Below are 144,179 nucleotides of genomic sequence, written 5' to 3' on the forward strand. Positions count from 1 at the left end.
ATGCCAAGTATTTTAAGGCTCCAGTGAAAGAATCAAAGGAGAAACACCTCTAAAAGAAAGTGATTTCATCAATAGCTACAGAATCTGATTGCTCCTGCTCTATGGCCCAGTAATTTTTTTTATTTTCCATCTCATCTCTAGCATGTATTGTGATGGTGCACTTCTGACATAACATATTTTATTCAAATTGAACCAGTGCCTCAACTTGCTGTTGTTACTCCCCAAAGAAAAAAACATAACATCACAAATTAAGGCAAGGGGGAGGGAGAAGAGAGAGAGAAAACAATCCCAGTTCAACATAATGGATGTTCAAGGCTTGCAGGTCTCTCTTACAATTTGGACAAGTATTTGCTCAAATAAAAACATAGGATCAGTCACATCTGTAATTTACCTGGGCATCCATTATTCCACAGTTAAACCATTTCTTGACTTTATTTCACAGTATTCAATTGGTGTCGCCTTACACTCAATGTATGCAAAAGAAAATCTGGAGTCAAGAGACCGATAAATTGAGTGCAATATAGCCACTGCAAAATTTAAGAACTATCAATACAACTTATGTCGCCTGATCATCTATCTACCAGTCAGATTTTAAGCAAAGCAAATATTAATTATTTGCTTCTGTCTTATTCATTTGTTTTTCAAGTCGATGTAGCAGAGTAGCTAGAGAATGCCAGGCTGCACCACTAGCAGAGTAATGTGAATTTCCCAGAAAAATGGGCATGATTGCACAACATTGAAATATGTATTACAAAATGCAACGATTTTAAAACAAGCTGTTGCAGTCATAGACAAATTGTACTAAATTAAGTTGTCACATCATTACATTTTTTTCTTTACCACACTGTTTAGCAACTTTCTACCAACATGTTTCAGTGAAGCAATAACATGCTTGTTTCTGATTTCACCCAAAAACAAGTACAGTAGCATCACACTGTGCAATAGAATCTTAACATAGAAGACATTTTCTGGCTATATTATGGACCCTATTAAGTCTTAAGTAACATACCATACCTATCAAAAAACACATCACATGAAAATATAACTGACTGAATCTGTGATCAGCCATCAAATGCTTTCTAAATGCAAACTGGCTTCATTTGCACCTGCACAGATTTTACCAATTCAACTATTTCAGTTGATTTAGAAATTCGGCATTTTAAAAAAAACTGTCAGATTTAGAAATCCTAAATTTGGAACTGAATACATATTAATGAATTTCATCTGACTGAATTCAAATGCTCACACTATAGATTTTACTAAAATATTATCATGGACAAGACAAATGCTAAGACAAAGTTATGAAATCATCATGAGCAAGATTTTCAATATACGTGGCTATCAAATCAGTTCATATTGTAATTACCTTAAGATTACAAGCAAAATTACAGTACAGAAACATGTGGTATCAGACTAAACATCATAAATTTCACAAAATACAAAGTCAGATTAAATACTACTCTGCCAGGTTTGTCTCCAAATGCACATTTCCGATGTTCTGACAAAGCAAAATTACCTCTATCAAAGTTAGTAACCAAAAGCACTCCTAAAATTATTACTTTCCACAGAAAATAATCAGAAATGGCTTTTGTGCTTGAGTGATCGTATTGTTATCCTGATCCAGTCTTTAATATAATGATCTACTTATAATCATAGTTATTATTTAAGTAATAGATATATCAATGTAAATTGTGCACAATCAATTATTGGATGCTAGCAAGATTCAGTAACGTGATATTAAAAGCCAATATCCTTCAGCCTTAAGTAGCCTCACCTATTACATCAACGATCCTTAACACATTACAGACTTGAATTCTGCAGAGAGCAAGAGTGAGGAAATGAGCAAGGGAATTACCTGCAAAGAGTGAGCAATTGGGAGGCGAGCACAGGAATGAAAGCAAGCAGGAAGAGCAAGTGAACAGCATGGAAGATGCAAGTGAAAAGAAAGAATGGAAGGTCAATAAATAAAACAACAGACTTTCATAATCTTTATTACATCATGCATCTTCCAATAAAATCATTACTTCATTTTTTTCCATTCTTCTGTTCCACTTTGTCCACTCATAGGTCTTCTACCCATCTACAGTACTCTTTTCACATGATTTCATCTCTCTGAAAAACTAAAATTAAAGTTTTCATTATTCATAATGAAAAATGTACATTCAGAAAATAAATCAGTAAAATTATTTCAGTAAAATGTTGAGTCTTAAATGAAACTTTTCTCCTGTTTTCACCAACTTCAAGATGATAATCAGGAGTGAGAGTCTGCACCCATTTTCCCTTCAATTGGATTTACTGGACGCTGTAGCCAATTAGCACATCCAACTGCTGCATGAAGATCAGCTGAAGTGCAAACTGGATTTAGCTGCAGCATTATGTCAAATAAGGACTTGATTTAACAGCAGGGCTCAGAATCAAATCGATGATCCCAAAACAAGATTCAGACTATACATTCATATTGATTCGATATAAAATCATCATCCAACCTCCTTTAAGTGTGCACTATAAATAGGGTATTAAACAATGGGGTTTTGATTCGCTTACAGTTAACTCCAAAGGCAAGTCTGTCAGCCAATTAAAAATTAGTATGACTGCATCATAAACACAATCATATCAAATTTTGACATAAATGTCACCCCTAAAGATCTTCAAAAATCAAAACGTATCACTCGCCCCACAACAAGCAATAAAATACACATTATTTGAAGGATAGATTAAATTAATCTTTTAGTGCTTTACCAACTGAATTCTAAATTTGTACCATCACAGAGGCTACTTGCTCCATTGAACAATTTCCTTCCAAATAATCATTCGACTTCCCTTACCTTGGAAACAGCTCCAAAGGCCGAACCAAATGAAGCTTTACTCTCTGTTCTCCCCCTAATCCATGCAGGCAGCTTGCTCAGAATAGAGGGCCTGGAATAGCGGTGATCCAAAAGCACAATACTCGCATAATCTTCACGATGGCGAATTACCCGTCCTAGAACAGAAAGAGAAACAATGGTAATTCTTCATTATACTTAGATCACACATTAACACAATGTTCAGTACAACAAACTCCCCTTTGAAAAATCATTCAGTCAAAATCTCTTTATTCTCAAGATGTATAACCATACTATAAATTTATATACAGAACTGAACAATTTTCATTTGCAGAGTGGCTTGCTTTTAGGTAAAAGAATATCTTGAACTGCCTGCCAATGCAATAATGGATAACAAGCAGCAAAATAGATATAAATTTCCCTAGTTTTTTAAACTCCTATCCACACTATTTTTAAAAAAATGCATATCCAATTAGTGACAGTCCAGATTCTTTTGAAACATCACATGGTTTTTAATTTGATTGCTTCACAACGTTTCTGTAATTTTAATGAATTTGTAGATAAACATGTTAGTTAATTTAAATACCGCAATGTTTCACAAGCAGTCATTAATTTTACCTGTTAGCCAGGGTACCAGGAGAAACTCCAAGCAAGTCACTAGATGAGGCTGAGACCTAAAGTATAAATATCCTGAAAATAATGGTACGTACCTATAGATTGGTTGACAGCTTTCATGCACAAATTTTCCACCAGAATCTTTCCTGGACTCCTTCCTTCTGTTTTCATCTGTACAGTTTAAAACATACAAAAAGAGGAATTCCCTAATAATAATACTCCTTACATTTGATACAGTTCCTTTTACATCAGGAGAATATCTCAAAGTGCTTTGCAGGATTTACTGTTAAGTGGAGTGACTGCTTTTTTTGTGTCTAGGGGAAGATATTAGATATTACAACCACAGTAATTCTATTAGATTTTGAACACAACAATTTGGCACAATAATACCTAACAAAGTTTAGCTTTATTATTTTTTAAAAACCGCAATGTTTCACAAACTTGTAAACAAGTACAAACTTTTGTAAACAATTATTTTTTAAAAAACCACAATGTTTCACAAACGTGGCTAATCCACCATCAAACTAAAATATTTACAAGACACTGTATCAAGTTTATAAACTACTGAAGACTTCAATACTATTCCCAACTCTGAGGAGCTTCTTGCACTTATATTACCAGATAGAAGAAAATGTTGTTGTGTGATAAACATTCTTTTTCTCACCTCTGATTTCCATCCTCCCTGCAAGATATCCTATCCTGCATTTCTTTATTTATTTGTTGTTAAAATACAATTGTTTGCTCTAATTTTCCACACAAATTAAAAATTTGCTGTCCTATACACTCTTCCACCTGTAAATATCCTCACGGTATCTTAATCAAAACTCATTGCACTGTTTGGTACTCCAACACATTGTTACACAACTCTTTGCCTTCCTCTTACGATTTATAACCCAATCACAGGTCAATTAAGTCTCAGACCACAGGGTTATGGGTTCATTCACAGCCCTCACCCTTTTGAAGTTGATAAACTGTGCAACATGGGTAAAATGGTCTAGGAAGGTGAGCGGCATCTGGCAAAGATTGTCATGCCTTCAAAAATCCAATGCAAAATAAATTGTGAGGTATAGATATGCTATAGCTTAATATGCACCATGTTCTTCGTATTTACCAATTTTAACTTAACTCAAACTACTTTTTCTGACTCATTTAATTTTCTGTGCTGGTGTTTGTAACTCCATCCATGATTTCATTTCCAAATTAAAACCAGGGTCACTCTTCTACATAAACCAATTACAACTGAACTACTGGATAAAATTCTTTTTACAATTCCTACCTTACAACAGGTAGTGACAAAGCAAAGATCTGTTGAGCTAGAAGTTGGCCATTTTAGCTTTCCGATGCTAACATAAAATGGCTGACCTCCAGGTCATCAGGCCTCTGATCGCAATACTTTCTGTTTTGCCCATGGACCACAAACACAAGTGAACCAGACATCAGGTTTTTTTCCCCAAACACGGGAACCCCCAACACACATGTCGGTCGACGGCCTGAGAATGTGCTGGCCAGTTGCGTAAACGCGAGGTGAAACTGATTGGATTTTAAAGATCCCAACCACTGACTCCACAGTATTGTACGAGGTGAAAATAAAATCTACCTGCCAAGGCGGAAGCACTGCATTAAGTCAGCTTACAATTGTATAAATATACACAAAATATACACAGATAATCGTGAACACAAAATTCCAACCAACCATGGTTTTATCCACGTAAGCCATCCTCTCTTTCAGTTCTGGTGAGTTGATATTAGGAAACGGCATTCCAACCATTACTACACATCTGAAACAAGAAAAAAAATCACAAATTAAGGTGAACTGTTTGACAATCTGAACACCTTTCTTTGCATTCCTAGGATTATAGCTTTTCTTTAAAAAAGTTGAAAAATAAAGCCCACCATCCCTCTAAAGAGAATGTATCATTGCACATCACCACACAACAACATTTAGAAGCCATTAAATTCCTTAATATCCACAGTTAAAGAAATCTTACAATAATATACCATTTAGGGGTTTACAACCCAAAACTAATTCAGTAATTGCTTTTGATGGTCTCCCACTTAAAAAAAGAACATTTTCAAAATCCACCTTTGCTTTCACAATAATAATCCTTCTCTTTGATGCTGAGAATATTTTGCACAACTGCTCCTCATCCTCTAAATCAAAACCAAGCTATTGTCTTTATCAGAACCCATTGGTCTTGCAAGCTGTTAGTCAAATATCTGGCCGTCCTCTTGTATCTCAAAGACACCCACTGGAAAATCACCGTCAGTACAAGAGAAAAAATTCAGGCACTTCCTTCTTGCTCACTTTAGACCCCACTACATGCCATTCCTAATGCTATGTTTTAATTCACTCTTTTCTCAAGTCGCCCTCCCTCTTCATATCAATTTTAATTGATAAAAATGTATTCGTATCAGATTGCAGAACTTTCAAAATCAATGAGTGTTGCCTTTTACTGATTTATAAGTTAATTTATTTAAATAATTTTTGCATTTCATGTTGCACCTTATCACAGCAAAATATCTCAAAGCACTTTAGAGTTTTCTGCAAAGTGGAGTGGTCATATATTCGTCAGTGAACACACCAGCCAATTTGTGCACAGCAATGTCTCACTAACAATTATGAAGTGAATGACTATTATTTTTACCAGAGGGTTTGTTAGCCAGGCCGACTAAAGGGAACAGAGAAAGTAAACCCAGAGCAATTCTTGCAGATAAACCAAGGCACCAAGACAAAAGAGCACAGGTTCAGTTGTGTGAAGAGAAATTATAGATCAGACACCAAAAATATTGTAACACAGAAAACAACCAACAGCTGCAGTGAATTTCCAGGCAACATGGTTGGAGATAAAGCGATGAACACGTTTAACAAGGCCCTCAATGTTGATGATGGTTGGGTGGGAAACCTGCTTGATAGAGATCAAATGGGCCAAAAGGTCTTCAACCAAACCTCTTGTGATATCTGAATTTAAAAAAAGGAGGTCTGAGGAACCCAGAAAGTTCATGTAGGACTACTTCAGTTCCAATTCCATTAGAGAGCAGGAACATAAACCCCAAACTGAAAAAGCAATTACAATACCAAGATTATTTCATACCAATAGATCACTCACCTGCCGAGGTCATCCGAGAAATTAATGCCCTCACTCATCTTTCCTCCGACCACAGAGAAGAGCAGAGCCCCTGTGATGTCTCCAGCTGACAGTTTAGATTGCTGAAAGTCACCAAAGAAAACTCATCAAGTATGTTTTGAACGTTTATCATTTCAAACTTTCCCTTCCTCTCCATCCGCTCAAAATGTTTTTGTAATCCATGGCAAATTCATTGAACAATATTCAGTACAAAATTATCAGGTAATTGAGCTTCAGGAGAAGTGCATTGACAAGGAAGTGTTGAACAGTCATATCACTTATCACATTCCCGCATCCTCAAAAGGATAAGTTTCTGATGCTCACTTGGTTCATTGGCTGAGGAAAACAACATTTTTTTAAATGTTTTAAATTGAATTACTCACACAAACTGCTACAATTTTCACAGAATCAATCTTGTACATGTTAAAAAACAAAAATCACAAATACTCCTCTAACTTGTCTTGGAGGTTAATACCAGGACCATCATCCCCAAAACTGTCATTTGATTATGAGCCCCTGTTACAGGCTAAAATAAACATTGCCTGTTGTGTTCCACGTTCCTATGAAAAGCTGAGCTCAAACCGAAACTTATTAAAATTCGGCAAGTTCTTACCCAACCATTACAAAACTTATACAAACAACTCAATCGAATACCAAAAATTCAAAATTTGCATTTTTTAATATTGTCTTCTTGTATTGAAATGTCTTAAAATTTGTTATAGTAACTCTCCCATTTATTGTATTAGTATACACACCTGGATACAGCGGGAATATTCAGAAAGCACTTGATCTACTTGGCTGGCTTTTTTAGGCTCCTGGAAAATCTAGAATGATACAAAGAAATCAAAACAGTTCAGGTGATGATTGCAAAATACCTCATGGCACATTCATTCTGTTGTATTCAATCATTCCACATACACACTTTATAATGCAGATCAGCAGATAACACAAATAAATAGAATGTCATTTCATCTATGAGTTCTTCATTCAATTCTCGCTTATACTGAATGAAAATGACAACTATATGCCACAATCCATTCCATATCAAAATCTGTTCCACTGCACAATATAAAATAACATTTCCATTTCAATTTTGCTGAACACAACTATGACCCACCAGTGCATGCCATTTTACATTTTTCAAACGCATTTATCTTTCTAGAAACCTCGATCAAAAGTACATCGCTGATTTGCGACCGAACTGATTAAATATGTAAATAATAAACTGGTCCAAAACTCTGTCCTCCCAGCGCCTCAGGACGTCCTCCCGATGTGAAAGGCACTATACAAATGTAATTCTGTTGTTGTTGTAACCTGAACGGCCTCAATATCTTCTCTCTTGTTTAAAGCAAAAAATGCTTACTTAAAATGTTTGTAAGATCGCTAAGAGTTCTTATAATTTTTTGTTTGCATTTGCAATGATGTTTCACAGAAATAAACTCATAAAAGAGAAGTACTTTCACACCATACATCATTTGCAATCAACCCAGACACAAATCCGTAGCATACATAAATTCTGATCAGACAACTGTCAACAAGATAAACAACAATGCTAATGGGTATCCCATTCTCTTCCTACTGGTAGCACAAAGAGCAGTGGAACAGGTGGTAGCATTGAAAATAAGACTTTGAAAAGTTTTGTTCAGTAGAATCGAACAACTAAGTTTTTAAAAGGGGATATTGGGAAATTGCTGCTTCAAATCTTGGAATGTTCCTCATGTAAAAAATGAAAGTGATTATCAAAATAAAATAATCCTTGCATTTTGCTATAGCGCTTTTCAAGTCTTCGAGACGTCTCAAAGCGCTTCAAAGAATATACTGTAAAGTAAATTGACTGTAATATTTATTGGCAAAACGCAGCAACTAATTGCGCACAGCAATGTCCCATAAACAGTCGTGGATTGAGTGACCAAATTATTATTTTTCTTTATTTTTATTTTCTTGAGAGATTCTTATCAGGCGTGTGGAGTAAAGAAATTTGGCCAAGCTTTCACCCTGCCGGAAATCGAACCTAGGTCTCTTGTTTGCAAGGCGAGTGTTTGAACCACTGAGCTACAGGACTCCATTGGAATGACTGGAAAACCAACCCAAATCACTGCACAATATGGATATGATTAGATACTTGCCTTCTTTTTTGTTTCTAGCTGTGCCAATACACCAGTCTTCTCCCAATGTGCATACACCTGCTTTTCATACTCATACGAGGGAAAGAAACACACAATCCCACCAGGAACCACATTGCAGAGATTGGACACGATCCGGGCAGTTTCATCCATCTGCCAATTAAGCAAATTGATTCTGTTCAATGAATGAACAAATATAATAATGGTGCATTTCCACTGATCAGTGGACAGGATTAATGCTGTGGACAACTTATTCACAGACTCAGACAAGGATTTTTTCCCCCCTCAAACAATAACTAACTAATGGACATAGGAAGGAACACAGTCTCAAATACAAGGATGGAAATTGACATTTAGATGACTTGAGGGAGAAATAGTATAGCAGGAAGATCATTTCATCATGATTAACACTCGTTTAAACACATAAGATTTCTACATGAAGCACTAAAATACTTTAAATTTTAATATCATGCATTTTATCCTTTGAGAGTAATTAGCATTTTAAACTATTATTTCTCAACCTTTCTTTTCCTGTAAGGCTTAATGTTTAATTTTATTTGTTGAAGTATTCAAAAATCTGAGCTAAAACCCGATTGGGGAAAAATGCTGTGGAATATATAAAGGTCAGTGGGAACAGGGATTCTTCCCATGCAGCTCCTTTAAATGCTGCAAGCCAAAGTCCTCATTGATAGAGTGGTTCTACCTGGACAAGCTCCCAAAAGTAAACTGTGTGGTTTTAGGATATGAAGTAAGATAAATAGGGAAAATGGAAAATATAACTTGATTTTTTTTTAAACAGAAACCAGATGTGGATAAACAGGTAGCTTCAAGCCTAAACTAATGCCCAATCTACAACTCACATAAATGTATTCTTAGGATTCACAGAACATGCAAGTCCCAGTTTTTATTCCAGCAGTTCACAAGGCTACTTAAAAGCCCTATGGAGAAACTTAATTTGCCTTCATTTTTCAATTGCAAAATAGATCCTGCTTCTACAGAAAATTTTCATTTGAAAAGTTATTTTCTCAAATAATTCTATGACCTGAGACACAACGGTGAAAATCTAACAGAACTAAAGTACCCACCAGCAGTGGCTTGTCCCTCTTCTGGTAGGTGAATTCAAGCTGGTGCCCGGATGGACCATTGCACAGGATTAAGGGCAAGATATTTTCTGGTGGAATCACATGACCTAAAACATTTTGTGAGCAGAGTGCCAAACATAAAATGAAGACTTCACACACAGCAACAAATATTTTCTGAAATCCACCAATATCTCTTAGAAAACAAAGACTCTTACTTTATTCTTTGCCATTAGTTACCATTCTTCGGAAGAAAGTAAACAGGTTTAAAACCTGCTCTTGAACCATTCCTGAACCCTGTACAAGTTTTTCATCTAAACCTTTCAGGAAACAACTCATCTCTAATCTGTGTCTCTCCAAAAAAAAAATGAACCCAACATTCCAGAGTACAGCTTCAAGTTCTGAGCAAAAATGTTCAAGTGTCATTTCAAATAAAGCTCCAAACCAAATTCTTAACCTTCATTTCAACACTCCCGCAGAACTTAGAAAAAGACACAAGTTGAAGGTTTTAGAAAGAAAAAAAAGCACTTCACTTCTATTCTAATCTTTTGTATACTTTTTTTAAGTGGCTTTGTGTCATTGAAATAACCTATTACCTCTTGCCTCATATCTATACCGTGACCAGTCACTGCACACATAGGTTTGCAAATGCAGTATATTGAGACAATGCGACTGCTTCACCACTTTAAGATGGATTGATACCCACAGCCCAGTAAAAATTATAATTATTTTAAACTGAGTAAGACAACCTAATGTGCTTCAGTCTGCTGTCATATTAACGTACCTACACAAATTATACTTCACATATAGTGAATAAAGCAGATCAGGTGGGGCTTACCACATGTAAATTCTGAGATTCTGTCTGCAGAGATACCCGATGCTAACAACAGCTGGTCCTTGAACTCTGCCACCTACCAATACAATCAATTATGGAATAAGTAACAGTTGAAATAGTAAAATATTTAGATTTGGTAACTCATATCATTATTTGTGCAAAAGTCTCACCGGTTGCATGGTGCCTCCCGCAACGACAATGGCTCGGCATTCTTTCACAATTTCAGCAAAATAGACTGCTGGATTCAGCAAGAGGAACTTTAGGCTGCTATGAGCCACTGTACCTACAGAAGATAAAGATGAGCAACGAATTACATCTGACTTCAGCTGATCTGCCCATTCTCCTGCCTCTAGCTACACACCACAAGCAAGAAATTATGTTTTTCTGAATTCAGGTCTAAATGAGATGTCAACTGAAATAGGATGCTTGCCTTTAATCTGCAATTCACTAAAGAGGAGAAATTAGATAATGAATTATGGGTGTTCAGAGAAACAAAGAATGTCACACCAAGTGTGAACAGATGCTGATAGTGGTGGTTTAAGAGCGTGAAAGAGTCAACTCACTTTGCAGACATGAACTGATTAATAGAAATGAAAAATCCATTTGTCTCACCAGAATTGTGTCAAAATGCATGAATTTGAAATATTTATATTCCAATTCTGCCAGGCAAAATACTAGTATTCAGATAGTATTCTTTGCTCCTATCCTTCTGAGACTAAAGACTAATTATAATGCAGGTTATATAAGACACAGATATTTAGAAAATATTAAATCAGAAACGGCCATCCCATCTGCTACTTCTACATATCATGTGCAATATAATCCATTATGGTCTCCGCTTGCATCTATTTATAAACTCGTCAGAATATTTGTCTTAAAAACATATCTACACTATCTCTAATTTTTGCAAAGCAGCAGTATGAAAAATATTGAAAATAAGATCTTTCCCTCAAAAATAAACACTGCTGAAACACTGGCACAAAGATTCTCACCTTGCCTTTGAATAAGCACACGTCCATCCTTGTTTGCATTTGTCAGAGCAAAAATAAACCCCTCAACCTTCATCATCGGTGAAGCCATGGCAGGCTGTTCATTCTCCATCGCCTCCCCCTGCGTTTGGGGTGTCACTGCAATTCATAAGTAAATAAATTGATAAAAGCACATTAACAGGAACCCTTACTTCTGAGTCGGAAGGCTGTGTGTTACACTACTACCCGCTGCCTCTGCTCAACTGGCTCTGGCCTCCTCCTTTTCCCACAGACCTTCCGCCCCACCATCGGTGACCGTGCTTTCAGCCACTGCGCCCCAAAGCTGTAGAATTCCCTTCCTCAATCCCTTCACCTTGCCCCCTCTCTCACACTTTGCAGGTCACGCTTAAAGACTTTCCTCTTCGACTATACCTACAGTTACCTTCCCCCTCCCCCTGGCTCGGCATCGGGCTCCGCCATTGTTAAGCACTCCAAGACGTCGTCCTGAGTGAAGGGCGCTATATAAATGCAAGTCATTGTTGTGTTTAACCTCCATGGCACTTTGAATTCAAATTGTCCAAGCTGACGTTCCAATGTAGTGCTGGAGGTATGCACTACATTGTTGGAAGTGTCATCCATCAGATGAGATGTTAAATAAAGATTCCGTCTGCTTATTCAGATCCCTTGCCAGTATTCGAAAGGATGATGCACTGGCTAACAATTCTGCAGATAAAATTGGTCATACATGGTTGTTGGTGGGCCATTTAGGTGCACAAATTGGCTGTTTTCGCTTATAAGATACAGTCACCACACTTTACAGTGAGTTCTTGTGGCATGCTCATGATGGAAAATGTTTTGTATACCAAATGCAAGGAATTGATTTGTATGAAAAAGGCCATTCGGCCTATCTGATCTCATCATTCCACAACACCCAATCTACTGTCTTCCCATCATAGCATCAAGTTGTTTTTTTAAATGAGTCGCAGTGTCCTGGCCTCAAACTAAATTATTAGTTCTTGGACTACAACCAAACTGCAGAATTGCTTATTTTACTTCAGTTGCAATCTGACCTTTAGAAACTATTTTTCCTGAATGAACCAAACAATATCATCCCCAACTATCTTCAATAGCAAAACTGGTGCAACTGGTAAGGATAATGATTTGCCGTTAAAAGTGTTTATTTAAGCTGTGAGTTTGGTTAAAACACAATGTAGTATGGTTCCCGTTCCCTGCACATGTAAACAAGCCAGCCAACTCACCCAGAGCACTGAACAGCATTCATTCTAAAATGACTGAATTCCATCTCATTAGGTCGTCACTGAAGTTACTTCCAGCTTTGCGCTGTGTAACTATGATTGTTGTAACTGAATTTATTCAGCACTTAAGGTAAGGAAAATTAGAAACATCAGGAATTAAACATGGCACATCCAAGATTAAGCAGGCACGGAGAGTAAGATACTAAGAAGATAGATGGATAAAATGTTTGAGAGTTGGTGAGAAAGAAAGAGGAAGTCAGAGAAAGAATAGAAAGATTATCAGTTCGAAAGACCGAATCAGAGAGGAGAGTTAGGTTAGTACAGTGTGGTGACAGTATAACACCTGATACAAGAAGGGTCTGGTTAGTACTGTAGCCAATTTGAAATTTGGATGATGACCAATTATACACACTGTTTCTAAATCAGTCCCAGTTAGTGCGGTTTACTGGCTCTACTGTTGATTCACGGAAATTACACAAGAAACCTATTCGGCCCATCAAGCAAGTTGTGCCAATTTACACAACAGTCCACGAGAAATTACTGTGCAAAGGACTAGATAACAACCATTTTGGAGGTGAACTTGCCTTGCCCACTAGCTTTCTGATTGAGCGATTGAAGAAAATTGTCCAGAGCAGCTGTCTTAGGTTTCTTTTCATTCTCTTTGTCGACTGGCTTGACAGCTGCGACCTGGTACTTCTCCACAAAGCCAAACAACTGTAGAAATAAATGAAACCAATCGAACACACAAGCATAGCATCCATCTGTGTCAAACATGAATGTAAATACGACTGCTTATTCTACAGACACGCTACAATTCTGTGAATTATTAAAATAAATTACAGTATAGCGTATTAAATACTTGTGGTTGGAGGAGAGGGGGAAGCGAGGCAACTTGTTTCAAGATTCAAATTCTCTTGTAACTATTTTACTGGTTGACCTCCAGTCCATTTTCTATTTACTTCAGACACGTAAGTGTACATAACTGTTTCCGATTTGGTTTACTGACCTAATTTTTTCTTCCTTAATAGCAACACCTGAAGCACTCGCAGAAGATTTAACTGCAACAACTTTTCAATTTCCAACATTCTCAAAAAAAAATTCTCTTGTTCATAAGTACTGAGTGAGGACCACAATATTTAGCTATACTGAAAAATGAGGTGATACAGCTAAGAAATTCTTCCACATATCTTTCAATAGTTTAAGGACCAGGGATGTGTCGGTTTACACAACAGATTGAAGATGTGTGCCAATTTGCCTGAGAGTTAGTCCAGCATTCTGAACAGTGATCATCAACAAATTCTTACCTTTTGACTGAGCATGCTTTTCTCATAGTAATGTTGCACCTGTTAATGGAGACATAACAAAGCTAAGCACGTTGGGACACTTGACAGTCACACATACGTTGCCCACTAGCAATGTGAATTAAACTGCATATATCTCAAAAAATTGTAGCAAGCTTTTAAAGAAATCCATATTCTGAGTACATGAGTTGTGAAAAATGCATGGAAGGTTCAGTTACACACTATACAATGCTTTGCTTGCCATTATTATAATGGTTTCAATCAAATCAGATGATGGACAGAAGAAGCCTGGTTGCCCATCAACATCATTGCTTTCCCAATTTCTCTGCCATGGCACGAAGATGTGTTCAGTTTACAGTACACATGTGTAAGCATGAACACAAAGGTGCATGATCCAAATATGAATTTTTTCAGCCAGGTTTTATATTGAGAACTTTAATCTGCGAGAAGAGCATGTTGAGACCATGATGCAGTCCATTACCCTCAAATGCACCTGTCAGACCTTCCTTCCCCACAGCCATGCCAACACATTATAAGGCAAGCAATCCAGAGAGGTAAGTTACGCTCCTAGAACACAGTTTGTCCTTAATTACAACAATTCAGTACCAGTTAAGGGATCCATGTTGTGTGTATAAAGGAAAATGTAGTGGCTCATTTACAATTTCACCGACCATTGATTAACCCTGCCAAAGCTGAGGCGCGGCTGCCAAAATATCCACGTGTCATAAGACAACTCTCTTCATCTCAGAATTGCAAATTTCTACTTAGCTTTGTATGAAAGGATTACAACATGTCCATAAAAAAAACTAGTAATGCGTGGAATCAATCCCCACAATTCCTTAGGTGATGAATTAGTTATTTCAATAGGGCTGGAGGTGCATGCATACCAGTTGCTGGAGCAATTCCTGCCTGCCACAGGGAGAACCAATTTATAATTTGTGCCACTCGCATGTTTTATGGTCTTTTCTCAAACAGGAGCACTGACAGTCACCAATGCTTTACAACCAGAAGTACAGAAGACCATTCAGCCTGTGAAGCCTACTCCCCATCCATTAGATCAAGACAATTCTTTTAATGTTATTGCCCTACCTATTCTCCATTCTAATTAATACCCTTACTTTTACATATCTCACTTTAAAATTCCCAATTAATTCAACTTCTATAGAATCCTGGAGCCGTGTGCTCTACATTTTCACCACTCTCTGTAAAAAAATGTTTTCTGACCTAACTTCAAGCCATTCTAGCTCTAATTGAAAAGTTATGTCCCTTTGGTTTGGATCCCTCTACCAGAGGAAAGTGAAGAGTCCAACTTTTCAAATCCCTTCATTTCGTTAAACATCTCAATCAGATGGGCAGATTATGTGATGAAAAAATGTAAAAAATGCATATTTATACACAATGACAACCGAATATTAAAAATGAGTCTATCTGTGCTGCATTCATAAACACTTACTTTGAAGAGATTGATGTTGTCAAATTGAGTTCGAAACAAGAAATCATTGATGGATTGAAGTTCAGTGCCTTTCAGAAAAAAGTGAAGTTTTTTTTTTATGTAAACAAACTATTAAACAATTTTTTAACCATGAATTAATTAACAATATATATTAATTAAGAGAATCATATTAACATAATGGCAAGCTGAATGCTGTAATTATAAAGAACCAGATATTCACAAAAATTTTAAGTCGCCAAACATTCAAGCTTTCCTTGTTACTTTTTTCAAGTTTCAGCAAAAGTACAAAAGGGTAGATGAGAACAAAAAAAGATTAAGGCAAAACAGGTGAGAGGTTTCAAAAGAGTTTTGAAAAAAAAACAAGGCAAAAGAATATTGGTGCTTAAGAATATACAAACCAAGCTGAGATTTCCATGCATCCCACCTACACATGGAAATCCCAGATAGATTGTTGGAATGGAATGCACTCTCTCTCCTGGGGTGAACGCATCCTGTTTACCTAATTCCAGAAAGTATTAGGCGAAGGTTAGCAAGAGTCAAGGCTTGTGGACCCTAGAGTGAGTGTTGGGGTAATGCTGGAGTCTAACCAGTTATAACCGCATAACTTGCCATTGATATTGCTGTCCAGCAAGCCTTCCTGCTGCTTGTCCAGCTAGGACCACCTTAAGGAGATTAAGCAGGTGCAGGAAGTCCCAATCACAAGCCAAACTAAGTTTGTAACTTTGATCAGCATTGTCACATTGCTCTGGATAAGTCGCAAACTGGATTGAAGGGTCTCAAACAAATAGTGAATCGGTGCATGTTCTTCCTTTGGAACTAAGAGCTTTTAAGCTGAACATAGAGAGAGGATGTGGAGGGAGTTGTAGTTCATTGTGCCCGAGCCCAAACCACCCACCAGCCTCTCAAACCCAGTACAATCCAAGTCACACGTGGCGTTCAGATCACCAAAAATCAATAGCTGGTTGTGCAGCAAAGCAGACAAAATGAGCAGCTCCATCTGAGTGTAGAATGATTCCTTCTATCCATCTGAGGTTTCTTTCATAGGAGCGTAGGCGACAATTAGTGTGGTTTTCGTTGCTGCCTCAGTCTGGTGTGCAGCAAGCAGACAGATACGGGTCACCATGACATCAGCATGCACTTTGAAGGACTGTCAAGCAATAAGGCCACCTCTTGAGTGCAGTCATCCTCCCCCGCGTAGATAGGGGTGTAACCCTCAACTCGACAATTGTCACTTTTAGGTAACTTGTCTCCATCAGACGGGCAATGGTCACCCAATACACTCGTTCCGACCAGGTCAGAATGAGTTGAGCAATTTTTAGGCCAGTTTTTCGAGGCCCCTCCCCAGATTGAGGCAAGCAGTGCTGTCCCTGAAAAGGGCTGCTTGGTCACCAAGGATGTTGCCAGGTTTTGATGATATCTCAGTTCATCAGCAAGATGACCAAATTCCCAAGTCGCCTGTGAGCAAGCTACTTGTGGCGATTTCCAGTACCAACTGTACTTGTTGTTTCACTATTCGCTCGTTGTCACAGGGCTTCTACTTGTGCGTCAATAATTGTTGAGCTGGAGGATGTCTCTTGATACTTTGTTCTTTTCGGACAGAAAGAACGTGAAGCAAGGTCGGAGGCGTTAGTTCTTCGCTTGGAGCAAGTGCTTTGCCATCCCCCTCCGCCAGTCGATGCTGTTGGCCGGTTCAGGTTCTTCCGCCACCGAAAGGCTAACAACGCCGCCAATGCCTGATGCTCAGATTTGAATTCCAGGTTAGACTCAAAGCTGCTTTCAAGCCTCCAAATGAGCTCCCATCTCCATCATTTTTATTTCTGTCATCGGCTTCACCACACCTGGAGATGGCCTTGTGGGTGTGACAGTTCAAGGCTGATTTGGGCCTTGAGCCTCAGGGCGCTTCGGGTATTGAGCGCGATTGGTTGACGTGGAGGTCGTGACAACCCAACGTGGTCAATTACAGTAGTAGCAGTAAACAGGTAATGGTGGGAGAGGTAGGAACATAGTTGGGAAAAAATCCCACATTTCATTACTTTGGAAAGAAAGGCAGGTTAGAGGTGTGAAATACGGAAGTGTAATGTGCACTGAGTACACATTGCTAAAAAAAAACTTTTAAAAAAAATATTCAAAATTCCTAGCACTGAATATTCAAAATTGTTTAAAAGTTCAGTTTCTTACCTCCCTGTGAAACCGTCTGAGTGTTAGGATTCTGTCCAACTTTTCCTGCAACACAGAAGAAATATTTCTATTCTGCACCATATTCAGTTCATCCTGAGTTTGAAAAAAGTGATGATTTAAAAAGTACCCAATTCCTATAAGAGCCAATAATTTCCCATTCAAACACTGCAGAAGAACATCAATGAACTCACCTCCTAAGATTCTAATTAAATGAACAAGGATGTAAAGGATCTGTTTGATGTACATCAGGTTTTTTGCTTTCAGCCTGGTCCTGTTTATTGGTAGAAAAATATGTATCAGCATTGTCTGACAATGAACCAAGAGTTTACATCCTTTCAACTGGCCATGACAGCATTTGATTTATTTTCTTCAACCAGCCTGACTGCATCCACCAACCAAAAGGACAAAATTGTGCACAAATGGTATTTGTTCAAAGTATGCAAAATAGACCAAGAACAGACACAATTTGGACACGACAAACAAGTATCAGCTATTCAATTTGCAAAGCTCATTCTGTGTTGAAAATAATTAATTCTGTTGAAAATAATTAATTCTTGGGGAGAAAATTTAAAAAACATAGCTTGGAAATAAGGTGTAGAATTTCATAAAAGCCACACAAAAACACACAAGTACAAATTATGTGCTGGAAATCGGGAACAGGGTGGCAGACAGGCCTCATTTATACAGAGGGTAGCACTGAGAAAGCTAAGGAATAACTATCCTTACATATGTTATAGCATCTTATCAAATTAACAGGTCTCAAAGCGGTTAACAGATTTTCTCATTATTTGTTGGAGAGCTGCAGCTAATTTCACACAACAGTGTCCCATAAAGAGCCACATCATTGCCTCACAAACAAGGTGGAATGATCAAATCACTGGAGAATTGTTGGCCAGGAACCCAGAAGAGGCTCCTTTCTCTTTTTAAATAGCGATTTTTTTATTTCTATCATCGGCTTCACCACACCTGGAGATGGCCTTGTGGGTGTGACAGTTCAGGGCTGATTTGGGCCTTGAGCCCAAATGTCCACCTGAACAAGCAAGGTGGGACCTTGGTTTAAGATCTCATCTGAAAGACAAGACATTAAACCAATAACAATAATTATTATTATTAGAAATGTTTATAATAATAATAATCCTTGCATTTGATATAGCGCTTTTCACGTCGGGAGGACGTCCCAAAGCGCTTCACAGATCACACTGTAAAGTGAATTGACTGTATATTTGTGGGCGAACGCGGCAGCCAATTGCGCACAGCAATGTCCCACAAACAGTCGTAGAATTGAAAATGACCAATTTATTATTGTTTTTGGTTTTGGAGGGATTATTATTAGGCGTGTGGAGTAAGGAAACTTGCCCGAGGTTTCGCCCTGCCTGGAATTGAACCCAGGTCTCTCACTTGCAAAGCGAGTGCTCTAACCACTGAGCTGACTCCTATTATAAAAATAGTCTGGGCTGACTGGCCAACTTCCTGTACAAGTATGAAGGAAGCCAAACTGTTAACAGCAGAAGCTAACTACACCTCTGGAATACTGCAGGACTATAGTCTACCTGCACTATAAACAGAACGCCACCATATACAATTCTGTTATAACTGGGCCAGAATATACCATTCATGTCAGATCCTTCCCAATAAGGTTGGGTCGTCCTCCCGAAGTGAAAGGCGCTCTATAAATGGAATCTTGTTGTTGTTGTTGTGGTCTGCTTTCAAACATAATACATCACCACTGAACTTTTGAGGATTTAAAGAATTGACAAATTCGAGGATTTCTAATTTGATGTTTGTAATAAGATCTATAAACGGTTTGACAGACAGAGCGGAACCCCACAATTACAAAAGAACAGGATTTGAATCAGACTTTACCTGTACCGTTCCATATACTGGGAAAGCTGGGAGTGAGCGCAGCACAACTGAAAAATAAAAAAAACTTCATTATTGCACTATTAATAATGCAGCCCTAACTGGACAAGCAACAGGAAGCTTGCAAGACAGGGTTTTCAATGGCAAGCTATGTGGTTTTAGCTGGTTTAACTCCAGCTACACCCCAATGTATACTCTGAAGTGCCCAATCCTTGGTCCTTCCCAACTTGCACCTTATATTCTCTGGAATTAGATAAACAGGGTATGTCCCTCTGGGGAGAGAGTGCACATTCCATTCCAAACACAGAAATTTCCATCTGAAAGAGCATGCATGGAACTCTCAGCCTGGTTTCGATATTCTTAAACATGGTGTCATATTTCCGCAAGTATCAGAAACCTGGCTGACCAAAGCAAAAACAAATAGTACCGAATTGATACTAAAAATACAGTATGAATCACATTTGCCATTTACAAGTGAATCATGCTGAAAACCATCAACCAAAATCATCTTGAAGAGGTTTTGCCAGGAAAGCAATTTGTAACACTGAAGTGCAAATGCAGACTGATACCGATCCAGGTTTCCAATCCAGGTCTTTGGCACGATTCATTCATGGATGTTTAATATTCATGTGTCAGTTCAATATTCAAGGTCACGCGAGCCGTCGCGTCCCAGCTCTACTCCTTTCTTTCTCACCATTCCCTCTTTGAACCCCTCCAATCCGGCTTCCGCGCTGCCGACAGCATGGAACAGCCCTGGTCAAAGTCACTAATGACATTCTGAACATCTGTGATCAGGGTTCCCTCTGCCTCCTTGTCCTCCTCAACCTCTCTGCTGCCTTCGACACTTGACTACTCCATCCTCATACACTGCCCCTCCTCTTTACTTAATCTTCGCAGACCTGCCCTTGCCTGGATTGAATCCTATCTCTCTCACTGCCTCCACTTTGTTGCCTCTAACGGTTTCTCCTCCAGACCCCGCACTGTCACGTCTGGCGTCCCCCAGGGCTCTGTCCTTGGCCCTCTCCTCTTTAATATCTACATGCTCCCACTTAGTGACATCATCCGCAGACATGGGGTCAACTTCCATATGTATGCGGATGACACCCAACTCTATCTTTCTGCCTCCACCCTCAACTCCAGGACCACAACTGTCCTGACAGCCAGGGGGAGGGGGAGGAAGGTGAAAAAAGGCGCGGTCGAAAAGGAAGACCTGTCAGAGATCAAGTCCTGGACGAGGGCAAATTTCCTACAGTTGAATGTGAACAAGACTGAGGCCCTCCTGATTGGCTCGCACTAGCGCCTCTGCACCTCAGGCTCTGGCAGCATCAACCTCCATGGTTGGACACTTCAACTCACCAAGCCAGTCAGGAACCTAGGTGTCTTGTTCAACCCTCAACTGTCTTTTCTTCCCCATATCCAAGCCATGACCCGCTCAGCCTTCCCTCAGCTCCGTAACATTGCCCGACTCCATCACTACCTCACCCCTCAGGCCGCTGAAACTCTTGTTCATGCCTTCATCACTTCCAGGCACGACTATGTAAACGCGCTGCTTGTCAGCCTTCCCAACTCCTTCTTCCATAGGCTGCAGATAATCCAGAACTCTGCAGCCCATGTCCTCTCCCGCACCAAACTCCGTGACCCCATCTCCCCATTCTTGCCCAACTCCATTGGCTCCCTATCCTTCAGAGGATCCAGTTCAAGATCCTGGTCCTCACCTACAAAGCCCTCCATGGCCTCGCCCCACCCTATCTCTGCGACCTCCTAACCCCCTACCAACCTGCCCACTCCCTCCGCTCAGCCAGCTCCGGCCTGCTCCACGTCCCCCAACTCACCCGCCCCACCATTGGTGGAAGAGCCTTCAGCCACTCTGCCCCCAATCTCTGGAATTCCATCCCCCAATCACTCTGTCTCGCCCTTCTCCTTAGCCTCCTTTAAGTCCTGCCTCAAAATCCTCCTCTTCGACCATGTCATTGGTCACCCCCCCTTCCCCTCCCTTCCCTGACCCCAGCTCAGGTCTGAAATGCTGTACACTGTCCAGTGCCTTGGGATATCTATCCAATGTGAAAGGCGCTAAACAAATCCTACCTCACGAACCGCCAGCAGGACATCTGCACAAATGGCTTTTCCTCCCGCTCTCACCCGGTTACCTGCGGGGTACCCCAAGTATCCATCCTTGGCCACCTCCTCTCTCTGATCTACATGCTCCCACTTGGGGATGTCATCCGCAGACATGGGGTACACTTCCACATGTATGCGAATGACACCCAACTCTATTTTTCCACCTAACATTGCGACCCCCAGTCCCCTGATGTTCTGTCAGCCTGCCTGTCAGACATCAGGAGCTGGATGAGTGCGAATTTCCCTCAGCTGAATGTTGACAAGACAGAAGCCATACTCTTTGGCTCTCGTCAATGTCTAAAATCACATGGTTCTCACCTCCTCCACCTACCCAACCTCCCCCTAAAACTCTCCGAACCTGTACACAACCGAGGCATCAGGTTCGACCTCCAATTATCCTACCTCCGCCACAACCGGTCCCTCACCAACGCTTTCTTCTACCTCCGACGCATCGCCCGTCTCCGCCAATACCTCACTCCAAAAGCCGCTGAAACCCTGGTCCATGCCTTTGTCACCTCTTGGCTGGACTATTTTAATGCCTTCCTCGCCGATCTCCCCTCCACTATTATTCACAAAATCCAGGTCATACAAAACTTTGTCGCCCGCATTGTTACCTGTATTAAACTCCGCTCCCCAATTACCCCAGTCCTTGCCAGACTGCACTGGCTGCCTGTCGCAGAGAGGATCGACTTCAAGATCCTCACCCTTGTCTTCAATTCTCTCCACTCCTCTGCACCCCCCCAACCTCTCTGACCTCCTCTCTCCTCAAAACAGTGCCCGTTGCCTTCACTCCACTGGGTCTGGCCTCCTCCTTATCCCCCGAATCGGCGGCAGTGCCTTTAACCACTACGCCCTGAGTCTCTGGAACTCCCTTCCTCACTCCCTTTGCCTCGCCCCCTCTCTTCCTATTTTCAGGTCTCGGCTGAAGACCTTTCTTTTCGACCGCGCCTTTGGTCACCTTCCTCCCCCTCCCCCTGGCTCGGCCCCGGGATCCATCACTGTGAAGCGCTCTGAGAAGCATCCAGTGTGGAGGGCGCTATATAAATCCAAGATGTTGATGTTATACAAATGTAATATTGTTGTTGTTGTTGTTGTCAGTTAGTGTCAGTTAGGCTTCACAACCCCTAACATTATATTTTCTTTAAAGCCTGAACATCTGCACACTCACCTGTGTTCCAGTTACCTCACAGCTATAAATGCAACTGATGGTATCAATTAAATTGTGAGCTTCATCAATCACTACGATTTGGTCTTTCAGTTTGATCCCAGAGGCACGCCTGGTGGAACTGTGGAGCAGCATCTGATAAGGCATCACCACCAGCTGTCAGAAAAAAAACAATTTTTTGAGAAATTCTAAGGTGAAAGAGACCTCATTTCCCCAGACTTAAAAACAAACCTTGTGCTTAACCAGTGTACTGTGAGACTAAAACCCTTACGCACATTCATTAACACACTGAAATGAACCATTCTGAATCAATTTGGACAGATATTTCTCAAAACAGTAACAATTGCATCAGATAGCATGCGCAGACACACACACACACACACACACAAAAACACACATACACACATCTGTGTTCGATGTTTTTTGTTTACTTGCTTATGTGCAAACCGATATGCACATTTTGCTCATCAAAGAGTAATGACGCAAAAGATTCAACTTGCTGTAACTAGCAATGACCTTCAAAACACAGCAAGATTTTCTGTGCAGTGTGCATGGGGCACATGAAGCAACATCATTATCAACCTGATCCACTTTCCATTGGCAGGCAGGCCTTCAGTCACACTGTTCCCACCCTCTGGAACTCCATCCAGCAGTCTCTCCTCCTCGTCCCCTCCCTTGCCTCCTTCAAGATCCGTCTGAAGACCCTCTTCAACCGTGTTTTCGGTCACCCTCCTTCCCCTCTTGCCCCCCACCATCCCTGATCCCGATCCCCAGCTAGCGTCCGAAACACTGATTGTCCAGCACCTTGGGACACCCTTCCAATGTGAAAGGGGTTATACAAATGTAATTTTGTTGTTATTGATGACCTTGAAGGTGGGTTTGCCATGCCTCTCGTTAGCGTGAATCCATAGAAAACCAGCGCTATAATATATGCAAGGCTATGCTATAACTGTGGGTTCTGTAATCCAGCGCCTTGGGACATCCTCCCTACGTGAAAGGCGCTTTACAAATGTAATATTGTTGCTGTTGGAATTGTCCTGTACTCAGTAAACTAAGCATTTCAGTGCTTCTTAATACTGGATTGCCTCAAGTATAAAACTTTCTGCTGCAGGGGATGGAGCATTAAACTAGTAAATTCCACAATCTTCTGGACTGGGGAAATAGACTGATTGGATTTTAAGGTGCAGAAAAGTGTTAAACGTTCCGTTTAAACAAAGAGAATAACTCTAAATAATAAATACAGCTGTGTTTCAGATTAAATTTATGCTGTTGACAACATCACACTGAAGAATACACTCTTACTTCACTCCTTCTCCAAGCATTGCACTGGAGAACCATCTCATACCTGTGCTGGGGGAATGGCGAAGCGGCTCCCATAATATGGACATGCCTTAATTTCCTTTCCCAGAGATACCAGCTGCTCAATATCCTTCACTTCAACAAGGACCTCATCCCGCAAAAATTGCATCTGCTCATAGGTGTAAAACGGACAGACGGCTCGACTCTCACGCTTCCGTTTTGGTGTCTCTTCATCTTCCTCACTCTGCTTCTTAACAGCTGCAAATAAATCAAACACAAGCCTGTCAATTAATACAAAGCGCCATGAATGACAGTAATGACATTCATTGATCTTAACATTCAGGAAATACCAGATTTGCTTTTAAGAGCATTGAGACAAAGCAGTGAGATCCTTTCAAGTTGCTCAACAACGCAAATGTTAATCGAGTGATGGCATTGGTTGAACAAGATGAAATGCTAAACATTTAACAGGATAGGCATTTAATTATTCAAGCTGTGAAATAAATGATCTTCTGACCAGCCAGAAGCAACTTCTTATAAAAATATGTATCTATCACCTTTTGTCTTTCTGCATTGGCTAGCTATTGAACTGCATTTCCTTCTCTGCCATGCTCCTCACTACAGATACGAACTAAAGATACAGCACAATCAACAGACTAGATTCCCTTATTTCACTGCTCTGTTGTTACCTAACTCACAGAAATTATGATTGATACAAAGAAGTCTCAGGAGTTTTGAGACCATTTAAAGTCCAATTGAAGAGTTTCTCCTTTCTCTTCACTTGGCTACAACACTCCCTCTGCTGGCTGTTAAAATTCACCTAATTGAGGTGAACGAATAATAATAATAATAATAATCCTTGGATTTGATATAGCGCTTTTTCACGTCTTCTAGACGTCTCAAAGCACTTCAGAGTATACTGGTGAAATCCGCAGCCAATTGCGCACAGCAGTGTCCCACAAACAGTCGTGGGTTGAGTGACTAAATTATTGTTAGTTTTTAAAGTCTATAGCTTTCACAGAGATTGTTTTTGTTCAGTTAATTATTGATAATTCCACAGTAGATACTTAAGGAAAGAATCTCACCATCAGAATTGTTTGTTTATTTTCCTAAAGCTTTATGATTATTTGGCGTAAAGCATTCAGTGCTGATAAAATGAGCTACAGAAAATACAAATTATGGGCTCATGGAAATTTCAGCACAGAAGGACACTATTTAGGTCACTATGCCTTTGCCATGCTTGCTCACTGTTAATTCTGTTCTTTTACTTTATATCTTTCATCTTGAGGTGCTTATCTAATTCCTATTTAAATAGTATAAATAGTATAAATTATCTCAGGGCCAAGAGCTACTTGTGGTAAAGTGTTCCACATCCTCAACCATCTGTACAAAAATATTCTACTTTCTCCCTTTTACACTTCTAGTAATAGCCTCTTGTTCCAATTCGCAAACCTGGGTACTGAAAAATAAATTCTTAAAAGAATGCACCCAAATAAGTATGTTAAAAGGCACAAACTCTCAATAACAAAACAAATTCACAAAACATTTTTAGAACAAAGCTCTGCTCACCACGCTTGTTCCTCTGCATTTCCAGACACCGATCATTAATTTGCTGAGCTGACTTCAGGTGTCGCACCTCATCATTCACACAAAGGTTCTTTGGGAAGGGTATGAAAAGGAGGAAAAGAAAATTAGTGTTTCAAATGTTTTGTTATGGGCCTAAATAACAACAAAGGGTCAGAATAATGATGAACCACAGTAATCAATTATTACACAACTCCAATTATTTAAAAGATTTTACTTACTTTTTAAATAATATCCTCTCCTTGTGTTTCAAATGAACTATACTCAAAAATTCACTACAAAAATGTATTTTACTGGACTATCATTTATTTCCACTGTCCTCGCCAATTTGGGGCAACGAGAAAGTTTTAAACAAAAGGCAAAATATTGCATATGCTGAGAAAGTTTTAAAGATTTGTTACAGATAAGCTACTAACTGTTTGCCACTTAACTTACTGAATTCAATAAGTTTCCAAATGCCTGCAGAGACAGCAACAGAAAGCAGCAGGTTCAAATTCAGAATCCACGATTCCATAATCACAGAAAAGCCTCTCCTCTCAACTTCTACTTATCTACTGGCACTGTTCCCACCCCCCTAAAAACAGCTATCATCACCCCCATCTTCAAAAAACCTTCCCTGGACCCATCCCTACTCTCCAGCTATTGCTCCATCTCCAACCTAACATGGCCCTGGAACAAGTCATAGCGTCCCAGCTTCGCTCTTTCCTCTCCCACCATTCCTTCTCTGAACCCCTCCAATTTGGTTTCCGTGTTGCCCACAGCACGGAAACAATGCTGGTCAAAGACACGAACAACATTCTGAACACCTGCAACCAGGTATCTCTCTACCTCCTTGTCCTCCTCGACCTCTCTGCTGCCTTCGACACTTTTGACCATTCTATCCTCCTACACCTCCTCTCAGCACAGTTCAATATTTGCGGACCTGCCGTAGCCTGATTCCAATCCTACCTCTCCCAATGTCTCCACTTTGTTGCCAATAATGGCTTCTCCCACAGCCCCCGTACCGTAGCGTGTGGCATCCCTCAGGGCTCTGCCCTTGAATCTCTCCTTTTCAACATCTACATGCTCCCCCTTGGTGGCATCATCCGCAGACATGGGGTCAACTTCCACATGTATGCAGATGACACACCCAACTCTACCTCTCCAACTCCACCCTCGACTCCAGGACCACTGCTGTCCTCGGACTCCCTGTCGGAAATCAAGTGCTGGATGAGAGCTAACTTTCTCCAGCTGCATGTCAATAAGACATAGGCACTTCTGCTTGGCTCCCTCAGCGTTTCCATACCTCGGGCACTGACATCATCATCCTTCATGGATGCACTCTGCACCTCACGAAGCCAATACGAAACCTCGGTTAACTGTTCAACCTTCAACAGTCCTTTATATCCCACATCCATGCCATGACCCACTCCACCTTTCCCCATCTCCACAACATTGCTCCGCCACTGTCCCTCATTACAGGTCGCTGAGAACCTTATCCACGCGTTCATCATACCCAGGCTCGACTACACAAACTCCCTGCTTGTCGGCCTCCCCAACTCGCACTCCACAGGCTGCAGATCATCCAGAACTCTGCAGCCCGTGTCCTCTCCCGCACTAGGCTCCGCAATCCTATCACCCCCATCCTCACCCGATTCTACTGGCTTCTCATCATTCAGAGGATACAGTTTAAGATCCTGGTCCTCATCTTCAAAGCCGTCCATGGCCTTGCTTCTCCCTATCTCTGTGACCTCCTACCAACCTGCCCGTTCCCTCTGCTCAGCAGGCTCCGGCCTCCTTCACATCCCTCGCCTCGCCCGCCCCACCACTGGCGGCCAGGCCTTCAGCCACTCTGCCCCCACCCTCTGGAACTCCATCCCGCCACCTCACCTCCTCCCTCGTCTCCTCCAAGACCCGTCTCAAGACTGTCCTCTTCTACCGTGCCTTCGGTCACCCTCCTTCATCCCCCTGCCCCCCACCCTCCCCGATCCCGACACCCAGCTCGGGTTCAAAACACTGAATGTCCACTGCCTTCGGACGTCCTCCCGACATGAAAGGTGCTATAGACATGTAATTTTGTTGTTGTGCTGTATGATAATGTGCAAAATCTAAGAACAGAAAAGATGGCCTTAAAAGTTCTCGTGCTGCCACTTAAAGATGAAGAATTCAAAACAGAAAAACAGTCGAAGTCAATGAACAAATCTATTCAGAGCAGTTCAATTCAAATGCCAGTTTGAGTACAATTTAGTCAAGAATCATTTATTTGTGCCAGAAGTCATTCCCGTCAGAGAACAGGCAATGAGCATGTTCCAAGTGACTTCTGCTGATACAGGGCTTTTACCTTGTAGACATGTTCCTTTCATCACTGCTGCCATTCCAGAAAGACTCAAACAAAGAATGTTTTTATTGCATACCTGCCTAGAACCAAGTGACACCATCCTGATCTCCTTGCCAAATGGACTTTTCTGAACCTCATGCACAAACTGAGCAAGCTGAGAGTGTGTGCGACTGCAATAATAAATCTGGGGCAAAAGAAAACAATGCATTAGATCAGCAGCAAGACAGGAGTTTTATGCCAGCTCCCGTTAACCACACATTATAAATTATAAATATGATTAAATGAAGTGATAAATGGACCCTTATTTATTTCTCATTGAAGCCCTTTAATACGATGGCTGCCTGATCATCAATCTTCCCATTGTTTTCAGCATAATTTGAGCATAACAGTAACTGTGTCAATTTTTGGTCTGTATTTAAACACAACACAGCTTAGCCCTAAAAAGGACCTTACTTTTAACAAAAGAAAGCTTTCAAATGCTCATCAAATCACTGGTGATATAGTATATGGGTTCAATTACAGGCAGGGTGAAACCTTGGGCAAGTTTCCTTACTCCACACGCCTGATAATAATCCCTCCAAAAAACAAAAACAATAATAAATTGGGTTATTTTCAATCCATGACTGTTTGTGGGACACTGCTGTGCGCAATTGACTGCCACATTTCGCCCACAAATATACGATCAATTCACTTTACAGGATATTTGTGAAGCGCTTTGAGATGTCGATAAGGCATGAAAAGCGCTATATCAAATGCAAGGGATTATTATTATTATATATTCCACACCAGCTAGTTTTGCTTTGCTCTTCTGTTAGTGGTCAAACAAACCAGTTGAGAAATAAACAGAAAATCTTGTTTGCCCTCTTCAATGCTTCATTTGGTCGGGTAATCACTAACTTGCCAGTCAATGTGTTGCAAATAAATCTAAATTATATTATGCACCAAGAATAGTGTGCTCATTCTAGTCACCTTTGTCACATATTCTTCCTCCACATCATCGTCATCATCGGACAGGCTGAGGAAAATGAAAACAAAGAATTAGTTTTCCATTCAATGACTTCATAAAATTATTGGATAATACAACTGTCTGGTGGCTGCTATAAAGTATTGATAACTGAACATCTCTTCATAATCAAGTCTCCCAACATTTTGTAACTCCCATCTCAGCATGTCATTTAATTTTAACAACAAACTGAACTAAACTTCACTGAACAACAAAATTAAAGAGCACTCCACTGACCGCTTCTATCCTCATCCAACACCTCCCCTCTCACCTCAACGGCTCTGTCCTTGACTGGTACAGATCGTACCTCTAACACCGCCTTTCATCTCCTCAAACAGCTTCTCCTCTAGCCCCCGCACCGTCTCGTGCGGCATTCCTCAGGGCTCTGTCCTTGGTCCCCTCCTCTTCAATATATATATGCTCCCTCTTGGTGACATCATCCGCAGACATGTGGTCAACTTCCACATGTATCTGGATGACACCTAAGTCTACCTCTCTGCCTCCACCCTTGACCACTGCTGTGCTGACAGAATGTCTGTCAGATATCAAGTCCTGGATGAGAGCTAACTTTCTTCAGTTGAACAAGACCAAGGCCCTCCTGATTGGCTCCCGTCAGCACCTCCTCACCTCAGACTCTGACAGCATCACCATCCATGTTGCACACTCCACTTTGCTAAGCCAGTCCGGAACCTTGGGGTCTTGTTTGACCCTCAATTATCCTTTCTACACCACGTCTGCGCCATGACCCGCTCTGCCTTCCCCCACCTCCGCAACGTCGCCCGGCTCCGACACTGTCTCACACGGCAGGCCATCAAAACCCTTATACATGCCTTCATTTCATCGAGGTTCAACTATGCAAACTCACTGCTTGTCGGCCTCCCCAACTCCTCCCTCCACAGGCTGCAGATCGTCCAGAACTCTGCATCCCATGTCCTCTCCCGCACTAGGCTTTGTAACCCTATCAGCCCCATCCTTGCCCAACTCCACTGGCTTCCCATCACACAGAGGATACAGTTCAAGATCCTGGTCCTCACCTTCAAAGTCCTCCACGGTGTTGCCCCCCACCTACCTCTCCGACTTTCTAACCTCCTACCATCCTGTTCGCTCTCTCTGCTTCACGTCACCCAACTTGCTCGCCCCACTATTGGAGGGCATTCTTGGATGGCATGTTTAGTGTGCTGAAGTATATATGCAATAAATATCTATGAAATTATTTCTCTGAATTTGCTGTATTAAGTACAGCCAGGTAGTTTTCTTTTCAGTGTGAAAGGTACCCTTCAGAACTGCAAAAAACAGAATTGCAATGTAATTTATAACTGACAGATTGTTTTGACCATTTTCTCCAATTACAATGTCGGTGATTAAAACGTTTATTATTTTATTCACTTCAGTCTGATAATAGTGCTTCACTTTCTGTACCAGGCAGAAAAAGAACAATTTACACAATTGAGGAAAATGGATTCAGAAAATAATGTCTTAAATGAATAGAATTCATCTCAAAAGCCAGGATGAGTAATTGCAGAATGAAATATTACTTGGCGCACTGTCCTTTTATGTTGTGTTTTTAAACAAAATATGAGATTATTACAGGCATTAAAATGTGCAAAGTACAAGTAAGACAAGGAATTTGGCTTGATTCACACAGCGCAACCTTTGAATTCCCTAAAAAGAGAATGTATATGAAGCTGGTAGCACTGACAAGGTAATCATAATGTCAATGGGGAAAACTAAGCCCGACTCCCTCACAACTACCCTCAAGTTTTCTGAACTCCCTCCCCTCTGGCAATTCATCTGCTCCAACCCTGACCTCCTCTGTCAATTTCCTGCAACATTCATGCTGCCACAATCAACAACCTGGGTAAACAGCCAACCCCTCTCACTAAAATCCATAGCCTACACTGCCAAATGCACATGGCTCAAATTTGGCCTTCCAAGCTTTCTAGCTTAAGATAATGTCTGAGAATTACTTGTGGAAAACTCTTTCAATTGTTAGGGGATTTCACAACAAGCAGACATGAATTCAAGATAATAACTTGAGAAGCAAAAGTTCAAAAGAGGTTCAGTTGAACTTTTCCCAGAAGGTTGTCAGGGTATGGAATGATTTGCCAGAAGTGACTGTTAGAGCGGAGTCGATTAAGCCTCTTAAAAAAGAATTGGACAAACACATGTAAAAGAACAGGATACGGGGAAAGAGCAGAGTTAGGATTAAGATGTGAGACGTATTGGAGGAGCAAACATTGACAGACATATGGCCCCGATTGTGTCATTTTTACAGTTCTAACTATTTTGGGAAGGTAAGAGAATAGTTTACAGAAAAACTCGAGCGGACAAAAATATTGAACACTATTGTTTTAATTTGAATTATAGTAAAATCCGTTAGAGTAAAATCCGTTGCTGTTTCCCTAAAATCCATTTACACGAGCAGCATTTGGCAGAAATTCTTCTAACTCAATCCTCCCCATCGTCCCGTCACATCATGAAGGTTTTGGAATAAAAAAAAAGTATTGAAAATCCTACCCAGAATCCTTTGGTTTCTTTTCATCATCACTTTCATATTCTGCAAGAATAAAGCTCTCCTCCTCCTTGTCTAAAGGCTCTGTCGCTGTTGACTGGTCAGACGCCAGCACCTCTTTACTCATCCGAATAAGATGTTCAGTGTCATCGTCAGCTCTCTGGGATCAAACATAAACTGAATGTAGAATGTTACTGCAAATATGTTACCTTTGTAAAATACAATAAACTCCGGACAAGTCGAGATGGCTTAACTCATCACTATCACTTCATTTGTTATGTCGTCAATTTCCTGACCACTTCCCGTATAAACTATTCGTAATGGACATTGCTCTACTCGTCACTCGGCTTAACACATAACTCATCACATTTCAGAAATTCTGGTAAACGCTTGCAATGTAAAATTGATCAGATTGGTCCTTTAAGATGGCATCTTGTGTAGCCATGGCCTCATGTCCTATCCTGTGACAGGTGCGGATGCTAAGCGGAGGTTGTCCGATGTCCGCAGCAAGCGGGTGCTAGCTGAGTTATAGCTATGTATAGCTGAGTTATAGCTGAGCGCCGAGCAGCCTGGGAGCATGAGGTAAGGACCAACAGCTAACTCATCATATTGGAGAATTCATCACTGGGCCCTTTTCGCTTGGAGTGACAAGTAGGAGTTTGCTAGACCTTCAAAATTAGCCACAGATATTCTAGACAGAGTGAAATTATATGGTCTGCCACTTTCTCCCACAAATACATAGTCACTACACTTAACAGGGTTGTGGCAATCTTGAATTCTCTCCCCCAAAAGGTTGCAGATACTAGATCAATTGGAATTTTCCAGTCTGAGGTCTAACAAAAATTGTACAGTAAGATGATCAAAGGAAATGGAGAAAATGGAGTTGAAGTACAAATTAGCCATAATCTATTAGAATGGCGGAGCAGGCTTGAAGGGATGAAGGGCCTATGTTCCTATATTTCTGTGAAGTGCTTTGAGAAGTCCTCTTGACTTGAAAGGCCCTATACCAAATGCAAGGATTATTTATTTGTTTTAATCAAACTTCGTACCTTGCGTTTAGAAGCGTACTTCAGCTGCACATTGTTCCGGATCTGTTCCAGTCGCTCCTCTCTTTTCTTTCTCTTTAATTCATCATCCTTTTAAAAAAAAATAAACATATGTTTGAAGCAGTAGGTAACACTGTAGGGAGATGGACAGTTGATACACCGTACTAAATGTGGATAAGTGTGAGGTGATACACTTAGGTAGAAAAAATGAAGGGAGGCAATATAGAGTTGGTAGCTCAATCTTAAGGGGGGTGAACGTACAGAGAGATCTGGGTGTTCAAGTAAGCGAATCATTAAAGGTAGCGGGGCAGGTAGATAAGGCAGCAAAAAAGGCATTTGGTGTACTGAGCTTTATTAGTAGTGGCATAGAGTATAAGAGCAGGGAGGTTATGGTTAATCTATATAAAACACTGGTTAGGCCTCAGCTGGAGTACTGCGTCCAGTTCTGGGCACCTTACTTCAGGAAGGACATTAAGGCACTGGAAAGGGTGCAGAGGAGATTCACGAGAATGATACCAGGAATGGGGAACCTTAGCTATGAGGACAGGCTGGAGAAGTTAGGACTTTTCCCATTAGAGCAGAGAAGGTTACGCGGGGACCTGATAGAGGTCTTCAAGATCATGAAAGGTTTCGACAGGCTAGATAAGGAAAAGCTGTTTCCGCTGGTAGGTGTGTTTGTGACCCGTGGTCACAGTCTTAAGATATCTACCAAAAGAAGCAGAGGGGAGGTTAGAAGAAATGTTTTCACTCAGCGAATTGTTCGAATTTGGAATGATCTGCCTGAAAGGGTAGTGAAGTCCGATTCGATAACAGCTTTTAAGAGAGAACTGGATAGGTATCTGGGGAAGACGGGTTTGCAGGGTTATGGGGAGAAAGCTGGTGATTGGGGTTAGTGAAAGTGACTTGCTCTATCAAAGCCGGCAGACTCGATAAGCCGAATGGCCTCCTTCTGTGCCGTAACATTCTATGAATCTATGAAAAAATGCACTGTGCTATGGGTCCAGATTTTGCAATCTTTGAAGCTGCCACAAAATATTCCAAAACAAATATTAGGTCCTTCCTCAAGCAAAATAAAAATGATCTCAGCATGATCAATCTTGGTCCCTCTCATTTACTTTCTAGCAGTACAATTTACAGTGTGAGGTTAGAGACACAGATAATGAGATAAACTCAGAGACAGAGTAAGAAACAGAGATAAAGAGACTTAGAGAAAGATTCTAAGAGAGAACGATAGAGAATAAAAAAGTAAGAAAGAGTAAGAGAGACAGAGGCATAGATAGAAGGGCAGAAAAAGAAAGAAAAGGAATGGCAAAAGTGGTACTTTAGTGACAAAATAATTGGAAGAAGTTTTAGTATGGTTTGTATTTGTGTGATGACCAATTATCCACACTGTTTTATCCACACTAGGCGCCAGTTCTAACTAGGCTGATAATCAATCCTCTTTCTACTTCCGGTAAATTGTGAGTCTGATATTCCAAATGTTAAAAACATAAGACTACAAAATAAAACACTAACCTTTAACTTATCAACAAGATCACGTTCAGCTTTCTTCTGCACAAATTCTGTGATCCAGTCCAATTCACCCCCAGAAGCTTTGGCTTCCAATTTGTCAGAGCTAGAAACCGAGGAATTTTGCAGATCCTTGGATAGCCCTTGTTGTGGCACTCGGTCTGCTAGAAGCTGAGCAGCTTCCAGTTTTTTCTTCTCTTCAAAGTCCCTGAGCCAAGTGAGAGCTCCACAGATGAGACTGAGTGACTTTCCCTGAGGAAAAACAGCACGCATATTCAGTGAATCGGATCACTGATTTATTGGAAAGGATTTTGATTTGTAACACTTGTGGAAGCAGCCCAATACACTCAGCCAAACAAGATCCAAACTAGTCAGTCAATTGATGTTAGCCAGTCATTTGATGTTAGCCGGTGCACTGTAACTGGGCTCTGCATTTCTGGACCTGCCCACAGCATGGAAACAGCGCTGGTCAAAGTCACTAACGACATTCTGTCCATCTGTGACCAGGGCTCTCTCTGCCTCCTTGTCCTCCTCAACATCTCTGCTGCCTTCAACACTGTCGCCCATTCTATCCTCCTCCACCGCTCAGCTCAACCTTCACAGGCCTGCCCTTGCCTGGTTCAAATCTTACTTCTCCTACTGTCTCCACTAACTGCTCCTCCTCCAGGCCCTGCACTGTCACGTGTAGCATCCCTCAGGGCTCTGTCTTTGGTTCTCTCCTTTTCAACATCTACAAGCTCCCACTTGGTGACATCAACCGTAGCATGGGGTCAACTTCCACATGTACGCAATTGACAACCTCGCTGCCTCCACCCTCTACTCCAGGACCACTGCTGTTCTCACAGACTGCCTATTGGACATCAAGTCCTGGATGAGAACTTCTGCTTGGCTCAGCGCTGACAGCATCACCCTTCATGGATGCACTCTACACCTCATGGACCCAATGCAGAACCTCGGTGTACTGTTCGACACTCAACTGTCCTTCATAGCCCACGTCTATGCCAAGACCCGCTCTGCCTTTCCCCACCTCTACAATAAAGCCCGGCTTCACCACTGTCTCTCACTGCAGGCCGCCGAGAACCTCATCCACACGTTTATCACATCCAGCCTCAACCTCAGAACCTCCCTGCTTGTCGGCCTCCCCAACTCCTCCCTCCACTTGCTGAATATCATCCGTGTCCTCTCCTGCACCAGGCTCCGCAAACCTATCACCCCCATTCTCGCCCGACTCCACTGGCTCCTCATCATTCAGAAGATAGTTTAAGATCCTGGACCTCACCTTGAAAGCCCTCCATGGCCTTGCTCCTCTCTACCTCTGTGACCTCCTAACCCCCAACTAATCTGCCTGCTCCCTCCGCTCATCGGGCTCCAGCCTGCTTCACATCCCCCACCTTACCCGCCCCCCATCATTGGCGGGAGGGCCTTCACATCTCCACACACACCCTCTGGAACTCAATCCCACAGTCCCTCCACCTCATCTCCTTCAAGACCCGTCTCAATACACTCCTCTTCAGTCTCCTTCCTGCCCCTACCTTCCCCGCCCTCCTGATCTCAACCACCAGATTGAGTACAGATCCCTGACTGTCCAGTACCTTGAGATGTCCTCCTGACGAGAAAGGCACTATAAATATGTAATTTGTTATTGTTGGAAAAAAGTCAAGGATCCCACCATCGGATTCAATCCAGTTACCCGTTAGAAAATTAAATGGTGGGTTACAAAATAATTGTGTCCAGTTTTAAAGTCACAATTCAGTGATCACTACCTACCGTTCCAGTGGGACTCTCAAATATACCAATCTTCCCTGCTTCAAGCACATCATACAGTGCAGTCATAAACTGCTCCTGAATGGTATAGGGCTTGTATGGAAATGGAAATTTGGAGGAAGCTTGTGATTTCTCTTCGGCCATATTCTGTAACAAAAAAAGGAAAATGTTACTTCACCCCCAAAAAATAGAATGCTCCAAAACCATTCACACAAGAGATCAGAGGATTTTGTTTTCAATGGATCATTTGTTGGCCTGGCATAACTACAGATCTTTCTGTGGTTCCAAAGATTTAATACGAAAACGTCAGCTACATAAATAACAAAGCACATCTGTACCCTTTAAAAGTATTTAAAATTAGAAAATCTTCTGTTATAAACAATATTTATCAGAAGACATTTGAGAGCGATATGGGCAGGAGGCCCAAACACATTTGTCTAGTTATATTCAGAGAGGGAAGCTCAGGTCTGAATGAGAAACCAAACTAAAACTGGATTGCTGTAGCTTGTTTATGGTATTGAATTCATCCGGATTTCTATAAACATCTGCAATCTGTTTAACACCATGGTTCAGGGTGTCATGTATACCTTTAGTGTTCAAGTTGAACTGGAGCGTAAAGCAGTGAAACATACTGTAAAACTGTACCATTGATGGCTTCTAAATTCTTTACCCTTCTTGCTCACTAACAAACCTTGTTAATTGCTTTGAGAAGTAAATTTACAAAAATGGCGCTGTATAACTGTTAAATTGTTTTAAATGCTATGAAGTTCTGACAAGGTTATTTCATTAACTTGTGAAATATCAGGAGCTCAATTGAGACTATTTCCTTGTAAAAGTAAAAATATAGTCTTAATCTGGGTTGTTTCGTAAAATGTGTCTCAATAGCACCATCAACCCTCCCGACGTTTGCGCAAAATGCAGCAAGCCTCTCTGTAATGTTCCACAAAATTCGTCAAATACCCTGCAAATATTTCCGCACTTTTCTATTGGTCCAAGTTATAATCGACCTCTGCTACAGGTCATCATTGCAATAAAATCTCTGCTACAGTGGAACCCCCTCCCCACTCCCCAGATAATCACTCTTCATCACTCGACCTGGATTCTAAGGAAACAAATACTGATATGGACAGAGAAGCAATAGCCCCCAACCTCACAAATCTACTGGAATTTTGAAACAGAAAAAAAAATTAGATGAGTTATCCATTGAATATAAATGACTTGTTCCAAAAGCCATTTGATAAAGTTCCACACGCAAGTTTGTTAAAGATTTCTGCCCATGGAATTCTTTCATTCATAAGTGAAATAAATGAAATATTGGATATCTCTTGTGATAAATGTTTACTGATAAATATTTACTGATGATAACTAATGAACAAGTGATTAACAGAAGAATAAATTGCATTTAAGATGAAGATGTGGGGCAAATAAGCATGGAATGGCATATTAATTTTAATGAAATAAAGTGGAAAAGCTGAACAAAGAAATATGAAATACATGTAAATAAAGAGTTGTTCTTTGACAGTGGTAAAAAGGAAAAGAGATTTGGACATATTTATCATCATGGAAGGTTTTCAATCAATTGTAGCGCTTCACACTTAATTCTTTGACGAGCTTTGAGATGTTTCACAATGTGAGAAGGATTATTATTGTGTACTGCAATTTTTCAGCATTGTGCAGATTAACTGATAAGGCCATATTGGAATATCATAATAATAATCCATGCATTTGATGTAGCTCCTTATCATGCCATTGAGACATCTCAAAGGACTTCACAGAATATACTGTAAGGTGAACTGACTGTATGTTTTATAGGCAAGATGCTATATGCAGTTTAAGCACTCTAGTTTGGAAAGATCATTACAGGAATGGAAAGGTCCATAGAACAGCAATAAGTATGTTTCTAGGTCCGAAAGCCCTCAATAATAAGCAAACGTTTATGCAGGTAAAATCTCAGTTAGACTGGACAAAAGGTTGAGAGTCATGGAGAGATGTTACCTGTGGAGGAAAGGGGGCAAGGTTTCAGTGATGGATGAAAGAGCATTGTGGAGATTGTGCGTGGTTGACTTTAGCATTCTGGAAGTCTCCACGGACTTTGAAGGGAACTAGATATATGGCCAGAATGCCCTTATTCTGTTCTGTGCTTTGTCAAACAAAAATGTTTGCTGCTGCTGGAATCGCAGTGACTCAGAAAAAGTGTCCTGAGGTTTGAACAGACAACAGTTGCAACATCCAAATTTGTAGTTCAGCAACTGAGATTTATTTGCAGTTTTAACCATCTCACAGCAGATTCCCACATGTAAAAGTAATGCGTTATGCTTTCCTCTTGCCAGTCTGTAGACACCTTGGATTTATTACGCAGAGATGCAAATGGAGCATGTGTTTGGCACTGCGGAACTGCTTGGCTCAGGAATCGGGACTACCAAGACCGCCACCGAAGGCTGGCTCAATTCCGACATTCCGTTGCTAAACATGTAACCTTGGAGCCAGTTCAGCTCCAAGGAGACTTCGCTTACCTCCTCACCCCCCAGGAGGATAGTCACTAGTTGGTTGTTTGACATCCAAGAAGCACGGGATCTGTCACATCATGTTGGGAGAAGTTTGATGGTGGATGAAAACCACAAAAGTGCGAAAGTTTCAGTCCCCATATTGTCAATTTACTTTATGAATTCTGTCTTTACCAGCGCTTTCCATCAACAGGTGTGGTAAGATCGAAAGGTTTAAAAATTCTCAGTTTTCTCAACTGCCTTTGATTGTTTGAAAAATATTACAGTGTTATTGAACAATAAAAATCTTTGCATTTGTTAAGAGCCTTTCATGTCAGGATCACATTTCAAAGCTCTTCACAGTATAAACTGTAAAGCGAACTGTGTAATTTGTAGGCAATTAGATACAAGTTGGTAAGATAACAGTGTTCAAATATAATGTTGCCATTCTTGTCAATCTGTACATCATAGGGAATATTTTGTATTTCATGCTGTTAGTTGGAAGTGAAATTGCTGCTGTTGCTCGCTGTATGGTCTGGTAGATGTTTCATCAAGTAGACCATATTCTCCAACCTATTCCATCCTCTATCCTTCCTGAGGATACATACCTAAGAAGCGCTTTGAGACATGAATATTAAAGGTGCTAGGTAAATTGTACAAGATAACAGTTACCACAACTGCAGCAAACTCCTTTCTAGATTTAATGTAATTCATCACTCAGCCAAATTCCTTGCAATGATGGATATTGGTAAATTGGACCAGAGATTACCAACTGAAGTACATTGAAATGTTTAGGAAGTTCTATAACAGCAAAATGAAGCATAAATCAGCAAAGACAAACACCATGCAAGTTGCGTTTTGTCTGGTGTTAATGTTCATGGTGAATTCCTCAAAGAAAACTTGTGATTTAGCTTAAGTCTATGTTAACAACCCAAGTTCTTGCTATGGGAATATAAATTCAAAGTTCTTCTATCCAGCACAACAACAACAACAAGATTCCATTTATAGAGCGCCTTTCATGTCGGGAGGACGTCCCAAGGCGCTGCACAGTTAGGTCAGGACCCGAGCAGGGGGGAAATGGTCACGGTGAGGGGAGGGAAGGGAGGGAGTGAGGAGGGGGAAGAGAGTCGAGAGGGGAGCTGAAGGCTCAGTCAAAGAGAAAGGTTTTGAGTCCGGCCTTGAAGGAGGAGAGGGAGGAAGCAAGGCGAAGGCACTGGGGGATGGAGTTCCAGAGCAACCGACCACCGATGGTAGGGCGATTGGGGCGGGGGACGTGGAGCAGACCGGAGCAGGAGGAACGGAGGGTACGGGCAGGTAGGTAGGGGGATAGTAGGTCAGAGAGGTAGGAGGGAGCAAGGCCGTGGATGGCCTTATAGGTGAGGATGCCTTCGGATGAATTATATCCGTTTCCAAGCGCCAAGATTTTTCATCCCTCCTGAGTTGAGCCCTTGCATTCAAGAGTATACATCTAAGTTCTTATATGTACTAATAAAACGACAATGTCTGTCTGCGAGTGTGTGCATCAGCCAACATCTCAATAACCGATTGAAGTATGCACATGATTTATATCTCATCGGAAAGGTCTTGCTTGCTCAAGTATCACGGACATATTTTTTCAGGGATCTCCTATTGTTGATGAGATAAATTTTTAAAAATGCTTTAAGGCAAAATATCAGGTGTGTATGGAACAAAGTAGCAACAGAGGAAATCACACACTGTTCCAGAGAGATACATCTATACTAATATGTTATGCAATAAAGTAGAGACAGAGAAAGCTATGCGCATTTTTGTGAGGGGGGGGGATCTCCTATGGTAAAATAATAATATCCTTGCATTTGATATTGCGCTTTTCACGTGTTCTAGATAAAGTACTAGCTGTACTCGTTGCAGCTTCGCTTGCAACCAAAGGATTCAATATGGAATGTAGATTGACGCACAGACATTTTCTCTTTACTATACTCTGCTGGGAGGACTCTTTTTGGGATGACTCAGTGGGAGGTCTCCTTTAATATATGTTCCCTCACAGTCTCTCTCTGTCTCTCCCATAAAACTAACAGTCACTACACTTTATAATATATTCTCTCTCACAGTCTCTCTCCCCAAGTCTCTCTGTCTGTCCCACATGGGAGGACTCCAGCTCCCATGACAACCAGAAAAAAGTGCCATACATTTGTTACAGAATATAGATGCATCTCTCTGAACTGTGTGTGCTGGTCCCTTTTGCTACATAGTTGCAGAATATAATGCATACCTCATATTTTGGGATTTAAATAAAGCATTTTTTAATACAGCTCATCAACGATAGGAGATCCCCCCCAAAAATATACCATGACACTGTCAGTTGCAAAACCTATCCGGTGAGATATAAATCATGTCTCTACATCAATCGGTTATTGCGTGAGCGTCAGATACACAGACAGCCACTTTATCTTTATTAGTATAGGTAATAATCTAATATAAAGTATAATAATATAAAATATAATAATCTAATTTAAAGTATAATAACATAATATGAAGTATAATACAATATAAAGGAAGTAATACCGAAATCTACGTTCTATATTGGAGTCTTTGCTTGCAAGCGTAGCTGCAACGGATACAGCTAGTGCATTATATATAAGTATATATTTTACTACAAAACTCACATAAGGTGTATCAGTCAGGACCATAACATTTTATATGCCTTACCCAAAGTCCAGCAAACTGTATAAATCATACAAAATCAGATTTAATCAATAATTGCCCCTCGCATGCGTAATTCAATGCAGCAGATAAGTGCACACGCGATAGTCCATCAGTGCCACGGAAAGTGCACTTGCAGTAGTTTATCACTGCAGCCGAGAAGTGGACATGCGGCGATGGATCAAGGCTACATATCCTGTGATTCAATGAGTCTTGACCGTCACCTGATGCGCACTTCCAGGGAAACGTTGGAATCGCAGGAAATGAAGTTACTCTGCAGATGTCTCGAAGGATCAAGACTACATTTCCCATTATTCAATAGAGCCAATGGGTAAGTGCACATGCGGCGACCGGTCAGGATGTCATAACCAGCGATTCAATGCAGTCAACAAGTACGGAAGTAATATGGGGTAGGGGAGTTGCCTTACGAGTTAGGAAGTGATTAATATGAGTAGTGCAAAGTGGTTTTGATAGAAAACTGAATGGGACTCAGGCGAGTGTATGACTCATGAAATTATACAATTCATAAAGATAAGACTTATGTGAGTTTTACTGTATATATGGATAAATAAACCAAATACAATTGCCAGTTGCAGAATTTAGTTTACCTGCAATGGAAATCTCACACGTAACCAAGGTGAAAAATAGATCTGTCCACTGAGAGATAAAATCAAATCACACATGTGGGTCACATGTGCAGAAATTATTTGTTAATTGGTTCAATGTCTTCACAAAAATACATTTGTTCTTTATATAACACAGCCTGATAATTAAATTAATGACACCATTTCAACATTATTTTCAAAGAGATAACCAGTTCAGCATCGGTCAGATTGGGTTCAGTTTCAAAATAATTATTCCAGGGATATACATCATTTTTGATCAAAACAGGTTTTTAGAGTAATGTTTGGAAGAAAATGAGGTAAATTTCAATTGAAATTGATTTTTTTAAATCAAAATATTGTTGAACAACTATGATCATTTCCTTGAGATTGCTATGATTTTCTATTTATCCACAAACGTTTTAAATGAAAGTTTCCCCAAAATGTCAAGGATGAAATACACATTCCTGAAATTCAACTGAAATCCCACCACTTTTAAACTCTGTCAAGCATAGTACTAAGTTCTCCTCACCCTGTAAAATCAAACTAGTGAATATTGAATCAAAGATCAAGAGGCAGGATTATTATTATAAGCTTTCAATCAAGTCTGTGAGTTTTATCACTGTATGGAAAGCAGCTTTGCTGAGTTCAGAACATTTTCCATAAAGAGTAGCAGAAAGAGAGGTGTTTTGAAGTTTCTCACTATTTTTCCAGCTTTTCTAGACATCTTCACCACATGCTTCCCTTCAGATGGATGTTATCAAAGGCAAAGAGGTCATAAATAAACAGTTTACAATCTTGTGGCAAGATTAAGAGGCCAACATCAGAGCCTCTGCGATAAAGAAAAGCACAACGTTTATCTTCCCATGTATCTATTGAAAGTGATTGTTGTTTCTTTCAAATGGGTTGACTACTCTGGCCATGTTAGCAGCAGAAAGAACATCACTTTCAATATCACTGCTGAACATAAGAAGCAAATGGAGCCAAGTGTCCAGTAAGAGGCTGCTGTGCAGATCTTTTGATAATAATAATCCTTACATCTGATATGGCGTCTTATGTTGTTGAAGCGTCTCAAAGTGCTTCACAGAATATACTGTAAAGTTAATTGACTGTATTCTGTGGGCAAAACAAACCAAACATCCATTTGGTTCTCAGTACCTAGTTCAGCAGCTAAGCAAATATGCATAAGAGGTCAATTTCTTAAAGACACTAGGGCACTATACTGTAGAAACATAGAAGGATACTACTATACTTCCACACTGTGCGTCAAGAAAACCAATCAATACAAAAGTATCATTAATGTGACACACAGAATAAAACCAGAAAGTAAATCTGCCTGTCCTAATAAATGGACACATTGAAACATTCATCTCATCTCTCTTTCACGTGCTGATCTTCCGCTGTCTATTTCCAGCACTGTTTTTCTGTGTTTTACTTCAGATTTCCAGTATTAATTTTTTCTCTTTAATCAGTTTGGATTTTACAGTGCAAAGCAAACCCAAGCAAAACAGAAGAGGCAAGGACAGCAAAAGAAAATCAGCAGATTACCTTTGAATACACTACAAAAAGGGATATTATGGGAGAGAATTCAAGGATAGCAATAGCAACACTGAGGGAGACGTGAATTTCTTGGTCTGATGATATGGAAAAGGCATCACTGCCTGGTCCAAATGATCTCTAAGGAAACAGGTGAGGCATGCGTGATTGCAAGGAATATTTTTGAAGTGTGGCCAATCAGGATAACAGACATGAGTAGAGAGAAGATCTGAGTAGTTCACACAAGGAAAAATGCCAGGAAGAAGTAACAGATTGAACAACGGAAGGGGTCCCAGAGAAGGGTGCTCCAAAGACCAGAACTAACCTGTAAAGAGAGCAGCATTGCCTATATAAAATATGAAACTTGGCAATGTCCACATCCATAGCAGAACAGCTCAAAGAAATAACCAATGGAACAATAATGTTATAATTTAATTTAGCAAACAGCTCCATTAAATATACAGTAAACACCTGATAACCTGACTTCAACAACAACGACTTGACACTACCACTTAAGTCATCATGCTGTCAATATCCATCGTTTTGCCTTCAAAAACAGTCAATTAACTTTACAGTATATACTGTAAAGCACTTTGATGTCTCAACGACATAAGGCACTATAACAAATGCAAGGATTACTATAATATAATATTATTTGCAATATTATGATATATGCCTAACTTATCACTCCAAATAACTCAATGCTGGGCCCTGACCCTTGGAGTGATGAGTTATCAGAATTATATTGTTACATTGATTCAAAACACCTCAATTCAAATGCATTTATTTATTAATTAAATGAAGTCAAAGTAAATATTTACTGAAATCAGACCATACAGCAACTAGTTATTAAATCCATCTTGGTTTTCAAAATAAAGTTGCTTTTCACGTGGCAAGTCACTCAATAAATTTTGTGTTACTTTAGAAAATGAGTGTTTTTCCTCCTGCTGAATATCATTTTCTCAATTGCTCAGTATAATTCTACAAATGTTATTACCTTCTGCACCTACTCAACAAGCCATTATTCACTGTACCTAACTGTAGGTGATGTGACATCCCAACCCAATCTTCATCCAACCTCCAGCAGCCATCAGGAGCTCAAACCCTTATCCATTTCTACTTCGCTAACCAAGGGGCACTGAAACCAACTGTTGGTGCTCTACCTGATGCCCGAACTGAATCTCGAAAGCATTCAATCGCCACTCACTTTTTGCTTCTGTAAAAAAAAATGCTATGCCTGAAACTGAAGTTTTTTGGGGGGCTCGGCCGAGTGCCTGACGTGGGCGGAAATCCATCACCACGTTTCAGAGTATCCCGACCAAACTGAGAATTCCACGCACCCCCACCTCCACACGGGAATTCCTGAGACAGATTGTCGGAATGGAATGCGCACTCTCTGACCACTGAGGCAACATGGCCACGGACGGCACGGCGAGCTCAACAGGAACCATGACCTCGTCTGGCCCACGCCAGAGCAAACCGCGAAGCCACTCTGCCGGTGCGAGGAGGTCCAAGCGTACAAGTTAAGGTCATAAAAGTATTGAAATGCACAATCGAATCCGTGCCTTACTTCTCGTTTGTGAACAGAACAAGTTGGGGGAGGGGGAGGGGGTTAGGAGGGAGGAGGAGGGGAGAGAGGTTCAGCATGGAAATACCCTCCCCTCCCCCATACACCCCAAAGCCACGGTGCATTTACCCCCCCCCCCGAAACCCCCACAAAACTGCACAAGGAGCCGAGTCAGAACATGCAATAAACCAGTGCAATGAACTGCTGCCGAGCGGGATGACCAACCAGAGGCGAGTAGGGAGGGCCGGGGCGGGCGGGTGGGGGTGGGGGGGGGGAGGGAGTGAGAGGCACAGACAGAAGTCGGGTTACCTGAGTGAGTGAGTGGGTGAGGGAGGGAGGAGGGGGTCGCGCGCGGGCTGACAGGGGTCGTGTTTGGATTCCGCTGTGTCACGGTTCCTCTTTAAACAGCCGCGCGCGCGCGCGCTCCTCTGGACCGTTACCCTCCGGCACCGGCCGGTCGGTCCCGAGCTCGAGCTCCCCGCCGGGTGAAGTGAACCGTCCAGGTGGGAGAGAGGCAGTGAGGAGGAGCAGCAGACGACGGCGGCGGCGGCAGAGGAGGAGGAGGTGGTGGTGGTTGAGTCACCATGTAGTCCGTCAGGGAGGGGGAGGGGGTGAAGGGGAGCAGACAGACCCGGCTCCTGCTCCCGGGATGATGCAGCCGCCGCTTCCTCTCGCGCTCAAACATCGCGAGGTCGTCCAGCCAACCGCCGCAACCGGCCGACGCCTATTGGACAGGCGGCCAAGAGGGGGCGGAGGCTTTCCCTCTCGCTCAACGCAGGGGCCAATCCAATCACAGCGCTGCGGAATGCGTCAGGAATCCGCCCCGCCGCCGCCACGCCAGCCAATCGCGGTCGGCACCTGTGTCACGGTCGGCCAATCGGCTGCGGGAGGGTGGGAGGTGGGGGGGGGGAGCGCGTGCACCGTTCGCCCTCTTCCTCATGCGATGACCAATCAGAGAGCGCGTCCGCTCGGCTCTCGCGGCCAATCGGAGCACGCGCCTCCCGAGGCCGCGGCAGATCCCGACACAGGGGGGAGAGAGAGAGAGAGAGACGCTCCTGAAGGTGGCGGTCGATGAGAGCTGGAGGCTCGTGTCCCGTCGGTTGTCCCGCCCCATTGCCCCGTCAGCCTCGTCGAATGCCACTTGCCTTATGGGGATGGCAATCCCCCCCCCCCCCCCCCCCCCCGGCCCTCCCCCCTCCCCTGGAACACTCTCCCCTTTCTCTCGGCCTGGAGCCCTGTGGCTCGGTGGCTGGAGCCCTGTGGCTCGGTGGCTGTGGCTCGGTGGCTGGAGCCCTGTGGCTCGGTGGCTGGAGCCCTGTGGCTCGGTGGCTGGAGCGCTCGCTCGCCTCGCAGGCGAGAGGACCGGGGTTTGATTCCCGTGGCCGCGCCGTAAACGTTAGGCGAACTTCCTTCCTTCGCCCGCCTCTACTTACCGAGCAGTAAGTCGGAACCCGGTTGTTAGTCGATCGGCGGATTGATTTTCCGGGGATGATAATCCCTTCAAAAACAATCCCTCCGCACAAGCCGCCTCCTCAAGGCAAACATAACACCGCCCCCCCCATTAATACGCTCCCCAACCCTCCCCGCACTCCACAACCATCTCTTCTGTACACCCAAAAATCCTCTCCTCGTTGCTCTCTCCTCCCACTGGCAAACCCACCCACGTTTCCCTTTTCAAATGCCCTCCTCGCCGGTCTCTCCTCCACTACCATTCATAAAATCATCCAAAACTCTGCCGCCCACATTCTTACCCGCACCGAACTCCGCTCCCCGATTACCCCAGACTTGCCAGACTGCACTGGCTGCCTGTCCCAGAGAGGATCGACTTCAAGATCCTCACTCGTTTTCAAATACCTTCACTCCTCTGCAGCCCCCCTACCTCTCTGACATCTCCTCACAACAGTGCCCGTTGCCTTCACTCCACCAGGTCTGGCCTCCTTGTCCCCCGAATCCTCTGCTCCACCATCGGCAGCCGAGCCTTCAACCACTACGCCCGAGGCTCTGGAACTCCCTCACTGCCTTCGCCTCGCCCCCTCTCTTCCTATTTTCAGGTCTCAGCTAAAGACCTTTCTTTTGGACTGCGCCTTTGGTCACCTTTTTCCCCTCCCCCTGGCTCGGCCCCGGGGATCCGTTACTGTGAAGCGCTCTTGAGACGCCGTCCGGTGTGGAGTGCGCTATATAAATCCAAGATTCTTGTTGTTGAACACTGAATGCATGGCTGTTTGTGGGACACTGTGAAGAGCGCTATACAAATATAATCTTGTTGTTGCTGTGCGCAATTGGCTGCTGTGGTTCGCCCACAAAATATAGTCAATTCACTTTACAGTATGTTCTGTGAAGCGCTTTGAGACGTCTAGAAGACATGATAAGGCGCTATATCAAATGCAAGGTTCTTATATAATATATCAGTCACTTTGGCCCTTCCCCCAATGTGCATTCACATCTCTTGTCTTTTGCCCTCTGCTCAAATTAATTATGGGGTTCCTCTGACAGCTCAATGGGAAAATGCAATGGGTGTACTGTAAACACATCACTCCGAAACATTGGCCTTCTCTTCATCAGGCACTGTGACACAGAGACCATGCCGATTCAGCATTTTTGAATAATGCTATTGATCCACCTCAACAGCCACTTGTACTGAATTTCACACGTTAACTCTCGGAAATGAAGATATTTCTTACAACTGATTTGTTCGCAAACAATTCTGAGAAAATGCCTCCTTATCACCGATCCCCAATTGAAGGAAGTTTTTCATGCGATTTACCTTGTGCCTTTTAAAAAAATTTAATATATCAATATATATGGGCTGATGCCTGGCAAATACAGTTCAATGCAGATAACAACAACTTGCATTTACTTTCATGTAGGTTAACGTCTAGGAGTGCTGCACAAGGCTGGTGTTGGATGTTGTTAAAGGAAGTCGGGGTGGGGGGAAGGAAGAGGTAAGCACAGGCATGCTTGAAGAGGTAGGTTTTTTGGTGGGATTTAAAGAGAGCACAACACGGAGGTGTAGCGGGATAGATTTCTAGAAGCTAGGGGCAGAATTGCCGAGAGCTTGGCCACCCATCGATGGCACAGAAGGAGGTGGGAGACCCAAAACAGTTCCGAGTTAACTGAGCAGATGAATAAATGGAAGAGTGGAGGAAGAGAAGGTCACATAGATAGGGAGGTGCTCAGGCATGAAGTGCATAGGTGAAGTGACAACCTTGAACTCAATCTGCTGCAATCAATCTGTAACCACATATAGGAAGAAAGAATAGAAACACTTGTAAACCATGGGTGGGATACAACTTCCTAAGTTTATAGAATCATTTTTATCATTTGAGAAGAACAGTAAAAGTTCCTCCCGAAGTTCCACTTCGAGCTGTTGCTCTATGAAATTGATCAACAGAGAATCTTACAAATTGCTATATTACTTTGGAAAAAAAGTCATATATTCATCTCATTTCAAAAAAGATTCTCTCTGCCTATTTGAAGCCCTCCTTTCTTCTGAAGGCATTCATCCAAATTTTCCTTCCTTCTCATTCAATTTAATAACACAGAACAATGTTTTTGCACTTTTTTGTGTTCATGTGTTTTATGGTCATATGTCATAAGGTTTTGTGTCCACCTTAGTTTGTGTTTCATTAACTGATTAATTTTGATCAATGTTTTTGATCTGGGATTAAAGCAAGTAAAAAAAATTATTTGAAAATGACCTCAGTTTAAAAGGTGGAACAAAATGTGTCCCGTTTGTTTTGTGGCCAATTAATTACTCTGATATTTATTTTGGAAAATGCCAGGGATCACTTACCAGCACATGTTGAAACAAAGGCACTCTTTTTTACTTTGGTTGAAAAGTGACTTCTGTCTGTTCACAAGTTGTCTCTTAAAGGGGAATGAAACTCAATTGGTATTGGTGTGCCTTTTTAACCACCAGGGGATTGTACGAGTTCTCCACTCTATCATTTGTTAGTGGGGTGCCATCCATCACTACGGCTGGTTTTGGTTCACAGCCGTGTCATGTACCTCTCGCCTCTTGTGCATTTTTAGAACAAGATATTTCACATAGGGTTCACTTAAAACATCAGATCTTGAAGAAGATTTAACATCTAATGCCAAGTGCGAAGAAGTCTTAGATTTCTTTATCTCCAAGATAGATAACATCCACCTGGACACCTCCTCCTCCTGCCCCATGTGCCCCACCCCACCCCCTTTTCCTTCTCCATCACCCACTCCCATTCCCATGAGTCCCAACCTACACTACTTTGCCCCCACCTCCTTCCTCCCTCTCATCCTCCATCACCCAGATGAAACCCACCACCTGCTGCCTCGACCCCCTTCCCACCCAGCTGCTGGTCGCTCAACTCCCCCTCCTATGCCCACTGCTGGCAGGCACCATAAATCAATCCTGCTCCTCAGACTTAGTCCCAATCCACCTCAAAACAGCTGGCATCACTCCCCTTGGTTGACCCCAAGGCTCCATCCTCAGCCCCCTTCTTTCCTCATTTACACGCTCCCTATCGGCGATGTCATCCACAGACATGGGGTCAACTTTCACATATATGCGGATGACACCCAAATCTACTTCTCCTCCAGCTGACACTCCCAGTATGCTGATGCCCTGTTAGCTTGTTTGATGGACATCAAGGCTTGGTTGAGCGCAAACTTCCTGCAGCTGAATGTTGGCTTCCATCAACAACTTCTCTACTGCAGGTCTGAACTCCTCAACCTCCCCAGGCTTTCTCTCAGACTCACCGAATCGGTGCGCAACTTGGGCATCAGGTTTGATCCCCAACTTTCCTTTCTACCCCACATCTTTTCCCTGACCCAAGCCGCTTTTTTCCATCTCTGCCACATTGCCCGCCTCCGTCCGTACCTCACAACCAACGCAGAAAGACCTTTTTGATCGTGCTTACAGTCACCTCCCCCATCCCTCTCCCCATGATCGTTTTCAGACTCCGCTACTGTAAAGCATTCCAGGATGGTACCCGGTGAAGGGCGCTATATAAATGCAATTTGTTGTTGTTGGTGTTGAAGAAGAAATGTCTGAATTTAAAGCTTCATTTACTGAGAAACAACAACCACTTGCATTTGTATCGGACCCTTCACCTGTGGGTAGAGTTTGGGATGAGGAATATTCAGTGATGACCTCACACAATTAATTATATATCCCTCCTTAGTGGCAAAAGTCACTTATAAGTTGGTTGTCTTGGAAAATAACTATGTGGGTAAAGTTTAAATTTTTGTGTTTTAAAATGGAGGTAGATTTCCCTTTTATTTCTTTACTGATTTGAACTACTTTCCAGATAGCTAAAGGAGATTCAGTGATATTTCTTTCTGTTTGAACATGTTGAACTATTTACCTGGGTGAGGTATAATTATTTCATTGTGTACATGCTGGAAACACGATGCAGAATTATTGAACACTTCACGAATGGCATTCATGTTCCACCTCGGAATGCAAACTGTAATTTGTACAGCAATGTCTGGGCTGTGGATATATAGTCAGTTTGCAGAATGAAAATATAACCTGCATTTGAAGATACTTTTTCAAAATCAAAGACCAAAATCACAACATCAAGATAACAAGGTCAAACAAGGTAAAGCTTGCTCCACCAAACAGCCATGCATGCCAAGTACTAGTCGCTTGGACCTTCTGGAAATAAATTTGTTATAAATGCAAAGGCTTATGTTGTATGCAAATACTTAAAGGAGATCGGAATTCTAGACAAATGCTAATTGTGACTTAATTAATTTAAGTCTTTTTAAAATTTGCAGTACTGCTCTTGTATTCATCCAATTTGTGTTACATATAATCAGTACTTAAATCATTCAGACGTTAAATTAGGTTCTAACATTGAAGATTCCATGGGAATATCTGTAAAGAGAATGGAGTTTCTATCAATATCCTGCCAATAATGCCCCAAATAAAATAGATCATTCACTTCAAGACTTTGCAAGACATTCTGTCCGCAAACTGGCTGTATCTTACTCTAAAGCTCTTTGTTTCGACACTATATCAAATCATCGAATATTATAGAATATTACAGCACAAGAGGCCATTCAGCCCATCGTGCCTGTGTTTTTCATTAACTCCCCTTTTCCTTGAATCTTTGTTTTTTTCTCTGTCACTGCTTTACTTTCTGAAGTCAGGAGTATAACTGTTCCCTTTGTTACCCTCTCTTGCTCTTCTTCATTAGTTTTGATCAAAAGTAATTGAATTGCCCTTGACCTATGAATTGGCCATTGATGTGTGTGTCAGTCAGTGCCTCTCTTATGAAAGGAAACATTTCTGTATACTTTATAAATAGTTTTTGAAATTCACGGAGAAAGTACGAGAAACAAGATGTATTTTCTCGGAAAATCTTGGAAACCATTATAAAACTAACCATGAACGAAACTAAATATATCCACAACATTTGTGACCTTCTTCCCTCAAGGATAATAGGTACCAATTTTTAAATATGGGAAGTACCATACGATTGTAACATTTTACTATATCTTATAATAATAATCCTTGCATTGATATAGCGTTTTATCACGTCTTCGAGACATCTCAAAGCACTTCACAGAATACACTATAAAGTTAATTGATTGTGTATTGTGTGGGAGAAACGGGGCAGCCAATTGCGCACAGCAGTGTCCCACAAACAGTCGTGGACTGAATGACCAAATTATTATTTATTTATTTTATTTTGTAGGGATTATTACCCCCCCGAAAAGCGATCCACCAATCTACTAACAACCGGTTCTTACTTACTGCTATATGAACACAGGCATGTGAAGTAAGGAAACTTGCCCAACTTTTCGCCCTGCCAAGAATCAAATCAGTCCTCTCATTTGCTTAGCTCGAACCATTAAGCTACAGGACTCCATATAACATGTGCAGCAGATAACATACCTTATATGTTGCATCTTGTTCCCATCAATCAGTGATAGAGATGTTTAGATAGAATGAATCATTTTCAGGAAATATTGCGTCTGAGTAGTCAGAAAGCAGACAAAAGCCGAGGTTTGCTTCTAACATTCCAGAATCTTTCTCAGCAAGAAGCAGAATTCAATTAAGAAAGAATATCTAAGCCAAGAAGCTGTACCTTAATCTTTTTTTCCTACAGTTAGGTCTTTGCATTCATTGTTTTTATTGAGCAAATCCAGTGTGCACATTATTGATGGGTTTTGTTGCTGTGCTAACTTTGAGAAACATCCAGTTCATAGAGGTGGGAGTGATCCTCCACCCGTCAACCTGCTCAACAAGGATGGAATGGAAACAAGCAAAGGATAAAGCACTGGACTGACCAGTTTTCAAATGCATCAGAACATGAAAACAAATCGGCTCATTAAATACACTCTATTTTCATTTTGCTACGTTTTCTGGGTGAGTTGCTGAATTTGCTTTCTAAATTTAAAAAAATTGTTAGTAATCCTGAAAAGTTTCTCAGAATTAAAGATAATAATAATAATAATAATCCTCGCATTTGATATAGCGCTTTTCACGTCGGGAGGACGTTCCAAAGCGCTTCACAGAACACACTGTAAAGTGAATTGACTGTATATTTGTGGGCAAACGCGGCAGCCAATTGCGCACAGCAATGTCCCACAAACAGTCGTAGATTGAAAATGACCAATTTATTATTGTTTTTGGTTTTGGAGGGATTATTATTAGGCGTGTGGAGTAAGGAAACTTGCCCAAGGTTTCGCTCTGCCTGGAATTGAACTCAGGTCTCTCGCTTGCAAAGCGAGTGCTCTAACCACTGAGCTACAGGACTCCACGACCACTGAGCTACAGGACTCCACATAAACTAAATGTAATTTAGTTGCTTCTCAGACATCAGTTTGAAAACTGAACTACCGTAAGCTCAATTTAGTCTGAAGTGATCCTTGGTTAGCTTGTTTTCCTCAACAGGTTGTGAGCGGCCTGATGTTAGCAGTGGGAATATATGCAAAAACGGTGACTGAGGCAGGTAAAACTGAATTAAAACATACATGAATAGAAAGGTAGTGGTGTTCAGTTGGTGGTTTGGGTCAGAGGTTATTGGGACTTGAACTCATTCCAATTTAACACCTCAGCCTGAGGAAGCACTACATTATCAGATCAGACTTTAAACCAAGGTCCAGTCTATTTTTTGTTATCATTAATACAAAATGATATAAAAGGAGAAGGAAGCTGCTCCTCTAGTCCTGGCCAAAAATCTTCCAGATTAATTTGTGACAGCTGCTTTTGGGACCTTGCTGGAGCTAATGGATCATGTGCAAAGGGCTAATGTAATATATATGGTGTCAGATCTGCAAGTACTTGATGTTAACGCAGCTTGACATCCATTCTATAGCCTTAATAACAAAATTCATTATCTACATATAATGTGAAAAAGGGGTTCTGATTAACTTTTTCGTATTTCTGTTGATTTCTTTGAACCTATTTGTGCAAACAGTGATTAGTTGTGAAAACTTTTTTGTTGGGGTTATTAAGCTTGACAGGATAAAGGAACTAAATTGGTCTCTGTAGATACACTCATGAAGATGCTGTACTTCAACAGCAAATATAAAATCATAGGTGAAGAAACAATTTGAATGTTTAAAATAGAGAACGTCAGATACTTGGGAAGAAATATCACTGCAACACCACAGTAGAATTAAGGAATATGGAGAAAATGGGAGGAAAAAATCTGCCATGATAAATAATAATCCTTGCATTTGGTATTGCGCCTTTCTTGTCGGGAGGATCTAATAAAATAACAAACAAGCTCAACGTACTTGGTGGTCTACACACAATCAACTTCAATACTTTCTTCTGGACAGTGTTCAGGCGTATATCATCAGAATTCACCATTTTAACCAAATAAGACACAAATGAATAAAATGAGAAGGAAATGATGAATTGTTGCAGAATTAATAGAATTGGTTGAAAAAGGGTTAAAAGCTGGGCCGGCCTCTTTAATAGATGTGCTTTTAGATGCCCTATTCTTCCAACGTGAAAGACATGATAAAAATGTAAAATGTATTGTATTGTCATACCCACACTGCTCAGTGTGAGGTAATCAACATGGTTACCTGTTGCCATTTTGTCTCCGATCTATATAGGTCATAGTGATTTTTTTATATAACTTTCAGGTGCCGTGGATTCATTGACAGCAGATCCTGCTTTATTGTTAATCATTGTCGGATGTTTGATGTTCTGCATCACTTTTATTGGATGTATTGGAGCACTCCGTGATATTCAAATACTGTTGAGAATAGTAAGTGCTTTATGATTCCTACTTCTTGCAGGAGGAGGTTTGTTTATTTATTAATTTATACTCTGATATTCTCAAATATATCTGAAGAAGACCAGCTGAAGTCTTTCTGTTTAATGAGACGAGGTGTCTCATAGTATTTTCATCACATTACAACCAAACTGAACAAATACCGAGCCAAAAGCTACAATCAGAGGAATCCCCATAGAAATGTGACCACGGTAATTGTATCAATGTGTCTCCATTACTTGTGTAAATGTGTTCAAGTTACACGTGTCAATGTGTCTCCATTACATGTGTCAATGTGTCTCCGTTACACGTGTCAATGTGTCTCCGTTACCAGTGTCAATGTGTTCAAGTTACATGTCAATCTGTCTCCATTACCTGTGTCAATGTGTTCAAGTTACACGTGTCAATGTGTTTCCATTACCTGTGTCAATGTGTTCAAGTTACACGTGTCAATGTGTCTCCGTTACACATGTCAATGTGTCTCCGTTACATGTGTCAATGTGTCCGAGGAATACGTGTCAATGTGTCCGAGGAACCCGTGTCAATGTGTTCACATTATCCATGTCATCATTACTCCTCCACAAATCCTATTTTTCTTTCAGTTTATGTGGACCTTGCTGATCATACTAGTACTGCAGATAACTGGTGCTGTACTTGGATTTGTGTTCTCTGGAAAGGTAAATAAACTTAAGTGTCTGGCGAGCATTCATGGGAGGCAATGTTCTTGCAGAGACAGGTTTAAAAATCAGAGGTCAAACTTTACAGCATTCTTGGCTGTTCTCCACCCTGCCTTGAAGGCAGAAGTCGATGTTGGAAACTCAGAGGCTTGGTGCAACAGTTGCTGGAAGGCATCACCTGGAGTTTAAATTCATGAACACACGTTCCTATATCCAGAGCCTGGAATCCACTTTGACTGGCTTGCAGAGCGGAAGCAGCTGCTGCTTAAACTCCGCACTTCCAACTGGTAGAAACATCGTTCAATAGGAAGATGGTAGCAACACTCTCACACATTTTATGCAGAGCTCTATTGCCCACAGGGAAGCTTGCAGGGAGTTCCTGGCATCTACCATCCACATTGTGAGGCCTTCATCCCACACTTGCTGGATGTCATTGAACAACTAGTGACTATCTTCCTTGGGGGGAGGGGGAAGCGGGGTCTCCTGGGAGCTGAACTGGCTCCAAGGTGACATGTTCGACACCGCAATATTGGAATCGAACCAGCTCTCTGTGGTGGTCTCAGTAGTCCGGTTCCTAAGCCAGGTGGGCCCACAGTACTCCAGGGCACTGTTGAATGCAGCACAGCCAGTCTGGCTCATCGGCAGGACTTGGAAGGGTAGACCACTCACTGGGGGCAGGGAATCATCCTACTCAGCTCCTGTTAACCTTGCAAACTAAAGCTCTAATGGGTAGGATGGCCCTAGTTGGACAAGCAGTGGGAAAGCTTGACACACAGTAATATCCATAGCAAGCTATCCGGTTTTAGCTGGTTAGACTCCAGCAGTACCCCAACTGTGTGTTCCTGGGGAGTGGGAAGCTAAGTGGAGTCTCCCTGACTTGTTTAACAACAGAATGTCGGAATCAAGCCAGCCCTCTGTGGCGGTCTTGGTAGTCTCGATTCCAGAGCCAGGCAGCTCCTTAGTGCCAAAGCCCTAATGGGTAGGGTGGGCCTAGCTGGACCAGCAGTGAGAAAGTTTGCCAGACAGCGCTATCAATGGCAACCTATGTGGTTTTAGCTGGCTAGCCTCCAGCAGGACCCCGAAGCACACTCGCAGATCTTCAAGCCTTGGGTCTTACCGACCTGCGCCTAATACTTTTTGGAATTAGGTAAACAACAACAAAATTACACTTGTATAATGCCTTTCACATTGGGAGGACGTCCGAAGGCGCAGGACAGTCAGTGTTTCAGACCCGAGCTGGGGATCGGGATTGGGGAGGGTGGAGGGCAGAGTGGGGAAGCAGGGTGATCGAAAGCACGGTTGAAGAGCAGGGTCTTGAGATGAGACTTGAAGGAGGCAAGGGAGGGGCTGAGGCGGAGGGACTGAAACATGGAGTTCCAGAGGGTGGGGGCAGAGTAGCAGAAGGCCCGCCCGCCAATGGTGGGACGGGCGAGGCAGGGGACGTGAAGCAGGCCGGAGCCCGCTGAGGGGAGGAAACGAGGATGATGGTAAGGGTTTAGGAAGTCGCAGAGGTAGGGGGGAGCATGATCATGATCATGGAGGGCTTTGAAGGTGAAGACTAGGATCTTAAACTGTATCCTCTGTGTGATGGGAAGCCAATGGAGTTGGGCAAGGATGGGTTAATAGGGTCACGGAGCCTGGTGCGAAAGAGGGCACGAGCTGCAGAGTTCTGGATAATCTGCAGCCTATGGAGGGAGAAGTTGGGGAGGCCGACAAGCAAGGAGTTTGCATAGTCAAGCCTCGATGTAATGAATGAGGGCTTCGGTGGCCTGTGGTGTGAGACAGTGGTGGAGCCGGATGCGTGCCTCCAGGGAGAGAGAGCACATTCCATTCCAACAATCTATCTCTGGAATTTCCACATGTAGGTGGGATGCATGGAATTCTCAGTTTGGTTTAGATACTCTTAAACATGGTGGTGGCCTGGCTAACCAAAATAAAATCCACCCTGCCTCACATGCACATCAGTTGGCTGGAGAACAATATCACTTTGGTGATATTTGTGTATCACCAATCTATCCTCCATCAAGCTTAACTATCCTCCATCAATCAATGAGGAAAGCAATCACATTTCAGGACTAAATTACAGATGCTCAAGAGTAAGGCAATTTTCGAAAAACAGTTTTAACCAGAGTAGCACAGCAGTCACACTTTTTCTGAGTTGAAGAATGTTACAAGTGTCATAGACAATTCAAGTTACCTATATAGAATTTAGTAAACTCCTAATAACTCACCCCTGGCTTAACTTGTCATTACAATTTAAGTCAGAACGCTGTCAATATCCCAGGCAGCATTTGGAATCCTGTAGCTCAGCGGTTAGAGCGCTCGTCTTGCAAGCTGGAGACCTGGGTTCAATTCCCAGGAGGGCAAAATGTTGGGCAAGTTTCCTTACTCCACACGCCGCTGTTTACCTAGCAGTAAGTAGAAACCCGGTTGTTAGTCAATTGGCAGATCACTTTTCCAGGAGTAATAAATAATTCCTTCAAAAAAAAATTGGTCACTTCAATCCATGGCTGTTTGTGGGGCACTGTTGTGTGCAATTGGCTGCCGCGTTTTCCCCACAAAATATTGTCAATTCACTTTACAGTATATTCTGTGAAGCGCTTTGAGACGTCTAGAAGATGTGATAACTCGAACATTATATCAAATGCAAGCAAGGATTATTATATTATTATTTATGTATTTGTATATATGGCTAACTCGTTATTTATGATAACTAGTCACTGAACCCTTTTCACTGGGTGCAATGAGTTATCAGAAGTTTATTGTACAATCTTTTGGTATCTTTGTCTTGGATTTACTGATAAGCAAGGGGATTTTTCTATAGGAGGCAGCTTTGTCTGTGGGGTCAGGAGCACATGGTTTTACATGACCTTTATGGCTAATGAGGGTTCTGACCTTTCTGTGCAATGGTTTGCTCTCAGTTCCCTAAACTGATTGGAGCGGGGGAAGGTTCAGAGAGCTGAGTCCCAAACATCTGCTGCGCAGGTTGGAAAGGGCCCCACACCAGTTGGTGATTGTTGTTTTTAGATCAGTTTTTGAAATATTCTAGGACAGGGATATTGAACCCTCACCCACATAGTTTTCTTGCTGATTTCAGATGAAATTCAGTGAAAGGTTCCTCCATTATGTCAATGGTTGCAAATTTTTCACTGAGGAATGCATGTGCTTTAAGATCCAATTAGATCCAACTGCTAAATTGTGTCCTAAACTATTAACTGTTTGGAAATTATTTTTTCATTCATACACCAAGGTACTAAGAAAGAGTGAGAAGCTGCTGGATAAAGCAATAATAAGGTACAGAGATGACCTGGATCTGCAGAATCTCATTGATTTCATTCAGAAAAAGGTAATGAATGGATTTTTCCAGATAAAAAAATTCTGATGCCATTCTATGGTATCTCCATGGAGCTGAGTCTTATGATCCCTTCATCCCAATACTACAATGGTTTCGTTTTTTATAAGGGGCTGCTTTCTGTCACCTGTTTCAAATTGTTCTCCAAAAATTCAAAATCTATATTTAGCTCATTGAACTTCATTGAGTGGATATAACCTTTTAAATTCTACAAGAAGTTATAACTGTGCCAAGAGACAAACTGTTTCAATTATTATTCCATCGAGATCAGCAATGAGAACTCTTGCCGCATAATCAAAATTGTCATGATTACAATCATTGTGATTTCATAAATATGTAGTGTTCCTCTAGAACTGCAAAATCAAAATGGAACTGGAGGGGAATTAGCTTTTCTGTTGGGACACCAAGTGTGTGAATTTTAATTTTGCAGAGAAGTCTGACCTATTTTTAAGGCTTGCTGACTTGTTCAGGGACAAATGCTCCAGGCGCATATTGCGTCTCCTGTCTCATGGAGAAGAAAGGAATACAAAGAGTTTGATGAGGCACCTTGTCTTGAGATTTTAAAAAAAAGTTTCACAGTAAAGCTGATGAATAAAAAATACAGGAATTGTAAAGCACTGTTATATTTGGAAACTATTTGGAAACTATCTCACAAACCATATTTTGTGCTTGCTACTCCAATTAAGTGATTTTATCTTTTAACTTTGCAAACAAATTTGACTTCATTGCTGGATTCCTATGCATTAAGATTAGTTGAATGTACATGGGCCCTAGCTTCCGTCTGTTGTGAGCCCCAGCATTCCTTCTGGCCTATGTACATTCAACTAATTTTAATGCACATGAGTCCAGAGTATGAATGTTCCTGATTACCTTATTATCACAAAGGCACTGGAGATGTAGTCAAGGTGTGGGGATGTAATCAGGGTCTGGAGATGTAGTCAGTGTCTGTTTTAAAAAGCATCAGGCTTTTTACAGAAGTCAAAAAGAATTTACATTCGTATTGCACTTTTCACATCGGGAGGTCATCTTAAAGTGCTTTACACGTCCGTTTTGGCGCAGAGTTGTGGTGGGGGGGGGATTGAAAGGGGTGGATTGAAGATAAGATGGTAAACTGATGAATGTTTGCCTGATGTAGCCTGTAATATCTCTTTCAGTTCAAGTGCTGTGGAATAAAATATTACAGTGATTGGTCAAAGAACATGTACTTTAATTGTTCAGAGACCAACCCAAGCCTGGAACGCTGTGCAGTGCCATTTTCATGCTGCATCATGGACACCAGAGAGGTGAGGAGGAGCCTGGAAACTATTTTGAACGGGAGGATGGGAAAGAAAGATTGAATTAGAATAATCTGTTGAATCCATATAAGATTTTGACATGTTCTGATCATCTTGTGACATTTTAATAGAACAGAATAGAACGGATAATGTTTTTAAGACATTTTATGAGATGCAGAAAATTGTGAGCCTTTGTGCCATTTGTGTCCTGGAAGTCAGAAGACAAGATCAGCTCTGAGTGATTCCTCTCTTGCTTACACACATTCACATGCACAAACCTTTTCACACTCAGACATCCAGTCATACACATATATAAACTCATATGCATAGACACACACATACACACACACTCATCACAGACAAACTCACACTCAGACACACACACTCATGTATACACAAATACACACACACACACACAGAAACACAAACGGAATTATAATATTCATCCATACATTCGGAATAGCGCCGTTTCACGTCAGGATGACATCCCAAAGTGTTACTGTAAAGTGAAGTGACTGTGTTTTGTGGGCGAACGGCTACAAGTTATTTTCATAGAAGGAATTGAAGTCAATGCTATAAAACTGAAAGTCAACATAAAACAATTATTCCTAATCCTTTGCATCTTGTCCTTTCAAGATACTGAACACCATGTGTGGGTATGAGACACAGGAGCTGAAACCATGGAGTGCCCAGAATCAGATCTACATTAATGGCTGCTTGGACAGCATTGTCAAGTGGGGGCATCAGAATCTGCTGACAATTAGTGGCGTGGCACTGGGGCTCCTAGTTTTAGAGGTTTGTGTGTTTGTAGATACCTCATGGTTCACGTTACTGAGGATGCATTTCCTTTCTTGTCATAAAAGTGATACTATCCTCCTTAGGGGGAGATGTGCGGAGTCCTCCTTGGAGCTGAACTGGTCCACGGTGATATGCTTGGCAACCCAATGTCAGAATTGAGCCAACCTCTGTCATGGTCTCGGTAGTGTAGTTGCTGAGCCAGGCCGGTCCCCAGTACTCCAGGGCACTGCTGATGACAGTACGGCCAGCTGGTTCAATTGCAGGACTTGGAAGGGCAGACCAGTCACTAGCGACAGGAAATACTTAAGCGTGGTGATGGGTGTCACCCGGCTGACCAAAACCAATCTGTTGAGTTTCATGTCTGTCCAGGAGAAGAACTCAGCTGATAGTTTATAGTACTCTACCAAACAAAGAGGACTTCTTTCACAAGGCAATCTATTTTCAAAATGAAACCTAGCCAATAAATGTTGCTGACAAACCCTTAAGACTCCTAGGAAAATGAATCCCGGGAGTTCAAAATAAATAGGAAAATGTATACAAATTTCCAAAAGAAAATGCATGAAGAAGAAGTAAAAAAACAAGGCAACATACTGAGGCCTCAAACTTCAAACTGTAGGCTCAAACAAGTTACATGAAGCTCACAGAGCATTCCTTTGGTACCTGGCAAACAACTAAAATGTATTTCTATTTTTGCAACAATGTAGGAAAAACAAGATTTATTGCAACAGTTTTTCACAATGCCTTTTTATCACAGAGCAGGATTTGCACATACAAAAATCTCTGTTCAATCATTACTAAAATGATTTTTTTTAAAAAATAAACTAAATAAAGTCTTCCAGTGCAATTTAATTGTAGAAAAATGCAAAAGGATGATTTATTGTAACTGATACTTGTAAAATGATCCTCGATGAGGAGCATTTTCTTTGATTTTTTTTTCTGTGGAAACTTGCTTCCAAACCATCAACATCTGGTATAATGAAGATTAGTAAATTATGAACCGTAATCCCTACCCCTTGAAAGAAATGCAGAAACAGAGTTACCTCCTTCCCCTCAATGAGGTGTCATTCTTAGGCTCCTGTCTCAGGGTAGCCACTGCATTCTAGTTTCACCACTTTCTGTTTCTTTTATTCTTACAGTCTACCCTTTTGTCCTGATTTCAGATATTTATGGTTTCCCTGACAGTACTGTTGCTTCACCAAATCCAATCTGTCAAGAAGATTATTAAAAGAACCACCCAAAAGTGACCTACGCGTCTGCCTTCTGTCTGCATGTCATTCTCTTCCACCTGACACAGGAACTATGTGAGGTCAACAGTTGCTTTCACAGGACTTTGCATTCAGCATCTCTGTATTGCCTCAAACTGCTTCACTCACACAAAGTCTCCAAGAACAGAGAAAAATCCAAATGGGCAGCAGTGGAAACAGCCACGCCTCTGTAAATAGAGGGCACGTCATTGCAACTGATGTATCTGGGATGGAATGGTTTAAGAGTGATGAGCAAGAGACATTTTCGAGGTGTAATTGAAATATAGTTACACAAGGGGTTAAGAAAAATGAGCGAGACAACATGGGAGCCTGGCATTATAACAAGGCATTTCTTCTTACTTCCTTCATGTGCCAGATTATTGAGTAAATTCTCGAGTCTCATTTCTGAGAGCTGCTGCCACAACAGATCGTTTTTTTTTAGCCTGCAGTGTACTGTTAACAACACCTCCGACGAATTTCACAGCAATCTTTTTAACAACTGAAAAATATTCATTGCCAACATTAATAATGTATGTGACAGTGAGGGGAGGGAGAGTGGGAGAACCAGAGAATATTAAATATTAATATTTTTTTCCCCTTGTCGATAACATCGCATACCTTTAGTGTGGGCTTACAATTAAATAATAATACACACATAACTAGAGTGTGGCAAATGTAATCACAAGAGGAGAAAATCTCTTAGGAATTTTAGTTCAACCACTTCTCATTTCAATGTTTGTTTTTGTTAACCAGGTGCTCTCAAAGGCACAAAATCACTTGTGTTTAAAAATTTCCAATTCTAGCACAGAGAACTCACAGAAGCAAGAGGTTCCATTAACAGGGATATTGCATGACCTTCCTGCCACCCTGTTGTTCTGGAGGTCAGTCCAATATCACAAACCAGGCTGTTTAATCCTGTTTAATGCCCTTATGGTTTGGGTCCACAGTTTATTTTAACATATTATAATTCCACCATCGGTAGCCTAGTTTTGGATATAGCAATCATACAGGAGTTGTTGCTAAACAGTGGCTGATTTATCTCATCCATGTTGCAGGATTTATCCTCAATACCACTGGCCTAACCATCCCAATCCCCTCCTTCTCAAATGGTAACATTAGCAGCTCAATCACAATTTCCCTGGTCCCAAGCACTGATGTTCACACTACCAATAGTTGGGCGTGCAGATAACAATGAGTCACAGCCCATGAGCAAGTCTGAAAAGTTATCATAAAACAAAAAAATTGTCAAGCAAATTGTTTTTGTTACAGAAGAACACTTCAGTGTAACACCCAGAGCATTAGTTGGAGTAATTCAAGCCAAGTGTAAACCTGGCCTATGATTCTGACTGAAGCATGGTCAACAACAGCCTGGAGTACATATTGAAAACTTAAATGCTTTGTGAATAGTTTAGGATCTTTAATGCTTATATTTGCTGCTTCTTGTTGCACGGTATTCTTTGGGAATTGTTGGAGTTCTTTAATGCTTCACTGATTGGCTCCTGGTCAATACCAAATATGTATTGTATTCAGTCACCATTGAACAGTGTCCTTCATAAATGCAAAGCAGAGGTGATTCATTTCTGAGTCGAATTCAAATTGATACACTTAAAATTCATTGCATGCTTGAAACATGATATCTAGACTGGCTTCAATTTCAGTTTAACTTGTTGGTGGACAGTGGCATACATAGTTCATACCTTGAAAATTATTTAGTTAGCAAGATCAGGAAATTGTTTCAGATTTCAAATCAGATTGCCCATTTGATCTAATTCTTCCATAATACCCACCCGACCATCTTCCCATCACAGTATCAAGCTTTTTTAGAATCAATCTAGCACAATCCTGGCAACCTGTTCACATCTGGTAACATCATAAACCTCTCCCTGTCCATTGGCACCGTTCTCACCCCTTTAAAAATGTCCGACATCACTCTTATCCTTGAAAATATCCTTTTATCCACCTCCACCGCTTCTCCTCTCACCTCAACCTTCATAGTTCTGTCCTTGAATGGTTCAGATCTTACCTCTCACACAGTCTTCACTTCATCTCCATGAAAAGCTTCTCCTCCAGCCCCCGCACCGTCTCTTGTGGCGTTCCTCAAGCCTCTGTCCTTGGTATCCTCCTATTCAATATCTATATGATCCCTCTTGGTGACATCATCGGCAGACATGGGGTTAGCTTCCACATGTATGCGGATGGTACTCAACTCTATTTCTCTGCACCCTCAACTCCAGGACCACTCCTGGCCTGACAGAATGTCTGTCAGACATCAAGTCCTGGATGAGAGATAACTTTCCACAGTTGAACGTCAACAAGACCAAGGCCCTTCTGATTGGCTCCCATCAGTGCCTCTACACCTCAGGCGCTAACAGCATCACCATCCATGGATGCACATTGCACCTTACTAAGCCAGTCCGGAACCTTGGCGTCTTGTTTGACCTTCAACTGTCCTTTCTACCCCATATCCGCGCTGTGACCCGCTCTGCCTTCCCCACCTCCACAATATCGCCCGGCTCCGACACTGTCTCACATTTCAGGCTGCTGAGTCCATGTCCTCTCCTGCACCAGGCTCCATAACCCAATCACCCCCATCCTTGCCCACTCCATTGGCTTCCTATCACACAGAGGATACAATTGAAGATACTGGTCCTCACTTTCAAAGCCCTCCATGACCTTGCTCCTTCCTACCTCTGTGACCTCCTAACCCCCTACCAACCTGCCCGCTCCCTGCTTCACGTCCCCCATCTCGCCCGCCCCACCATTGGTCGGCGGGCCTTCAGCCTCTCCGCCCCTGCCCTCGGGAACTCTATCCAGCAGTCCCTCCATCTCATCCCCTCCAAGACCTGCCTCAAGGTCCTCCTCTTCAACTGTGCTTTTGATCACCCTCCTTCCCCCACTGCCTTCCACCCTCCCCAATCCTGACCCCCAGTTCGGGTCCAGTGCCTTGGGATGTCCTCCCGACGTGAACCGTGCTTTACGAATGTAATTTTGTTGTTCTTAGGTAAAGAAATACATCCTGGTATCTGTTCTGAAATTGCCCTTTACAATTCTAAACGTATGTCCTCTTATTCTGCTGTCTTGGTGCATTCAAAGTATTGTTTCAGGCTTACTTTTTCAATCCCATTTAATTTTAAATACATCCATAAGATCCCCTCTGAGACATCTTCTTTCAAGACTGAAGAGCCCCATCTTGTCTTAATCGTTGTTCATAGCTCATTCCTCTAATTTCGGATTATCCTCGTTGCTCTCCTCTACACTGTCTCAAAGGCCTGGGCAGCCTCCTTATATCACTGTGATCATCAATGTAAGCAGTACCTTAGGTGCTGCCTGACCAGAGTCAATATAATCCAGCATCCTGTTTGTCTTGTTTAATGCTGTCTCAGACAGTTTTGACAAAGGTGAGCAATTAATTAAAACCAGAATTATGTGTCAGAGTCTGATGAGTTGGAATTTGCAGGAAACTTGGGAGCCGCCCCAGATCATAACAGAGATGGGTGGGGGTGGGGGAAGAGGAGAAAGAGAATGTTTCCAAAATCTGAATCTTTTTTGTGGAGATACCAGATACAAGACGAAAGGATCAAAGTCATCTTTGAGTATGACTGAGCAGCTCTTTGATCAACACCAGAACAAGCTGAGAAAAAGGCTGCTTTTCATCACACCAGACAAGCTAAAGTTCACTGAATCCCCACAACCAGTTTGTTTAAACTACCTCCAAGAAAAGGGAACACCAAACACTTTGCAGAGGTATTGTTCCAGTCGTAGCAGGCAGGTGATTGAATGAAAATCTCCTCTGAGATCCCGGTGGGCAGATCTTGTTGTTAATAAAGCCCAAATCTTTCTCGGGATAGAGCCTACATTGCATAAGTGTCCCATTCTGCTGTGTTACAATGGTACAATATATGAAAGCTGTGCGCACACAGTACCATGTCACATGTTTATAAATGTCTTCAGAAAATGAATGCTAATGATTTTGTTCACTGGCAAATGAGAATGATTCATTGGCTCTAAATCAATGTGATACAAGCTTTATCCAGAATGTTACTGGAGACAATATGAGGCAGTTCATCAGTCATTTCCTCTGAGGGTAATCTGACACATTATTTATGCTGTGGGGATGAAATGGCAAGCTGCACGGTTTCAGCTAGTTAAATTCCAGCAGTACCTCTATTGCACCCTTTGGGGTCCCCAAGGCAAGTCTCTTGCTAACCTGTGTGTCGTATTTTCTGGGATTAGGTGAGCAGAGGTTGGACCACTCTGGGATTCCAGACAAATTAAAATTTCCATGCAGAAGTGGAACCCTTAGTAGTATCCCGGCACCTCCCTCCACAAGCTGCATGTCATTCAGAACTCTGCAGCTCGTGTACTGTCCCGCACCAGGCTTCGCGACCACATCACTCCCACCCTCGCTCGCCTCCACTGGCTCCCCATCCCCCAGAGGATCGATTTCAAGATCCTCATCCTCACCTACAAGGCCATTCACGGCCTTGCTTCCTCCTACCTCTCTGACCTACTATCCCCCTACCTACCTGCCCGTACCCTCCGTTCCTCTGGCTCTGGTCTGCTCCACATCCCCTGCCCCAACCGCCCTACCATCGGTGGCCGGGCCTTCAGCCTCTCAGCCCCTAGGCTTTGGAACTCTATCCCCCAGTGCCTTCGCCTTGCTTCCTCCCTTTCCTCCTTCAAGGCCGGTCTCAAGACCTTTCTCTTTGACCGAGCCTTCGGCTCCCCTCTTGACTCTCTACTCCCTCCTCGCTCCCTCCCTTCCCTCACCCTGACCATTTCTCCCCTGCTCGGGTCCTGACTCAACTGTACAGCGCCTTGGGACGTGAAAGGCGCTCTATAAATGGAATCTTGTTGTTGTATCATTTAGTTTCTCAAGTGTGTGTTTTGTGACCCCCAGCTGGCCAACACAAAATTATAGGTTATATGTGTTCCAAAGGCAGCACACAAAGGCAGCTACTCTTTTGCGCAAAAGCAATGGGTCAGAGCAGATATAACTTAGTTTCTTCAAGCAAGAGGAGAAAATAAAGCAGATCACAGTGGATGATTTCAAATTGAATTGAGACGTGGACTCATGGGAGTGCTGTGCGTTGATTCATAGAATAGGACAATACAGAAATGAGTAATAATGAGTAATTCTGCCCAATGTGTCTGCACTGTCTGTCATAGGAGAGAGATTCAATCCCTTCCCCTTTCTGTCGCCAGCTGATTACAGAGTTGTGCTAGGTTCATATTGGAGACTCCTGATCTGAGTCTCCTACCCAGGCTCAGGTCAGGAATACTGCTCCATTGCATTTTATGGTTGTGGCATGGTACTGGGCCAAGGGAGAAAAACAACAGAGCACAAAAGTCTGTCAGCTGCCATGGAAAGAATCTCTGATCCCAAAAGGTTTGTGACTTGTTTATTAAGATGGCAAATGAAAGGAAGTTAGGACTTGCTCTGCACCATTGGAGCATAAATAAGAAATCCACAGTGAATTATTCAAGCAGCTGACAAATGTTTTGAAAGCAAGAACACAAATTGTAAGCACATTTCATGGCTCTGAATGTATCTCAAATGATTGTGTAGAATCTTTGAAAACTGGGGTAAACTCAACACATGAATGTCAGATTGAACCTGGGCATGTCTTATAAAAACTGGTACAGAGCAAAGTATATGTTTGATCTGAATTCAATACCATAGAGAAGCTATGATTTAGATGAGAGTGCAGGCACACTCTAATGACACAGATGGTTAAACATGCTACCATGTAAAAAGATATGTTTGATCTAATATTTATTTTGCAAGGAGTCTGAGTTGATGTAAATGTTGAAGGCTTTGGGAATAGGAGTGATTTTAATATTTCTAGAATGAATATTGTGGTTGGGGACTGAAAAAGTAAGAACAAGTCATTGCACTCAGTTTTAAAGCAATAATCAAAGATAATTTGAGTAATACTGTAACAGTTTTAAGTTATAAACAGTAGAGGGTGCTAACAAGTCACCTGGAAAACAAATTGGTATCGAAACCCAGATCTTGATGCATAAATAGGGAGCAGGCAATAAAAGAAATTAACAAAAGCAAATCATTTAAATGACTGTAAGAAAGGAGGCAATGTGTTCTGAGGAGAGGATTGAAATATTCCTGAGACTTCACGAGTGAACAGAAAATTCACGCTAGGATATGGTTGCAACAGCACAGGTCACTTCTTGGTACTTCTTCCACAAGACCATTTCATATGTGATAAAACCATTGGACTTCACAGAAGACAATTCAGCCCTTAGTGTTTGTGCTATCTCAGCTCAGCTCTTTGAAAGGGTGATCCATTCAGGCCAGTTTACCTACTTTTTCATCATATTCCTGTAAATTACTTATTTTTAGATCCCAACTAAAAATGGATATCACAGGTGAGTTCAATCCTGCCTCACACAAATGCACACACTTTTCAATAGGGGTCAGTAATGGTGCTTCAAAAACATTCACTACATTTCAAATGAACTTTGCTTGATACAATGCTGTGAGACATTTCTTTTACACACAAAGTGGAAGCTGTTGTAAGCTTGGCTGATTATTTAACTTGCTGGCTCAGAAGAATTGAGACCAATTCTCTCCATCTGCAGGTTGTCTGAGTTCAGCTAGACCGACACAACTGGAAATCAAACCTGGTTCAGGGCCCAAAAGGCATGAGACAGTGGTTTTATGCATTGAGCTACCAGGCTAAGTGTGAGATATTGATACCGAGATAAATTAATGGATATCAAGCAATAACGTGGCACAGAAAAGCAATTTGTTTGTGACCCATGACCTTACAATGCTGTCATTTTGTGCAGCAGAACTTTCAAAGCAAATTAATTCTTACTGAAGTACAAGCTGATTTATAGGAGTGGAATCAAACCTTAAAGAAATAAAATCACCTGGCGTTGAGTATCTGTGAGACTTCTCAAAGAGGAAATCTGTGGGTCATTGTATTCACAAGGACAACGACAGATAAAAGTATTATTAAAAAGACACCTTTGATGATTCTGTACCTTAGATTGCAAAGTAACAACAAAGGCTAAAAAAGTAAAACTAAAATGAAAGTCAGACAGACTGAGGCCAAACCACATGTGACAATAAAATCTTTCAGAATGTTCAGGAGATTCTGTATAATATTCGCCCACATCAAAAATAAGGAGCATTACACAATCACTCCCCACACCGAACACGCTCACTCCCCACACCGAACACGCTCACTCCCCACACCGAACACGCTCACTCCACACCGAACACACTCCCTCTCCACACCGAACACGCTCCCTCCGCACACCGAACACGCTCACTCCCCACACTGAACACGCTCACTCCCCACACCGAACACGCTCACTCCCCACACTGAACACGCTCACTCCCCACACCGAACACGCTCACCCCCCACACCGAACACGCTCACTCCCCACACCGAACACGCTCACTCCCCACACCGAACACGCTCACTCCCCACACCGAACACGCTCACTCCCCACACCGAACACACTCACTCTCCACACCGAACACGCTCACTCCCCACACTGAACACGCTCACTCCCCACACCGAACACGCTCACTCCCCACACTGAACACGCTCACTCTGCACACTGAGCTTGCCCACTCTGTACACTGGACACATTCTTTAGTACACTCTCCTGGTCTCCTCATTCACACTCTCCTGCCCCCACCCCACCTTCCCCATTCACACTCGACTGGTTTACCTCTCGCAACCCTTTTCAGGTTCACGCTTGCCTGGACCGCCCCCCCTCTTTGGTATACGCTCTACCGATTCCCTTTGCTGCCTCCGTTCTGGTTGGGTTCATGTTAGAGGCAAAAGATGTCCCTGTGGTTTCAGCAGCAGTTCACTTGTTGCCTCCGACTTGGAGGATTGGGGTCCTCTGTGCTGCACACAATCTGAATGACGACAATCATGTCACTGTATCAGGCTCAGGACACATTGCACCACACAAATGATCTTCAAACACTTTAATGACAGATAACTGTGATTTGAAAAATACATTTGCAAATGTTTATCAAGTTTCACTTTAATTGCTATCTCCTGCATTCAGTGCTGAAGAGGAAATCTGCTACACTCTGCAATTTGCAGTAGAATGGCTAAGATAATTTCCAGCAAGTGGTTGTGTTACAGCAGGAAAAGGGTATTTATGCTGGGCCGGGGGGGTGGGGGAGGGGGCTGAGGGATAAAATACTGTGTACAATGGGCATCGCAGGAGAAAGGAGGATCAAGCATAGGTGTTCTTGCTCCAAACAAAAATATACTCTCAAAATGGTGGCACTTGAGTTGCTGTGGATATATTTGCTGAAACCAGCATCAGGCGCCCTCATTAGAGACCCCCTCACTGTTGGGTCCCTCACTAGATGACATCTTGAATTGTAAACTTGTGTATGTTTCCGGGCAATGAGGATGGAACAAACCAACAGTCAATTCCACTTGTTAAGTATAGATTCTGGTTAAACACATTGAGTATTAACAGGACTGTCATTTTGCTCACTAAATAGCTATGTTTGATTTGTGTAAATGTTCAATAAAAACCTGAAATAAATAACCTCAAGACATTTCTTCTTCTGGCACTGACAGGTTCCATATTGTGACATATGATGTTGCTGGTATACGTTATATACGATACAATACACTGTGACATGTTAGACCAGCATTATCTAATAGAACTCAGTTCTTACGCCTAACACTGTACTGTTACTGCGTATTTGTACATTCATGGTCGATATGACCAAAATACTTTATGAAAACTACACAGTGTTGCCCACATCACAGGGTGTTGTAAATCTGGTATGTACTGCAGAAAGCTCAACTACGTCACATAGACTGCACGACAGATACGACGAGCTGTCAAACCATTTATCCAATTGTTCCCATTTGAGAGACTGCACAAAGTTAATTCTGGTCTTTCTGTCAGGATCTCTGCACAATGTTTTCTAGACATAATGACACAGGGCATTGGATGGCTCTCTTTTGTTGTATGTTGATCATCTGAGCCTCACCAATCCACTCCCAAGATTGCATTTCACCTATAAACATCCAGTTTTATTAACATCGTGCGAGCTCTGGGACGTTTGCAAAATTAAGGTTCCAGATGGGCTCCAGGGGCTGAAAGCAATATATCAAGTAAAACAGATGAACAATACCTCAGAGTACCAAGATAGACATGGGAAGAGACTTATGACTCACTGGTGGCCAATTTGAGGCAGTCAGTGAACTCTGGAGAAGATCTGACAGACTGGAAACAAACAATTATTGTTTTACATTCAGGAAACGAAGCAATGGTGACAGCAAAGGAGGAAGGGAGTGAAGACTTAATTGTTTTTATTATTAAGGTGTTTAGGTGAAAGTTTCATTGTTTTTATTATTAAGGTGTTTAGGAGTGGATGCAAGGTTACAGTGCTTGCATGGCATCAACCAAACAGAATTGTGGTTTAAACAATTGTTTATGCCCCCTTTCTCCTGCCCCCCTCCCCCTTCAAATATATGTTTCCATGCTCAAGAACACTCCCAGCTTGGTTTAATAAATTATGTGCCCAAGAAGACACAGAAGGGCAACTTTGTGCATTCTCATGGAACAGTAAGGAGCAGGTAACGGCTAAATATTCTGAGTGCACACGGTTAACTGTGTTTGTTCTACATATAGTATATTGCTTACAAGTCACATTCAGATTGAGTAAACACGTTTCCCAACATTGCGCTCAGGTGCCAGGCACTCGCTCGCACTGCTTGCTGGTTCAGTTCGCTGTAAGTATCTGTATTCGTCAGGACCCAGATCAAGCACTATGGTTTCTATCAGCTACTTCACTCCACAGATGTGTCACTGAGATGATCTGCTTGCTGCACTTCAATGCTTTTCCTTTTCATATCCAGGCATGAGTCTGCATCTGCGACAAACAAATTGGCATCTCAGCATTGTCCAAATAAAGGAAATATGGAATGAGAACCTGTTTAATGCACAGACCAAACACAACCTACCTTGTTGCGGGTTCCCTCTGTACCCTCAATTTTTAACGCCCAGCTCTGCATAGACGCTAAAGTCATAGAGCAAAAAATTTAGAATATTCATCTTTCAGATGAATTACAAGCACTTGCAGGATGTTTCTGAACAATCATTTTTACACTAGGAGCTTGACAAGTGAGCCACAAGTATAAATGTTGCAATGCAAGTAGCTATGAAAATCCTCCAGGTTTTGGGATGGAAACATGAATACACAGTATTAGACAACATGAACCTTCACTGTGAAAACAGTCCAAGGTGACAGAATGAAAGCAAACAGCACGTTATTCACTTGAGTTATTGCAATAACCACACAATGTCTTTCACTTGGTTGCTTTTTATGCATGGATAGAGATGAAACCTCCTTTTTTCCTGAACTAATACCAGGTAATATAACAAAACACTGGATGAGCATATAAGGAAAAAGGAGAATCAGACCAGAGGATACAATGAATCATGGTTACAAACCCAGAGACTTTTGTCTGCTTCCAGTTTCAATATCATATTAAGAATCCTTACATTTGATATAAAGTCTTTTATGTTGGGACGACATCTCAAAGCACCTCACAGAATATACAACAACAACAAAATTACATTTATATAGTGCCGTTCACTTCGGGAAGACATCCCAAGGTGCTGGACTATCAGTGTTTTGGGGGTTGGGATAGGGGAGGATGGAGGGCAGGGGGGGGATGGAGGGTGACCGAAGACATGGTCGAAGAGGAAGGTCTTGAGGCAGATTTTGAAGAAGGCAAGGAAGGGGACGAGGCAGAGAGCCAGTGGAGTTGGGCGAGGATGGGGGTGATAGGGTTGCGTAGTCTGGTGCGAGAGAGGATATGGGCTGCAGAGTTCTGGATGATCTGCAGCCTATGGAGGGAGGAGTGGGGGAGGCCGACAAGCAGGGAGGTTGTGTAGTCAAGCCTGGATGTTATGAATGTATGCATGAGTGTCTCAGCGGCCTGCGGTGTGAGGCAGTGGTGGAGCCACGTGATGTTACGGAGTTGGGTCGTGGCAAGGATGTGGGGTAGAAAGCAGAGTTGAGGGTCAAATAAGACACCAAGGTTCCAGACTGGCTTAATCAGGTAGAGTGTGCATCCTTGGATGGTGATGCTGTCAGTGCCTGAGGTGTGGAGACACTGACAGGAGCCAATCAGGAAGGCCTCAGTCTTGTTGATGTTCAACTGCAGAAAGTTAGCTCTCATCCAGGACTAGATGTCTGACCGACATTATGTCAGGATAGAAGTGGTCCTGGAGTCAAGGGTGGTGCCAATGAGATAGAGTTGGGTGTCATCCGCAAACATGTGGAAATTGACCCCATGCCTGGGGATGATGTCACCAAGAGGGAGCATATAGATATTGAAAAGGAGAGCCTTGAGGAACTCCATAAGAGATAGTATGGGGGTTAGAGGAGAAACCATTTGTGGAGATGAAGCAGAGACGGTGTGAGAGGTACAATCTGAACCATTGACGGTCAAAACCATGAAGGTTTTCTTGAACCATGAACCATGTGGAGTCCTGTAGCTCAGTGGTTAGAGCACTCGCTTTGCAAGTGAGAGACCTGAGTTCAATTCCAGGCAGGGCGAAACCTTGGGCAAGTTTCCTTACTCCACATAGAGCCTAATAATAATCCCTCCAAAACCAAAAACAATAATAAATTGGTCATTTTCAATCTACGACTGTTTGTGGGACATTGCTGTGCGCAATTGGCTGCCGTTTTCGCCCACAAATATACAGTCAATTCACTTTGCAGTGTGTTCTGTGAAGCGCTTTGGGACGTCCTCCCGACGTGAAAAGCGCTATATCAAATGCAAGGATTATTATTATTATTATTAAGGTTGAGGTGAGAGAAGAGGTGGTGGAGGAGGATAGACTGGTCAATGGTGTCGAAGGCAGCAGAGAGATCAAGGAGGGCGAGGAAGCAGAGGGAGCCCTGGTTCCAGATGAACAAAATGTCATTTGTAACTTTGACTAGAGCTGTTTCTGTGCTGTGGGAGGCATGTAAAACTGATTGGAGGGGTTCATGAAGGGAGTGGCGGGAGAGGAAGAAGCAAAGCTGGGAAGCAATGACTTATTCCAGGACCTTGGAAAGGAAAGGGAGGTTCTAGATGGGGCAATAGTTTTGAGAGCAGGGATGGTCCGAGGAGGTTTTTTAAGGATAGGATTGATGGTGGCCATTTTTAGTGGGGTGGGAATAGTGCCAGAGGACAGGGAGAAGTTTTTTGATGTCTGTGAGGGGGGGGGGGGGGGGGGGGCAAGGGAGCTGGGAGGTAAGGAAAGGAGTAGGGATGGGGTCAAGGGAGCAGATGGTTGGTTTCATGTGGGTTATGGTGGTGATGAAAGAGGAGGGGGAAACAGTTTAGAATGAGTGAAGTGAGAGATCGGCAGGGGCCGGGGTGTGTGAAGGCGAGATAGGTAGAGGGCAGTGGTCGGAAGGGCCGAGGCAGCTGAGCAGATCCCCTCAACTTTGGATTCAAGAAAGTCCAGCATCTCCTCGCAGTTGGCATTGGAGGAGAGGATGAGTGAGGCATGAGAGGGTAGGAGGAGGACACTGTTAGTGATGGAGAAGAGGAGGCTGGTGTTGTCCTTGGCCTCCAAGGTTGTCATGGAGGCGAGGATGGAGCGGTAAGATTTGATAAAATCCCACCAGATTTGCCGATGGACTGTTAAGTTGGATTTGTGCCGGGTACGTTCAGCGACACACACCTGAGCCGTAAGAGAGCAGAGATAGCTGGTGTACCAGGGTGATTTCCAAGAGTAGGAGACAGTTCGGGAAGTGAGGGGGCAAGGGCTTTGAGAGTGGTGGAGAGAGAGTTGTGGAGGAGAGTGACCGAGGAGGATAGATCATTGCGAGAGGAAGCCCAGAGTGGGAGGTGTTCAGATGACTCCAAGGCAGCGGAGAGGGAGGGGGTAAGATTTTTTTCCAGGAGCGGTAAAAGATGAAGGTGGGTTGGGTGGCAGTGAGGATTTAAGAGAGATGAAGTAATGGTCCAAGATGGCTTTGTCAATGATGGTGAGGTCTGAGACACTGAGACCCGGGAAATCACCATGTCAAGTGGGTGGCCATGGACATGGGTGACGGAATGGATGTGGAGAGAGAGGTTGTGAGAGGAGAGGAGATGTCAGTGGAAATACAGCCGAAGTGGTGAAGTGCAGGTTGAAGTCGCCTAGATTGAGAAGTCGTTTGGAGCAGAGGGATAGGGACGATATGAGGGTGGAGATGTCCGAGATGAAGGTGGGGAGGGTTTGGGGGAATGATAGACAAGGAGGATTGTAGAGGGTAAGGTGCTCAAAGGAGGGGAAGATTCTGGAGGAGTAAGGGGATAGGCCGAGAGGGGACCAGAAGATGAGAGCCACACCACCACCGCAGCGGTTAGGTTGTGGGTCATGGTGGAAAATGTAGCCAGGTGGTGTGGCCTCTGTAAGTGTCACCTGGGGTGACCCAGGTTTCGGTGAAGGCGAGGATGTTGATGATTTCGTCAACAATGAGATCTTGGATGGTGAGCGTTTTGATGGAGAGGGAACGGACATTTTGTAGGCCGATACAGAGGAGACAGCTGGTGATGGAGGATTGGGCGGTGCACAACAGAGGATTTACAAGCTGGAGCAGAGGGAGAGTGAGGGAGGATCGAGCAGGGATAGGAGGTGGGGAGGGCAGTGAGAGAGAGGGTTTGAGCAGGAGTAGTAGATGCTAGGGGACAGTGGTGAGAGTATTCTTTGGAGAAGCAGCTCGGATCAGGGGCAGCAGCCAAAATGCGCACGCCGAGACTAAGAGGGGACGGGGACAAGCGGGGGAGGGGTCAGCATAGCATGGTCAGCCTGTTGGGGAAGGAGGGTGTGACAGTCATCGTGAGTCCAGGCTCAGAGTTTTGAAGGCGGCAGCCGACTGGAGATTTGTTATAATAATAATAATAATAATAATAATCCTTGCATTTGATATAGCGCTTTTCACGTCGGGAGGACGTCCCAAAGCGCTTCACAGAATAGACTGTAAAGTGAATTGACTGTATATTTGTGGGCGAACGCGGCAGCCAATTGCGCACAGCAATGTCCCACAAACAGTCGTAGATTGAAAATGACCAATTTATTATTGTTTTTTTTGGAGGGATTATTATTAGGCGTGTGGAGTAAGGAAACTTGCCCAAGGTTTCGCCCTGCCTGGAATTGAACTCAGATCTCTCGCTTGCAAAGCGAGAGCTCTAACCACTGAGCTACAGGACTCCACAGGACTTTCTGAATTTCTTTTGAATTTTTATATAGAGACAGTAAGTGCTAACAAAGTCAGTGGTCCATTTGTTGATTCTGAAATGGCCGCATTGGCGCCTGGGCCAACAGAAGCCACAGAACCCACGTTGGCTCCGCACACCGCACCATATAATGTCATGTGGTGCGACTGTATATTTTGTGGGTGAATATATTGCAGGATTTTTGGATGGTTATATGTTCTGATACACCCACGTGATAAAATGGTCTGCAGGTGCAAGACCCCTGACACATTGTGGCTTTGTGTGCAAGTGAACTCTTCCACAGCTGAAATCTACAGCATTCGACTGCCAAATGCCTTGCTCTCCATTATTCTCACTGCTCCTGGTGCCAATGCTTTGAAATGATGTGCAATACTTCTCCCTTTCCTGTTACTTCAATACAAATCTGGCTTAGGTCGCCTCTGAGTCAGACAGTTGTGCATTTGAGCCGCACTGCAGGATCTGGAACTCATATAGTTTAAGCCAGAGTGGTCCAACTGGCGTCCCCTGGGCTAAATCCGCGTTCGCCCACACAGCGCACAGTCACTGCACTTAACAGTAAATTATGTGACATGAATGGTGCTATGCCAAATGTAAGGCCTTATTGTATTTATTTGTGAGTCTTTTTTTCTCTACCTCTTTTTCTTGTGGGTTCTTCATTTATTTTTCTATTCTCCCTCTCTACGTTTGACAGTCTTTCTCTTGTTTTCAATGTAATACTCTAAAATGAATGCCTTGCACTTCTCTTTGACTTTCATGACCTACAGGAAGCGGTCATATTGTGGATAAATCCAGGTTGTTACATTGCTATTTATCGCCAGCTCTTCCTGCAGAAAATGCAGGTTGCATAGACTTTGTTCTCAATCCCTCGCCCTGTATGCAAACTAGCTACAGTTATAAGTAAAACACCCTTTGAACACCTTGTTTTGTGTTAAATGAAATAACATCACCCCAGTGTTTGGAAACCAATGGTAAAGATCAAAGGTAGATTTGATGTCCTGGCATTGTCTCCCACTAACAAAACAGATCTGCCAGTATAGAAGCCACATGACCAGAGGACCTGTGTGAGTGTTATCAAAAAATGTGCCTCGGAGTGGAATCCATGAATAATGGATTCACTTTCTATTTTAATAGGGTTGTATGATTAACTTTTTAAATATAACTTTACGTAGTCAACATTTATTTGCTGAAGTTATGATTTATTTATGTGTTAGTCAATGAAGTAACGATTACTACATTGGCTACTGGAGGCTGTTTGGTTTGTGAACACACCAACTTTTATTTTACAATTGCAATCTAAATGAATCATGTGTCCATAATTTATGGTTTACTTATTAAATGTAAATTGTGTGTTGACGCAAGGCGGGGAGGGGGGAAAGAGGCTTTGAGAATGGAAGAATGACAACAGGCTTCTGCAGTTTAGATACATCTTTTGTCAGCCAGATTTAAATTTCTTCTGTAACATTAAATCATACGGAAACGACAAATAGACAAAATTATTTAACTTGTTTTGTGTTTAGTGAGACTATGTGTACATAATTGAAATCACATTTATTTAAGACAGGTGCTTATTATACTTATATCTGTGGACGTTTGATTTGTTCAAAAGGCAACAGGTTTATCTGCAGTGCAAAATCTGCACTAGCAAAAGTATATATGGGAAACCAATATTTTTATATATATGTCTGGGTATGTATGTTTATATGTATGCCAGGAGCAGAAGAGGTGGAACAGAATGAGAATTCTGTTAGGGAATTAGGTGAGAGTGGGAAGGAGGTGCAGAGGAGGAAGGAGATGCAGGTGAGAACTTGTTTCAATAACCTTGTAAAGGAGAAACAGAACTAGCGTGAGAGCTCAGTGTGGGAGCTTTTTCGGGACCTGTGGGAGATCAGAGAGTGAAGTCAGGTGTAGAGAACGGGAGTTTTGGTAGGTCTAGACACAGGGCCAGCTAGACCAACGGTAACAATCTTGAAGAAGTAGGTGTTAAGTATTAAGGAGAGTGAACAAGGGTCAAAAGGTATGAAATTACTTGTTTACCTATTTACCCAGAAATTGTTAACTGTAAAATAGATTAAGGGGAAAATAAACTTAAAAACAAATAAAAGGTGAAGGTAAAACCTCGTAAATTAAAAAAAAAATAGATAAATGACCCTAAACATTAAGTGGAGTAGAAGCTAGAAAGGAATAATGGCAACACAGGTAATGTGTCAAAGCTGTAGTATGTGGGAATTTGTGGACAGTAAGACTGTCCTTGATGGTCACATCTGTGAGAAGCGCGTGTGTCTTGAGTCACTCTGGCTCAGGATTTTTGACCTGGAGTCGTGTTAGAGACACTCCGACGCATAAGGGAGGGGGTGGAATATTTGGACAGTTTACTTCAGAACATAGCCACGCCACAGAGAGAGGAAGAGGAATGTGAGATTGATAGCCAGCAGGATAGCATTTACTTAGTAGAGACAGAGAAAGATGAACTGGTACTGTCCAACAGGTTCAATGTACTTGCTACATTGGATAAGGGAGAAGTCTGTGGGAAAGGAGGCCTGAATGTAAACCGAAGCACCATAGAGCAGAAGACAGTGCAAACGAGGGAGGAGCAGAATAGAAACGTTGTAGGGGATGAAATAATTAAAGGGATCAGGGGATTCTCTGTAGTCAAGATCGAGAGTCCAGGAGGGTGTGTTGCCTTCCAGGTGCCAGGGTAAAGGATATTTCAAAGCAGCTGGAAAGGAACTTGGAAAGGGAGGGGAAAGAACCACTTGTCGTTATCCATGCGATAACCAATGACATAGGAAAGAGCAAGAAGGAGGTCCTGCTAAAGGAGAATCAAGAGCTAGGGGCTAAATTAAAAAACAGGACCTCGAAGATGGCAATCACTGGATTGCTACCAGAGCCATGTGCAAATTGGCATAGAGATAAACAGATCAGGGAAATGAATGTGTGGCTGAAAGAGTGGTGTGAGAAGGAGGGGCTCCATTTCATGGGACACTGGCACCAGTACTGGAACAGGAATCAGCTGTACTGCTGGGATGGGACACACTTGAACAGGGCTGGGACCAAGGTACTAGCAAAAAGGATACAGAAGACTGTAGAAAAAGTATTAAACCAGTAAGGGGGTGGGGGGGAGTTTGGGTGGAAACAATAACCAAAACGTAAGGTAAGGAGAGGATGAGAGTAACGGTTAGAATACAAATAGTGATAAAGATAACATAAATACTACATGAAAGAAAAAGGTAATAGGAAGTTATCTCAAAAGGTGTAACAAGTCAAGTGTGAGAAGAACATCTCCAAGGCTTATAGGGATGTTGGGGACAGTTACCCAAATAAGTTATGTGTACGAATGCATGTAGCATAAGAAATAAAACAAGTGAGTTAGAAGCACAAATTCAGCTTCAAGGGTGTGATGTAATGGCCATTACAGAGACCTGGTTTCGAGCTGGGCAGGACTGGGAGCTAACTATTCCAGGCTATAAGATCTTTAGAAAAGACAGGGACATTGGGAAAGAAGGAGGAGTGATAATATTGATAAAAGACACTATTACAGCAGTGAAGAGGAAATATTTCAGTAAGGGCGATCAGCTAGTGGAAACACTGGGTAGAATTAAGGAACAGCAAAGGAGGTAAGTTTCTAATGGGAGTAATCTGCAGACCTCCAGAGGGTTCTGATGTAGTAGGGAAATGTATAAATATGGAGATTAGGGAAGCATGGAGCAAAAGCAATGTGGTTATAATGGGAGATTTTAATTTTCATATAGACTGGGAAAAGCAGGACACCTCAAGTAGTAAAGGCAATACATTTCTAGAATGTATTCAGGTCAGTTATTTTGGAACAATATGTTTAGAACCAACAAGGGAACAAGCCATACTGGATTTGGTGATGAGTAATGGGCCAGAACTAGTTAACAATCTGACAGTAAGGGAACATCTTGCAATTAGTGATCATAATATGATTGAATTTGATATTAAATTTGAGAGAAGAAGGGAGAGTTCCAAACAAAGGTTTTAAATTTAAGTAAGGCAAACTTTGATGGGATGAGAAATATATTGATCACAATTAACTGGGCTGAACTGTTAGTGGGTAAACCTGCAGATGAACAATGGGAAGTATTCAAAAAACTACAATACAGAATGAGTACATACCCCTAAAATGCAAAAGTACTGCGTTCAGTTTTAAGCATCACACCTCAGGAAAGATATGTTGGCCCTGGAGGGTGTGCAGAGCAGGTTCAACAGAATGTTACCAGGCCTAAAAGGGTTAAGACTGCGTAAACTTGGATTGTATTCCCTTGAGGTTAGAAGGTTGAGGGGTGATTTGATTGAGGTATTTAAGATGAAAAGGGGTTTGATAGGGCAGATACAGAGTGGCTGTTTCCTCTGGTGGGGAGAATCCAAAGCAAAAGGGCATAGTCTTAAAATTAGAATCAGGTTATTTAAGAGTGAAATCAGGAAGCATTTTTTCACTCAAAGGGTGCTAGAAATCTGGAATTCTCTCCCCCAAAAGGCTGTGGATGCTGGATCTATTGACACTTTCAAGAGTGAGGTTGAAAGATTTTTGGTAGGTCAGGGTATCAAGGGATATGGGGAGAAAGAGTGAAATTGGAATTGAAAGGATTAGATGTGGTACAGATCATCCATGATCTAATTAATAATAATCCTTGCATTTGATATAGTGCTTTTCACGTCTTCTAGACTTCTCAAAGCGCTTTACAAAGTATGCTGTAAAGTGAATTAACTGTGTATTTGTGGGTGAAACGTGGCAGCCAATTGCGCACAGCAGTGGCCCACAAACAGTCGTGGATTGAAAATGACCAATTTATTATTGTTTTGTTTTTTTGGAGGGATTATTATTAGGCGTGTGGAGTAAGGAAACTTGCCCAAGGTTTCGCCCTGCCTGGAATTGAACCCAAGTGTCTCGCTTGCAAGGCGAGTGCTCTAACCACTGAGCTACAGGACTCCAGGTCTTGTAATTTATAATTAATTTATATCAGTGAAGCAGCTGTGCTTCACTGATATAAATTAAATAGTGGAACAGGTTCGAATGGCTGAATGGCCTACTCCTGTTCCTATGGTCGGGGGGAGAAAAAGCCCTCATTATGTAAAGCTAAAAGCTAAATTAAATACATTTAAAAAGTAAATTTTGGGACAATAAATGCTACTTGTCCTCCTCATGTTACAATTAAAATAAACTGTGAGATGAGTTCATGCCTTTTAGTGCTGTTTTGTTGTGACATTTCCCCATTACCATCCACGAGAGACTATCCATTTGCTCAGCATTGGCAATTCATAATAACACTGTGAATATTCTTTCCCGCAAAACTTGACACAGCTCAGCTGCTACACTGAACTATGCAGCTGTGCTTCACTGATATAAATGCCTCAAAGCTGCATAGTTCAGGACATTGTAAGCTTTAAAGATTTTGCAGTGGATCATTTGGCCTGAGTGCCAACTGAAATTGTTGACTTCAAATATCAAGTGGCCTGAATTACGGACATTTTGGTTTTGCTCATGAAAATTTGTCTTTGACTCATTTCAAAGTTCTTTTATTTTGGGGTGAGACTAAGATTGGGCTGTGTGGAGCAATGTACCCCTGTGTATTTATATGGTGCCATTATGCTTTTGCCAGTTTCCTGCTGTCATAGATGGAAGGAGTCTCAGTTTCATAAGAGAGGTTCAGATGAAGAAGATCCTTTGGCCCATTTGATTTCATCTTCTCACCACAGCACTAAAGTGTTTTTTAAATGAGTCCAATATCCTGGCCTAAACCACTGTTCTTGGTTATCTGTTCCTATTGATTATTACCCTCTCTCCATTGCTGTCTGTCTTGTCCAATCATCTAACTCAGAATAGTCAGTATTCAATTTCCAAGCAGGCTAGTTGGATGACAGGAGAAAATTCAATCATGATTATTTACATGAATGCATTATAATGGTCATTTTCCCCCTCATATCAAGTTTCCCTGATGGTATCCAGTATTGATGGCAAGGCTATTTATTTATCACAAGCACAGAATTTATGCCCATTTGATGTTCAACATAAACATCCACTCGGGGGCAGCGCAACCATCTCAGTTAGTGGTTTCTGCAGTCTCCACTTTCAACTTGAGATTGATGCCACCTTGAATCTCAGGTGAGGTAAATGTTATTTTGGCCTTGTTATAATTCTCACTGGTGATAGTTAAACACATCAAACACTTCAAAAGTTACCATTTTCACGCCCCTAGGGCAAAAATGCCACATAACTCTAAGGTAGCAATCCATTTCTCTCTGAGGTTTTTTTTTAGCCCTCTCCCTCTTGTGGAGTCCTGCTGCTTATTGGTTAGAGCACCCACCTCGCAAGCGATAGGACCCGTGTTTGATTCCTGGGCAGCGCAGAACGTTAGGCAAGTTTCCTTACTCAACAACAACAACTTGGATTTATATAGCGCCCTCCACGCCGGACAGCATCACAGAGTGCTTCACAGTAACGGATCCCGGGGCCGAGCCAGGGGGAGAGGGAGGAAGGTGACCAAAGGCATGGTCAAAAAGAAACGTCTTCAGCCTCTGTTTACCTAGCAATAAGTAGGAACTTGGTTGTTAGTCGATTGGCGGATTGCCTTTCCGAGGATAATAATCCCTTAAAAAAANTGTTGATCTCTCAATCCATGGCTGTATGTGGGACACTACTGTGCGTAAATGGCTGCCAGGTTTCGCTCACAAAATACAGTCAATTCACTTTACAGTATATTCTGTGAAGCACATTGAGACTTCTTGGAGATGTGATAAGGCACCATATCAAATGCAATTATTATGATTATTAGTATAACAGAGGCTTATTTATACCAATTGTTTACACTATGGGCTCAATATTATTTATTCGAAAAGACAACAGTTTTCATTTACCAGATAAACTCTCCTTCATGGGCAATGTGAGTCTCTACTACCAATAGCACCTATGGGAAACCAGTGTTTGTTGTATGTATGTGTTTGTATTGCGTGGGGGTAAAGTGTTTTGTTTTTTCTTGGAAAATTTTCAATGTGCCCATGAGACGAGAAAGACATCTTGTGGTGGAGCTGTTCAAAGTATAACACTGGAGCTCTGGGTACTTACCATGCACTTGAACTTTGAAAAGACATCAGTGCTGGGCTCTGAACACCTGTCTTGATTGTCTGCATTGCCTGTGATGACTGAGCCTCAGCCTGTTCCTCAGCTGGGCTGTTCAACTGGCTCTCTGCTTGCTTCAGCCAACTACCCCGGATTCCCCACTTGGACAAGTAAAATTGGCAGATCTCATAGTTCATGGCAGAATAGTAGAGAAGGTCCAGTACAAGCAGGATTAAGACAAAAAAGCCATAAATCCAAACTCCAACTAGTGCACTGTAGTTACTGAAAGAAAAATACCATGGAATCAGGGTGACAGGAGTAATTCAGTTCTTCTGTATGTAACGTGCTGAAAAGTATGAAATGTTAATTTGTATATCCCCATTATAGAAAATAACACTAAAATGGCACATGTCATAGAATCATAGAATTATACCGCACAGAAGGAGGCCATACGGCCCATCGTGTCTGTGGCAGCTCTTTGAAAAGAGCATAGAATTATATCATGCCACAAAACTAATAATGTTCTTCTGATACATGGCACTGAAATCTAGAGTTTATTGTAACCACTGTGAAGCTCTTCTGTTCACACAGGCACCGATAGCGTCTAACCTTATTCGGAAAATCCTGGGAATTCTGCCAATCATGAACCTCACTGCCACTGACATCGCTACCAATAACATCCCATTTGTTCACATAAGGAGAATCATATTGAAATTACAGACCCCAGGAGCTGGCTCTGAATGCTCAGTATTAGTGATTAGCATTCCTAGCCAAATGTCCCCAAGGCTACCTTGCTTTTAACCTTACAAACGCCACTCCATTCAGTGGAGATGATTCATTATGTCTTAAAACTCACTCTTGTTTACAGAGCCTGGTGATGGCTTTCCCCAGTAGCTATTTTTTTCAGAATAATACTCTCCAACATGAACCTTCTGGCTGTACACCTGAAAACAGTGAGGTGAAATTTGCAATATTTGATAATGTGTTACAAAATGCTGTGATTTTCATTCTAAACTATAGCTGGCATAAACTCATCACTGTGTCAGTCCTGGCACAACAAGGGCTGATCCTGTTGTGCAGCTTTGAAATGCCACTTTTACGCCTCAAAACAAAAAAGTGACTATCCTCCTTGCGGGGGAGGTAAACCTGGTCTTCATGGAGCTAAGCTGGCTCCAAGGTGAAGTGCACAGCAACAAAATGTCAGAACTGAGTCAACTCTCCATGTTGGTCTTGGTCGTCTGGTTCCTGAGCCTGCAGATAAGTAGGAAACATCCCCCAGTGATGGACTGTCTCTACAAATCCTCCAGGCTGGCTGATCTGTTATCAGCAGTGGGAGCTCTACTCATGACAGACCAGCCAGCATGCAGGATTTATAGAGACAGCTCATCACTGGGTGATGCTTCCTACTTGGCTCCTGTTAACCCTGCAAGCCAAAGCTCTAATGGACACAATGATCCTAGCCGGACAAGCAGAGGGAAGCTTGCCAGCCAGATTTCTCAATGGCAAGCTATGTGGTTTAAACTCCAGCAGTTCCTTCACGCACACACTGTGGTCCCTAAGTCTTGGCTTTCGCCAACCCCTGTGCCAACTCTTTGTGATTAGGCCAGCAGGCTGCATCTCTCCAGGGGTAGAGGGCACATTCAGTTCCAGATACAGGGACTTTTCCAAGTGCAGGTAGCAAACGTGTGTGAAACTCTCGGATGCTCTTAAGCATGATGATGGGTCTGCAGATTTCTACAGTAAATCTATAGATTAATCTTTGTTCATGAAATGCATCTCAATATTTCTTAAGAGATATGCCCCCACCTCACCTTACTGCCACTGGTACCATGTAACTGCAAAGTGAAAGCATTCATCCAGCTCGTATCTATTCTGACACAACTCACTCCAAATTGGCCAGAATTTGCTTTTTATTTATAAATCTTGCCCCGTTGTACAATAACGCTAGCTTGTGAACAACAGGACTCTGATTCTGTCCAATCTGACTTCTGCCCAGCATGATCTTGCCTTTTTTTGAGACAATAACCGAGGATCTGACTGAGCAGACAAGCTCCTTGGTGCACTTATTTATGTGATACCCGGAAAAAAACAATGCTGATACTCTCTTAATGATGTCACCCGTAGCACCAGCACACAGCCAGCCAGTGAGTCTACTCTCTACCTACATAAAGATCATGCTGACTGGTATTAAAAGAAACCCATCTGCTTGTTTTATTTGCAATTACAGTTCCAGGATATCTCTCAAAAGTATGTTCTGGACCTAATTGCCATCTTTTTACATGCAGACAGTTAATGGGTCTCTTGGGAAAACCCGGTGGCCCAAAGTTCAGAATGCTTGCTGTTTGCCAAAATAATGATGATCTCCAGATTGGAAGGAAACTGCTCCACTGAACGGTGATGTGGGCGAAAAGATGAAGGGGAGGCTGCTAAAACACACGCTGTTTGTTAACCGTTGGCAAACTTCACAAAGAGATTGTAAGCTTGGGCCAAAAGAGTTGCTCACGCCAGCTAACTGCAAAGGTTAGACCTTGGTGTACAGTCAATGACTCACTGGTGAGGTTAGTGAGGGCAAGGAGGTGGGAAAGAAAAGAGAAATGTGCTCTGGAACAATTTTTAAGCAATTTAACAAAGAAGCCATAATTTTAAATATTTTTTAAAAAGACCAGACTTAGGATCAACTTTTTTCATAAACTTGTTAACAAGTTGGACTCTATTTGTCACCCAGGCTTTGGACTTGCCATTAGGATGTGATTACAGCGAGGCCACATCGAGAGCAACTTGAATTTAATTTTATCCTGATTTTCTCCCCTCTTCTTCTGGCAATGACTCACACCGGAGTGAAATATCATGGGGCCTGTTACTCTCTGGTACCTCTCAAATTCTTATACAAGCCTAGACAGTGCTTGTTTGAATAAAGACAACTGTGACGGCAGAGATTTCAAATCAAGCTCTGATTGCGTTTGGAAGAAGCAGGAGAGACAGAGCTAGTTTCAACACGAATTGTGAAACATTAAATTTGCCAATTAATCGGTACTCTTTCGTTTCCTGCTAGGGGTGTAAATGATGCACAGGATAGTGTTAACACATCATATCTCCATTTCTTTCCCATATGTCTGCTGTAAATAGCAACTGTTCTTGTCACTAATTAATCATATGTTGGTACATTCAGGAGAGAAGACGTCTCCCTGCAATGTGGGAGTCCATCACTTACTTATGCATGTAGCCTTCTGTCTGTCCTGTCATGTTCATCTGCATGACAGCCTGAAATTCCGTCTCGTTGCAGCAGTACTTGAAGGTTGAGCTGTTGTGGTAACAGCAGAACATGTAGCTTTTGCTGTCGGACAGACGTGGACAGTGGAACCCGAAGTGATAGCGCCCCTTGCCATCTGCATATGGCTCGCAAACCCGGAAGTGTGCTGATAGTGCTGTTCAAAGAAAGAAAAATAGTGAATGTAGTTAGTGCTTGTTTGAAAGTTGGATAATGCCAATCTACCTGGATGGTGAAGACTTGAGGGACTTCATTAAGCTGTGCCTAAAACTAATAGAAATGTTCCTGAAGGCCGAGGTGGGCAGCTCCGTACTGTTTCAATACAATTCCAAGCTGTGAATGTACCCAAGGTTTATCCCTATGGAATAATAATGAAAGACAAATGGGAGAACAACCCCTGCCCTCTAGATTAGCAAATGATGCTTCATATAAGGAAGGAGACTGGGAGAGAAAATCACGTTTACAAATCAGGTAAAACATGACCATAAATAAAAGGCGAAATTAAGTAACAATTTAAAACAACAGATTTGGTAAAGATGACCAAAAAATGAAGCAAATCCCAAAAGTATTTTAGAATTATTTTACTATGGAGGGAGGGCAGGGAAGTGGAACAGAATGGATAGCTGTATCAGTGAGCAAGCTCAGACTCAATGACCCTAATGGCCTCCTTCTGTGCTATAAATTCCATGATTCTATTTCCTTTAACATTTATTTGGCCATGGTCCTAAGTGAGTAACATTTGAGAGAGTGATGTTATTGGCAGCGATGTACATTTCTAGTGTAAAATCTTAAAGTTTGAGACAGCCTAAACTACAATTGCTTGAGATTGATCATAAGCTTTGAACAAACTTCTGAAATTGCTCCATTGGCTTAAATTCTTCAGAGAATAATATCAGAAAGCTGCTGTCTTCTGGCATAAGCTTAGATACTAATATCAAAGGTATATTCACTGCTCTCCCAAACAAGATCCCTTGTGAGTACAACAGGTCAGAATAGGAAGTAATGGGATTGAAACACTGTAAGTACATGTATCTAGAAATGGTAATACCTAGCCTTGGGTTATAGAGTCCTTTTAATGAAGTTGTGTCTTGAACGACTTTAGGCTTTTTTCAGGTTGAAACTCCATGTCTTTGAGAAGGTATTTTGAGATGAAAAGAATAAATGTTTCCTCCCCTGCTCCATTCTACTCCCTTTTTCCCACGGGAAATTCTTAGATCTCATTCTTATTAAAAATAACTGATATAGTTGTATTTCAGGTGTCAGCCTCTGTCAGTGGTGGCACTCTTGCCTCTGACTTGGAAGGTGGTAGGCTGAATTCCCACATCGAGGCTTTAAACTCACAAGTCAAGGCTTACAGTCCAGTGCTGTGGATGTGCTGTATTGTTGGACGTGTTGTCCTTCTGGTGAGATCTTGAACTGATACCAGTCAGCCCGTTCAGGTGTACATTAAACATCCCATGACACTTTCCAAAAGAGAAGGGAGTTTCCCCCAGTGTCTTGGTCAACGATCGCACAAATAAAATTGGTCATCCACTTCATTGCCGTTTGCAGGGCGTGGCTGTGCACAAATTGACTGCTGCATTGGCCAAAAAAATACAGTTACCAGACAGCATAGTTAACTATTAGTTTAGTCAGCTAGAAATGATCCTGTATTGTTAAGAGGAGGATCCACAGGAGTTAAGATTTCACAGGATTTCAGAATCATAAAGGTTCCTTTTTCAAGTGAGGAATGGGAAGAGGAACACTTATCTAGACCTCATTCTAAATATAAATTATATGATGCCAAGCTCCCTACCTGCTGTTGTTAGCAACAGAAAGATAACTGTTGCCAAATTGAAGGATTGCCGGCAAAAAACATTCATTTTTCGATCCCTGTTCATGTGTTTGATGTTAGAGAGCTGTCTCTTCAATTGGATGTGTCAACATTGTCACACAGCATGCTTCATTCACTCTCACTGTGGTTCAGAGTGTTGTCAAGATGCTAAAAAAGAGAGGAGCAAACACTTTCATTTTAAGACCCATTAATAACACCATAATTAAACATTAATCTCAAAAGAATGGACAGCAATTCAATCCTGCTTCATTCTAATTTAATTTCCTTAACCCATGACTGCAGATATTGCATTGATAAGCTTTCTGTCTATCATATGCAGCGCTCACTGGATGTCATGTTCCTTTTTATGGAATATGTCTACTTCCATCCTCTCATTGTTCTGTTGCTTTGTTTTTCTTTCCTTCCTTTTCATAATCCCGCTTGGGCTCTTTTTTTCTCTCCTCCTATTTTCACCATTGTGCCTCACTCTGCTGCCTCATTCACCCTTTCCCAGTTTATAAAGACTCCCTTCACCCAGACTTCAGGCTATCAAATTTTGACAGGTTTGTTTTTTAAGTGCAGCCATTTTCACTGTTGCCAATTACAGACTTTGCTCATGTTGGAAGTTTTCCACACAGTGCACTGCATTTACAAATGAATCTTATATGACCGAAGGTCCTTCTTTCTGAAAAGGAATTGTGCAAGACAACACAGGATCATTTCTAACTGACTATTCACATCAGTTTAATAGTTAACTGTGCTGCACCGAGGAACTGTGACAATGGCTCAAGTCAATGCTAGCCATAAAGCTAACCAACCCTCTGGACAATTGTGTTCTTAAACTGCTGTATTGTTAAGAGTTTTGATTCAGGATTCCAGTTAATAAATAGCCAGGACCAGGAGCATTTGTTTGAGATCTCCAGTGTCTTAGCAAGGCTAGGATCAGGCAAATTTAACACTGAAGGCTTCTGCACTGAAGTAGGACTGCAAAAATGAGGCTGCTTCAAAGCACGTTCAAATCATGCTGTGGTTTGGCTGATATCATTACCCTCAGCTTCAGCCCCGTTGGAAATATACACAGGATAATTTCTGTAGATTTAACATCAAAGATACCAAGAACATTCTGTATGAAAACGGTTTGTCTTAAATAATTCCCTTTTTGTAAATCACCAGGAGACAAGAAGCACTGAAAGTATTCCTCATTTTAAGTTTAGAAATTACTAGTTTTTGACAACAGCATGTACAATTACATTATAATTTTTAATCAGGGTCGATTAGCAGCACTCCTGTCTCTGCGTCTCTGAGTCAGAAGACTGTGGGTTCAAACCCCAATTCAGGACTTTGAACTCACATAGTACAGACTGACACTCCGATGCAGTGCTGGATGTGTGCTGCATTGATGGAGGTGCTGACCTTCAATGACACATTAAATTGAGTCCTGTCTGTCTGTTCAGGTGGATATTAATAATCCTCTGGCACTATTTGAAAAGTTTCTTCTGGAGTTCTGGCCAACAGTTCCCTAAATGAAATTGGTCACTCTCTTCGTGGCTGTTTGTGGGCCAGTGCTGTGTGCAAATTAGCTGCTGAGTTTGCCTGCAAGCAACACAGTCACTACACTTCCTAGTAAATCCTGAAGATGGCCTCCCGGTGTGAATGACGCTATATGAAATGGAAGAATTGTTATAATTTTATTATTCACATCTATTTCCTTAACTTCAGCAATCTGCTAACCAAACAGAACATTTGTTTCCTGTTGGGAAACACAGAATATCTGATTACAGGAAAGTTGAGTTCTGTTTGGGTGCACATTGTGTCACTAGAAATGTTGTGTCTTGAACGACTTTAGGCTTTTTTCAGGTTGAAACTCTCTGTCTTTGAGAAGGTATTTTGAGATGAAAAGAATAAATGTTTCCTCCCCTGCTCTATTCTACTCCCTTTTTCCCACAGGTGAGGATGTGAGGATGGTCATCTGTTTAATTTCTATCATTGTACTTGCCTCTGCTGTTTGAACACATTGCTTTACTCTATATGTTGTCTGTTTCAGCAGCCTCATTGCAAGCTGTGTGACACAAATACAAATGACAAACATCACTGAAATTCAAGGAAATGCCCTATGCCAATCTTCAAATCAACATATTGTCCAAGTGGATATGAAATAAACCACACTTTCCTGTTATAATCATGTCTTATCTAAACACAGACACACACTGGTCTAATTGCCAGTGCACAACACAACTTCTTATTTAGTGAAGATAGAAACTGACTGACATTAGGTGACTTGATTCTGACAATATATCTGATATACCATGCAAGAAGACCAACGCATTCATACGAGTAAAAACGTATCATCGGTTCATAAAGATCTTGCTGGGAACACTCCCTTTGCTCTCTCCCCCACAACCTCCTTCCTCTGCTCTCCCCCTTGCATTCCTTCCTCCGCTCTCCCACTCACACTTCTCCTAACATTCATTCCTTGTATGAACTATACTGAGAACATCAGCTCTTTCCAGAAACCCACCTTCAAATTCCACAAACCTCCATGTCGTCACCCACAACTAAGAACATGTGAATCATAAATTACTCAGTAGACTCCTTACAACTTAAAAACAAATCTGTTTAATTTCTATCTTTGTACTTGCCTCTGCTGTTTGAACACACTGCTTTACTCCATCTGTTGCCTGTTTCAGCAGCCTTATTGCATGCTGTGTGACTCAATTACAAATGACAAACGTCACTGAAATTCAATTAAACGTACTTCAGAAATGAATTTAAGTAAACAGTCTCCTGTTGCAAGAAAACAAATTGCCAATAGTACACCACTTGCTGCGGCAATTTTTGGATTTTTCGGTTACAATCAGATTGTCCATTGGAAGTGTGGAACCAGACATTCGCTTCAGGTAGTAAATAGAGTAGTGCTGTCTGTGGACACGTTGCAACTCCATTGACTCTAAAGTATCAAAGAGCTCTAATGAGAGCAATGTTCCTTTGACTCCTGTCTATCAACTCCCTGTTTAATAACAGTGCTTCTAGGTAAATGGAAAACACAAAATAAATGATACCTGGGAGTGTGTTACAAGACAATACGGTACCCAAAATATGTTATTCACTTAGGAACAAGCTGTGAAGCAAACCATGACATTACAGCAGACAAATAGTTCTTCAGTTTCAAATCATATCTTTAATCGTACAACAAATCTATTGGCACTTGCATATTTCACACAATACTACATGTGGAGTATGTTGAAGACTGCAGCATGTCCAAGAAGCTATAGTCATTGCACAGATAATCAGTCCACAACCATATTACACGTTGCAATATTGGGGATGCGCTTCACTGTTGAAATGCAGTCCTTCAGATGAGACATTAAATCAAGGTCCTGTTTACTTGTTGTGGTGCAAGTTAGTGATTTCATGTCACCATTTAAAAAGGCAAGGGAGTTTCTCCCGGTGTCCTAGTCAACAATCCCTCACCTAAAACTGATCATTTACTTCATGGCTATCTGTTGGACATTGCTGTGCACAACTTGGCTGCCGCGTTCATCTATAAAATAGACAGCCACTATACTTGATAGTGATTCCTGTGAAGCACTTTTTGAGATGTTCCCCCGTCATGAAAGGCACTGTATCTAATGTAAGGGTTACTTATTTATTAATAATGCAACATTGATCCTGATTCTCACTGCGGTTTACAAAGAAACAATGTGAGTCAGGCTGAATCAGAAAAGGAGAAAGGGTCGGGTAATTGCATAAAATGTTATGTGAGGTTCCTATTCATATACAGAGTCCTTGTGAGTGGCAATTAAAGATGGAATTCTGCAGTCAGATGAGATTTACACACACAGCGTAGCTTTAAGTAAGATCAGGATCAATATCTCGTTGTGCCGATTTAGAAAAGTAGGGAGGAGCTGATGTCACAATATCTGATAAACAGAAAATAATTGGAATCCGAGAGACAGAGACAGCGACAGCGACAGCTCTGACATCGGATTAGGATCACACTTGGTTCTAGTAGCCATTTGAAATGTGTGATTTAATTAATATCTAGTATTCACATCAATGTTAGCAGGGTGAAGTAGAACCCAATTATCATTCATGAGTTTTCCAGGGTTAGGGGATGAATAACAAACTAAATGTTAATCTGTCTGTATGCTAAACATAAATCTTATTTATGTGTCTGTCTTGTGACAGGAAAAATATGCTTTTGCTGCTAACCCAATCTGCTGGCTGACCTGCTGAGAGCCAGAATCATTTCAGTTAAAACACTGTCAAAGTGCACAAAGTGCTTGTCTGCACACAGTTGGATTACCAGAATATGCCAGAAATGGTAGCCACCCCCATGTTACCAAATATATACGCATTTCTTTCTTTCCAATTTAAGATCCATCCACTTGTTTCAGACACCCTGAACTCAGTGTGGGCTGGTTGCCTGACACTATCTAAATTTGAACAGCATCAGTAGTGGGAAGAGAGGAATTTTTTGCTCGTTAACAAGAGAGATGTCAGCGCTGAGGAACAGAGCTGTACCCAGTGACAACAGCAAGCATTCCCCGGTTAAAGGCCATGCAGGTGAGATGCTGTCTGAAGCTGGATCTGCTCAATAACAAAGATAGTAACTTCACCCTGAGATGAGGACATGCACTAGAGTGACATTTTGCACTACATTCCGCACCCCCCCCACCCGCCATCCTTGTGGCCTGTCTTGTATCAAATTGTAGGCAGAGAGGGAGCCAGACTGCAACACTCATTTGGCCATAATCTGCAGTCCCTGGGAGTCACAATCAGGAGGCTGAATTTTCTCAAGCGACTGTTTGTGGGACACTGCTGAGCGCAATTGGCTGCCGCATTTTGCCCCACAAAACATAGTCAATTCACTTTACGGTATATTCTGTGAAGTGCTTTGAGACGTCTAGAAGACGTAATAAGGTGCTGTATCAAATGCAAGTTTTATTATTATTAAAATGAAAGTTTGGGAAACTACAGATAGTTAGATAGATTCTTGCAGGTCTTATTGCATCAATTGGAGCTCCCCACCACACAACACAATCACCATTTGAAAAAAAGACAGGCAAATCCTTATATAAATAAGGATCACTTGTTTATAAATCATGTAAAATATTACAACACTGGACCACACGTGAAATATAATCAGCGATGTCAATGAACAATAAAAGGCAACACAATAATAAAAGGAACTTTTTAGTACAATGCAAAATGCCCTGCTGTGTTTCCAACCGCACGTTATTTTTACTTGTAAAATCCCAGTTCACTCACCTGCACCAAAAAGATTTCCCGCATTAGCAGAAGAGGTCCTGACACATTCCCCAGAAGCATTGCTTTGGGTGCCTGCAAGTTGATATGGAGTCAGGTTCCTAATAGTCACAATAAAAATTGCATTGTAAAACCCAGAAATGGAAAGTGCTTGGAGCTGCTGGTGAGGTTTTCGGAAACCCATCAGTGCACCGCATTTCTGTCTCGCCACTTCTCTGTAGTTTGGCTGCAATCCAACAGAATGAGCCAGGGGCCATAGGCAGCAGAGTTAATCAGGGCTGTGTGATTCAACAGCCACTGACACCACGGAGAATTCCCAACAATTACTGTGGCTTGAGTTGCAAGCTGTATCACACAATATCATCCCCCAACCCCCGCATTTTGTTCTGGGCGAATAAGAGAGCTAAGACAAGTGAAAGTCATTTATGAATATACTTGGGAAGTAAATGGTTGACCTGAGGCAGCAGAAAGAGTAATTTATGTCTTCAAATGTAACACTAATTTTATATCTTAAGCACCTTAAAATATTTCCTTTCTTATTTAAGTAAGCAAGCCATCAGTCGCATGCTCCCGTCTTAACATAAACTTTGTTTTTAATTTGCTTACCACAGACAAAATTGCGGTGCATTTCTGCACACATTAAAAAAAATACTGGAATTATTTCATTCAATTACAAAAGTAACCTTGCCAATAGACCTCTTAAAGTCTTGCATTGCTAAAAACTGAAACAAAAGCTTCCACATAGTTTAATGTCCAGAAGCTCTTTATGATATCGATCACCGAACAGGGTCTGAGAAAGATCAGTTTGAGAATTTTAAACAAAAAGCAGAGTCAAAGAGATAATAAAGAATTATAATCCTTGCATTTGATATGGTATCAAACCATCTCAAAATGCTCCACAGGATACAAAGTAAAGTGTAGTCATTATGTATTTGTAGGTGAATGTAGCAGCCAATTTGTGCACAGCAATGTGCCACAGACATGAAGTGAACGACCAATTTTACCTAGGAATTATTGGCCAGGACACCAGGAGACACGTCTACCTGAATAGGCATACACAGAGGATACAGTTTAACATCTCATCCAAAGGATAGCACCCCTGACAATGCAACATTCAATCACTGCATTGGACTGTCCGGCAAGATTATGAGCTCAAAGTCCTGAAATAGGGCTTGAAAGCACAACCTGCTGATTCAATGAGTAACAAACTGAGTGAGTTTAAACCTGACACCAGATGGGTTTTTAAGATGATATCATCTGGTGTTATTCTGACATGTTTATTCTATAAACATAAATATAAATACAAACACCTCCCCCCTCCCCCCGGCTCAGAGTCAAGCTCTGCCACGCTCGCGTCAGCGCCTCCGCACCTCAGGCGCTGACAGCATCAGCATCCAAGGCTGCACTCTCCACCTCTCAAAGCCAGTCAGGAACCTCGGCGTTCTGTTCGACCCTGAGCTGTCCTTTCTTCCCCACATCCGCGCCACAGTTGGCACCGCCTTCCATCACCTCCGGAACATCGCCAGACTACGGCACTACCTCACCCCTCACGCTGCTGAAACTCTGGCCCATGCCTTTATCACCTCAAGGCTGGACTACGGGAACTCTCTCCTCGTCGGCCTTCCCGGCACCTCCCTCCATAAGCTGCAGGTCATTCAGAACTCTGCAGCTCGTGTACTGTCCCGCACCAGGCTTCGGGACCACATCACTCCCACCCTCGCTCGCCTCCATTGGCTCCCCATCCCCCAGAGGATCGAATTTAAGATCCTCATCCTCACCTACAAGGCCATTCACGGCCTTGCACCCTCCTACCTCTCCAACCTACTATCCCCTTACCTACCTGCCCCTACCCTCCGTTCCTCTGGCTCCAGTCTGCTCCACATCCCCCACCCTAACCGCCCTACCATCGGTGGCCGAGTTTTCAGCCTCTCAGCCCCTAGGCTCTGGAACTCCATCCCCCAGTGCCTTCGCCTTGCTTCCTCCCTTTCCTCTTCAAGGCTGGTCTCAAGACCTTCCTCTTCAACCGTGCCTTCAGCTCCCCTCTCAACCCCCTCCTCGCTCCCTCCCTTCTCTCCCCTCACCCTGACCATTTCCCCCCTGCTCGGGTCCCGACCCAACTGTCCAGCGCCTTGGGACGTCCTCCCGACATGAAAGACGCTCCATAAATGCAATCTTGTTGTTGTTGTTGTTGTTAAGCACTCTGAGATGCTACCCGGCATGGAGAGTGCTATATAAGTGCAAGTTGTTGTTGTAAATGCTCACGGTAATTTAAAAAATGAATCATGGTGAATTTTTCTAATGATGCATCAATGAGCAGAATGGCACAAAGCCCCTAACAACCATATATATTCTTACCTAGTGTGTGTCTGGATCTGCATGTCAACTCAAACCCATTCTGATGAGTAGACTGTAGACTGCATAAATTATACACAAGATCAATACATTAATGACTTTGACCAAAGCTTCTAGGCTGTTTCCTGTAGCACACCAAGCAATTTATACAGACATTGCTAATTCCAGGCGCTTAAATCTCTCCAGGGACAAGCTCCCGATTTACCAAAAAGCAAAGCTTGAGGCTTAACATAGAATGTTATTTTTTTCTCCAGTCACAATGTCTGACCATATATTTTAAGCAGAGTAGTTCAACATTTATGTCCCTTGTGTCCACACAGCATAGAAATTTAAATAGCATTTAAACCTTATTTTAGTTAAAAGTCCAGTGGGATTTGCTGGGCAAACCCAGCACACTGGCTTGGATAATCTGGGGGTCTACAAGCCAATGATGAGTTCCAATTCTGAGTTCACCATTTGTGGCGTTATATCTCAGAGTAGGAAATTCTGACGGTTAATTTTTCTTCCTCATTCAAATTCACTTGAAAAAANTCAAATGTTGTTTGTGGGATGTTGCTGATTTAGATTAGAGGATGATTTGATCAACATAACAATAGTCACTAGCCTTCAAAGGAATTCCTAGTAGCAGAACAACAACAACAACAAAATTAAATTTGTATAGCATCTTTCACGTCAGAAGGATGTCCCAAGGAGCTGGACAGTCAGTGTTTCGGGCCCAAGCTGGGGGGTCAGGATCGGAGAGGGTGGAGGGTAAGGGGGAAGGAGGATTACCGACGGCATGGTCAAAGAGCAGGGTCTTGAGGCAGGTTTTGAAGGAAGCAAGGGTGGTGGCATGGCAGAGAGAGACTGTGGGATGGAGTTCCAGAGGGTGGGGGCAGAGTGGCTGAAGGCCCACCCGCCAATGGTGGGATGGGTGAAGCGGAGGATGTGAAGTAGGCTGGAAGCCACTGAGTGGAGGGAGCGGGCAGGTTGGTAGGGATTTCGGAGGTCGCAGAAGTAGTGGGGAGCAAGGCCATGGAGGCTTTGAAATTGAGGACCAGAATCTTGAACTGTATCCTCTGTGTGATGGGAAGCCAGTGGATTCGGGCGAAGATGGGGGTGATAGGGTCGCAGAGCCTGGTGCGGGGAGAGGTCACGGGCTGCAGAGTTCTGGATGATCTACAGCACTTCACTTGTTAGCAGAGCTCTGTGTATGCAGGTCAGACTTGTGATTTGGGACCCTGAGTTATTGACTAGGATCCTTCAATGAAGGTATGATATCCATAAGGACAGATCTCCTGCAATCTCCTGCTAAGACTTTTGCTCTGGATCATACTTGCATATTTCCTCCAGACACAAGAGTGTTAATGCACCCACATAGGACAGAAGCTTTCAATTGTGTGTTTTATATTCTGTAGTGGTAGCATTGGGAGCAAATAAAAACTAAAAGGATTTGGAATTACTTTATAAATCATCCTGACTTACCCTGCTTTTGTCCTGCTGATGTTTTTCAAGTGATCCATGTGTCTCATAGTCTTCTAACATTATCAATAAAAAGGGAAAAAGTTTCACTTGTTACTATGAAAGTGGTTGATATTTATATCCACTGACCACCTGCCTGTCTTGGTGGCCTTTCTGGTGTGATTCACAATACCTTTCATTTGTAGAGAGGAAGAGAGGTGCGAGTGTTAGTAAAAGAAAGCAGATGCACTTTAACCTCCCTAGCAATGAAATGTACTACTGTCAGGCTAAAAACGGCTCTGTTGCTATGGACTGGACGTGGAGAGTTCGTTCATCAATCAGTTTCGACAATAGAACAAACAGTGAGCACCAATCTGTCTTTTGTGTCAATATACTGAGGCCCTGCGGGACTGCGTCTGAGGGAAAAGATGACGCAAGTGTCTGTGATATTGTTCGTAATAAGCAGCCTTTGCCTAGAAGAAGCACACATTTGTGATTTTTGTTTTTTACTCAGAATAGGTTTATTCATATAGATTTATTCAAAGTGAAACCTGGAAAAATAAATCCGGTCCTTAAATGCCTCGGTTATAGCCACACCGCTCTTGGAGTGGAGCTGAGCAGAGCAGTGCTCTGCTGAGCTGCAACCAGATAAGGTGAAGACAGATCAGCTATCACCCCGAGCACCTTTTACACTTCAAACAACAAACAAACATTTATGTAGCGCCTCTTGCACAGGATAGGTCTCACAGTAGTACAATGCCAGGGCTGGACACTGAGTAAGGGAAGAGGTGGAGGTGACCATCAGCAGCAGTTTTCAGATGGGAATTCAAGATAGACAAAGAGAGGGCAAGGCGAAGAGATTGAGCGAGGGAGTTCCATAAATAAGGGGTGTAGAAATCAAAGTTCAGAAGTTCTTGACAGTTGGTTTACTACTTAAAGTTTAAAAGCATTCGTTAAAGTTTGCTTCACATTGATTCATGTTACATTAGATCCTGGCAAAGCAAAAATAATAATGTAATACTTCCTTTCTCAGGTAGTCTCACACCATTTTTCTTAATTCATCCTCTCAATCCACATTTGTGTCACAGGATATTGGATCATTTCACAGAAATTCAACCTAGAAATACTTCTCTGTTATTTAGAATAATATTGAACAATCACAAAAGAGGAAAGAGAAGAGAAAAAAAGAGCGTTTTTACCAAATGAAAACAATTATAACAAAAGTAAAACAACACAAAAACTCCTGAGAAATCAAGAAGCTCCCAATAGGGAGCTCCTAACAAACCTCCTAATAAATTAAGGAAAATCTGGGCAATTATTCACAGAAACTCAATAAGCTCCAGTAAGCAAGAGATCCAAAAATGCAAGTTCAGCTCTGGTTCCTGACTGAACTTCTTGATCAGCCCCACCATCAGTGGATGAGCTTTCACGTATTCTGCCTCTGCTCTCTGGAACCCTCCCACAGAATCCCTCTGCCGTGCCATGTAATATGTTGGAGTCAGAGGCAGGTAGTACTTTAAGTAGGTTATATTTTATTGGTCAAAAATACATGCACATCCATCAGTCTCCATATCACATTCAATCTTCCTGCCTTCCTACTTCCAATCCCTACTCTGTGCCCCAGACATGTTGTGTCCTTGTTTTTGCCTGCTTTATAACAAATAATATAAATATTTCCAAAGAATATAGAAGTTCCCTCCCTCTCTACTTTTAAAGCCCCACCTTATGACTTTTTTATTCGATTGCACTTTTGGTCATCTGGCCACAAGAAGACATACGGGAGAAATCCAATAAGTGCCTCTCAGACGTTCCTACTCTCTCCATTGTGAAGCGTTTGGGCCCCAATCAGGACTCTCCGAGGGTAATACTCCTTGCGTGGGAAATGTCAGATGAAAGAAACTGTATCATGCCCAATGTGTAGGAGCTCCATCACTTCAGCATCCCATTAACCCAAAGTACAGCATGGCTTTTGTCATGTGTGGCACTGCTCTTGGTACACAGCATTTAGTAAACTCCAGGATCTTCAAAAGTCAATGATACTTTCTCCTGCAATTTACTTTGGTAAAACTGTCATTGAGTTTAAAAAATCTGCCTTTATTTTGCCATCATACGGAAATAAAATCAATTTTGAGCATTTAAATAGGGGGGGAAAATCCAATTGACTAAATTAATTTACATTTCTGATCGTATAAATGTGGAGACAGCATGTCAGACAGCAGGGGGTGTTAAATAAGATCAGTAATTACTGAGACTGTTAACATAATTAATCCCCTTCCTGCCAGTGACAGGTGAGCACACCCCATTTCTTTGTTTTCCATGTTTGTGTTCGATTTAATTGAATTGTGACCAAAGACATTTCAAATGTAAAGTTCAGTAAATAAAAATAATGTTGCAGCTTAAACATGAGCACATGTGAAGATACATTAAACAGAAGTAAGGGAGCATTTCACCGGATTAGAAAGCTCACATCAGTGACAGGAGTATTTGTTCACCCACAAAATAGTCACTGCATTGTACAGTACATTCTGTGAAGAGCTTTGAGACATCTTGATGAGATGATAAGGTATTATATCAAATGTAAGGCTTATTATTAAGTACCCAACATATAATCCATAACCTGTCTCTGTCATTCAGCTCGGCAGAATGTGCAATGGGTCCTTTTGCCATGAGAGGGAATTCTGCCCAGATGGTAAGGTTTAAGGTTTCTGACACCAATGGTTTGATGTGAAACAAGTCTGGGTCATTTCACAGCATAAGTGTGGTGTTGGCTGGTGTGGGAGCCACATTAATACATCAGGAGATGTTTTTCTAAGGTTACAATTTCACCATCCATGGATGATAATCCACCTGTCGCCAAAGTACAGCCACTTTGATGACATGAGTTTAGAAAGGAATTTCCCATTTAGAATTGGAGATCTTCAATTTTAATGCACTCTGCAACAAGTGGAAAATTGTACTCATTATTAACTTGAGTGGAAGGAGTTCATGATCTTTTAACCCAGTGTTTCACAACAGTAGTACTGGCTTATTTTCATCCTTCAATGTAAGCTTTTCTTATCATTATGAAGCAGAATTATCTAAGCATTGGATTGTTCACTGACTAATAAGAAAAGTGAGCTGGGTATTGATTCTGAGGCAGGTTAATTTTACCTGACCAATGATGTGCTGTTGCGATAATAATCTTGGAGTCCTGAGGTGTATTGATTAGAGCACTCGCCTCTCAAGCGAGAGGACCTGGGTTTAATTCCCAAACAGGGCAAAACCTTAGGCAAGTTTCCTTACTCCACACGCCTCTGTTTACCTAGCAGTAAGAAGGAACCCAGTTGTTAGTCAATTGGTGGATCGCTTTCACAGTGGTAATAATCCCTTCAAAAAAAAATGTGGTCACTCACTCCACGACTGTTTGTTGGACACTGCTGTATGCAATTGGCTGCCGCATTTCGTCCAAAAAGTGTGCAGTCAATTCACTCTGTACATTCTGTGAAGCGCTTTGAGACGTCTCAAAGATGCAATAAGGTTCTATATCAAATGTAAGGATTAGTATTATTATTACTAATAAGCTTGCTTTTTCTCAACATTTTTGATACCAGGGACTAGTTCAGTTTCTTCTTAATACGTGGTAGACCCTAGGTAAATGAACTTGTCAGGTCACACAATCTAAAAACATGTTTGGAAGATGAGGATTCCATGAGGTAAACATGGATCTGGAGCTGGTCTTCAGAGCAGTCATTCAGAAACACTGATCTAACCAATGCAACAATGCATATTGAGGTTCAAATTGCAAATCAACAGTACAACAAATGTTTCAGACCACATCACTGACATCCCTCACTTTGAGCACCAAATTAAATGACAATTATAAAGTATGCAAAAAAAATCTTTAAAAAAAGTCAGTATTTAACCGTTCAAACACAGAAATGTGTGTTGACCACAAATGTATCCCAGGCGACAGTTCTGCTGAATGCAGAAGATGGATGGAATAGTTTCTTTACGACTTCCCAAGATCAAATATATTAGAAGCAAAGTAGCTTCAATTAAAATTATTTTGATTAATAATTTGGCATGGCAGATAAACTTTATGACTGCAGTTCCTGAAGAAGCTGGTCAGAAATTATGAGACAGCAAAGCCAATGTGACATTCAATTTGTTTTATTACAGTAATGTGTAATCATCATTTAAGTTAATTTAAGGCTGAATTGGAAGCATTATTGGAGCCATTAATAACAGACTGAGCCTTGGTAATATTATTGAAGGATGATCATATAAAGATTAGTTTTGCTATTGTATACTTATTGTCGAACTCTTAATTTTTTAGAAATATGCTTTTAATAAAAAAGAGGTAATAAAAGCTCTCAACATTTGGTTGTCCTGGTTACTTTTCATTTCTATCTTTCCCCCTCCTGAGAGCAATGAATGATTCACACTGGGATGTAGTTCCACAGCCAACTATCTCAGCCAATGTGTGGGCCCAGATAATGAGCTTCATTAGGATTTGAGACCATGGAGTGCATTGTAGCACAACGGATCCTATTCCCTCCCCAACCACACCCCCACACACACATGCAGACTTCACCACAGGCATCACTGGCTAGCAATCAGAAGTAGTTTCACCCACTCTCCAGCCCAGAGACACTGAGAGGAAATATAGTCTCTCCAACACAACTCCAGTGGAAACCAAGTAACTCGACACAAACTTTAACCTCTAGGTTTTGTCACCTAAGCATCTCTATCCCATTGTTGAGTTGCAGTTAATCCCAGTTCATTACTATCTTGTTGCCCTGTTACCAATTTCTACCCAGATTTATTTCTATCTACTTATATAGCGTGCTTCACACCGGACAGTGTCTCGGAGAGCTTAAACAAATGGCTGTCTTTCTCTCCCATTCATGTTTCTCGGATACCCATGTCATATTCCAATGGATACTCAATAGGTTTGTAAACTCAAATAAATATTTTTTGAATTTTTTTTCTCATTCAATTATTTTACATATTCTAGACTTTAGATGTGCGTTTCTCTTTTCACTCTGAACTCCAACCTCTGCCATGATCCAATGCTGATTGCATGAGGCAATAACAATGCCCTGTCAACATGGTTGTCTCATCTCTCGTCACACAGTACTTCTCCAACACTAAAAATATCAGCCGGGGTGAGGCAGGGTTAGATGAGTCTACGCGAAAAGTGAAAATTAGCCACTTTCGCAGCTGTGTTGTGGCGCCAGTATTAATCAGTGTCATTACTCTGCTTCTCGCCATCACTGAGGCTGCCCAGCATCCACTATCTACCAAGCCATGGTTTAATTGGAGTCCTCTATTTGACTTGACCTTTATCCTCTGCACTGAGCCTACAGGATTTTGGGTTTAAACTTGTATCAGAACACTTTGAAATAGGCGAATCAATACTGGGAGAGGGAGAGCTGAACTTCCATTTGAAAAACCCATGTGTTTGGGATTTTGTGTCAACACAGCCAATGCATTGTAAAATTATTTTTAGTTATTCAGTTGTCTGACACATGGGGAAACTAATCATTGTAAACTGATGATTTTTGCTGGATGTGCTTTATGCTCACGCTTAGTCTATCCTGACAGAAAGAGGAGGAAGCCTTGCAGCCACCTTCCCACTCATCTCAAGTAGCCAGTGATCTCCGGCAGGCCGTTTTCCATTAGAAAAGAACTGATAAGGAGAGAGAGAGAGACTTTGAAGGAGTTGTTATCCAGCCTGTATGTATTCCAGCCTTGAGAAGGAGACTGTAATTGTGCCAGACACAGATGATTCCTAGAGGCAGGATGACACCTTCACTCCTATGGATCTAAACTCCTTAACTTCCCTGGGCTTCCCTTAACTTCCCTCCTTCAGACTCACCAAACCAGTGCGTAATCTAGGTGTCCAATTCAATGCCCCAGCTGTTCTTCCTCCCCCACATCTGATCCCTGACCAGGACCGCCTTCCTCCACCTCCGCCACATTGCCAGCCTCCTTACCCCAAATGCAGCCGAAACACCTCCTTACTGGATTACTCAAACGCACTCCTCGCCGGTCTCCCTAGTTCTACTATTCAAAAAATCCAGCTCATTCACGACTCTGCTGCCTGCATACTTACCCGAACCAAACTCCGTACCCACATCTCACCAGTTCTGGCCAGGCTCCACTGGCTCCCAATCACCAAACAGATCGACTTCAAGATTCTCACACTCGTGTTCAAATCGTTTCACTCCCTGGCACCTCCCTACTTCTCCGACCTCCTCACTCCCCAATCCACCATCTAGCGCCTCCGCTCGACTGGCACCAGTCCCCTTGCACCCTCTGCTTTACCATTGGAGGTTGCACTTTCAGCCACAATGCCCCGAGACTTTGGAACTCTCTCCCTCAATCCCTCCGCCTTGCCCCCTCGCTCCCTTTTTTCAAATCCCACCTTAAAACCTTCCTTTTCGACGTTGCCTACGGTCACCTTCCCCCCTCCCCCCGGCTCGTAGTCAGGTTCAGCCACTGTTAAACGCTCTGAGATGCTGCCCTGCATGGAGGGTGTTATATAAGTGCAAGTTGTTGTAGTTCTTGAATAAAGGGGAGCAAAGGTATTCTCTTTGATAAGAGGATGCGAAAACAGTGACTAAGGAGGTCTGCAGGAATGCAAATTAAAAAGGTAAAACAGATGAAGAACTGCTCACAAGTAATTTCTGTGAAACCGTTGGTGACACCTGGTCAGGGGCTGGCATGAGAATATAGTATAAAAGTGGCAAATTCAATGCACTGATAGGAGAGCAAGACACTGCCACAGAGAAAGAAGGGGTAGGATACTATACCAAACATTGGGTCATCCATGGAGTCCTGTAGCTCAGTGGTTAGAGCACTCACCTCACAAGTGAGAAACCTGGGCTCTATTCCCAGCAGGGCAAAATGTTGGACACGTTTTCTTACAACAACAACAACAAAATTACATTTGTATAGCGCCTTTCATGTTGGGAGAACATCTCAAGGTGCTGGACAATCAGTGCTTTGGACCTGAGCTGCGGGGTCAGGATTGGGAGGGTGGAGCGCAGTGGGGGAAGGAGGGTGGCCAAAGTCACAGTTCAAGAGGAGGGTCTTGACATGGATCCTGAAGGAGGCAAGGAAGGGAGTGAGATGGAGCAACTGCGGGATTTAGCTCCAGAGGGTGGGGGCAGAGTAGCTGAAGACCCCCCCGCCAATGGTGTGGTGGTGAGGCGGGGCAAGTGGAGCAGGTCGGAGCCTGCTGAGTGGAGGGGGTAGGCAAGTTAGTAGGGGGTTAGGAGGTCGCTGAGGTAGGGGGGAGCGAGGCCACGGAGGGCTTTGAAAGTGAGGACCAGGAGCTTGAACCATATCCTCTGTGTGATGGGATCGGGCAAGGATGGGGATGATAGGGTCACGGATCCTGGTGTGGGAGAGGACATGGGCTGCAGAGTTCTGGACAATCTGCAGCCTATGGAGGGAGGAATTGGGGAGGCCGACAAGCAGGGAGTTTGTGTAGTCGAGCATAGTTGGCATTGTTGGAAGATTGGCTGCTCTCACGATTCATCCCTGGGGACCCGCTGTCACAGCATCAATTGAATAGATGGGCAAAGAAATGACAGATGGATTTTAATGTTAATATAGATATGGTGATGCATATTCGAACAAGAAACAGTAGTCACATGTACAGAATGAAGTTGGTGTGCAGTAATACAGATGGGAGAAGGCGAACAGATTTAAGTGTGAGTATTAATCTGAAGGCTTTCAGACAATGTGAAGTTGCTATAATCAGAGCTAATAGGCGAATCTTTAAAGCATTGGAGAATGCTTTGTGTGGCTGTGAAGGGAGTACGCTTGATGGGCTGAATTACATTTTATTCCATGCTTTATGTATGCACCAACTCTATAGGGCAATATGCTCTATATACTTTGGATCTCTTTCCCTCTATCCCTCTGCTTTGCCTGCTCCCTTCCCACTTTCAAATCTAGCCAAAGACCTTCATTTTTGATCTTACTTAGGGTCACCTCCCCACTCCCTCTCCCTATGGCTCGGGGTCAGAGTCTGCCACTGTCAAGTGCTCCAGGATGCTACCCCGCATGAAGGGGGCTATATAAATGTAAATTGTTGTTATATGCTGGGCAGTGTACAAAATGTGTCTAGTTTTGACTTGGTTGATTAAAAACCTAAGATTCCCACTGAAAGTCCAAAGGATATGTAAGGATAATAAGTTCCACTTCCCAGTCAGTGTAACCATTTGGACAATGTTCCCTTGTAATAAAATCCTCAGGAAAGCTCAAATTGTCAAAATCACTACACAGCGTATAGTGTGCTGCACCCAAATTTGGACATTGAACTTTCAATATATAGGGACAATAGGAGAACGATCAGTGGATTCAACAAGGAGCTCTGCAAACCGATCATGCTTGAAATATAAAGCAGGTACTCTATTGATCAGAATATTAGCAAAATCAAAAAGGATTAGCGAATTACACAGATCAATTCAGATTGATCAAGGCATTAAATATCCCACAGTCAAGTCTTGATCAATGCATTACAAAGGAAATGCACAGATTGATCAAAGCATTAACATGGTTAAACCAGCCCTGGTTAAAAGATTGCATTATGAATGCCACTCACTTATTTGAGAGTTATTTATAAGCAGGCAAGACCCGATCAATACAGTGCACTGGGAAAGCCAGACACTGATTAAGGCTTTGCAGAGTTTCTACCCTCACTTTATGCATTCCATAGAGAAAGCCTTAAACAATCAGAACATCATACAGCATATAGGGTGGACAAACATTCCACATAAATTCATTGCAAAAGAAGTATGATAGATAAATTGGAGGGCTCTGTCTGTATATAAGTTGTGCTATTTGAATAATGAAAAATAAAAATACAAGATTACAAGATGTATCAGCAGCTCATGATTCATACAAGCACCACATCAATTCCTGCTGCAAATCTACACCTTACTGGACAGCTGTGTCCACAAGGGATCAACTCTGGTGAGATTCAATTTCCATTTATAAACCTTCTCCTCCCACTCACAGAACAGACTGATGGAATATTCCAAATATTAAATAACACTCAGTTACTATCATCAGCCAAACGTTCATGTACAGGAAGAGGACTTGCTGCAGCCAACTTTTCCAAAAATGGTCATATAAAAATGAATTATAACCATTACCTATTTCTATTCAAATAAAATGTCTCCTGCTGCTCTGCAGCAGGCTGATAAAATGCCTAAATCAACGTTGTTTCTTCTTTCCGAACGCTGCCGTATTGTGCTGCTGAATGACAAGTTACATTCACAACAAAACAATACATGCATAATGAAGGACTGATTTCACTTGACATTAATGAGGTGTTTATATGAATTTGTTTCTATCTATAAAGTCCCACAGTATTGTCGACTTTTTTGCATATTAACAATTCTTGATATATTGCTGGCACAGGGAGCTTTGAAGTTCCTTGTCTGGTGAATTTCAATGATAACAATGCAAAGAGACTCTTGTTATTCAGTGCTGGTCAGTTAGCAGTTTTATGATTCAATTTCTATTTGGAAATGAACCGTGATGCATTATCTCTGTCAAATCAGACCGACTAGACTCTCTATAAAGGAACACATTGTCATGAAAATCTGTTTTGCTAAATCCTTTTCCTCCACTTGTAGGTTTTATGTTTTATTCTGCAACAGTGCTGACACTAAGCACAGATAATGCAGCAACATATTGACATAATTTTGCAGCATCATATTATATGTCTGACAAACCAGTGAGAAAGCATTTCCCAAAACACCTTCTTGCGAAGACAATAAAATCCCCGAAAAATAATTTGAAAGTAAACAGGGATCAGTATGTAGTTGACTCATGACGTGTAAAAATAAAAGATGCAGGCAGCATGACAGAGACGTCATCAGGCTGAAACCATGCAGATCTTAACTAGCACAATTAAAGCAGCTTAAAGCAATCTGCACTTTCCTTTGATTACCTGCTCAAAATCAATAAATTATCATAAAACTGCTGAGGTCTAAAACTCTCTGTGTTGCAAACGAATTGGCAAAACATTGATCTGGATAAAATACAGCCAACAGTTTGAACAGGGAAAGACAAAAAGATCTAGTTGTATAAATTACACCCTTTTCTTTTGCAACAACCAAGATGGCAGAATATTCCTCCACTTTCTTTGCATTCAGTCACAGCACCAAGTTCCTCCCACTTTTGCCTCCTTCAAGGCACGACTCAAGACCCTCCTTTTTGACCGTTCCTTCAGCTGCCTTCCTACCTCCCTCATTCTAACCCTGCCCCCCTACCCCCCCGCCACGCTCAGGTCCTGATCCCTGACTATTCAGTGCCTTGATATGTCCTCCTGACATGAAAGGCACTTTACAAATGCAATTTTGTTGTTGTTGTTGTTGTCAGTGCAACTGATATCACATGTGACCTCCAGTCTTTGAATGCTCTACAAATGATCTGACCAAAATTGAGAATTTTTAATGAATAAATCACTGGTGTTTCATTTTGAGTTAGCATGAATTGTATTGTGTTATCTATCCTGCACAAATAACACGAGTAATTTTACATACTCCCTCTTGGTGACATCATCCGTAGACATGTGGTCAACTTCCACATGCATGCGGATGACACCCAACTCTACCTCTCCGCCTCTACCCTCAACTCCAGGACCACTGCTGTCCTCACAGACTGCCTGTTGGACAACAAGTAGATGAGAACTAACTTTCTCCAATTCAGTGTCAACAAGACCGAGGCCATTCTGCTTGGCTCCTGTCAGTGCCTCCATACCTCGGGTACTGACAGCATCACTCTTCATGGATGCATTCTACACTTCATGGAGTCAATACGGAACCTCGGCATCTTGTTCGACCCTCAACAGTCCTTCACCCCCCACATTTGTGCCATGACCCGCTTCGCCTTTCCCCACCTCCGCAACATAATAATAATAATAATAATAATCCTTGCATTTGATATAGCGCTTTTCACGTCGGGAGGACGTCCCAAAGCGCTTCACAGAACACACTGTAAAGTGAATTGACTGTATATTTGTGGGCGAACGCGGCAGCCAATTGCGCACAGCAATGTCCCACAAACAGTCGTAGATTGAAAATGCCCAATTTATTATTGTTTTGATTTTTGGAGGGATTATTATTAGGCTCTGTGTGGAGTAAGGAAACTTGCCCAAGGTTTCGCCCTGCCAGGAATTGAACTCAGGTCTCTCACTTGCAAAGCGAGTGCTCTAACCACTGAGCTATAGGACTCCACGTTGCCCGTCTCTGCTACTGTCTCTCACCACAAGTCGCCGAGACCTTCATCCATGCATTCATTACATTCAGGCTCAACTATGCAAGTTCCCTGTTTGTCTGCCTCCCCAATTCCTCCCTCTACAGGCTGCAGATAACCCAGAACTTAAAAGACCCTTGCATTTGCATCATATGGTGGGCAGAGCAACATGCCTATATAAAGCAATGCTTGGCGCTCCTCATGGTCGCTAACTAGTGGTTGTCATCCAGTACGTAGTGATGTGTACAGGACTACTGTGCAGCCAGGGTTGGTTTTAATATTTGTTTACTAATGTAGTATTGGGCTGCCAGTTGTTATATTTATGTGCAATTGTTTTATTTGCTCCCATTGTTATATTAAATTAAATTGTTGTGTTCCTTATATGCAAGGACGCCTAGGGTTGCTAGGTTTTAATATAGAGCTGTTGTTTCTACCGAATGTATCCTCGAGTCTCTGTAGTACTCTAAAGAAGAAAAGGAGTAAGCACTTTGAAGGGTAGTTGTCAACATCGGAGGTCTACTCATGCGAGCAGACTCTGATTAAACATTCCAGTTACTGGGCATTGGGGTTAACTGGGAATACCTGTCTGTGTGTGACTCTGACTTGGTTGAGTCACCTTTGAAATAGGGACTCACACCAACCGGGTTAAGAGAGAATCAGAGGTCACTTAGTACGAAAGCGTTAATAAAATTCAGATGTACATCAAGGGGTGACAACCCGTCGCATCCTGCTCCAGGCTCCCCGACCCTATTAACCCCAACCTCACCTGGCTCCACTGGCTCCACATCACTCATAGTATACAGTTCAAGATCCTGTCCTCACCTTCAAAGCCCTCCACAGCCTCACTCCTTCCTATTTCTGTGATCTCCTAGTCCCCAACCAACCTGTCCGCTCCCTCTGCTCATCGGGCCCCGGCCTGCTTCACGTCCCCCACCTTGCCTGCCCCACCATTGGCAGGTGGGCCTTCAGACTCTCTGCCCCCACCCTCTGGAACTCCATCCCACAGTCCCTCCACCATGCCCCCTCCCTTGCCTCCTTTCAGACCCTCCTCTTCAACCATGCCTTCAGTCATCCTCCTATCTCCACCCCTCCTGATCCCAACCACCAGCTCGGGTGCGGATCCCTGATGGTCCAGTGCTTCGGGACGTCCTCCTGACATGAAAGGCGTTAACAAATGTAATTTGTTGTTGTGTTATCTGCGCAGGATGAACAAGTTTTGCGAGATAAAAGGAGGTGTACAGCAAACTTACTGCAGCACATCATTCTCCATAGAGCAAAGCCCAATTATTTCCATCTGCTCCGAATTTGAAGCCTATTTCCACAAGCAGTTCTTACCCACTGCACCACGAATGTTCTAACCCAATGTATCACCTAATCCCTATGTTCATCGTTCTTAACCATTCTGAGTGATTTTCTGTTTGCATTAAACAGAAAGCATGTCAAGAAGCTGCAAACTGCTGTAGAGATTAGAAGTCATGAGGTTAATTGATAATTGTGCTTTCTTTCTTCAAAAGATAATATTTAACTCTCTTATTAAGTCAATTGGCTCAGGACTGTATTCTCATTGAATTCTGCAACAGCAGTGTTAATTCCCTCGTCAACCTGGTACACATCAGGCTGTTTTCACAGACATGAAATCTGACTGACAACATCTGCTCTTATCAAGCAACAGGAAAGTGGAACTAATAAGACAACTAGGCTGATTATTCTTACTGAGTTTTACCACTTTCACACTGTGGTACTTAATTGCTTCGGAGACCAGATTGAGGTACTTTTATATTGTTCCCCAAACTCTGTGGAGAATCCTTGCCTCAAATAACACTCCACACAAATGCAAATACCATGACATCATGTAAGTATCACAGAGATATTAAGGCAAGAGTGCACGTGTGAATCGCCATTGGATATTTTTTTCCCTCAAAGACTAACTTAAAAGGCAATGCATGGTAGGAGTTGCTCTTAAAAAACAGGAAATATTGCTGCCACTTTTTTGCAATTCCCACTTATTATTCTGTAAGTGGAGATTTCCAAAGCACTCAAACAATGGTTTGCGATTGTGCGAGATGACATCAGGACATCCACACAGAATATTGCAAAGCACCAGATAATTGCCGGCACGGAGAGACAATGGGAGATTTGACTCTCAATTGGTTCCTGCCAGAAACCAACCTGGCAAAAAATGCCCTCAGCATATTACTAGTTGCTTCCGTAATAATAATAATAATCCTTGTATTTGATATAGCGCTTTTCACGTCGGGAGGACGTCCCAAAGCGCTTCACAGAACACACTGTAAAGTGAATTGACTGTATATTTGTGGGCGAACGCGGCAGCCAATTGTGCACAGCAATGTCCCACAAACAGTCGTAGATTGAAAATGACCAATTTATTATTGTTTTTGGTTTTGGAGGGATTATTATTAGTCAAAAATGTGCTGCCAAAAACAATGCAGAAATGTAAAAAGGGTACAATATTGAGTGCTGGGGTCATCCGTCATGGCTTTGGCCATCTCTTCGCTCTCCAATCAAATAATCAACCAACACGCATTGTCTGCGCTCCAAATGAGTGCCATTTGGGCAAGATACAATCAAAACACCCAGGAGCCACATCCACAGGAGAAAAATTAGTCAAATGCCTTCAGGAGAGAGGAAAGGTAAGGGAGAAAATCTGAGGAGAAAAATTGGCTGAAATATATATATATTTGCTGATAAGTGAATTTATAACTACAATCTTTGAAATTGAATTTCTCAGTTGTTCACTATCCAAAAAAATATGCTGGTCAATATCTGGCATCCTGCGTCAATTGGTAATACTGAAATTGGCTGTTAACCTGATTATTACTAGTGAACACGTAATAAACTCCAATTTTATGACCTACTCTGGAAAATAAAATCCAATTTATATGAAAAATGTACCGTCAGCTAGATATTACAAATAAAACTAGAGATTATATTGAAGAGATTAGAAGTCATGAGGTTAATTAATATGGTTAAATAACCCACAGCAGGCTCTGGCCCACCCCACTATCAGCAGTCAGGCCTTCAGCCTCTCTGCCCACACACACATTTGGAACTCCATCCCACAGCCCCTTCGCCTTGCTCCCTCCCTTGCCTCCTTCAAGGCATGGCTTAAGACCCTCCTCTTTGAAAGCACCTTCAGCCACCCTCCTACCCCTCTTCTCGCTGGCCTCCACCCCTTCTGATCCCAACCCCCTGCTTGGGTCCCAAATTCCTGACTGTCCTGTACCTTGGGACGCCATCCTGACATGACACAAATGTAATCTGTTGTTGTTGTTATTGGGCCTTCTTTCTTCAAAATATAATATTTAACTTTTTAACACATCATCAAATGCCACAACAGCAATGCTAATCCTCTCCCCAACCTGACACTTTGGTAAACATCAGTCTGTTTCCACAGATGTCTGACTGGCAACATCTGCTCTTGTCAAGCAACAGGAAACTGGGACTAATCAGCCAACCAGGCTCAAATTTTGGAAGCAATCCGATGGCTGGATTCTGATAACCATAAACTGCTCAGATGATAAGTTTACGGTTGATCACATGACACTGGATGACACTGTTGTAAGTGACTGAGTGGTATCCCACATTCTCAATAACATCTGCAGTTTTGCAGCCACTGTGTCTAAGTGGTCTTTATTTGGCATTTTCTTGTGGGAATGATGGACACCTTGTGCTGTAAATCCTCTGGCACACCGAATTGATGGGCTACACCACATGCAACAGTATTGCAGAACAACAACAACAAATTACATTTGTATAGGGCCTTTCACGTCAGGAGAAAGAATCAATTTTAAGAACCTAACACTTATGTATAAATCACTTCATGCCCCAGCACCTCCCAACCTCTCTAACCTGCTTACACCCCACTCTTTTATTCGCCTCCTTCACCCAGTTGGCTCCGGCCTTCTGCATGACCCTCGACCTATCCGCTCCACCATTGCCAGCCATGTTTTCAGCCACTACACCTTGAACCTCTGGAACTCCCTGCATCAATCCCTCAATCCTTCAAAAACTTTGAGCTAATTTTCCAGGTGGAGAAGACATGGCCCGGAGGCACAAAATTTACAGTCAATCCACTTTACAATATATTCTGTGAAGCTCTTTGAGACGTCTCAACAATGTGATAAGGTGCTATATCAATTGCAAGGATTATTAATCAGGCTGATATGACCTCAAATTCAATAAAAATAGATATTCTTTGCCTCCTTTTCATCTTCTCTTCAGTATCAAGATGGAAGTAGTATTGTTAAAGCTTGAAAGTACAAGACAGAGAGAAACCTGGACACACCCATCTTTCGAGTGAACAACATGGGGATTTCAAGGAGTTCAGTCTTTATTTAAGCAATGGCCTATTTTACAGACTGACCTTTCTCTTCCAACAATGTCTGATATTCAATCATCAGAGAATCTTGGCTGCACACTGATAACTCCTCCAGGACTTATAATGGATTTCATTTGTTATTTAAAGAGTACCTATTTAAAGCATTGGAACAGCTTCCTCACAAAGCAATTCCCCAGCCAAGTATTCTGAATGATTTACTGTTGTGCTCTATATGAGCCCATCTTGTAACATTTCATTTATTCACTACCAAGAGCAAGCCATTGCTACTGTTTGCTGCACTGGATTCTGGGCCCTTCAAATAATAAGCACAACCAGGTTTGGCAACAAGAGCACAAAAGCCTTTTTAGCAAATGGCTGCTGAAGTCAAAGCCTGACCCAGGCAGTCATTACATTTGGAACATATTTTAAAGAACGGCTAAATTAGCCTATTAACTGAATTATTTCATAATGATGTAAAACAACCAAATTGTGCTTCCTTCCTGATCATTGCATGTCAGCAAATGGCACATAAACCTATGGAGGTTATGGGAACTTCCAAGGTTGGATCCATCCCTTAACCGAATCTCAGTTCTATTAGACACTGTTGCAAAGAGCTGCCCCAATCTTGATCTGACTGGGCTAACCTAGTGCAACCAAGGTATATCACACATAAGACTTGCCATTTAGTTATATCTGTGATTTGTTTGTGCCTCTTTAGATTTTAGATGACATCGTCCGATCACATTTAAGACAGAGTACACGAGAGGATGCCTTTTTGTTTCATTCCTCTGACTGTATAGTTTGTATGTTTGGCTCATATCAATCTAGGGAAAAGAGCATGCAATTCCCTTGACGGTGTTCAAATCCAGTAAATTGATTCAGGGAAAGCCAGGATGAGAGAACACTTCAATTTCTCCACTCAGTGCAGGGGGAGAATTAACATCCTTCATACTTTAAATGTCCTCAGACGATCTTGATAGGTGAAGGGAAAGAAATTCCACTTGGTATTTCCAGTTTTGAGATTCTGTCTGATTCACAAGTGGAACAGAAATGAACATGCAATTCTTTCCGGATAGAGTAATGAAGGCTACAGACTGAGGAGTTCCAAGTGGCTTCCACGGTTTTAATTTTTTTGGGATGGTTTAACATTACTCTTTCCTTAAAGGCAATGGCTCGAGTTCTGAATCATGCAGTTTAAAATGGGCTGTGCCTTAACTAAGCTAGAGTCAACCAATGCCAAATTACTCTTGCATTTCTAACGGTAAGTGCTCTGAAATGCTTCACTGTGCAAAAGGTATTATGTAAATGTGAATTGTTGCTGTTGTAATATTTAAATAATTCCATAACAAAGATAATTTGACCTGGTATTTTTTAACTGATCAGTATTTTGCTGAACTTGTTTTTTACACTCATAGCCATGCTTGAGGAAACATTCTGTCTCAGCACAGGATTCGTTTCACAGCCTTCAAGAGAAATACACTAACAGAATTGTATCTGAATTTCTCCACAGCAGAGCTCCAGAGGGTTTAAAACTATTTCTATGCCATTTTTTTTCCCATTGATGACTGAAGGTGACCAGTCTCACTGAGATATGGAACCACAAGCACCACCTGCCCTCTAGTACCTTAGCGTGGAGTCCTGTAGCTCAGTGGTTAGAACACTCGCTTTGCAAGTGAGAGACCTGAGTTCAACTCCAGGCAGGGCGAAACCTTGGGCAAGTTTCCTTACTCCACACACCTAATAATAATCCCTCCAAAACCAAAAACAATAACAAATTGGTCATTTTCAATCTACGACTGTTTGTGGGACATTGCTGTGCGCAATTGGCTGCCGCGTTCGCCCATAAATATGCAGTCAATTCACTTTACAGTATATTCTGTGAAGCGCTTTGCAACGTCTAGAAGACGTGAAAAGCGCTGTATCAAAATGCAATGATTATTTATTATTATGATTCTTCATCATACGTGAGTCTCAAATGAATGTCAGCAGCCAATTTCACCAGACATCACAGCAAGGCCCAATTCTGTCCTCACCTGCCATCCACTCACACACGGACACAAACACTGGAAAGGGTCCCTGGATAGTGACCAGGAATACATATAGCTAGGAACTCAAGAAAGCATTGTCCTTCCAGTGTTTGGTTTGGGCTGAGACCAATTTGAATCTTTAAGGGTTGCTTTCGTTAAAACTATGCATGAATTTTACATTTGGAATTCAAACTCCAGCCTATAGTTTACACTGAATAAATTGCTGGGTACATCCACCCTCTTCCTTGTGTTCTGGATATCCTGGCCACTCAATTATTCTCAGCATCGGTACAGACACTAAAAACATTGTAGCTATTCCTGAATAAATAGTAAAATCTCAATTCAAGTTGTTAGAAAGCTATAGCCAAATGACCATGGAATGTGGGGACAAAGTTAACAACAACTTTGCAGAATCTTACTCTAGCACCCATGGCCTGGCTCCATCATTCTTGTGACAAAAGGTGAACCACGTGCATGGAATTATACAGATAGTATATCTCTAGAACAGGCCATTCAGCCCAACTGTCCATGCCAGACTTTATACTCCACATGAGCCTCCAGTGAAGTGCTTTGAGACGTCTCAATGACGTAATAAGGCCCTATATCAAATGCAAGAATTATTATTATCCTAATCCTCTCTTCATATTCTCCCCCTCCCACACGCCTCTATTCTCTTTTCGCTTATGTATTCAGTGACATAAATCTCAGCCAGGGAAACCAAACTAAGAGCTTAAGCATTTTTCCAAGTCCATTACCATTACTTACCCTTGAGAGATAAGTACTTTGAATGTCAATACTTACCTGGGACATTGTTTACTGAGAACCTAAACAACTACTCATTGAGAAAAAGAAGGCACAAAGATGGTTCAAACAATACAAAAAATGTGTGCATTTCATAAGATCAATGCTTTGCAATGTGATTTAAAACATAAGCACAACTCACATTTGAATTTTCCTATAAATGGAAGTAAAGCTTCTGGACAAATTGCTTTGGAATAACTTCTGCTCTCCGTAGTCCTCAGGGACATCTCAAGTGATTGTGGAGCTCCAAAAAATGTTAACCAGAAGCTCGCTTATTTCCTCTTTCATTTTCTTATGCATTGTAGAGTGTATCCTACATGGCACAGGTGCTTGGTTGGTAATTCATTCCTACTACAACACAATTTGCCAAATATCTATTTATACTAATAGGCTAACAGTTTCTAAGGCAAGATAACTGAATCCAGAGTTTTTGCACAGTTTTCATTATCAGAATGCATGTGAGGAATTTATTTAACACATCGATCATTTCCTCAATTGTAAAGTGTGTACATGTGGTGGCTGAGAACAAAATCTGGTTCAGCTGTCATGCACTCGCCATGTTTAGTTAGTTTGCGTACATTCACTGCTCAAGCTCACATGGGAAGAATGGTCACATGCGAAAGGTATTGGGGAAAAAACTTGAATTTGTGGAACCATACACCAATATAGGGCAGTGCTGGGTGGGGAAAAAAAAGTAGTTAATTTGTGGTTTCATCTTTCAGATAGACCGACAAATCCTCAATGCTGAGTACATTGCAGGAAGTCATCCATTAGCATTTGAATCGTTACAATTCTGACCAAAACATGAGTCCTCATTTCCAGTTGTCAAGACATCCCTGAATTGAATTCTCTGATTCTGATTCAATAAGCATTACTGTAACCAATTTGTGACATAATGAACAAGATTAGCTTAATTTGGTTTGAAAGAGCAAATATCATAGATAATATTGTCAATGGCTTTTTAGAGTCTGAAGAGTCCATCAGAATCCATAATTCAATGTTGGTTTAATGGTATAAATTAGAACAATTACCTTACCGTGGCGACACCTTCCCTCTCACTGAGACCGCCCGAGCTGAATACACCATCCACCATACACTGTGCTCCAACCATGATGGTGATGGTGTGACTCTCATCTCCAGTCCCTACATGGCCTGTCGCCTTACTCCTCCGGCACCATCCCCTTCTTCGAACATCTCACACTATATCAACCCTCTTTAAAATTTCTCATAGCCCTTCTCATAATTCTCATAGCATACCCCTCGCCACAAATAACTTTCTGGCACACTTCTTCCTGACATTTTCTCCCTTCTATCTTTCCCCAGCTTGTGCTCAGAAAATCTCCTAATCTTGGGCAACTCCAATCTGCATTTCAACCCTGCTTGCTTCATCTGCACCATTTCTCTTCTCTCCTCCACTTGAACTCTGCCACCCATATCCATAACCATCCCCAAGACCTGGTGATTCCCATGATCTCTCCATCTCCCTAAGGGCATCCTCCACGGAGGTTGAAATATTGGCCAATTTGAACGCTGCATACTCTACAACTGTCATTGGATATTGATGCAGCCAATTGAATTTCCCATTGGCAATGCCAGCTCCAGTCACATAGGTGAGGCAGTGACCGGAAACTGGATCTCACTGTATACCCATGATCAAATAAAGTGTTCAGCGTTTGGGAAAACAATTCACTCTATGTGTAAAAATAAAAACTATGACTGACAATCTTCATTCTATTTTCACATTTTAAAAAGACATCAAGAAAACTATATTTTAGTCTGAGATAAATAACCATTAGTTAGGACAAGTGTGAGCTGCAAAATGTTCAGGGTTCCATCTCAGTGATAAATTATCACTTCAGGATCAGTTATTAAATCTTGCTGCTGCCTTCAAACATTGTTTGAAATTTTGAAGCATTGACAACATCTATCATTGGGTAATGTGATTTAGTTCACATCTCAGTGCATGGATTTAGGCTAGTGAGTGTACCAAAACAGATCGAAAATGTCACATCCTGAAATGCAACTATGACATTAAAATCGGAGGCTAACCTTTCTTTCCATTGGTGCAGCAGTTATTCTCTCAATACGCTTCTTGAACACCATTTCCAATTTGATTGCTTTGTAATCACTCCTGAGTATCAATTACTTTATACATGCATATAAATGCGTATTTAGAGATTTGCCAAATTCTGGTTGCTATGAAATGTTACGTTAACAGAATAACAGAATTAGTCCCAAACAAAATTTCTACCACATAATGTCTTAAAAACTCGACCAATGCACTTATCCTTTGATTTATAGGCAGTGAGCTGTTTATATCCAACCTTGTTCTCATATATTCTAATAATCTAGATTAAAATCTAATTATATTTGCGGACAAGCAGGATTTACAAAAATCAGTTGTCGTAAAATGGAATCTTTCCTGTTTCAAATTGAAATGCCTTGTCCAATTGTTCAAAGTCTACGGCATTTTACTATTTGCAAGATTCTAACAGAAAAAACTGCTGAAGTTAAGTTATTTTTACTTCTTGTCTTGTCACTCCAATTAACCTGGAATAGCAACAACCATCAGCGAACACTTCGGCAGGTCTGTAACTAATTACAACCAGAAGAGCTCTGGACGAGCGCCTTCCACAGGCCAGTAGCCCAATGTATCTCCACAGTGACAGCTTCCTCCACAGCACTGATCGCCTTCAGGCATAGCCCTGAGAGCCTACCAGCAAATAATGAATCAGTTCATAATCCGAAAGCCAAGGATGGACAGACCACTTTTCTGAGAGAAACACTGGCATCAAAAGCCTTTCAATCTAAACATTTATCCATTGAGGTCGAAAGTCATCTCGAGATAAATAGAGAGCAGCTATTTAAGTTTTGAATTCTTGACTATTCTCATTCTTGTTATGGGACATTTGCTGCTGCAGATTGACTGCCAAGTATACCTACTTAACACTTTTATATTAAAATGCTGTTTGTAGCAAGTTGTTGGCACAAATTAGTTGCTACATTACATTCGCTTCATTTCTAATTACTTCATTGTGTAAAGTATTTCAAGACATTCCATTTACATTGAAGGTGCTATCTAAAGTATTTTGTTGTATTCACCTCAAAACCTGCAATATAAATAGAAGCTGAGCCAGGGCAAATAGAGCTGGAGGCTTGCTTGTTCCTGACACAACCTGGAAGGGGGTGGTTACAATACAGACTCATTTGTTCTGTTGAAATCGGAACACAGTGGCCCCTATATTCAATGGGAAGTCAACTGAACTCTCTCGGTGCATTGAGCACAGGAACTTTCAAGGAGATTTTTTTTTAATTGTTATTGAAAGAGTTGGCTGACACATCACTGGCTCATTTATAACTGAAAAGCTCAGACCAGTTATAGGATCTGAAACTCTTGGCCGTGTAGCCCAGGTATAAAATTCCAGAATAAAGTGTTCGTCTAACTGCCCCAATACGGAGCAGATCAGATACCTCAGGTTTTGTGTTCCTTTGTACTCTACTATTGAAAGCAACGCTGCTTTGCTCCCAACATCACTTTGTAAATAAACCAAGTGCTCCTTATCGCAACCAGTGCAATTTCAGAGAAATAAAAATTACATTTAATCAATCTAAGATGAACTTCAGCCAATGTTCCAGAATAGATTGGGTGTACATTAACGCATTTTGCCCATCAGGCTCCTCCATGATTATTGCCAGTAAAGGTCACAAAAGCACAAGCGGGTCAGATAACAAGATTGATCAGGATGAAGAAGGCTCTTAGGCCCATCTGATTTCATCCTCCCAGAACGCCCACCCTACTATTCCCCCATTACTGCATCAAGCTGCTTTTTAAATGTGTTCTGGCCTCTATTACCTGTCCTGCTAACCTGTACCAGTCGTTGATTTTCATTTAAAAATTGGTACACGTCTGTGACGTCTCCTCTGAGTCATCTTCTCTCAAGACTGAAGAGCCTTAGCCTTTCTAATTGTAAACTCATTCCTCTGACACTTGGGAATCATACTTGTTACTCTCCTCCTCCTCCTCTAGGATCTGGATAAGCCCCTTATGCCATTATGACCAGAATAGCACGCAGTTTTCAAAGTGCAGGCTGAGCAGAGGACTATACAGCCTGAGTTTGACATCTGGGGAATCTGAATTCAACTGATTTAGCAACATCGCCCAGGAACCTTTGTTTATTGCTGCCTCACACTGTTTTAACGTAGTGAGGGACGAGTCAACTAACACTCCTATCTCTTTCAGTTTCCACCTTGGCAAGTTCAATCCATTAACTGGAATAATAATAACAATCCTTGCATTTGATATAGCGCCTCATCATGTCTTCCAGACGTCACAAAGCGCTTCACGAAATATACTGTAAAGTGAATTGACTGAATATTTTGTGGGCGAAAAACAGCAGCCAGCAGTACCTGTACTGAAATATCCACAAACAAGTTCTGAAGAAGAGTCTAAAACAGGGGGCTAAGTCACATTGGAGCACCACTGCTGAATACTATTGAATTGTGGGATGCGACTTTCCAATTTATGTGGGGAGTAGCAAAGAGGCCAATCTTTTCTTCACAGACAGAGAGGGACATCTCCCCACGCCACTGTCATCCATCTACGTATAGTTAATTTTAGAGCAGTATTGACAGAGGCCTGGGATTAGCTCTCCCAAATGCTCTTGAGGGTGGTGTGAGAAGCTGAGAAGCTATGTTTGGAGCAAGGGGAAAAATCATTTAAATCATCTTTCTCTCACACCCAAAGAATGGCCAAAACATTCAATTTTGACAGGTTCGATCAGCTAAAACACAAGGCCAATGAAATGATGAGCAGTTGTTACCTGTTACCACCCATGTTTGTAATCTCACAAAGCATAAAAAAGCAAGCCATTTGAGGCAAACTAAAACTCTTCCCTTGAGTGCATATAATTTGCAGCAAATGATCTTCAAATATGATGATTCCACGAACTAACTGGACTGTACACACAATCACATCACTTTACAGTGTACCCTGTGAAACACTTCGAGATGTCTCAACAACTTAAGGTGCTATATCAAGTGCAAGGATTATAATTATTGTATAACAAAACAAGATGTAAGACATATACATAGAGTGTTCACACAAAATTGGTCAATAACATATTCAGGGACCAATGGGAATACAGCAGCTCAAGAATCCTTGAACTGCGAGACACGGGCCGGTAACCTCTTGAGAAACAGCATTTTGGAACAGATTAAAGTGGAAAACACTAGATTATTGGATTGGATTTCTACTTCATTTTTGAATGGATGGATCCTTTATGTATTTCTTATATTGTGGGCTCATTGTTGGTGTGTGCAGAAACAAGTTGAACTAATGCTCAAAACAGAGTTACACAACACATTGTAGATAATAATCCTTAAAAAAAACAATAATAAAAAAAAATCGGTCACTTCAATCCATGACGGTTTGTGGGACACTGCTGTGCGCAATTGGCTTCCATGTTTCACCCACAAATATACAGTCAATTCACTTTACAGTCTATTCTGCGAAGCGCTTTGAGACATCAAAAAGCGCTATATCAAATGCAAGGATTATTATTATTATATCTGCAATACATACACCACTGCAGGCTGCAGGCATTCACACACTAAAACAACAAAATGATGACAACGAAGTCGGAAAGCACTTCATTAAAAATAACAGAACTGTAGCACAATGGAGTTCGAGGCACTGGAGCTCAAGGGAAATCTCAGCAGCACAGAGAAAAGGGGGAAAAGGCGAACGAATCTCATAAACAGCTTCACTGTGCACTCAGCGGAAACAAGGGGACCCAGACTAACTATAAATCATTTGTATTTGAAAATAGTTTTAATCTAGAGTGTTTTGTAACTTTATTTACAAAGCAGTGACAAAGGACAGAAACAAATAGTATTCATGTATGGACAGGTAGAAGCCTTCCTGGTTTGAATATAATCAAGTAAATAAACAAACATCAATGATATCCCTGCAGGGAGGGATACACAGGGGAGTAGATGCGTTAATTGGAAAATTTGGCAAATGAATAATCAGACATCAAATCGCCTTTGATAAAACAACAGCACACCCCAAAGCAAGAGGCAGAAATCCAAAAATCCAGTGTGTCCCAAACGGTTTCAGTGGAGGCTCCCAACAAAATATATAAAATATACTAATTAATGTTACCCAGTAACTTTATTTGTTGGATAATAGCAGGTTCTATTTTCTGTAAAAATAATAAAGCTGAACAGTTCCAAAGTAACTTTGCACAATTCCATCAAGTCCAATTCCATCTCTACTTTGTAAAAATAATTATTGTCTAGACTTTCCACTCACATGTTATACAGTATGTGTTCCACATTTGAACTAAGGCAGTGTCATTGTACACTGGGGGACCAGCAACAGATTTCCCAAAGATTACTTCATGTTCCTGCAACTCTTGATTGAGTAAGACACATTTAAATTTTTCAAAAGATGACAAGAGAGGCTTAGCAACTTTGACCCTCTTCATCTCCTCCTTCCAGTGATACCCATCCCACCATTACAGAATCAAGCCATTCCTAAAACGTGCCCAGTATCCTGCCCTCAACCACTATTCCTGGTGACCAGTTTCATTGCATATCTTCAGTCCCCTCCCTCCCCACTTTCAAATCCCACCTAAAGATCTTCCTTTTTGAATGTGTTTACCTCCTCTCTCCCTTTTCCCCTGGCTTGGGATCAGACTCTTCCACTGTGAATCGTTCCAGGATGACGCCCTGCATGAAGGGTGCTATATAAAAGAAAGTTGTTGCGTGGAATCAAAAAGCACAGACTGGACTTACTCCCTGTTCCGATCCCAACATGGGTGCCTGAACAACAACAACAACAAAATTAAATTTATAGAGCATCTTTCGCGTTAGGAGGACGTTCCAAAGCGCTGAACAGTCAGATTTCGGGGCCCGAGCATGGGGGAGGGGTGGTGTAGTTGTGAGGGAAGGCAGAGAGGTGGGAGGGAGACCAAAGGCAAGGTCAAAGAGAAGCGTCCTGAGACCGTCCTTGAAGGATGCAAGGGAGGAAGCGAGGCAAAGGGACAATGGGATGGAGTTCCAGAGTGTGGGGGCAGAGAGGCTGAAAGCCCGGCCGCCGATAGGAGTCGGGCGAGGGTGGGAGTGATGGGGTCGCAGAACCTGGTGCGCGAAAGTACACGAGCTGCAGAGTTTTGGATGATCTGCAGCTTGTGAAGGGAAGAGTTGGGAAGGCTGATGAGGAGGGAGTTCCCGTAATCGAGCCTTGAGGTGACGAATGCGTGGGTGAGGGTTTTGGCAGCCTGAGGGGTGAGGCAGTGGCGGAATCTGGCAATGTTGCGGAGGTGGTGGTAGCAGTGCTGGTCATGGCTCGGATGTGGGGAGAAAGGATAGTTCAGGGTCAAACGAGATACCCAGGTTCCTGACTGGCTTAGTGAGGTTAAGTGTGCAGCCGTGGAGGCTCATGCTGCCAGTGCCTGAGGTGCGGAGGCACTGGCGTGAGCCAATCAGGAGGGCCTCGGTCTTGCCGACGTTGAGTTGGAGAAAGTTGGCCCTCGTCCAGGACTTGATGTCGGACAGGCAGTCGGTCAGGATCTCAGAAGTCCTGGAGTTCAAGGTGGAGGCAGAGAGGTAGAGTTGATATTGGAGGCCTCAACACCCGTGGACTAAAGGGAAAGGAGGGGGGAGGGCTAGGCAGTAAGGCAGGATTCCTCATTGCTTTGGTGTCTGATAGGTAACTTGTGCTGGAAAGCTCCTGATTATGGATATCAGGTAAGGACAAGATGAGGCTTGTTTTGGATGTGTCTCATGTTTATATCGCCTGTCAGGTCTTACTGCTTAGGCTCACATGATGAATGCCACTTGGGTGAAGTTTAGCAGATTGTGCGAAGACAGTGAAACAATTCACCAGGATGAATTGGCATCTTCAAAGAGGTGGTGGAAACATAGTGTGGAGAAAAGGAAAAAAAAGACTGTGCGAAGCATCACTTCTGTAGTATGAGCAGATGATTTGGATCAGTGCAGGAAACAGATGCAGCTGCAGCAACTCTTGTGTTCCTGCCATAAACATTGCTCTATAATATAAACGTTCAAATCTGAAATACTTGTACTGAAATTGTGTGCGACTTGGGAGTTTGTGCATTGCCATAAGTTTTATATTTTTTACTGACATTGCTGTCACCGTAACAACAGAATATTTTGACCAGATCGCTGTTACTTTGCTCTGAACACGGTTCGATTTCACTTCATACGAACACCAACTCAAATGTCTTTCATAAGTTATATATCTACACAAAATTAAATAGAAACATGGCCTCTTGGAGTGGATAATCGTTAAAGCTGCAGTGTGCCATCACAGAGAGGAACATTTGAACAATAATAGCTGTATTCTATTCTTCCATCTCAGTCCCTATGGGAAGATTCCAGTGCGATGGTTTTTCTCTCTACAATGAAAAGCGTGGGACAGTTTTGGACAGGAATTTTACCATGATCACCATCCCATCAACCTGAAGTGCACTGCACTTCCTCACCCCCACACACACACCTGAGCATTGAGAGGGAGCCTTGGGTTTTGAGTGCATCAATTCCAGGATGGGAATCTGGAATTGGATAACTATAGCTTCAAGAAACCTTTACAGTTTTAAATTATGCACATATACTAGAGACTTCATAGTGATGCTTCGATTATTCCCTCTTTTCTGCCTCTCTTGAAGGCATTATCCATGGGTGACAGCATCCATCTGGTACCTCAGCCAAGTGGTCATTCTTCATATTCGAGTCAAGACAGTAAGTACTTTGAAGCTACTTGATCGTGTGGAGATGACAACAGAGCCTAGCCCACGTTTGTCCTCACTCAGCATCCACATACATGCAACAGGAGTCAATATTTGTAAGTCCCTGACTAATTCTCCTTTCCCTACCTGGAGTTACCACACTTCACCGGTTTAATTTTTAAAACACATTGAAGAACACTGAAATACCCAAAACGTTGCTCAAAGTATAAAAAAAAGATTGCACTGTCCTAGATTTAGAATATTCCCAAATCATAATATTCTCTTCCTGTAATAAAGTTGTCCCTTGTTATTGTAATACAATTTATTACTCCTGTTGTTTGGACCAAGTCTGGCAATTTCTTCCAGTGTCTCCGGGCACTGGCGTCTTTCAGTCTAGGTGGCAGCAGAATTTACAGCAGGCAATGTTGGAGCTTCCATCTCCACTCAGGGTGATGTGGCTGTAAGACACTGACAATGAATGCATTCTCTTCAAGAAGCATAACTTGTGACTAAACTGCTGTAGTTCACAGAAATATGAATGACTTGCCTCCTTTGTCTATAATAGTCTCCTCCAGCCTCATTGTATTTACCTCTGATCACTTGAAAAATTGACCTTTTTCGCCCTTTTCAATATTCATTACATTTTTATTCTCCGAAATACTGATTGTTAATGGACTCATTTGTATGTGAATATGTACACACCTCTGAAGAGTAAATATTGCTTCTGGATAAGGCAACATTATATCTAAATGTCTGAAAAGTCTTCACACAGAGCGTTATTAATAATAACAATCTTTGCATTTGGTACAGTGCCTTTCATGTCAGGAGCGTATCTCAAAGTCCTTCACAGGATTTAAAACATGGCGATCCAATTGCACACAACAATGTCCCACAAACAGCCATGAAACAAATTACCAATTTTATTTGGGCAATTGTTGGCCAGGACATCGGTAGAAATTCCCTTCTCTTTTCGACTTGCAGTAACTATAAATCAGGCAGTTTTGAGACTTTGAGCTCAAAGCCTAGGCTGACACTTCAGTACAGTGTTGGGGAACTGCTGGATTGTTGGAGGCTGGCCTTTGGATGAGACGTTAAACCAAGGTCCCATCTACCTATTAAAGATCCCATGGCATTTGAAAAGAGAAGGGAGTTTCTCTCAGTGTCCTGGCTAACAATTCTCCAAATTAAAGTAGTCACTCCTTTCTGGTTGTTTGAGGGACAATACTGTGTGGATTTAGCTGTCGCGTTTGCCTACAACAGTCATAGTCACTACATTTTACAGAATATGCTTTGAAGTGTTTGCATCCTCCTGACTTGAAAGGATCTATGTTAAATGTTAGGATTATGATAATATTTATCATAATAAATATACATAATGTATGCTCTTGAAACAGCAACAGTCTGAACATTGGACTGGAAAAAGATGTTTGCTCCTGAACTGCATTTAGAATAAAACCTGTCTCTTTTATTTTCAGTGCTTCAGCTTCTTTGCATTTCTTATGTGGCCCTAAATCTGATCTATGAGATTTAAATAGCACCCTGGATAATATTGGGACTATCGTCTCGCATGCAAATCAGCCACAATATCTTTAAAATGCCAGTAGACTGCATTAGTCTGTGGGAGTGCTATACATTTGGAATACAACACATTGTTTACTTCCTTATTGATTTCTGCATTTTTTATGCATCTTTCAAATTTCTGATTGTAAACGTCGAAACATTTTTCTGTGGTGTGACACAGGAGGTGGTAGATTTGAGTTTTAAATAAAATTCAACTTTTGAGCAGTCCTTTTTAATTTCTGTGCAATAATTTGTTTATTAACTACCTCATGTTTGCATTAGGCTGAGTGCAATAAGTTAATTGATTTGGGATTCAAATTTAATTCAATTGACCTGACATTGAAAAACATCATTTGAGATAGAATTATTTGTGGCTTCCTATAATTTAACTGAGGAAGCTCCTGTGATTCATGGAGAAAGTAAGCAATTTATACAGTGAATGGAAGCAACTTAACCTTCAGATAGAGTTGAACGCAGCATTGTCTGTCCACAACATTTACAAAACTGATTTTAAAGTCATCTTTAAAAGATTGCAGTTGACTGAGGGGCTGAAGCAATCGGAGTGAATATTGGTTTCTATATTTTGTCTGCATTAACAGAGTAATGTTTTGTATTTATAAATGTGGATGGGGTACAGCCTGCTTCACTTTCTTATGGTTCACTGACATTTAGAGCATCAAGATTTTCAGCTGCAGAGTGCACCCCGAGAGATATATGGGTACTGGTTGCTAAATGAAATATAGCTGCATCAGCACAGCGCATTACAGACGGAATAAGCACTGCCACTTTGTTTGTTTCAGTAACATTATGCCTCCTGCATACATACATATTACACTGACAGTATTGTTATGCCTCAAGTCATTTTACTGTTTCAATTATGAGTTTAGCCATTATAGCATAGATTTCAGCTGATAAATAGTGGGTGCAACATATTCGTTTGTCATCACTGCATGTCAAAACCTCCTTCCTTTCCTGAATGGACTGTCTAGTGCTAGGGTATGGATCCACAAGCACCAATTGCCCTGAGATACCTTGTTAAAGTGGGTGCTTTTCATGAGCAAGTGAGCACCAGCCTCCTAAATAATGTACACAGCCTCCTAAAGAGTATGCACTGATCTTCTATTTTATTTTGCTTTTTTGATCAGCTGAGACACAATGTGGTAATGATCATAGAGCTTAAGAGTATCCAAACTAAACTGGGAATTCCACGCATCCCAGCTACACGTGGAAATTCTCATGTATTGGAATGTGTACTCTCTCTCACTGGAGGAATGCATCCTGCCGTGCCGAGAGGACCAGGAGCAGGACAGAAAAAAACAAGGTTTGGGGACCCCAGATTGTGCATTGGGATACGGTTGCAATCTAACCAGCTAAAACTTCATAGCTTACCAATGAAAGCACTGTCTTTTAAGCTTTCCCACTGCTTCTCTGGCTTGGACCACTCTATCTGCTTGGGCTTTGGCTTTCCTTTCCAGGCTCCTCAACACTGAGAACCAATCTCCCAAACAGCATGCACTAGTCACATATTCACTCAAACAAGGGGATCACACTCAAACCCAATCCGTCCTTGTCCAAAGTCCGCATGTGCACTTTTCGGCAAAAGTCACTAGAGAGAGATTAGGAGATGAAGCCTTGGCTAATATTTTCCTCTCTCCAGGGACATCGATATGAACTGCTGCCCAAGTTGATATGAGCCAGCCAAGCCTGAGAACCTGCCTGACAGGCATGGCTGAGGACCACACCAACCAGGGCATTAACTAACTGAAGCATTCAGTGAGCCTCAAACCATGCATTTTTTGGAAGCTTTCCTTTTTGAGTACTGGGTTGCAAAAATATTTTTGCAAAATATCAGTATCCAGGAAATGTTTGATTCAGCAGCAACAGAGATAATGGAAAGTCTCCTCAAAGACAACTGATTACATTTGAGCCAAGGCAACAGGATGACTGCTGGCCCAGTTGATTCTGTGTAAACACTTCACATTTGCAGATTCATCTGGAACAGATATCTTATCCAAGTCAGAACAGATTAAGAACGTTTTATTTGTCTTATAAAAAAATTCAGTTTTTTTGGAGGAGGGGGCTGAATTAACTTTGTTCATTGGGAGATGGAAATTAATGTAACTTTGTACATATTGAGCACCCTGTGTCAGCATCAGTCTCCAGTTAGGTGGTCTATGTCACAAGCTTTACCCAGAGTAAACCCTACATCCATGCCATGACCTGTTCTGCCTTCCCGCACTCCGCAACATCACCCAGCTGCGCCGCTGCCTCTTTCCTCAGGCCACCAAGACCCTCATCCATGCATTCATTACACCTACGCATGACTACGCCAACACCCTACTTGTCGGCCTTCCCAACTCTTACCTCCACAGGGCTGCAGATCATTCAGAACTCTGCAGCTCGTGTCCTCTCCTGCACCAGGCTCCGTGACCCTATCACCCCCACCCTCGTCTGGCTACACTAGTTCCCCCTCCCCATCCCCCACAGGATAGAGTTAAAAATCCTCATCCTCATCTTAAAGACCCTCCACGGCCTGCTAACTTTATATCGACCTGTCCACTCCGCTCAGAAGGCTCCAACCTGCTCTACAGCCCCCGCACCATCTCTGCTCCCAAACTTTGGAACTCCATCCAACAGTCCCTTCACCTTGCTCCTTCCCTGGTCTCCTTCAAGGCACGTTTCAAGACAATCCTCTTCAACCACGCCTTCAGTCACCATCCTACCCCAACCTCACTGCCCTCCACCCCTCCTAATCCCAACCACCTGCTCAGATGCAAGTCCTGACTGTCCAGTGCCTTGAAATGTCCTCCCAATGTGAAAGGCCCTATACAAATGTAATTTGTTGTTGTTGTTATTGTTCTCATCCTCAAACATCAACTGCACACATGTAATATCAGTATAACCTTGTCATCTCCTGCCCTAACCATCTTATTGCTTTTCAGTTCAAGTTTACAAATAGTTGCCCCATTTGGAATTAGTTTGAGAATGGTCTAGCTAATTGTAACTAATTGTAACGAGGCTTTCTGCTTATCATTCAAGGTTGGATTTGGATCCAGATATGTGCAGAATCAGCTCAGGTCCTCATGATGGAATTTCAAGTTGTACATGGCAAGCTACAATGTACAGTGGTGTGATGTCTGACTCAATTTCAATTCTCATTGTGAAATCATACAATCTATTACTTCTATGTGTCTCACTGTGAGAAAAAAAACAAGCACCAAGCTTTATTTCAAAGTAATATGACAATCTTACCAATCTTTGACCTTGCTAATATTGATAAAACATGCTTGCTTTGACACTCTCAGATAAAGGATTGCTGAGAGTCCTTTTACTCCAGTTGAACTTTTGAAATTATGCTGTGTACTACACCAGAGTGATGTGCTTTGAATTGGAATGCTGTTGTTCCGTGCTCTGTTTGCAGGTTTAGATATATGGAACTGTTTTTGCGGCTCATACTCCAAGGAGTCTGGTATAAATCTTCACCAGCTCAAATTAGCTGGTATATGTTTATTTCCATGCCATTTTTTCAGTAATTTGGTTTTGATTATAGGCAGAGTGGGCCAATGTTTCAGGGAAATAGCAGTAGCCAAATCGCAGCTCTCAAGAAGAAACCAAAAGCTGTTTCTTTATTCTAGATGTTGTTGAACCAAACTGAAGAAATCATCATTTATCAAAATTGGGGACCAACAAACTAGGGAAGTTCCATGTCGAATCTTCAGTTTTGTTTAGTCAGCCGACTGTCTGACCCATGCGGAAATATATTACCATGCTTAAGAGTATCCAAACCAAACTGAGAATTCCATGCATCCCATATATACATGGAATTTCCAGAGACAGATTGTTGGAATGGAATGCGCACTCTCTCCCTGGAGGGCCCATCCTGCTCGTCTAATTCCGGAAAGTATTAGGCAGAGGATGGTAACTTGGGGATCCCAGAGTGTATGTTGGGATGCTGCTAAAACCGCAGAGCATACCATTGATATCCCTGTCCTGAAAGCTTTCCTGCTGCTTGTCCAGCTAGGACCACCTTATCCGTTAAGGCTTTGGCTTGCAGGGTTAACAGGTGCTGAGTGGGATGATTCTCTGCCCTGAGTGACTGGTCTACCCTTCCAAATCTTACCAATGAACCAGGCTTGCTGTGCTGTCATCAGCAGTGCCCTGGAATATTGCAGATTCACCTGGCTATGAAGACCGCTACAGAGAGGTGGCTCAATTCCAACATTCCATGCCAAACGTGTCACCTTGGAGCAAGGTCAGCTCCAAGGTGACCTGATTTATCTCCCACCCAGGGATGATAATCTCCAATCTATGCTGTTATCTGATCTTAAATTAGGGTCTATACAATGAGTGGTACAACTAGCTTCAATAAGGGGGAAGATGTCAGCCATGACTCCTTTTTCCATGATCCCTGCTAGATCAGGCTGTATGAGAACAGGTTCAATTTTGGCTGCCATTGAGAAATTTGACAAGACTCACGTGTTAATAATAACCACCTGCCTGTGTGTGACTCTGACTTTGTTAAGTCATCTTTGAAATACACCGACAGGGTTAGGTGAGGAGCAGAGTCCACTGCCTTGTGATGGTTTTCACCCTTTGATGTACATTCCTTGATGTACATCAAGGGGTGAAAACCATCGCAAGGCAGTGAGGATTCTATTTGTTATGAATTGGGGGTGGGTGGCTTCAATCCCAGCTATTGTGACTGCAAAGCATGCCCATTATTCAGTGCTAGTTTGCACTATATTGGCAATGTTGGGGAGGTAACTGGCATTGCAGATGTGGGAAACAGGAATGTTAAACTGGTGCAATTAGATGCATTGGTGGGATTAGGTTAGAATAGATGAAGATGTATTCAGTATCATGTCATTCCTGCCCTGGGAGTTATTGAGTCTGACGTGGATGAAACAAAGTTGGAAATCTACAGCACTGACAACCAACCCCTTGAGGGGCTGTAAATTTCCCTCTGCCTGGTGAAATTAATTAATTTCATTGAATTTCAGTCTTTTCATCAATTCTCACCTTCAAAACCAGCAATATGAGACACCTAATTAGTTCTGGTGAAAGGTCACAACCAAAACAGTAACTTGTCTTTCCCTTTAAGATGCTGACATTTCCAGCACTTTCTATTTCAAATGTCCATCATCTGCAGTTTTAACTTTTTATCTTTGCCAGAGCTATCTCTCTGTAGCCATCCTACCACATCTTCTCAGAAAACCCTGAAGGATTGACAGGCCCTTTTCAAATCATCTTTGAAGCTCAACTTATTTATATTTAATACCCATTTTGTTCTTTGCATGACAAACTTGTCTTGGCTGAAGAGTAACCTTAATTTGAATGTTTTTTTTACCTCAATCTCCATTCAATGTCTGTCAATACAGAGCAATTTTGAATGAATCTAATTCTGTCATTTTAAAACCAATATCTCTGACAATGAACTTTTGAAACCTCAGCTGTATTGAAATCTGATCAATATTAACTTTAATAATAATAATCCTTGCATTTGATATCCTGTAGCTCAGTGATCAGAGCACTCGCCTCACAATCGAGGGACTTGGGTTGGATTCCCGGCAGGGCGAAACCTTGGGCAAGTTTCCTTACTCCACACGCCTGTTAATAATCACTCAAAAAAAACAATAATTTGGTCATTCAATCCACGATTGTTGTGGATCACTGCTGTGGCAATTGACTGCCATATTTCGCCTACAAAATATACATGTAAAAGATGTGAAAAGCGCTATATCAAATGCAAGGATTATTGTTACGTTACACGCTTTACATCTAGTTTAGGTGGAAATAAATTCAATCTTTTACTATTTTCCACACAAAGGCTCTCTTTAAATGTTGATGGATCATTCTGCTTGGGAACAGTCTAAACTGTTGCGAAGATCAACTATAAAGCGTATCCACATAATGACTGACCCAAACACACAAAGACCATTTCATTGGATTATTGAAGGAAGAGTTTATGTGGTATAATCATTTCAGGTCTTAATTGATTGGTGCTGAATTCTTCATAGTCGGATTCCAAGCTGGAAAATACTTGCTACAAATGTTTAGGGCTTCATGGGACCAATTATAATTGATTCAACCAGTTTTAAAATACTTATTTCCAGCAATGAACTGATTTGGAACAGGATCTTCATCTTCACAACTGATGTGAAACTTTTACTTTGCAGCATCATGTTGGACTTGACAACATGTTAAGTTTGTCTCATTTATTCTTGTGACAGCCACACTTATCTTGCTTTCCTTATATAACCGTTCACGTCAGATCTTCAGTGTTTTAAGGCCCTACAGTTTTTGCACACAACTAAGTCACCAAAAGCTCTGTATTCAGTGTGAGCACTTAAACAGAAAATAAATCCTATGAAAATTGTAAAGGTTTAAATTGGGTTAGCCAAACGTATATTACAATTATTGTTACTTTCTCTCTGCAATATTTAATAACATATTTTAAACATATAAAATATATCAAATGTAAGGATTATTATTATATTATTATAATAGACTGAAATGTAGTTTTAGGATTCAAGTCAGATGTTGATGCTACATCTATCACTATATATTTTTAATAATGTTAAATGTTTTTTCTTTTTTGGTGGAGCAGGTTAAAAATTTGATGAGTTTGGTGACGAGTTCACTGTCCTTTTACACTCTTCAACAAGAAACCTTAACTCCAAATTCAAAAGAGTGGATTCCTGCATCATTCGCCCCTCTTACTTTAGTAATCCCTGCTCTAAAATGCACATATATGGGTGTCCATGACCCCAATTCTACCTTGTCTCAGGCTGCAAGACAATTCTGCCTTAATATTCAAGATCATGAGATTGTTGAAAATCCATTTTTAATTTAGAAGCTGGTTCTTGTGGAACTGGCTTTCAAATTGAGACTAAATTTAAGAATTTTTCACAATTATGTGTGATCTTTAATGTCAAGGCAAAATCTCATACATACAGGCTGAGACTAGATGAATTTTTGTGCCCATGGTGAGGGCAAGATTCAGCTCAGGTGTGATGCTTGCACAGTTGGACAGCTCGCCTACACTCACTGTCTGGGTTGACACATGAATGACGGCTATTTGATGAGGTACTAGAGGGCACCTGTGCCTGTAATGCTGAAACCCAGCATGAGTTATTGCTGTCAGGAGCAGAGAGGAATTAATTATTAATTATTGTTAAAGTAGTTATTCCTGGGGTAAAATGAGTTCTTAATCCTTCTCCCATTCATCAGTTGGAGGGTGAGATCTGTCACGAGTATTAATGATCCAACAGAAGATATGTTTACTCAAAACCATCTGACATCATAAACAATAATTTGATATTAAGAAACAATATTGAAGTTTGACAAGAATTCTTCGGCATATTTTTATTAATCTTTGTTAGAATATAATATTTATTAGGATAGTGTGGTTGAGGATGATAGGTTCATTCTAAAGAAGCTTTGCTGTCACAACTTTTTTTTATGAATATCGACTTTAAAAGTAATTTTGAAAACACTGATAAAAGACTGATAGCATTCAAGTGCTATGGTAGGGAATCACACACACAATACACATCCTTTGTAAAACAGGCCAAATCAGGAGACTTGCAACTTCATTTCTTTCCCTTGCCATATATCATGCCCTTACCACACCAATTATGTGTATCTAGGTGGGTAGCCTGAATGCAAGTGATCTGTTTATAGTGACGGCTTTCAGTGGGTCATTTCTCAAGCACAAATAGCTTTTTTTTCTATTACCCACACATACACATTGATGTGTGCTGAGGATGTAGCCACACATTTTATCAAAGTGAATTGGAGTAGGAATAAAATGTTACATTTTTATAAAGCAAAAGCGCATTTCCAACACTTTACGGAACAACAAAACCTTTGAAATGGAGATTGGTGAAATGGTTATTTTAAGGCACCTGGGCCAATGATAAAGTCTGTGCTCATATTGGTTTAGGTCCTTTACCTGATAGGGCTCAATAACTCTTCCAGGCCAGGTTCTCAGTACTATGATCAGCATTCACAGTTGAGGGAAAAATCTGTTTTAAAAAAGATGACATATAAACAGTAATCATGGCTTGTTTTTAGCTATTTTACATATAAATTAACACCGCTCAAAAACTGCTTCTTTCACTGGGGTTCAGGTGGCCAGTGGCACAGTATTTCATCAGTTGGTGTGAATATCTTTTTAGGAAGGTTTCTGATAATCAGGCTGATTTATAATGGGTCTTGTTGGTGTGACTGTTTTCAAAGATCCAGATTGAATGCTATCTCTAACAGGAATTTTGACTCAGAGTCAAGGTCCTAATGGAGTAACTCTTTGAAGAAAGTCACAGACTTCACGACAAGATTTTAAATCTTGAATCGAGAATTTTTTTGTCAATCATACTGCTGAAACAGACGGAATCTGTTTTGTGATAAATTTAAGACTTTGACCTAACATAGAAAATCTGAGTGATGTAAAGAGAATACAGCAAATTTGCAACATGTCTGACTTATCAATGATAGCCCTATGCCCATCTCATTTTGGAGACCTGGAATTCCAACTAAGACAAGGAAATTTATGTTTATGTGGGTGTTGGCGGGGGTGGGGGGGGTGAAACATTCACAGTCACATTCCAAATTCACTGACCTTTTACTAATATTTCTGATATTTTACCAGAGTCTGACTCAGACCAGGCTTGTAATGTTCCTGAAAACTACTCTACAAAACAAATCACTTCCCTCATCATGCCCTCCTGTGAATCACCAGACAGTGTTATTTTACAGTCATGGCACCTTGCAGTCTTCAATCAATGACATTCGTCTATTTTTAGCTGTCACTAGCTATAATTTCATTATGTAGATATCTAGTTTGTAGGAACAGACACCACTTGCAGGCGGATTACTGGGGTAATCATTTCCACACCACCAAACTATTACTCACACTGGCCATAGAGACATATATACTATGAATACCTTTCAATTCACTGAACTCTTAATTTCAGTTCAATGCTTCTGCTGGGCTGCAAAATAATCTGCTTATTAAGTCCTCCTGTGAAAGATGAGAGACAATTTTTCTGTCCTCAATTGTATTGATCCGATTGCCTTTCAGCTGCTGCAACCTGTACCTGCGGTCCAGCAATACTACTGTTAATCAGGACGATGAGGATTACAGAACATATAAATTTGTTCCTACACCACAAATAATAAACCAAACAAAATATCAAAGTCAGAAACCATTTCATATAAACAGCTATCTAAACCACTCATGAAATTATTGACATAATGTGCTTCTACTCCCTCTCTGGGTAACCATTCCAGATATTCACCTCTCTCCGTGCTAAGTGATGAAGTCTGACAAGATCACAATGACTAAATCATTGAACTCTTTCACTTCAAGAGATCAAGTAGCACCCAAAATCTTCCTTTTAACTTTTATATATATTTCTTTCCCTCATCCAAGTTTCTCAGATGTCTGAATATATCCAGACTCTCTCTGTGGTAACTGGGGGGTATCATGGTTTACTAAAAATAGAGAATTTTCCCCAATGGGAAAAATAAACACCTGATTTGTTGAAGGTTCAGAGACAAACATGTACTTAAGGCAGTAAATCAAAAAGGTATTTACCTTCCTTTTTTATAAATGTTATTTTTATGTACTTTCTTCCGGCTCTCCCTCAGTTTTCATTCTGTGACAAGAGGATAGATAGACCATATGCTCTCAGATCTTTCTTGAAGTCACCCATTCATCGGGTACCAGGAGATGTACAGGAACCTCTGAATTCCTTTGTGCTCTGTGATTGCGGTGGGCACAACGTCAGACTTAAATATGTCCTCTGCATCGCAGGGCACAAAGGAATTCTAAGGTTCTGTTTTGTGGTTCTCTCTCAGACAGCTACATTTTAATCAGTAACTCGCCACATGAACAAAAACAACAAATTACATTTATATAGTGCCTTTCACGTCGGGAGAACGTTCCAACCCGCTGAACAGTGAGGGATTTGGATCTGAGCAGTGGATTGGGTTCAGAAGAGGTGAAGGCAGAGAGGGTAGGAGAATGGCTGAAGGGCGGTCGAAGAGGAGGGTCTTGAAATGTGTCTTGCCTTGAGAAGACAACCCTATTGGTAACATATGGGACATATTTTTGTAACTCTCATTACACATATATGTTAATTTAGAAACAATACACTTGGGACTCTTTTGCAGTGTTACTTTAATGACATTGATAATCTCATGAAAGCCACCTTTGGTATTATGATCCCTACAGTTGTATGCAGCACAACGCAATAGAAAATTGCAATTTATCTTGCATTTGCTAATCTGACAGATTTTCCACCCAGTTTCTTTCTTAAAATCCATTATGTCCAATGAGAAAAAAATTGCCCTCAAGGTTTACAGCGTAACAAATTCAATACTATTGCATTCACTGTAATTTCCCCCTCTTCAGCATCAACTAAATGGATCACATATGTCCCTCAGCCGAATGGCACCTGACCGCTTCTAGGACCAACTCTATTTGTGACATTTCCAAGATGGAAGTGATGTACTTGTTGAATTATTCACAGTCCTCATTGTATGTGACCTTTCTTCCTCCTTGGCAGCTCTGTTGATGCTGCTGAATTCAGGGAGATCAGGCTGCATTAACCTGCAAGAGCTTTGACCACCATCCTTGGGCTGAAACTTTTTGGCCTGGGAGGAGGTTTCATCCTATTTCAAGTTCCGATCCCATGCATTATTGAACTATACCGGCAGTTAACTACACATTCAGTTTTGTCCCTGGAGCTCAGCGTTAAAGCAACAAAACCTCAGCTTGTTGTCAAACCATTTGCCTGGTCTTTCTTTCTGACATTCTTGATGCTATTTGTTGAACATGTCAGAATGGATTCGCTGCAACAGCACTCTCCCTCTATGTTGCTGTGGCTTTGCCTTATTTATAATCCTATAAATTATTGCAAGAATACACTTGAGTGAATGAGGGAGAGTACTTTTTGCGACCTAAAACTGATGGAATAGTTTTCCTGGTCTCTTTGAACTTGTCCCATTTGTCATTTCCAGCTAACTGCATTTCAAAGCTACAGTTTGCAAAACAAAATGATGTTTTTTCATCCACTTAAACTTCTGTCCTCTGGAACTCTCTTTCACAGCACTTTGGCTTGTACTTGCAAATCTTCCTAAAATTACCTTTTCAACCATGCCTTTGGTCAAATCATCAAATCTCATTTTATTGCTTGGACTCCACAACATTTGTTAAACATCTGGAGAAATTATTTAAAGGTGTTAGTGGTTATGTAAATGTGAGTTATTGCATATTTTCCCTGATAATGCGAGAAGGAACTCAATGGTCAGAAGATGCAACAGTAATGTCACAGGGACAAAGCAAGCACATGTGCATGCAAATGTTAAGGAGCTCATCAACATTATGCACTCCCCACTAATCTTCCCAGTTCCACTATCCAAAAGGTCCTGCAAATACAAAACTCCACCACCCAAATCCTCATCCACATGAAACTGTGCACATCTATAATCCCGATCCACGCCGTGGCCGACAGCTTCCTGGCTCCGAACAGATCAATTTCAAGGTCCTCGCCCTCACATATAAATCACCTTGCAGATAAAGCCCTCACGCCTGCCATCTCCCTTCTCTGCCCGCCCCTTCGATTCAGCTTACATAGGTCTTCTGCTTGTCCCTTGCCCCCACCGCACTCGTATTGTGGGCTGAGCATTACGCTCCTAACTTCTGGAACTCCCTCCTCTATTCCTCTGCCTCCCCCCTCTTTATCTATCTTAAAAGCTCACCGTAAAACCAACTTCTTTGACTTTGACAACTCACCCTCGCTCAGCATCCAACCACATCACCAAGCAGTACACATATAGCTATAACTAACTATTGCTCGCTGTATACAATTTTTCAACTGTGCTATTGCTTCAAAGTTTCTATGTTCTAAGCTGAAATTGTTGAACTGCTTTCCCTAATTTTCTCTGGTCCCTTGCTGACACACAGACGTATGCTGTTCGATGGAGAATCGCAGCCTTCCAGTGCTTCAACCGAGTGGGATGAACCTGGACTTTGATGATTGACAGATTGTTTAATCTCATGAAGCACACACCCAGATGCTTTTTTCTGCAAGGTCCATATACGGTAGTCAGGAATTGGAACCCTGACTGATTTCCCTCTACCCATAGGGTGAATTGTCACAAATGTCACAAAAGCTGAGTTTAGTGAACCAAACATCACTGTTGAAAACTTTCCTGCTCTACAAGTTTGAGTGCCATACCAGACCAACTTAGGTGAGTCGCTTTTCTTGATCAATAGAAAATCTGCAAGGAATCCAAAGGGAGAGACCACGGGCTGAAATGTGTGGCATTTCATAATTTGTTCAAATTGATAAATATCACTCATAGAAACTCAAAAAGCATAGCAGGAAGAAGCATTGAAAGCATTCCGGAAAATAACCAAGGAAAGAATAAAATAATAATAATTCTTGCATTTGATATAGCGCTTTTCACGTCCTCTAGACGTCTCAAAGCGCTTCACAGAATATACTGTAAAATGAATTAACTGTATATTTGTGGGCGAAACGCAGCAGCCAATTGCGCACAGCAGTGTCCCACAAACAGTCTTGGATTGAAAATGACCAATTTATTTTTGTTTTGTTTTTTGGAGGGATTATACTTAGGCAGGTGGAGTAAGGAAACTCACCCAAGGTTTCGCCCTGCCTGGAATTGAACCCAGGTGTCTCACTTGCAAAGCGAGTGCTCTAACCACTGAGCTACAGGACTCCTGAGAATGTGAGAGAATCACCTGAAAATTAGAAACCACAGACAAAAAGATGGGGACGTTACGAACATAGCTAAGGGAAATGTCAATGGTGAGATATAGGATGTGGCCCAGAAAATATCAGACTGTGAAAGTGCAAAAATGGAACTTGCGAAAGTGAGAATTAAATTGTAGATTTTCTCTTAGAGGAAAAATAGGTTTCTTTGATTTATTTCCTAACCAGTGTATGAGTGCACTCAGCTAGTAAAGTCAAACAATGTTGCTCCAAAATATAAAACAGGATAACAATCTCCACATTGAAGTACAGGATTGCTTAAGAATACAATGAGCATGAGAATAGCATGGATTGATATGAGCCTCTGAAGTGCAGACAGATATTGTGCCAAAAAGCTGATCATGGCATGATCTGCTCATAATGCTTAAGATCAAAAAAATTAAGATGGTTCAAGAAAAATCTGAGTGTTTTCTTTCAGTTTTTTAGAAAGTGAGTCTATTTTTTTCCATATTTCTGTATAACTAGTTTGTGTAACACTGTAAAGCCTAATGCAATTAGGAATAGACGCTGAACTGAACACAGAGTCTCTGATTTTCTGGGAATAAACCAGAATCTTGTGATTACAATTACAGTTTTCATTTTGCTTCAAAAGGTGCTATATTGCTGATATGTGTGGATGACACAGCTAGTCTTTTTATTTGGGGTGTGGTTCAGGTTCTTAGATCAAATTTTTTTTACACAGAGTTCTGTTATGGGTTGCGGATAATAATCCCCGCTCTTATGCTCAAGTAATTTAATCCTAATTAATGTTAGCGCTTGCCATTTGATAAATTGCATGACGAGTTTGTGTACTTTACTTTTTGAATATACCTCACTTTTAGCTATTATAAAGCGATAATTGAAGTGGAATTGTCAGCAATGGAAACTGGTCTCAAACTAATCCTGTGGTAATTGAATATTGTGCTGATATTTAAAATCCTATATGGCCTCTGGCAGTCTTGCAGTGAAGCAGGTTGCCTAGAAACAGAATGTGCTATAGAGTGATAGGATAGTACAGCGTGGGGGTTATATTCATCACTTTTCCTTCGCTATAGAGCAAGTTCTCATTTCAAGATTGTGTTTCAGGCTAGTGGAGGGCAAATACTTCTCCCAGAGGAACAGAGAGGCCAGTTAGAGAATACCATAAGCAGAGGTCCGGGAGCAGGTTACACGCTAGTCATCTAGGCTAAAACAACGGGGCATGGTGTTAGGAGCAGAAGAACTTAAAAGGAAAGAGAAAAAAAAACAAAAAATAATGAGGATGGTTAAATATAAATTTAGGAATGAAATGTGCTTTATAGAAATGACCTAAACCAGAGCAAAGTACAGACATTGGAAAGCTGAGGCTGCATGCTGGTATTGATATAATTCCTCTATTGATTACTGAAGAAAGTGGGTTATTTAAAATTCAGCTGATAGCAGCAGTGTTCTTCCCATGAGATGACACCCACAAAACAGTCCTATTTCTGTTCCATATGACAGAATGATAGTGCATGCCTGCTGCTTAAATTGTAGTATTTTGAAAATGAGCCATGTAGAGATGCTCTGGGTTCAGCTAACTGATTTCATCTGGGAGTTAGAGGCAAGAGTTGTTGGGGGACGACAATGCTAAGCTCCTCTAGGGAGAATAAAAATAATCAACCAGTGGATCAAGCTTGATTGTGATATTCTCCCAGTCACACAGGTTGCCTACACCCACTGCCTGAGCTCACATGTGAAGGGTGAGGTAACTAGGAATTTTTCCAGCCTCAGGTGAGTGCCTACAGGAGAAGAAGGGAGGCGTTTTTTGAAAAACACAAGAACTTGCTTCTGTATATCTTCATGCAGCAATAATGAAAATGTCACAATACACAGCAAACATTCCTTAACCAGCCACACTCCAAGAATGAACAGGGACCGTGTAAATGTTCTGTGTAAACGTTCCATCTTTTACAATACCACTGTGTTCTGCATCATCTTAACTTGTGTAATTTTACCTTTCCATTTTCTCCCCCTTTTAATTTTCTATCTTGAAGGCATTTCCAGTACATTTTTACAAGTGCTGGTTGCCCTCTGGTATTTCGCCCAAGTGGCCATTTTTCATGCAGTGAGCACTGACAGCCTATGACTTTCACCCGATACAGACACAGCAATAATTTCAGGCGAGTTCACTGAATAGCAATCAGGAGCAGGACTCTGGCTGTTTATTTTTCATTGATGTTCAAGGGCATTTGGAAACTTTAAACTCCAACTGAGACCAGTTAAGTCAGCACAACACTGGAATCAAACCTGGGACCTCATTACTCAGGTCTTTATTTTGCTTCTTTCTGTTTAAGTGCTGCCTGGCTCAGTTGGTAGCACTTTCACTTCTGAGTCACATGAATTTGGGTTCAAATCCCATGTCGGGACTTTGAACTCACAATCTATCCTGACACCCCAAACAGTGCTATGTCTGAGGTGTTGTACTTCGGCTGAAGCTTTCAAATCAAGGTCCATGTTGCCCATTCGGGTGGTTGTTAAAGATCCAATGGCACTATTCAAAAAGTGGAGGGAATTCCCCTGATAAAATCAGTAATTCACTTCTTGAATGTTTGTGGGACGTTGCTGTGTGCAAATTGGTTGCCACATTCACCGACAAATAATACACTACACAGTTAATCCTGTGATGGAACTCCATCCCCCAGTGCCTTCGCCTTGCTTCCTCCCTTTCCTCCTTCAAGGCCGGTCTCAAGACCTTTCTCTTTGACCGTGCCTTCAGCTCCCCTCTCGACTCTTTACCCCCTCCTCGCTCCCTCCCTTCCCTCCCATTACCCTGACCATTTCCCCTCGCTCGGGTCCTGACCCAACTGTCCAACGCCTTGGGACGTCCTCCCGACGTGAAAGGCGCTCTATAAATAGAATCTTGTTGTTGTTGTTGATGCTCTTTGAGCTGTCCTGCTGACATGAAAGCTGCTACATCATTATGTAATGATTTTTAAAAATATATATCGTTAGTTTTCAACCTTTCAACTTTGTTACTTGTATGCCAGATCATGGGGTCCATCCATTAGATGAATGCTATATATTAAAGGCTTCTCACATCTGTGTTCTTTAAATGACTTTTTTATTGATGTAAATGCCTTGGGCTTTCAGTTCACACTTCCTCAAGGATGGTCTGAAGTAGTTTAACAGAGGCAAATTGCAATCCAGATAAGATGCCAAATATCAACAGATCAATATGGACATGGTATGATGATCAAATAAATGGGTGAGATTTAAAGTCCAGTTACTGAGATCGTAAATAGCTGTTTATTCTAAATTTCCGCATTCACTCAGGAAGACTTTGCTATCCACCATTAGTTCAATCCCTCACAAGATTAATTTTGCTTCGTCTATTTAGGCAAGGTAAACTAGAAAACAAAGGACACAGCCATGAGCTGTCAAACCATTTTGCAGGAGAATTTCACAATCAGATCAGAGTAACTGGATTTCTACTGTGAATCACAGGGCTGGGTTGCCACAAGCTGATATCCATGTCGTGTTTCAGAACAGGAGGGGTAAAGTTCAGCATCAGCATGACAGATGGCCTTTTCTGATCCCAATTTTTACGTTCTTTAAATCAAAAGCTTTCTTCTAAACAAGTCATACGTAGTTCACGGTTATGGTAATCCCCCACTTGAATGAATTCAATGTGTAAAGAATGCATTTTTTTAAATGAATAGCACATGACAGTGATCACAGAAATTAATCATGGTGAAAGGGTCAGTTGCCATCTTAAACCACAAGAGTGACTTGTGCCTGACCCCTGGGAGGAGTTTTACTCAGGGATCATGTAGAATATATTCCCAGATAAAGCAGATTCTGCTCAGCTAGCACTCATTAAAAGAACCGGAGGAATGCTTGTTGAGGAAGAGTTTTTGAAATATTAGCAAAGAACCATATATTCAGTGGATATTATTGTCCATGTTGCTGAACGACAGTTTCAAATGGAAATATTCCAGAGCTCTACTTAATGACTTTTAGGCTTTAGGAAGGGGTTATTTTCTTAACTACAAGAATTTGCATTTACATAACGCCCCTCACACAGGGTAGCATCCCAGCGTGCTTGACAATGGTGGAGCATTACGCCGAGCAGGGAGGTAACCGTAGGCACGGTCGAAGAGGAACGTCTTTAGGCGTGATCTAAAGCTGGGGAAGGAAGGGACTAGATGGAAGGATACAGGAAGAGTATTCCAGAGGTTCGGGGCTTAGTGACTGAAAGCACGGCTACCAATGGTGGAAGGACATGCAGAAGGCCAAAGCCAGTTGAGCTGAGGTCGTGAGTAGTGGGTTGCAGGGTTAGCATATCGGAGAGGTAGGGAGGTGCTAGGGCATGAAGAGATTTAAAGATGAGTGTGAGGATCTTGAAATTACTCCATTCAGCAGTAGGGAGCCAGTGGAGTCTGGCTAGAACTGGTGAGATGGTGTTACGGAGTTTAGTGTTGGTGAGTATGCGGGCAGCAGAATTTTGGATGCGATGGATTTTTTGCATGATGGACTTGGGGAGATCGTCGAAAAGGGTATTCAAAAAGTCAGATCGGGAGGTCACGAATGCATGGACGAGTGTTTCAGCTGCGTCTGGGGTAAGGTACGGTTGGAGGCGGGCAATGTGGCACAGATGGAGGAAGGCAGTCCTGGTCAGGGATCAGATGTGGGGAAGGAAGGATAGCTGTGGATTGAACCTGATGCCTTGGTTATTCAACAGTTCGGTGAGTCTGAGCGATAGCCCAGGAAGTTGAGGAGGTCAGAGCCACAGGACGGAAGACATTGACGGGAGCCAAGTCTTATCGACATTTAGTTTTAAGAAATTTGCGCTCAACCAGGCCTTGATGTCCACCAGACAAGCCAACAGCACATTGGCGGACCTGGAGTTGTAGCTGGAGGAGGAGGAGAAGTAGATGTTTGTATCATTGAATACATGTGGAAGGTTACCCCATGTCTGCAGATGACATCGCCAAGAGGGAGCATATGAATGAGGAAGATGAGGAGGCCAAGGATGGAGCCCTGGGGTATGCCACAGGGGCTGACTGGGGTTGGGTGGGGGGGGGGGGGCGGGGGAGGGAGGAGAAACCATTCGAAGAAACAAATTGAAGATGGTTTGTTAGGTAGGTCTTGAATCAGGCTGTGCGGTCCCAGTAAGGTGGATGGGACAAGAGAAGTTTAGGTGGAGGTTGAAATCACCCATTATGATTAGGTGTTCAGTGTATAGGCATGAGAAGAGGGAGATGGAATTGTCTTATTTCTGTGCTCAGCAACTTGTTCTAGGCATGTTCTTGTTAATTTTGACATTCTCATGGAATCAGACTTGACTCAATGAACAAATTAATTTCTTTTTCTGTAACAGCAAATAAGAAATCATAGCTTTGCACGTTTCTGATTCACAAATAGTCTAAAGGTGGTGGAGAGTTGCACTAAATTGGCACGCATTGATGCAGCCCATCAATTCCTTTGGGTCTTGCTTTCTTTTTACTGAAAAGTAAAACAAGGTCCTATACCACAGTGCAGACACTGGTGTCATGCCCAGGAATATGGAGAAACAACATCTCATGTTGGAGCCCAAAAACAAAAGTGGAAAGAAAACACCATTAGAACTCACACGTCTCTCACCATATGTACAACAAGCCTTGTTTTGGGTTCAGAGGTATGAGGCCAGCAGTCCTCTGCTGCTCACTTAAAAGGGTCTGTTACTTGGTAAATTCTCCAACTGTGAAAGCCATCACGAGCAGCACAAGCAGACACATATAGTGGAATTAAATAATTCCATTAAATTAAATCATATCCAACACCACGGTTCATGGCCTCATAGTTCTGGTTTAATTATCAGG

The 144,179-nt window shown here is 41.8% G+C and overlaps 3 protein-coding genes across 6 annotated transcripts; 1 reads left to right on the plus strand and 2 right to left on the minus strand.

Annotated features, from left to right (window-relative positions):
• Positions 1–408: 408 nt before the first annotated feature.
• ddx11 (DEAD/H (Asp-Glu-Ala-Asp/His) box helicase 11) lies at positions 409–45,362 on the minus strand. Its single transcript, XM_007894649.2, has 27 exons — positions 45,112–45,362; positions 35,936–36,079; positions 34,175–34,420; positions 32,663–32,749; positions 31,619–31,773; positions 29,068–29,113; positions 28,175–28,282; positions 25,767–25,854; positions 24,244–24,455; positions 22,902–23,054; positions 19,619–19,665; positions 17,947–18,026; positions 17,756–17,800; positions 15,578–15,645; positions 14,128–14,166; positions 13,408–13,537; positions 11,592–11,726; positions 10,770–10,882; positions 10,603–10,675; positions 9,771–9,874; positions 8,689–8,838; positions 7,318–7,386; positions 6,545–6,645; positions 5,131–5,215; positions 3,533–3,608; positions 2,826–2,980; positions 409–2,120 (listed from the first exon to the last, which is right to left on the minus strand). Exons 2-27 carry the CDS (start codon positions 36,074–36,076, stop codon positions 2,073–2,075), a joined length of 2,754 nt encoding a protein of 917 aa, XP_007892840.1. The 5' UTR covers positions 36,077–36,079; positions 45,112–45,362; the 3' UTR covers positions 409–2,072.
• Positions 45,363–45,805: 443 nt separating this feature from the next.
• zgc:113223 (tetraspanin) lies at positions 45,806–61,986 on the plus strand. 3 transcript variants are annotated; one of them, XM_042334891.1, is made up of 9 exons: positions 45,806–45,863; positions 51,993–52,159; positions 52,688–52,745; positions 53,893–54,017; positions 54,626–54,700; positions 57,951–58,046; positions 59,207–59,335; positions 59,963–60,121; positions 61,285–61,986. In XM_042334891.1, the coding sequence occupies exons 2-9, from the start codon at positions 52,091–52,093 to the stop codon at positions 61,366–61,368; spliced, it is 795 nt and encodes a 264-aa protein (XP_042190825.1). In that variant the 5' UTR covers positions 45,806–45,863; positions 51,993–52,090; the 3' UTR covers positions 61,369–61,986. The 3 variants fall into 3 exon arrangements, with proteins under 3 accessions (XP_042190825.1, XP_042190824.1, XP_042190826.1); XM_042334890.1 differs by lacking the exon at positions 45,806–45,863 and adding an exon at positions 47,681–47,744; XM_042334892.1 differs by lacking the exon at positions 45,806–45,863 and adding an exon at positions 50,353–50,384.
• Positions 61,987–69,417: 7,431 nt separating this feature from the next.
• On the minus strand, positions 69,418–93,115 carry shisal1a (shisa like 1a). 2 transcript variants are annotated; one of them, XM_007894652.1, is made up of 5 exons: positions 93,045–93,115; positions 87,756–87,941; positions 85,904–86,117; positions 82,699–82,974; positions 69,418–71,260 (listed from the first exon to the last, which is right to left on the minus strand). In XM_007894652.1, coding segments are annotated over exons 2-5 (576 nt in total). In that variant the 5' UTR covers positions 87,841–87,941; positions 93,045–93,115; the 3' UTR covers positions 69,418–71,259. The 2 variants fall into 2 exon arrangements, with proteins under 2 accessions (XP_007892843.1, XP_042191425.1); XM_042335491.1 differs by lacking the exon at positions 69,418–71,260 and having other exon boundaries at positions 82,695–82,974.
• Between the last annotated feature and the right edge of the window lie 51,064 nt (positions 93,116–144,179).

The sequence above is a fragment of the Callorhinchus milii genome, unplaced genomic scaffold (genome assembly GCF_018977255.1).
Source record: "Callorhinchus milii isolate IMCB2004 unplaced genomic scaffold, IMCB_Cmil_1.0 Scaffold5, whole genome shotgun sequence".
NCBI lineage: Eukaryota > Metazoa > Chordata > Chondrichthyes > Chimaeriformes > Callorhinchidae > Callorhinchus > Callorhinchus milii.

Coding starts and splice junctions, on each gene's coding strand:
- ddx11 (XM_007894649.2), bottom strand. CDS start 36,076: ATGGCCGAAGAGAAATCACAAGCTTCCTCCAAATTTCCATTTCCATAC. Junction 31,774..32,662: donor AGTACGCTTCTAAACGCAAG/GTACGAAGTTTG, acceptor GTTTGATCCCAG/AGAGCTGACGATGACACTGA. Junction 5,216..6,544: donor TTCTCGGATGACCTCGGCAG/GTGAGTGATCTA, acceptor TTCTTGTTTCAG/ATGTGTAGTAATGGTTGGAA.
- zgc:113223 (XM_042334891.1), top strand. CDS start 52,091: ATGCATCAGAACATGAAAACAAATCGGCTCATTAAATACACTCTATTT. Junction 52,160..52,687: donor CATTTTGCTACGTTTTCTGG/GTGAGTTGCTGA, acceptor TTTCCTCAACAG/GTTGTGAGCGGCCTGATGTT. Junction 60,122..61,284: donor TGGGGCTCCTAGTTTTAGAG/GTTTGTGTGTTT, acceptor TCCTGATTTCAG/ATATTTATGGTTTCCCTGAC.
- shisal1a (XM_042335491.1), bottom strand. CDS start 87,840: ATGAACAGGGATCGAAAAATGAATGTTTTTTGCCGGCAATCCTTCAAT. Junction 86,118..87,755: donor TCTGTTGCTAACAACAGCAG/GTAGGGAGCTTG, acceptor TTCTTTGAACAG/CACTATCAGCACACTTCCGG. Junction 82,975..85,903: donor ACAGAAGGCTACATGCATAA/GTAAGTGATGGA, acceptor TTTTTCTTTCAG/TAACTACAGTGCACTAGTTG.